Here is a 121,896-nt window from a genome sequence, read left to right as displayed (position 1 = left end):
TCCCCAACTTATTTTGCTATAAGAGTACAGTATCTAATAAAACATAGAAAAGATGTATTAATTGACTGGTTTTGTTATCATAAGGCTTCCAGTCTTATGGACTGTAGGCTATTAGTAGTTAAGGTTTTGGGGAGTCAGAAGTTGTATGCAGATTTTTGACTGCACGGGGGTTTAGTGCCCCTAACCCCTGAGTTGTTTAAGGGTCAACTGTGTAAGTTTTTCAGTGGGTGTGGCATCCTTTGAAACTTGCCTCAGTGACCCCTGGGAAAAGTCATTGTTGTTCAAGATGAAGGTTACCTTTCCTGTGCCTCCTCCCTTCTTTTATGAAAAGCAAAATATATGCTGGCAGGAACTCAACTTAGAAGTCCCTGGAAAGGAGAATGCACCCCCACTTTTCTTCCATGTTAAGAGAGGTGACTCGGAGAAGGAAAGCTGAGCACGAATCATCCTGCTTCTTTTTCCAAAGGCTCACAGATAAGTGCTTTTATGGATGTTAGTTTACATGGATAAAAATCTATAGATTTACCTGTTGGCATAAAATTGCATTCATTCAGAAATCCTTGGTCTCCAGCCTAGACTGGGGCTCATTCTGTGGTCTACTCAATGATTCAACATGGAAAAAGTACTTCAGTTTGTTACGGGAGTATCTATCTACCTATTTGTTACTTGTGACAACAAATAGCCATGTTTACTGAGGTACAGTAAATATAAATGTAATAAAAACAGATATTTACTTAGTGGTTGAAGTAATAAAAAAAAAAGTTGATTTTTCACTTAAGCTTATATAGCAGCCCAAGCTATGCTCAGTTAGTGTATGTGGCACAAAGAAAACTTAATTTTTCTTAAAAGATTCTCTAAGACAGACATATTGAATTTTCTCATCCATGATATTCTGACTCAATAATTTCTTACCATATTTTAATTATTTTTAAATATTAAGACTTGTGTTCTTGACAAAGAGATAAAGAGAAGTCAAAATGGTAGATTTGTAGTTTTAAAGAATGTTTAAACTAAGGATGAACACCTCTTCTGTTCATCCTAAGGAGGGTTCTGTGCTTGATCTGTGCAGTCAGAATGGTGCCCCTTCCTCAACCTCTCTGAGCTTAGTTTCCTTCCCCATAGGATGACAACAGGACCTACCTTATAGGATTGTTGTGCTATTTATTTTTTAAATTTATTATTACTATTTTTTAATATTTATTTATTTTTGAGAGACAGAGAACAAGTGGGGGAGGGGCAGAGAGAGAGAGGGAGACCCAGAATCAGAAGCAGCCTCCAGGCTCTGAGCTGTCAGCACAGAGCCTGACGTGGGGCTTGAACCTGTGAACCGTGAGATCACGACCTGAGCCAAAGTCCAACGCTTAACTGACCGAGCCACCCAGGTGCCCTGGATTGTTGTGCTATTTAAATGAAATAAGTTATCCAAAGCGTTTGACTTAGTAAATGCTCATAAAATGCTAGCTGATTAGAAAAAAATTTTTTTTCAACTATAAATAAACTAACTCACGAGAGATTTCATAGTGGCATGGTATTCTTTGTTAAGATAGAATTAAATTCATTTTTCTTTTACTCTCTGACTCATCCCAGCCGCCAATTATGATTTAATTCAGGGATTGGAAAGTGAACCTGCTATGGTTAAGCATGTCTGTACATTTTTGTCATGAGAACCCCTGCCTCGGGGCTACTTTATAAATGAGCTAGTATTACAACAAGTGTTTTAGGGATTTTTGTTTTGTTTTGTTTTGTTTTAATCTCTGTGTCCAAACCCATTGGGATGAAATCTAATTTAGATTTACCTCACAAGGAATTTCTAAGACCAGAATGTGTGATTTTATTATACTGGCAAATGCTTGTCTGTGTCCTTAATAATACACAAGTCACTGTTGTATCATGAGAAAGCACTTTGTCAAAAGCAATTCAGCCATCTTTTATGAAAAATAATGATTCCTAGCCTCCTCTTTAGGCCAGGGAAGGCCCTTACGATATTCTGACAGATACGGAGGAAAGCACATCTTTCCCTTGTGGCCTCCCGGGGTTTCTGAGGTGTCAACCTGCACATCGCAGGGAAAGCAACACTGACGTCTTACGGCCAACCTGCCTGACATGTCAGGCAAGCACCATGACTAGGCATCCATCTATGCCCATTGGGGCCCTCCCTTCCCTTTGACCTCCCCTGACAACCTTCTCATTCAGGGATGGGGCATCCTGTGCGACTCTGAGGAGAGGGCTCCTCACTCCCGCTGCCCTTCCCTTACTCCCTTCCTGGGAGTGTTGGGTGGAATAAAGCTAGGCAGGAATAGGCATAAGCACATGTCTCAAAATGTTTCTTAGAGCTCATTTCTTCTTTAATATGACTGATTCCAGTAGTCATTTGTATTTAAATTGATCACATAAATTGAAAACATTTTAAGTCCTGGGGGAGGCCGTCTATCTTTCGTGAGCCCATTTATCTTGACCACGAACCCATTGATACAAATAATCACTCTCAGTTTTGCAGACGTGTAAATCCAGATTTTCATACACTGAAATATTGGCATATCTACGTTACAAAGCTTAGCGAGAGAACAAAGTGCTTCTATTTGTGTGCCCGGGGGTGGGCGTCCATCCCTCATTTTCTTCTTTCCTTCCTCCTAAATCAGTCTGAAGGATGAGGCAGCGGCCCTGCTTTTATGCCTGCCTGTTTCCTTCTAGCTTATTAATGGCCGCTTTAATTGGGTCCCTAATTTGTCAAGAGTGCAAATTGGTCAGATCTTCCTGTGATTTTTCTAGACCTTTAGAGATGTAATTGGTGCCAGGGATTTGTGAGCAAGACCGACAAGATGGGCATGATTGATCTGAACATCACTTGATGAACAATGGTGTGAGCAGGCTTTTAATCTGATCTTTATTCATATCTGGCCTTGCTTTATAATTTACGGGGCTCTTAGCAATATACAGTGCAGAGATGAAAGAAATGGTACACAGGATATATGGTGCTGTTGGGTCCTGGCAGTATTATGAAGTCCAGTCACATCCTTTCCTGCCCACATCACCTATGAAAACAAATTTTCTAGTCCTTCCCTCCTGCACCTCCTTTGTTCTTTAGAAATGCATAGTTCAACCTTTGAGCAGGGTAAATTATTTGAATTCAAAGCCCTTAATGCTTCATTTTTTTTTTTTTTTTTTCTGTTAAGGATGAGCGATGACTAACTCTATTTGAGGGTTGCCTTTCTAGCTTTTTGCAAGGGGGAGAAAATCAATGCTTGTGTGTTGAGTTACTTGAAGGTTTGGAGACTTGGGATCTAGAAATTCCACGTCCTTACTCAGATAAAGGGGGAAATGACAAGAGTGTCTAAAAATGCCTCTTGGAGGAATTGGCGCCCAGCAGGAGAATCAATCAAGCTTCGAACGGAGCCCTGAGAGGCCTGCCATGGGCGCTGCATGTATAATAACTGAAGACAGCCCTTTCTGAGGCCACCTCTGTCCTGGAATGGCAGTGCCTTTCTTAGTCAGAATCAGAGTTCCTTGGTATATTAGTTTGGTAGGGCTGCCAAAGCAAAGCACCACGGATGGGGTGGTTAAACAACAGACATTTATTATCTCACAGTTCTGGAGTCTGGACATCCAAAATCAAGGTGTCAGCAGGGGTTGGTTCCTTCAGAGGGCCATGAGGGTCTGTTTTTGGCCCCTCCTTTCTCCTTCTGGATGCTCATCTTCTTCTTATGTCTCTTCACATTGTCTTCCCTCTCTGTGTGTCTGTGTGTCCAAATTTCCCCTTTTTATGAGGACACCAGTCAGATTGGATGAAGGCCTACCCTAATGACCTCATTTTAAGCGCATTACCTCTGTAAAGACCCTATCTCCACATAACATCACATTCTGAGGTCCTTAGGAGATAGGACTCCAACATACGAATTGGGTGTGGGCACTATCCAACACATAACACCTGGCTTGGTTAAAAAATGGGAGACTGCTGGGGCACCGGGTCAGTTAAGTGCCGACTTTGACTCAGGTCATGATCTCGCAGTTTGTGGGTTCAAGCCCGGCGTCAGGGTCTGTGTTGACAGCTCGAAGCCTGCAGCCTGCTTCAGATTGTCTCCCTCTCTCTGCCCCTCCCCTGCTCTTGCTCTGTCTCTCAAAAATAAATGTTAAAAAAATTTTTAAAAAGGAGACTGCTAAGGTGAAGGTCAGCGGGGAAATGAGGAGAGATGGTACCATACATGAATACGTGTTCTGTAGGAACTAGATCTCCTAGGCTAATGTTCCTCTGAGCAGGGGGCATCATATCAGTTTCTGACGAGGAAGAGCAGCAGAGTTTAAAAAAAAAAAGGAAAAAGAAAAAGTTTTTTGAATTTTTGGGAAGATGTGTAATGGATTAAGTGATACTAGATGTCTCATTATGTTTATGAAAAGAACATGGGTGTAGAATTAGCCAGGCAGTGTGATCTCGGGCACGTCTTTTAACCTCTTTAACCCTCACCTTTAGATTTTTGATCTTTAAGAGGCAGATTTTAACAGTACCTGCTTCAGAGGGTTCTTACGAGAAATCAATAAGGTAACGCATATAGAAGTCTTAGCATGTGCATGGCAAATGGTTTTCAGTAAGTGTTAGCTGCCTTCGTGCTATTCTTCCGGCTGGACACAGATTCAGGACGCAGAGGGATTTGTGTTTTGTGGGCTGTGGTGAATCAAGGCATTGGCCGTAAACAGCAAGGCCAGCAGCCCTGATTCTGTATTTGCCGATGGTCCATGGTTAAAGCAAGTGGTGGTGGCTTTTCAAAATCCCCCTTTCCCACAAAACCTTTGACCTGTGTTGCTAAGGATGTGCTTGGCCTCACAGATAGTTGCCATAGAAACTGTCTGAATTTAGTCTTTGTGCCTGAGGGGAACCCCAACAAATAGCAAAAATTCTAAGCAGATCTTTGGATCAACCATTTCAGGTAGGGCAGCTAAAATGTCACTGAATTATCTAGAAATACACTCCAATCCTTTTCTAAGCAGTGTTTGTGAGGAAATCTATCAAGTGTGTGTGGCGTGGTGGTTTTAGGCAGTTGCGGTTATAAACTATGGTTTCCCTCCAGCAATATTATGATCCAGGATGTGATATTCATTAGTGGAATTACGTCCATGCACAGAGGAAATATAGGCAAGATTTGTTTGAGGGGCTAAAGTCCTCCTCTGGCATAATCCCAGCATTAGTGCCTTTTGCCTTGATGCATTCAGATAAAGGCTTTGTCTCACGGCGTCGCTTGGTTGTGAAGGCTGCTTCTTGAGTATTATGGGGGCCTCCAAACGCCAGGGATGATGAAAGGAGACGTTCTCCAGGACAGTGCTGAAAGCTCTGACTAAGGGAACGAGGTGGCAGAATGAATTTTTATGTGATGAACACTGTTCAAACTATTAACTCATTGAACCCCATAAATCTCAAAGGTAAGTACTATGATCATCCCTGCTTTACAGAGGAATACAGACAGGTTGCTGGAGGAACCAGGATCCACACCAACCTGTCTAACTCTGGGGTCCGTGTTCCCAACAACCGCACTGTGGGGTATATTTGTCTGCAAATAAATCACGGAACCCTAGGCATGGCAGCAGAGAGCAATTACTTCTCTTGCTCACTGGAAACCTTTCTGTGAGGGATAAGACTAGCTGTGACTGACAAAATAAGGGATAAGTGCATTGCTACTTTTACATTTTAGATTCCTTAAAGCATCCCAGATGGTGGCCTGTCTGAGCATCTGACTAAAATAAGGCATTTATTTTATTTTCATTTGCTTTTCTATCATTCAACTTATATGTCTTTGGGAGATTAAAAGCACTAAAGAAATCAGTTCAAGGAAGAGGTGATGTGTATCTGCCAGTCCTTAACCTATTTACTGAGCAGAAATCTGTTAGTGTATTTAAAAGAGAAGCAAACCTTTTCACCAACAATAAAAATGTATTACTTTGCATCAAAACAAATCTTTAAATTCCAAATTAACTTCCTTTAACAATTTATGTTTATTCTGAAAGCTCTTATAGATTGGACAAAATTCATAGGATATCAGTGTTAGACAATTAAAATGTTTTAGAATTTAACAAACATCTGTTGAGGGCTTAATATATGCAAGGCATAGTATGACAAGCTGTGAGAGGTAAAAAAAAAAAAAAAAATTTTAATTAGGCCTCATGGCGCCTGGGTGACTCAGTTGGTTGAGTGTCAGACTTCGGCTCAGGTTATGATCTCGCCGCTTGTGGGTTCGAGCCCCGCCTCGGGCTATATGCCAACAGCTCAGAGCCTGGAGCCTGCTTTGGATCTGTGTCTCCCTCTCTCTCTGCCCCTCCCCCGCTTGTGCGCACTTTCTCTCTCTCTCTCTCTCTCAAAATAAATAAACATAATAAAAGAATTTTTTAAATAAAAAAATAAAATTCGGCCTCTGTCTTGAAGGATTGTGCTTCCTAGTAGAGGAAATAACACGGATATATAAATAAATGATTAAAAAACAAAATGTAGGAGGTGTTTCAAGAGGAAGATACATCTGGCTGAAAATCACTGACCATTTCATTAAGGAAGTAGGATTTTGGTTCTAGCTCTGTGAGCTACCCCTTATTTGCATATCCCAGTTCTTAGCATGGTATCTGGCATATGAGAAGCTTTTTATAATAATTCAATGCTTTTGAAATAAATGAACAAGTTGGAACTAGAGGTGAGGTATGACAAGTAGTATGAGTAGAGGTCAGGAAGGACAATCTTAATCCAACTTCCTGATGCAAATATTATCTGTCCCTTTATTGCAGCTGGCCTTGTGCTGGGTGGGGAGGACAGCAATCCCTGAAGCATGGAGACAGGAAATCTCGGGTGCAGAGTCCATCCTGGTAGACAGCTTTACTGAGGGTGGGAAGGGAGTTGGAGATAAGACTGGAAGAGTAAGTTGGGACCAGTATTTAAAAGCTCTTGAATGCTGTGGAGCTTGAGGTGAATGATCCCCAAGTGTGCCATCATCATGTATATTTTCGCTTCTCTTACAAGTATTTTTTATAATAATTATTATTTTTTGTTACTTTTTTTTGAGAGAGAGAGAGAGAGAGAGAGCATGCACGCACAAGTGGGAAAGGAGCAGAGAAAAAGGAAAAGAGAGAGAATCTCAAGCAGGCTCCACACTGTCAGTCTGGAGTGCAACGTGGGGCTTGAACCGACAAACCATGAGATCATGACCTGAGCTGAAACCAAGAGTTGGACACTCAACTGAATGAGTCACCCAGGCACCCCTTCTCTTAAAAACATTGGTGACAGCTGATCATGTGAATTTTTCCAATGTGAAAAAAACAAACCTAGTTAGATTTAATCATTGATTCATTTATATATATATATATTTATATATTTATATATTTCATATTGCAATATACTTCAGCCTGGCATTGTTATTTATTTCCATGTGTTTCCAAACCACATAAGCAGTCTAAAGCAGTAGAAAAATGTCTGTTTGTGTTTAAGATAATGAGCCAATTCTAAAATGATGTTTGAACACAACGACCAAATTAATTCTGTTGCAAAAGCTCATTTCTAAACATTTATAGAATTTATGAATCTGATTTTCCTGAAGGGTTTTGATTCTAGTTCTTCCTTAACATAGCTGTAGAACCTTGGGAATAGTTGCTTCATTGATTTAGCATGTAGAAACAATATATACATTTTGTATATCTCCATACCTCTATTCCTATATCTGTATCTCTGCAGCTCCCACATTATATACAGTACAGTAGAAAGAGTTGAAAGAGGTTTAGGTCTTTGGGATCTGACAGATCTGGCTGAAAGCAATGCAATGTCCCTTTCTAGCTATGTGTTAGGCAAATCACTTAACTTTGAACTTCCATTTCCTCATATATACAACAAGTATAACATTTCCTAACTCATTATGTTTGTGAGAAACTCACAGGCTTTCTGACTCAGAATCCACTGTCTACATCACTGTTACACTGTTTGTAAAGGCTCCTCCCAAATCTACCTCCTAGATGTTGCTTAATAAATGCTTATTTCCATCTTTATCTCCTAAGGCATTTGCGAGGCTAAAATTGTGTAGTACATTTACCTTTTTAAAGTTCAAATATGGGAGCTCCAGTGGCTCAATCGGTTAGCGTGTGGTACTTATAAAGTTCAACTATAAGCTATCCAAATGTAAGAAATTTAAAATGTCAGGGACTACATTTTTAGAGTGGTTAGAATTTCAATAACCATATTTTCATGGTGACTATATTAGTGATATAAGTTCATTGGAATTTTGGTGAAATGGGTACATGTTCCATTTTACCAATTTTTTTGGTTTTGTTTTAGCAGTCCAGTATTATGATAGGCAACAACTCTGCTTTATAGTCCATGTGGAAAATTTATATCAGATCTTAAAAATCAGTTCGTCATGATGTGTCTCAGAGTGAAAGTTATAATGTTGAAAAAATGTGAAGCCACAAGAAAGAAAGGAATAATGCTGAACAGAAGAGAGTAAGGACAGAGTTTGGATTTTTATTTGGTTGCTTTTGGAGTATTAAGAAATACACTTAGGCATATTGCCTTAGGCATATATACTTAGGCGTAGGAAATATACTTAGGCATATTCCCTTAGGCATATTGCCTAGTTAGCAACAGTGTTTAGAAGACCGAAGTGTGGCTGGTGAAGTCTTTGAATGAAGGATGATGAACGTTCTTGGGTTCTTTCTGCTCGAGGAAGCTCATGTCTTTGCAACTTTGAATCAGAATCACTAAAATTTTAGTATCTGTTATCCTGGCATTTGCCAAAACATATCTTTCCCATGCATACAATAAAAGTGAAAACTATACTTATTTTCTACCATTTAAGACCCTTAAATGGAGAAGATTATAATAAAGTGAAACAGGTAAAGAAATGGAATAACTATGAGCTTCTTTGGGGATTTTGACTTGTGTGTTGCTATGGATGAGGCATCATAAAGCTTCTGGAAGGCTGGGTGGTTCCAAAACGAGAAGAAGTTGGCCTTTAGAAATCCCATTCTACTAGGTTTATAACTGGATATTGTTCAATGATCCTTTCTGGTTGGAAATATGTGATTTTAACCGACTGGTAACTAATCACTTTTATCTCTGGTTTATTCACAGAAGTTTCAATACAGAAAACCACAATGATGCGAGCCCAACTCCATTGCTTGTGTCTCCTTACACTTTATTTGGTAAGAGAAGAGGATGCTCTTTATTTATTTGCCAGAATATTTTCTGCCATTTTCTACCTCATACCAAGGAAACGATGATTATCATCACCTAAAAAAAAATCTATCAAAATTAAATTGTATACAAAGGACACGTAGTTTGCCCCACTGTGATATTTTTGATGAAATGGCTACAAGTCAAATGTCTACTCTTCAACCAGGGAGGTATTTTCTCCTCAGCTCTTAAGAACCAATACCACTTAATGGGCAAGGTTTAAAACAAATCTGTCTATTCATGTTTAGATCTTCATGTATAGCTCAGGGACTCTGGAAAGAAAAGTATACTGTACATATATTAATGTCTATATATACTAAATATATTTATGTGTATGTAGTGTATATATATATATACTTTAGTCTATGTCCCTTAATCTTGACTTTTTTTTTTTTACTTTGACCATGAAAAATTACCATGGGAATATTAAGAAAAACATTTTCTCTATTTTCAACCCTGCTCTGTTTTGTACTTTTATCCCCTATATATGGTTTGGAGTTTTCTGGTCAAAGTTGTCTTCAGCCATTTGTTGAGTCAACCCTGTTGACTAACAGGCTTCTAGAAATTAGAGCTGGATGGACTCTGGAGAGACCCAGCCCTCAATCTTGGGTAGATAGTGGGGTGTCATTGTTGTTTTATTCATGAGTCTCATAAAGGTCATACACTTGCCCAACAGTCTGTTGTATTAGGGGGCAAGATTATGGGGAAGCATCTGCTTTCTCTTTAGAAGGAAGTTGCTAGACCCTCACATTTCAAATCTTGTTTTTTTCTTCTGGAACCCAAAAATAGCATCAAATTCTAAGTTCCTGGGAGCCTCCTAGAGTCCTCAAAGTTCAGAATATTGACATAATGAAACAGAGCCAAACTTGTAAACCTACCAGAGCCTTCCTCCTGGGGGAGGGAAGGAAGCTGTGGTTCCAACTTTATGAGCGATGTGCCTCCTCACAGACTGGGGGCTCAAAGCCAGACACAAGGGCTGCTTGGAGTATGTCAAACATCCCCTCTTAACCTGTCTCCTCTTCTTACCCTATTGAATGCCCTTTGCTATCTGTCTTATCACAGGTGGTAGTGAAGTCAGACCTAGGTACAAAAGTGGCAGTGCCACTTACTAGTGATAGGAGCTTGGGTGAGATAGTTAAGTTCTGAACCTCAGTTTTCTGCCCCATGAAATGGGTCTCAAAAGAGTACTTGCCTTGGGGCACCTGGGTGGCTCAGTCAGTTAAGCGGTTAAGCGTCCGACTTCGGCTCAGGTCACGATCTCACTGTCCGTGATTTCGAGCCCCACGTCGGGCTCTGTGCTTACTGCTCAGAACCTGGAGCCTGTTTCAGATTCTGTGTCTCCCTCTCTCTCTGACCCTCCCCCGTTCATGCTCTGTCTCTCCCTGTCTCAAAAATAAATAAAACGTTAAAAAAAATTTTTTTTTTTTAAAAAAAAGAGTACTTGCCTTATTGGTTCTTGTGGCCATTAAATGAGCTAGTGCATTTATATAAAGCCCTTTGGTCAGTGACCGGCCCAGTCTAAGTACTAGATAAATATTGCCTATTATTATTACTACAGCATTTTAAATATTCAGTGTCTACATTCATATGGACCTTGACTTCCATGAGGAGAACTATCTTTTAGTCATCTTTGCAGCCTCAGCACGCAGCACTATGCCAGGAACAGGGTAGAAATTAAGTACATAATCATGGACTTCTATTAGGAGACAGCAAGATCTAAGACAAGATTCTATCATGATAATTTGATAATAGTGGGCTTATCTTGTCTGAGAAGGCGATATGCATTTTTTTTTTTTCCTGGATAAAACGTTGGATATAAGTTTTCCTTCTCTCTACTCTCAGGCCAGTGGGATTTCTACCTAGAGTAAGAAATAGTGCCCAAACCATTGCTGGCAGCAAGAGCCTTGCCCAGGAGATAGCCACATGCACAGCTGTGTCAGGTGAAGGAAGGGAGTTGCTACCATCCACCCCACCACCCCCTGTCATTTAAAAAAATTTTTTTTAATGCTTATTTATTTTATTGAAAGAGAGAGAGAGAGAATGAACAAGTGGGGGAAGAACAGAGAGAGAGAGAAAAAAAAGAGAATCCTAAGCAGGCTTCATGTTCAGCCTGAGGTGGGGCTTGATCTCCCAACTGTGAGATCATGACCTGAGCCAAAATCAAGAATCAGACACTTGACTGACTCAGCCCCCCAGGCGCCCCTCACCCTCAGTCATTTGTTCAGCAAGTGGCTTTCCTGTTCTCTCCTGAGCACTGGTTTCCGTCAGGGGAATGAAACATTGCATGAATATATTGCAAGGGCCCTGAAGAGAAAGCAAGTAAGTGACCAGGGTTTGGGAAGGGGTGCTGAATAGTTAGGTAGGGAAATCAAGGAGAAGCCACCTGTTTTAGAGTTTTGCCTGGGATTGTACTTCTTCTAGAAGTAAGGAGGGTTTGGCATAAATACTATGTAATTACTGCAAGAGAACTCTTGATGGGAAGTACAAGGAGGGTGGCTACAAGGTAGGCAGACCTAGCAGTCCCATGTATCCTTTGCTGGTCTGGAAGGGTGTGGCAACGTGGCTCAGAGTTGGGGCTCGGTGGTGCCACAGAGCTGGCTTCATCCCACATTCTCTGTGTCTCCACTGTGGCACTTTTCTGGACATACTTTCCTGATCTTGTTGAGGAGCAGAAGAAATGATACGTGTGGAGGGTCTAGTCCCACAGCTGCTGCCCAGGAAACATTTAAAAAATGACAGTTCTATTCTCTTCCCTTCCTTTTACTTCGTGCAGGATGGTAGGTGTTACCTCTCCAACTCCTGCATGAACCCTCTTTTCTTTCTCGTTTCCCCCACACCACCTTTCCCAGTTCGGGCAATGTGGCTTGATGACTCAGAACACGCACACGCATTTTGAAATCTTTATAGCCCAAATAGAAATGTTAATGGGCATGTAGGGAGATTTGCTGCCCTGTTACGAGAATGCAACTTTGAACCTTGCAACTGAGATATACCCTCCTGTCCCGAAAGGTGAGCCAGCTTGTCCTCGCAGGAAGAACACAGCCCTGTTTGTGAGGTTTGCTCGACTAATGGGAGTTTCTTCTGGATGCCATTACTAGTGTGAGCTGCTGAAAGACTGGCCGCTTGCTGATATGAGCAGAAAGTTGATGAAGGCAGTTTGCTGTTAAATCATGATCCCACAGAAACCACTGCTCTTATCTTGTACAAACCATGGTGGTGCCTGGACATCTGCACCCAGTTCTTGTGTCCTGCCCTCCAGAGGATATGTGGAAAAGGAGTGCAGGGGAGAAAGAGCCCCCAGAGGAAGATATTCCTTTAAAGGAATTGATGAGCTAGAAGTCTATAACGTTATTGTGTCAGTTAAGGATGCTTTTAGTGTAGGCAATAGAAAGTTCAACTTTGGAGTGGCTCTAGTAAGTCGAGGTTTATTTCCTCAGATAACGAGAAGCCTGGAGTGGACAGCCGAAGGCAGGTTTTGCATTTCTGTGATATTATCAGAGACTTGGGCATCATTCTCTTCGCTCCACCATTATTTGAGCTGATTTGTTCCCTTGTGGTTTCATGATGGCCACCACAGCCATAGACATGCGGTCCATGGTCTGAGCAAGAACAACGGGGAAGGGGGGTGACAATGCTGGCCACATCTGTCCTTTTTCATTGGAAAATAAAAGCTGGACCAGAAACCCTCCCGTAGACTTCACCTTTTGTTTCAGGAGCCAGAACTAAGTCACTCAGCTCCCTGCTAGCTGCAGGGGAGTCTGGGAAAGAGACCTCTTGGCTTCCCGAGAGAGAGAGGTTGGTGATGGCTGGGGGCAGCTAGTCCACGGGCCTCCCACAATCTGAGGGAGTGGAGACCAAATTCCAAAACCCTCTGTGTTTTCATCTGACAGACAACCAGTATCAAGTTAATCGAAATTCAGTGAACCAAGGGATATAGTGGAAGGCCTTCCCCCAAACTCTCATACTGATTGTTCTTGGTTTATTCTCAGCATGTCCATCCCAAGAGTGTACTTGCTCTCCCTGAAGAAGTGGCAAACAGTTCTCTTCCCCCGAGTTCTTCACACTTTCTTGACTTTACCTCTCCAGCTCCCCAACCATCAACTCCTCATATTATACTTCTGATCCTAACCTATCCCACCCATGATTTCCACACAAGTAGACCTGAAGAACCACAGAAGAAGCATTGGGTACGGGTGCTAAATCCCTCATTCCAGAGGGCGCCCTCTGTGGGTGGGTTGATGGCTGGCTGCCCCCCCGTGTGCCACCTGTCATGCTCTGTCTCACTTTAGAAGGATAGTTGTGGTGGGACATGGAGGGATGGCAGGGGTTGCCGCTGGATGCTCCCCATCCTCCTGGGTTGGGAATGGTGGGAGTCATACCCTCCTGTACATCCTTGATGTCACCTGTTTTCCTGTCAGATTGTCTTGGTCCTTTTTTGTTCCCTCTGGTAGGTAGTGGGGCATAGCAGCTGAGGGCAGCCATTGCAGAGTTGCAATGGGTTAGAATCCTGCTTCCTGTCAGCACCTGGGCAAACTGCTTACCCTCTCAGCATCTTAGTCTCATTGCCTGTAGAACGGAGCTGGCAGTAATAATTTGTCCCCAGGTGGTTGTCAGGATTAACTGTTTTTAGGACTGAGTTCGGCACATAACTAATTTCTCTTCTTACTGTCCCAGCCACCACATACTGCTATTCCAGCCTGAATTTGGGTGCCTGCAGAGGTTTCTTGCCTGTCAAATTCAAGGTCTTTTGGCTTTAGAAATGTCTTAGTTACTTGAAGTAAACATTTTGTTCTTTTTTTTTTTTCCTGTATGAGCATGGATTGCTAATCAAACGTTAAAATAGTAAGCTTTTCTTGAAGTTACAGTTGTACCAAGTAAGCACTGTACTCAACACATCTAAATATTTTTTTCCCTTATAAATCTAGTTGTCCTTGAAGTGACCATGAACTCTAGGGTGCTGGGAATCTTCCATAAACGTCCTTCTAAATGAATAGGAGTGGAGGAAAGGTGTTTTAAGAAGCTGATTTAACACTGTGTTGTATTTAGAAGACAGAGTGGCATTGTGGGCAGATAGAAGCTTTTGTTCAGTTAGATCTTAGTGTGTGTGCCCTGACAACCACTTAAGGCATTTACTCTGGGCAAGTAGCTTCACCTCTGTGAGCCTCATTTGTAACATGGGAGTGTTAATATTCTCTCTACAGGGGGATTGCTTGAATGGTTAAAGGAGAAAAATAGCACAAGACTCATGGCAAGCCATCTTGATATAGTGAAACTCAACAATATCAGATCTCTTTCTATCTGTTTTGACTATACTTTGCATTGTTTTGACTAGGTTAGAATGTTATGTCTTCTATATCAGTCCTAGAAGCCATAATAAAATTAGCAAGTGGCATGTATATATTCATAATGATGGGTATGCTAGTTTTCTTTTTTTTATTTCCTTTTTTAACAGACAGCTGGATATGGCCAGGAGAGGAAGTTTAGTGGACCCCTGAAACCCATGACATTTTCTATTTTTGAAGGCCAAGAACCAAGTCAAGTCATATTCCAGGTAATGGCTACTCTTGATCACTGTCACCTTCATTTTACAGGCTCTCACAGTGGACTTTACTCCTTAATCTACTGTACAGCAGGAAATAAAATAGAGGCATGGCAGATCTCATTATCAAGAATGATTTCAGAAGCTAAGTTAAACAGAGAGATGGGTGGCCTCAGTATTGTAAGGGGTTGTACGTGACATTCTCATTCAGACTTCTTCAACCATGTCTGGGGAAAATGCTCCCATCCCTGGGGGTGCGGAGCTTGGTGCCTATAGGCACTGCCTCTTCCTCAGGGTGGGAAGGGAACAAGTCCCTGGAGTGGGATGGCCATCTGACTATCCATCCAATGAGCATGCTGCTTGAAGCATTTAAAGATGCAGATTCTCTGGAGTAGCACTGGCATGGTGTGCTTTTCCTTACTATCTTCTCTGAACCCATCCCTGGGCCCTGGCCAGTGGGTTGGCCATGCTGGGAGGCGGTCATCTCATGTAGTTAGATAACTGAGAAAAGCATCAGATTGAGGGTGGACTGTAGATGGAAGTAAGAGACTCCAGCTATAAAGGGGACCGAAAAAAGGCAGCAGCATGGACACCTGCCCTGTGCTGCCAGAGGAAAAAGCGTGTACTGAGGACTGGCAGTATAGAGTAGGTATTCCGTGAGCATCTATTGAACAGAATCAGGACCCCAGAGAGGCAATCCCCAACTTACAAACTTCACAGACCTGGAAACTGGCTTGGTAAGATGATTCTAGTCTCTGAGTATCCCAGTCAGTGCAATCATTTCTTGGGTTGCTCCACGTCTTTTTCGGTTCTTTTTCCATTAGCCAGCCACCCTACAAAGCCCATCTCTTCTTGGCCAGAAATGATAGTCCAGTTGTCATGGCTGAATGTTTCTTACTTATGGGTGAGTGTGTTGGAGGAGAGGAGTAGGAGACGAAGGGGATTTCCTTCCTGGGATCTCAGAATCTTTGTGTTAGAAAAGACCTTGGAGACTTTTGGTACCAACCACTTGTTTTACAGATAAGGAAACTGAGGCTTAAATAAGTTATTGGCAGAGTTGAGATTAGAACACAGATCTCCTGATACCTGTTTGGAGATGGAGATACCATACTCTCTCCATCTTTGTATATGGAGAGAATGCAGCAAACCCAGTTATGGTAGGATGTGCTTTGAACTCTTTATTGCAATGGTGCGGAGGTGTTGCACAGATACTTTTATTTGGTACCACTGGAAATATTCTTGCCTGGAGTTTGGGAGACACAAAGCAAGCTCAGTGCCGCACGAGGCTGATCCTTGGGTTGGTAACATATCTTAAAACAAAAAAGAACTAAACAGCCACAGACTTCTTTCACTGAGGATTTTCAACTAGCTCCAGTTCAGTACTCTAGGGGCTTCTAGATCATAAGATAATATAATACAAATCTAAGATAGGTCATTTTTTTCCTTGTAATGAGATTTAGCTTACACACCATAAAGCCTACCATTTAAAATGTGCAAATCATTGATTTTTAATATATCACAGAGATGTGCAACCATCACCACTAATTCCAGAACATTTTCATCAGCCTCAAAATGAACCCTGTACTCATTAGTAGTCCTCATTCTCTTCTCTTCTGAGCTCCTGGCAAACACAAATCTACTTGCAGTCTCTATTTGCCTATGTAGACATTTAATATAAATAGAATCATACATGTGAACTTTTGTGTATGGTTTCTTTTACTTAGCATGTTTTCCAAATTTATCCATACTCTAGCAGATATTAATACTTATTCCCTTTTTATAGCTGATTAATATTCCACTGTATGGATATATACCACATTTTGAATGTCCATTTTTCAACTGATGGACATTTATGCCTATTATGAATAATGCTATTATGGACAGTCATATACAACTATTTGTGAGGACATATATTTTCAATTTTCTTGGATATATACCTAGGAGTAGAATTGCTGGATCATAGTTAATTCAATGTTTAACTTCTGAGGAACTGTAAAACTGTTCTCAAACCAACTGAACTATTTTACATTCTTACCAGCATTGCTTATAGGTTCTGATTTCTCCACATCCTTGCCAATGCATGTATTTATCTGTTTTTATTACAGCTATCCTCATGGGGGTGGAATGGTACTTTTTGTGGTGTGGGTTTACATTTCCATAATGACTAATGATGTTGAATATCTTCTCATATGCTTATTGGCCGTTTGTATATCTTCTTTTTTTTTAAATGTTTTTTTTTTTTTTTTTTTTTCCTGGGAGAGAGAGAGACAAAGAGAGAGAGAGAGAAACAGAGCACGTGTGGGGGAGGGGCAGAGAGAGAGGGAGACAGAATCCAAAGCAGGCTCTGGGCTCTAAGCTGTCAGCACAGAGCCTGATGCGGGGCTCAAACTCATAAGCCGTGAGATCATGAACTGAGCCTAAGTCGGACGCTTAACTGACTGAGCCACCCAGGCGCCCCTGTATATCTTCCTTGGAGAAATATTTTGCCTATTTTTAAACTGGGTTATCTTGTATTGTTCTAAGAGCTCTTTATATATTCTATATTACAAGTTCCTTATCAGATATATGATTTGCAAATATTTTCTCACATTCTATGGGTTATTGTCTCACTTTTTGATAGTGTCATTTGAAGCACAAAAGCCTTTAATTTGATGGGATGTTTTCCATTTATTCAGATCTTCTTTAATTTCTTTCAACCATGTTTTATAGTTTTCACTTTACCAATATTGTATTTATTTTTTAAATTTATCTTGAAGTATGTTATTCTTTTTGCTCCTATTGTAGATGTAATTATTTTCTTAATATCATTTTCAGATTATGCTTTGCTAGCATGTAGATATACAATTGATTTTTTTATACTGACATTTTATTCGGCAACCTTATTGGACTTGTTTATTAGCTGTATAAGTTTTTCAGATTCCGTATGATTTTTCATATATAAGATCATGCCGTCTTTGATTAGTTTTACTTCTTTCTTTCCAATCTGGATGTTTTTTTATTTCTTTTTCTTGCCTAGACCTTGAATAAAGCCTAAATAGAAGTGGCAAGATTGGGCTTTTTTTTTTCTTGTTTCTAATCTTTTGGGGAAAGCTTTTAGTCTTTCATCATTAGTTATAAGGTTAGCTGTGGGTTTTTCTTAGATGGCCTTTATCAGGTTGAGGAAATTACCTTCTATTCCTGGTTTGTTGAGTATTTTTTTTTCATGAAAGAATATTGGATTTTGTCAAATGATTTTCTGCCTCTGTTGAGATATTAATTTGGATTTGTCCTTTATTCTATGGACAAATCCATAGAATTTGTCCTTTATTCTATGGGGTATTAAATTAATACCCCCAAATCTATGGGTATGTCCATAGATTTGTCCTTTATTCTATGGGGTATTAAATTAATTGATTTTCATATATTGAACTAGTCTTATATTCTGGTATAAATTCCACTTGATCATGGTATATAATCATGTCAGGATGATACTATCCTCTTAGAATGAGTTGGGAAGTATTCCTTACTCTACTTTTGGGGTGCATTTGTGAAGATTTGGTTTTATTTTTTCTTTATGGGTTAGGTAGAATTTACCAGTGAAGTCAACTGGTCCTGGGGTTTCCTTTGTGGGAAGTTTTTTGATTACTAATTCAGTCTCTTTACTTGCTATAGTTTTATTCAGATTTCCTGTTTATTTTTTAGTCAGTTTTGATAGTTTTCATCTAAGAATTCATCCATTTCACCAAGGTTGTCTAACTGATGGGTAAATAATTACTTATCATATTCTCATTAATCCTTGTTATCTCTGAAGGTTGGTAGTGATGTCTGCTTTTACATTCCTGATTTCAGTTATTTGAATCTTGTTTTTTTTTTTTTTTCTTGATAAGCCCAGCTAAAGATTTCCCAATTTTGTTGATCTTTAAAAAAAAACAAATTCCAATTTTGTTGCTTTTTTTTCTCCTTTGCTTTGGTATTCTCCATTTTATTAATTTCCATTCTAAAAAAAATTTTTTTTAATGCTTATTTATTTTTGAGAGAGAGATAGACAGAGGACAAGCAGGGAAGGTGAAGAGAGAGCGGGAGACACAGAATCCAAAGCAGACTCCAGGCTCTGAGCTATCAGCACAGAGCTCAACGCGTGGCTCGAACCCATGAACTGTGAGATCATGACCTGAGCTAAAGTTGGATGCCCAACTGACTGAGCCACTCAGGTGCCCCTCACTAATTTCCATTCTAGTCTTTATTTTCTTCTGCTTGCTTTGGGGTTAGTTTATTTATCTTTTCCTAGTTTCCCTTTATTCATCTGTTTCTAGTTTCTCAAAGAAAAGATGACTGACTTGAGATCTTTCTTCTTTTATAAACATTTACAGCTAAAGATTTAGCTCGAAGTACTGCTTAATCTGCATCTCATGAGGTTTGGTCTGCTGTGTCTTCATTTTAATTCATCTAAAAGTATTTTATAATTTCCTTAAAAATTTTTTTATGTTTTTATTTTATTTTATTTAGTTTAGTTTATTTTTTAACTTTACATTCAAGTTAGCTATCATATAGTGCAACAATGATTTTAGGAGTAGATTCCTTAATGCCCTTTACCCATTTAACCCATCCCCCCTCCCACAACCCCTCCAGTAACCCTTTGTTTGTTCTCCATATTTAAGAGTCTCTTATGTTTCTGTCCCCCTCCCTGTTTTTATATTATTTTTGTTTCCCTTCCCTTATGTTCATCTGTTTTGTATATTAAAGTTCTCATATGAGTGAAGACATATGATATTTGTCTTTCTCTGACTAATTTCGCTTAGCATAATACCCTCTAGTTCCATCCACGTAGTTGCAAATGGCAAGATGTCATTCTCTTTGATTGCCGAGTAATACTCCATTGTATATATATACCACATCTTCTTTATCCATTCATCCATCGATGGACATTTGGGCTCTTTCCATACTTTGGCTGTTGTTGATAGTGCTGCTGTAAACATTGGGGGTGCCTGTGTCCCTTCGAAACAGCACACCTGTATCCCTTGGATAAATACGTAGTAGTGCAATGGCTGGGTTGGGGGGTATTTATAATTTCCTTTTTGATTTCCTCTTTGACCTGTTGGTTATAGGGTGTGTTATTTCCACATATTTGTGATTTCCCCAAATTTCCTACTGTTTGGTTTCTAATTTTCTTCTGTTGTGGTCAGAGAATATATTTTGTATGATTTCAGTGTTTAAAAATGTATTGAGATGTGGTTGCTTCAGCAGCACATATACTAAAATTGGAACGATACAGAGAAGATTGGCCCCTGCACAAGATGGCATGCAAATCCACAAAGCGTTCCATACTTAAAAATAAAAAAATAAAAAAATAAAAATGTATTGAGACTTGTTTTATGGCCTAACATATAATCTATCCTGGAGAATTTCCATGTGCATTTGAGAAGAATGTGTATTAGGGTTTTGTTGGATGGAGTGTATTTTGAGTGCATTTTGGGGTCTGTCGGTAGGTGATCTTTGTCTGTAATTGTTATAGTTTCTTGATGGATTGGCCCTTTATAGAATGTCCTCCTTTTTCTCAATTAACAATTTATGTTTTAAAGTCTGTTTTTCTTCTAAAAGCAGTCAGGCTTAATTTCACTCTCATTTTGAAATGTAGTTTTGTTGGATATACAATTTTAATTGGCAGGTTTTTTTCTTTCAGCATAGTCTCCATGAGAAACCAGGTGTTCATTTCATTGAGGATGCCCTTGTGTAATGAGTCTTTGCATTTTCAGCATTCTCCCTTTGTCTTTCACATGTTTGATGATGTGTCTAATTTTGAGTCTCTTTGAGTTTGCTATAGTTGGATTTAATCCAACTTCATGGATGTATCATATTTTTCTTGAACTTGGGAGGCTTTTGGTCATTCTTTCTTCAAATAATCTTTTGGCCTCTTTTGTTCTTTCATTTCCTTTTTTGACTTTCACTACGCATGTGTTTGCTTGATGATTCTTCATTGGTCTCTAGGATTCTGTTAATATTTCTTCATTCTTTTTTTTCTCTCTGTTCTTCACATTAGATAATCTCAATTGATCGAATATCAAGTTCACTTATTTTTTCTTCTGCTATGTCAGATCTACTGTTGAACTTTCTATGAATTTTTTTATTTTAGTTCTTATACTTGTCAACTCCAGAATTCCTATTTTTAAAAAATAATTTCTATGGGGTGCCTGGGTGGCTCAGTCAGTTAAGCATCTGACTTCAGTTCAGGTCATGATCTCACAGTCCGTGAGTTTGAGTCCCACATTGGGCTCTGTGCTGACAGCTTGGAGCCTGGAGCCTACTTTGGATTCTGTGTCTCCCTCTCTCTGCCCGTCCCCTGCTCATGCTTTGTCTCTCTCTGTCTCAAAAATAAGCAAAACATTAAAAAAATTTTTTAAAAATAATCTCTATGTCTTTACTGATATTCTCTCTTTGGTGAGATATCATTTTAATACTTCCCTTCAGTTCTTTAGAAATAGTTTTATTTAGTTTTTGAGCCTATTTAAAATAATTTAAAATCTTTATCTAGTAAATGTAACATCTAGCCTTCCTCAGAGGCTATTTCTACTGACTGCTTCTTTTCCTGTATATGGGCCTTACATTCTTTTTATTAGCATGTCTCATAATCATTTGTTGAAAATTAGACATTTTAAAGAATATGATATGGAAATTCTAGAAATCGTATATCCTCCTCTTTCCAGTGTTTGTTGCTGTTTGTTTGTTTAATGACTTTACTGAATTAATTTTGTAAAGTGTATGTTTTTTGTCATGTGTGGCCATTGATATCACCAAATGATTGAACTGAGATTTCATTTGCCAGGGAGTTCTGTGTGCATGTTGGACACACCTTCAAGAATGTGGTAAACAGTTTACAACTCTGCGTTAGCCTTCACTTTTTGCTTGCACAAAGCCTCAAGGTCAGCCAGAGGTGAGATATTAGGGCCTTCTCTGGTCTTTCTTGAGTAGGTACACAGCCCTACTTGTGAATGTGGCTTTCTACACTCCCAGGAATATATGGAAGATTTTCAATGCCCCCTAGGGTCATCTTATTTCCCAGATTAACCTTTTAAGTATTTTGGTCAGCTTCTTGTTTATATTAACTATTATCACTGCCTCAGGTAGCTGCAAAGTTGAATAATTGCTGATAATTATTTTTGACACATTCCCCAAGAGAAAAATTGTTTGCAGTGAGTGAACTCCCAAATTCCTCACACTATATTTCCAGGAAACTTCCAGATAGGTCAGATAACAGCATTTCTCTGGGAGTGGGGCTTTTGGGAAACTCCAAACCCTTTCTCCCTTCTCCATGGTACTGTGGTTGTGAGGCTGTTGGATTTCAAGACTACTGTATACCTTTTTTTTTAATTTTATTTTTTTAAATTTACATCCAAACTAGTTAGCATATAGTGCAACAATGATTTTAGGAGTAGATTCCTTAGTGCCCCTTACCCATTTAACCCATCCCCCCCCACAACCCCTCCAGTAACCCTCAGTTTGTTCTCCATATTTATGAGTCTCTTCTGTTTTGTCCCCCTCCCTGTTTTTCTTGAATAAGGGACAATGGAATTTGGGCAATTCAATGTAATCACAAAGCTTGGTTCTTATTGACAGTAATTTTCTTAAATAAATGCTCCTTGGATTTTGCAAGTTTTTGGTTAATTTCCAAGGTTCTGATAAAGTTTATATTTATTTATTTGCATTTTATTTCTATATTTATTTACATTTTTTTTCCAGTTTCTCATTGCTTTCTGGAGGAAAAGTTTTGTTTTTTTTCCAGATCATTACTCTACCTTTCCCATTGACATCTAAGACTTTTCCTTAAAATACAAAATAGTAACACTTTCATTTAGTAGATAAATAACATAATATCAACAAGCAAACACTCACAAAAAAGTATTCACCCACAGTTCTACCCACTTAACACATCAAATATATTTTTTTTCCATTTCTTGCCCACTGACATGAATGCTTTTGGTACTATTACAACCATAGTCTAGATTTACTCTTATATTCTCCTTTTGTTATTTTTCATAAATCCACTTTTTTCTTGTGCTGCTTCATACTTTATAAAATGAACATTTTAATTATTAACATTCTATCAACTTTATTATGTACAGTAGTAATTTTATCATCTTTAGTTTTTGATCATTTAAGAATTTTCAACTTTCCAATATTGTAAATAAGGCTACTTATACTATAAACATGTAGCTTACTGTTTAAAAAATATTTCTTTAGGATAAATTCTGTTTGGTGATGTTTTCTATCAAAGGCTACATTTTATGCCTCAAGTTATTTTCAAAAAGATTGTGCTAACTTAAATTTCCACCAATAATATATATGTTTCTTTACATCCTTTACAACATTGGCCGTTATTAGTTTTTAATGTTAATAAATAATATAAAAATGTATTAAAATGATTAATGAGGCTGAGCAAACTTTTATGTTTGCTTCATTTTATGTGAATTTTCTTTTTTTTAAATTTTATTTAAATCCAAGTTAGTTAATATATAGTGTAATAATGGTTTCAGGAGTAGAATTTAGTGATTCATCACTTACATTTAGCACCCTGTGCTCATCCCATCAGGTGCCTTCCTTAATGCCTGTCACCCATTTAGCCCATACCACAACCCAACACCCCTCCAGCAACCCTCAGTTTGTTTTCTGTATTTAAGAGCTCCTTCTCTGTTTTTATCTTATTTTTCCTTTTCTTACACTATGTTCATCTGTTTTGTTTCTTAAATTTTATACAGGAGTGAAATCATAGGATGCATCTTTCTCTGACTTATTTTGCTTAGCGTAAGACATTCTAGTTCGATCCACATTGTTGAAAATGGCAAGATTTCATTCTTTTTGATCCTTGAGTAATATTCCATTGTGTGTGTGTGTGTGTGTGTGTGTGTGTGTGTGTGTATCTTTATCCATTTATCAGTCAATGACATTTTGGCTCTTTCCATAATTTGGCTATTGTTGATAGCACTGCTATAAACATTGGGGTGCATGTGCCCCTTTGAATCAGCATTTTTGTATCCTTTGGATAAATACCTAGTAGTGCAATTACTGGGTTGTAGGGTAGCTCTATTTTTAACTTTTCGAGGAACCTCCATACTGTTTTCCAGAGTGGTCGTACCTGTTTGCATTCCCAGCAGCAGTGCAAAAGTGTTCCCTTTTCTCCGCATCCTCACCAATATCTGTTGTTTCCTGTGTTGTTAATTTTAGCCATCTGACAGGTGTGAGGTGGTATCTCAATTGTTGTTTTGATTTGTATTTCCCCGATGATGAATGATGTTGAGCATCTTTTCATGTGTTTGTTGGCCATCTGGATGTCTTCTTTGGAAAACTGTTCATGTCTTCTGCCCATGTTTTCACTGGATTATGTGTTTTTTGGATGTTGAGTTTGATAAGTTCTTTATAGATTTTGGATACTAATCCTTTATCTGATATGTCATTTGCAAATATCTTCTCCCATTCTGTCGGTTGCCTTTTAGTTTTGTTGATTGTTTCCTTCACCTTGCAGAAGCTTTTTATCTTGATGAGGTCTCAGTAGTTCATTTTTGCTTTTGTTTCCCTTGCCTCGGGAGACATGTCTAGTAAGAAGTTGCTGTAACCAAGGTCAAAGAGCTTGCTGCTGGTTTTCTCCTCCGGGATTTTGATGGCTTCCTATCTTGCATTTAGGTCTTTCATCCATTTTGAGTTTATTTTGTGTATGGTGTAAGAAAGTGGTCCAGGTTCATTTTTCTGTATGTTGCTGTCCAGTTCTCCCAACACCATTTGCTGGAGAGACTGTCTTTATTCCATTGGATATTCTTCCTGCTTTGTCAGAGAAGAGTTGGCTATAGATTTGTGGGTCCTTTTATGGCTTCTGTATTCTATTACTTTGATCTATGTGTCTGTTTTTGTGCCAGTACCACACTGTCTTGATGATTACAGCTTTGTACTACAGTTTGAAGTCTAGAATTGTGATGCCTCCAGCTTTGGTTTTCTTTTTCAACATTACTTTTGCTATTTGGGGTGTTTTTTGGTTCCATACAAATTTTAGAATGGTTTGTTCTAGCTCTGTTAATAATGTTAGTGTTATTTTGACAGGGATTTCATTGAATGTGTGATTGCTTTGGGTGGTATCAACATTTTAACAATATTTGTTCTTTTGATCCACGAGCATGGAATGTTTTTCCGTTTCTTTCATAAACTTTCTATAGTTTTCAGCGTATAGTTCTTTTATCTCTTTGGTTAGGTTTATTCCTGAGTATTTTATGGTTTTAGGTGCAATTGTAAATGGGATGGATTCCTTGATTTCTGTTTCTGCTGCTTCATTATTGGTGTATGGAAATGCAACTGATTTCTGTACATTGATTTTATATCCTGCAGCTTTGCTGAACTCATGGATCAGTTCTAGCAGCTTTGGGCAGAGCCTTTCAGGTTTTCCATGTAGTGTATCATCATATCATCTGTGAAGAGTGAAAGTTTGACTTCTTCCTTGCCAATTTGGATGATGCCTTTTATTTCTCTATGTTGTTTGATTTACTGAGGTACAACGTCCAACACTATGTTGAATAACAGTGGTAATAGTGGACACCCTTTTCATGTTCCTGACCTTAAGGGGAAAGCTCTCAGTTTTCCCCCATTGAGGATAATATTAGCTGTGGGTTTTCATGTATGGCCTTTGTGATCTTGAGGTGTGTTCCTTCTACCCTGACTTTCTTGAGGGTTTTTATCAAGAAAGGATGCTATATTTTGTCAAATGCTTTTTCTGCATCTATTGAGAGGATCATGTGGTTCTTACCCTTTCTTTTATTAATGTGATGTATCATGTTAATTGATTTGTGGATATTGAACCACCACCACAGCCAAGGAATAAATCCCACTTGATCATGGTGAATAATGCTTTTAATGTGTTGTTGGATTTGGTGGGCTAGTATCACGTTGAGAATTTTTGCATCTATGTTCATCAGGGAAATTGGTCTGTAATTCTTTTTAGTAGGGTCTTTGTCGGGGTTTGGAATACCAAGGTAATGCTGGCCTCATAGAATGAGTTTGGAAGTTTTCCTTCCATTTCTTTTCTTTTTTTTCTTTTTTCTTTTTTTTAGAATAGCTTCAAAAGAATAGGTATTAACTCTTCCTTGAATGTTCGGTAGAATTCCCCTGGGAAGTCATCCAGCCCTGGACTCTTGTTTGTTGGGAGATTTTTAATTACTGATTCAGTTAGTTTACTGATTATGGGTCTGTTCAAATTTTCTTTAAAAATTTTTTTAATGTTTATTTATTTTTGAGAGAAAGAGAGATAGAGAGGAAGGCAGAGGATCTGAAGCAGGCTCTGTGCTGACAGCAGACAGCCTGATGCTGGGCTCGAACTCACAAACCATGAGATCATGACATGTGCCAAAGTTAGGTGCTTAACTGACTGAGTCACCTAAGTGCCCCCTCAAATTTTCTACTTCTTCCTGTTTCAGTTTTGGTAGTTTATGTTTCTAGGAATATGTCCATTTCTTCCATATTGACAATTTGTTGGCATATTAATTGCTCATAATGTTCTTTTTTATTGTTTGTATTTCTGCAGTGTTGATTGTAATCTTTCCTCTTTCATTCATTATTTGGGTCCTTTTTCTTTTTGATAAATCTGGCTAGAGGTTTATCAATTCTGTTAATTTTTTCAAGCAAACAGCTCCTAGTTTTGTTGATCTGTTCTATTGTTTTTTCGATTTCCATATCATTGATTTCTGCTCTAATCTTTATTATTTCCCTTCTTCTGCTGGTTTTGGGCTTCATTTGCTATTGTTTCCCCAGATCTTTCAGTTGTGTGGCTAGGTTGTGTTTTTGAGACCTTTCTTCCTTCTTTAGGAAGGCCTGGATTGCTATGTACTTCCTCCTTAGACTGCCTTTGCTGCTTCCAGGGATTTTGGACTATTGTGTTTTCATTTTCATTGGCTTCCATATACTTTTTAATTTCCTTTTTAATTTCTTGGTTAAGCCATTCATTCTTTAGTAGGATGTTCTTTAGCCTCCAAGAATTTGTGGTCTTTCCAAATTTTTTCTTGTGATTGATTTCAAGTTTCATAGTTTTGTGGTCTGAAAATATGCATGATATGATATTGGTCTTTCTGTACTTGTTGAGGGCTGATTTGTGACCTAGTATGTGATCTATTCTGATCTATTCTGGAGAGTATTCCATGTGTACTGGGAAGAATGTGAATTCTACTTTAGGATGAAATGTTCTGAATATATCTATTAAGTCCATCAGGTGCAGTGTGTCATTAAAAGCCATTGTTTCCTTGTTGATTTTCTGCTTAGATGATCTGTCCATTGCTATAAGTGGGATGTTAAAGTCCCCTACTGTTATGGTATTATTATCAATGAGTTTCTTTCTGTTTGTGATAATTAATTTATATATTTGGATGTTCCAAGTTGGGGTCATATATATTTACAATTGTTAGATCTTCTTGGTGGATAGACCCCTTAATTATGACATAATACGCTTCATCTCTTGTTACAGGCTTTGTTTTAATATCTAGTTTGTCTGATGAAATATGGCTACTCTGGCTTTCCTTTGACATCCATTATATTATACGTGAATTTTCAATTTTTTAAAATTTAATTCTGGGGCGCCTGGGTGGCTCAGTCGGTTAAGCGTCCGACTTCAGCTCAGGTCACGATCTCACGGTCCGTGAGTTCGAGCCCCGCGTCGGGCTCTGGGCTGATGGCTCAGAGCCTGGAGCCTGCTTCCGATTCTGTGTCTCCCTCTCTCTCTACCCCTCCCCCGTTCATGCTCTGTCTCTCTCTGTCTCAAAAATAAATAAAACGTTAAAAAAATTTATAAAAAAAATAATAAAATAAAATTTAATTCTTTAAAAAAAATTTTATTTATTTATTTTTTTAATGTTTATTTATTTTTGAGACAGAGAGAGACACAGCATGCGCTGAGCATGGGAGGGGCAGAGAGAGAGGGAGACACAGAATCGGAAGCAGGCTCCAGGCTCTGAGCTGCCAGCACAGTCTGATGTGGGGCTCAAACCCATGAATCATAAGATCATGACCTGAACCAAAGTTGGACTCCTAACTGACTGAGCAACCCAGGGATCCCATGAAATTTCTATTCTTGTGGTCTTAAAAGTGCTATAACTATTCCATGAATAGTTACTGATATTTTCTTCACTTCTGAAAAATCAATTAAGATTGTCATATAGAATTTTATCAAGTTGAAGCCACTTTTAAATTGCTTTCTTAACATTAAAATGTCTCTTAACCTTTGTCATAATGTTTAGAAGAACCAAATGACATCTTTTTTTAATCTTAGAAATCACGTTATCCCTTTTAATGTTTCTTTTCTTTTTTTAGTATAATTTATCGCCAAATTGGCTAACATACAGTGTATGCAGTGTGCTCTTGGTTTTGGGGGTAGATTCCCGTGGTTCATCGCTTACATACAACACCCAGTGCTCATCCCAACACGTGCTGTCCTCAATGCCCATCACCCGTTTAGAAGCCGATAATGTTAGGGCACCTGGGTGGCTCAGTTGGTTAAGTGTCTGACTTTGGCTCAGGTCATGATCTCACAGTTTGTGGGTTCGAGCCCTGTGTCAGGCTCTGCACTGGTGGTGAAAAGTCTGCTTGGGATTTTCTCTCTCTCCCTCTCTCTGCCCCTTACCCACTTGTGCTCTCTCTCCCTCTCAAAATAAATGAATAAACCTAAAAAAAAAAAGAAGCTGGTAATGTTATAGCTTTCAGATATTCTCAGAAAAATCTTATCTAACTACAGCCACAATTTAAAGCATCAATTTACTTTTATCAATGTGTTAAATTATATTATACATTGTTTCTTGAGGAAATGTATTTTAAAAGATAAATAGTTAATATTCAGGCGGATATTTATTTATTTATTTATTTATTTTAATGTTTGTTTATTTTTGAGAGAGAGAGAGAGAGAGAGAGAGAAACAGAGTGTAAGCCAGGGAGGCACAGAGAGTGAGGGAGACACGGAATTGGAAGCAGGCTCTAGGCTCTGAGCTGTCGGTGCAGAACCTAACACGGGGCTCAAACCCATGAACCACAAGATCATGACCTGATCCCAAGTTTGATGCCTAACCAACTGAGCCACCCAGAGCGAACTTTTCGAATGCACCACGTTAAAAGCTCAGGTCTTATTTAGTGATTGTACAAATGAAAACGTCACCTTTTCTACAAATTCTGCAACATTGTTTTTTCCTTACAACCTAATCTGATTTTTGCTTTCTTCCCCAGTTTAAGGCCAGTCCTCCTGCTGTGACTTTCAAACTAACTGGAGAGACAGATGGCATATTTCAGATACAACCGGATGGACTTTTGTATCATAACAAAGCCCTGGATAGAGAAACAAGAGCTGTTCACAAACTCCAGGTGAATTGAAACCAGACACAGGAATCTAACTCCAACCTCTCTGAACATCTTTTATCTTAGAAGAATCACTGGCACCTGCATCTCTTTCACAGAATCCTGTTACGGCTCTCTTGACATTAATGTCATGCTTTGCAAACCTCATTTGACAATTTTTTACCAACTACAAAGGGATACCCCTTTGGGTATGGCAAAGGTACCCCTTTTCTTCAGGCTTTTTAACCAGAGTAACCCAATTTAAATTGCCAAGGCCCTCAGAAAGCATTGCTTGCCCATGCATGGCCATGCTCAAGTACCTGGATCAAAACCAAGCCAACCCTTCTCTGATATTTCGCTGGTATCTTCCTTTGGTTGTTGTGTGGGTTCCGGATCCACAGAGAAGGCAGCATCAGTGCTAGGACAGAACTCCTGTGGGCCTTGCAAGAAGCAGAAGTAACCAGTGGTCAGAGGATCTGACTGAAGATAACTTCTCCCTCTTTGTCCTCCTTAGTTTTTCATGGTTTGTAGCTGAATACATGGGAATGGCAGAGAACTAATTGTAGGAAAAAAAGAACAAGCAAAAGCTTCCTGTCTGGTAACTTCTATTGGCTTTGCAGGTTGACCACTAAAATGCTCTGTAAGAGGACATGGCACTTCCACAGCCTTAAGGGTCAAAGTGTTCTTATCTAACTGACTCCAACTATTTAGAAAAGAAGCACGTCCAGTGTCCAGTATACCCTACTGCTGGAAGAACAAAGTCATGATTAGCCAGATTTAACGGATAGGGTCCCTGTTTTAGTACCTCCCAATATAGGGCTTTTATGGGTGTCTTTCACCCCTATAGTCACAAGGCTATTGGATCTTTGATGTCTAATTTCCTTCAACTGACTTTTGAGTGTGTGATATGAAGTTCAGACTCATCACGGTGGTTTCCTTTTCCTTTCTACATCAGGTCTCCACCCTGGATGCTTATGGAGCCACAGTGGAGGGCCCAGTTCCCATCACCATAGAAGTGAAGGACATCAATGACAATCGACCCACGTTTCTCCAGCCAAACTATGAAGGCTCAGTAAGACAGAATTCTCGTCCAGGTAAAAGGCAGGAGTCTGGAGATATTTATGGAAAGATAGAAGAATAGCAGGCAGGAGGAGCAGATTTGTATGGCTAACAGCTGCGGCTATCACTCATTAAGCACTTCCTGTCATATTTAAATTTCACAACAGTCATCTAGGAGTTAGTTTATTATCTCCATTGCTCTAAGACATGGTTTCTCAGCTTTGGCACTACTGACATCTTGGACCTGATAATTCTCTTTTTGTCAGGGGCTGTTCTGTGCATGTTAGGATGTTTAGCAGCATCCCTGCCATCTACTCACCAGATGCTGTTAGCAACCCCTCTCCCCAAGCTGTGACAATAAAGATGCCTTCAGACATTGCCAAATGTCACCCGGGGGACAAAATCTCTCCAGTTGAGAACTATGATTCTAGAATGAGCTTTAGAACACCTTAGAGCTGGGAGCACCTGGGTGACTCAGTTGGTTGAGCATCTGACTCCTGGTTTTGGCTCGGGTCATGAGTTCATGGTTCGTGGGTTCAAGCCCCATGTTGGGTTCTGCACTGGCAGTGCAGGAGCCTGCTTGGGACTCTCTCTCTGCCCCTTTCTGTCTACCCCTCCTCCACTTGCTCTCTGTCTCTCTCTCTCTCAAAATAAATAAATAAATAAATAAATAAATAAATAAATAAATAAATAAACAAACAAACAAACAAACAAACTATATAAAAAAAGAATACCTTAGAGCTCTAAGACACTCAAGAATACTCTAGGGAAGTGAGCTCAGTCTCTTACATTCTCCCAGAAATCTACACGTTTATGGTCACTGCTGGCTCCCAGTTCTTTTTCTTCTCTTACTTGCAACTCCTGCTTACAGTCCATCCCTTCACTATGCTTCTACCCTTCATTTACATTAAAGCCCCTCATCAAGGCATTATTGAAGATTTGGGGAGATGAAGGAGCATTATATCATAATATGAATATGAAGAAAACAAATGTGAATATTAGACTTCTGAGTTTTCATAAAGACTCTTGGCCATTTCCACCAACTCAATGTCAAGTTTCCCTCTATGTTACTTAATCTTGTATCTCTTTCTTCAGTGCCAATTCTAGTAACTCAGGAAGAACATTTCTTCCACTTTATCATGTGCAGCAATTTCACTTTCTGTCCCTGAGACCACAACCAAAGACTCACTTATGAATTCTGCTAAATAAGAATCTTCTTTTTTTTTAATTAAAAATTTTTTAATGTTTTATTTATTTTTGAGACAGAGAGAGACAGAGCATGAGCAGGGGAGGGACAGAGAGAGAGGGAGACACAGAATCGGAAACAGGCTCCAGGCTCTGAGCTGTCAGCATAGAGCCCGACGCGGGGCTTGAACCCACAAACTGTGAGATCATGACCTGAGCCAAAGCCGGACGCTTAACCAACTGAGCCACCCCGGCACCCCAAGAATCTTCTAAGTCTTACCCTTTCTCTCTTCACCAATAGGGTCTTCTAGATCAGTGGTTCCCAACATTTTTGGTCTCAGGGCTCCTGTGTTCTTTTAAAAATTATTAACAACTCCAAAAATCTTTTGAATATGTGGATTATATCCAGTGATGTGCTGGTAAATGTTTAATAGCTATCTTTCTGAGGGGAGAAGCCCTGATTTGTAACATTTTCCAATTTCTGTGGTATAAATACTCCCAACATGGCTTATTTTAAGCTACCAGTGGTGTTAATGATTGGTTCACAAAGTTTCTGGAAATTCAACCATTCGCTTTCAAGAGCTCGCTCTAGGACATCACTGATTATCAATATTTACCATATTAGAAATTTAAAAAATTAATTCATTGTAAGTAATAATAAACATTTTAATGAAAATAACTTTTTAAGGACAAAAGGAATTATTAAGAATAGCTTTGTTTTAATCTTTGCACATCTTTTTAATAACTGGATTAATTAACTGAAAGCAGTTGGATTCTTGTGTCCTTTTCTGCACCCATTCTGTTGCTATAGGCTGTTTTAGTTGAAGCATATGAAGAAAAACTGGCCCCACACAGATACGCAGTTGAAGAAGGGAGGAGTATTGTAATAGCATCCTCAGATAACTGTGGATATTCTTTGATACTACACCAGAACTCAACAAGTGGTGGTTTCTTAAAGGCTGGTGACAATGTGAAATCTGAAACTATACCAAAGCCTTTTTTTTGATACTCCTTTATGCTAAAATCCATCAAATTATCTTGTGCTTGATTGGATCTTTTACATGTGCATGACTCCATCAAACCTAAAATAATCTCAAAGACCCCTACAAGTCCCTGGACCATATTTCAAGAAACCCCATCCTAGGGGAAGGAAGCAGAGTAAAGATTTATTTCCCCACTGGTATAAATTATGGTACCTTCTGCCATCCTATCTCTGCCTCTTAGAAGATAAAAGTGGCTATTGTTGGTTTGGATTTCAATTAACATATTTTTCTTCTCTGGATATGTTTTGTTAAACAGGAAAACCCTTCATGTATGTCAATGCTACAGACCTGGATGACCCAACTACTCCCAATGGTCAGCTTATTTATGAAATTATCATCCAGCTTCCCAAGGTCAATGATGTCATGTACTTTCAGATCAACAACAAAACAGGGGCAATTTCCCTTACCCTAGAAGGTAAGTCAAATGATGCCCTCATAAGACTGAGTCAGGAAGAGGGACATAGATCTGTGTTACCCTTGGAGACATTTCCTTTTCTCTTCTCTCCTACTTCTCATAGGATCTCGGGAATTGGATCCCATTAAGAATCCTTCCTACAGACTGGTGGTCTCAGTGAAGGACATGGGAGGCCAGAATGATCATTCCTTCAGTGACAGCACATCTGTGAACATTATGGTGAAGGAGAATATTTGGAAAGCACCAGAGCCTGTGGAGATTGTAGAAAACTCAACTGATCCTCACCCCATCAAAATCACTCAGGTAGTGCCCAAGGAATGTCTCCAGACTATGAGATAACTTTTTTTTTTAGTTTATTTATTTATTTTTGAGAGGGAGAGGGAGAGAGGGAGAGAGAGAGAGTGCAAGCAAGGGACACAGACACAGACATGGACACAGAATCTGAAGCAGGCTCCAGGCTCTGAGCTGTCAGCGCAGAGCCTGACACAGGGCTTGAACCCACAAACTGGGAGATCATGACTTGAGCCAAAGTCGGATGCTCAACCACTGAGCCACCCAGGCACCCCTCAAGACAATGAGATAAATGGCCTCACTTTGTAGAGGCCCTCTGTCATGGTCTTCACTGATATATTTATTGGGTACATTTTTACATAGCATAATTATAAAACAAACTAAATAGACAAAGTCTCTGGCCCTGAGTCTCTGGAGTTTATTAGTTTATTATCATGGATAAACCCTGGACTTTACCAACTTGGATTCAGATACACACACATACACACACATACACAAGCTTTAAAAAAGAATTGTACTCACCTTCCCTTCCAAGTAGATACTACTAATATACATGATTTGAATAGGAGTTGCAAATATTTTTGAAAGACTGCTTCTTATTCTTGTGAGAAAATCTCTATCCGATAGACTCATCCCATCAGAGACTGAGGGACAGACACAGGACTGGCTAAGAGTAGGAGTCAAGTCGGCAACCTGTACTCTTGGAGACCACCCTCCTGTGACTCCATCTCCTATATGTGCCTCTACTCTTCATTCAAATGTCCCCCTTCTTCCCACTTCTGTGGTTGGTGCTCTTACCCTGGGTCCCCTCCTACCTTAGATCCTGGAAATCCACCTTCAGGTCCACCCAGACCTGATATTTTCTGTAAGATCAGGGGGTTCCTTGACGTGAAAACTGTGGGTTAGTGAGAGAGCACTAGATTTTGAAGCAGATAACCAAAACCACATGCCTCCTCCATTATTTTAATGACTGATCATGAATAAGCCATTTAACTCCTCTGAGCCCCAGCTCCTCTTCAATAAAATGGGGATAATAATACCTCTCTTGTTGTTGTGAAGAGTAACCCAGCAACAGTATTTGTGAACATGGATAAAAGGTTTTAATATTATGAGTCTCAGTCTGTAGTTCCCCTAAGATATTTTTCTGAATGATGTTGTTAGGGGTCCTGGATTGGCCCATCCCATCATACCTATTGTCAATCTTAAAAGGATTTTTATTTATTGAAATATTGAATTAATGAACTTCACCTTCGGGGTGAAAAAAAAGAATGGAAGCAAGAGATATTCTGCTTTATCAGCTAAGAAAATGTGTCAGGACTCACAGCCATGCAAATTTCAGACTTGGGGCCTTTACTAAAGTCTTATTTATTATGTAGGTTATCCCCACAAGGACTTAGAAATGCTAAAAAGAGCACACGTGTTTGTTTGTTCTCAGGGCTGTCAATGTAAAGAAATTCGAGGTGCTGCACCTAATACCCAGGCCTGGGGAAAGTGCTTTGGGTGTCTTGAGACCCAGGAAGAAGAGTAGAGGGAACAGCTCAAGAGAAAAGAAGTCAGACTGAATTTTTAGGACACAAGGGAACCAAGAACCAAGAACATGGTCTTTGGCTTGACAGGAGGGTGGTGTTTAAACAGCTAACAAGGGGCAAGGGTGGTTCCTTGATACCCTTCCCAAGCTGGTCTGAGAGAATAGTTTAGTCTGGAAATTTCTCACAGCCATAGAGAAATTTCTGATAGCCATAGACATTGTGCCCTGGTTTCCTCACTTATAAAATGGGTATAATAGTCTCTACCTCTCCACCTCATGGGGCTCTTTGAAAATTTAATGAAATCGTACATAAGAGTGTTTAGAATTGTGTCTGGCATGTGGCAGATCCTCTGCAGGTGTTATTATAAGTATTAGAATGTCAGAGAGGCCAGGCTGTGTCTCTGGCAAGTTGACTGATCTTACCATTCAGTTTATTTTTTGCCAAGTTGTTTACGAACAACACTAGGAGTTGGCAGTTATTCTTGTCTTTGGAGTCTCTAAGACTAAATATTTAGGGGATGAATGTGCTTTGTTTATGTACTATTTGTCTTACTTAAATAATGGCATGGAGAAGAGTTTAGAGTGTCTCCTACTGCTTTTATCATCGCCATTGTTGAGTTTCAGAAACTTGTCCTATGTCATGGATTTGTTCTCAGATAGTACCAGCTGCAAAGTACATTTTGTTTCTTGAACTAATGTTTCATGGATATGAAGTCTCCATGGTCAGACCTCCAAAGGAGCAACCCACAAATTCTTTAAAGATTCACAAAGACCTGCTTTAGAGAAGAAAAACACCCCTGTGTGCTTTTTTTGAGCAATGTAACTTGGTAAAACAAGAAAACAAAAGGCTTAATTTTGGTTGAGTATGAAGTGGCTCTAGGAAAACACAGACATAAAAACAAGATCGTCAGAAATTTCAAATTGAAAACCGGAAAATTGTTTATCCCTTTCCGGTTCTCTTGGTCCTGATATATCTTTTCTCGCAATTCACTCTGGGCCCTGTAGGTGCAGTGGAATGAGCCAGGTGCACAATACTCCTTAGTTGAAAAGGAGAAGCTGTCAACTTTACCGTTTTCAATTGACCAGGAAGGAGGTATTTATGTGACTCAGCCCTTGGACCGTGAAGAAAAGGATTCGGTGAGTAAGTCTGGGAGGAGTTTCACAGATAGCAAGACGGAGTCCAGTGCCTACGGACAACTAAATGCAGAATCGATTTTACATAAAAACAACAACGACAACCAGAGCCCCAAACCGTGTTCTGGACCCCAGTATATTATTTCTCTCAAAGACATGAGAGCACACCCACAGATCCAACTCATTTCATTTTTTCTCGTCTTCCAGCTCTAAGTAAATTGAAAATAAAGGGGTAAATCCAAGCTGTTTCCTCTGCCTTTTAAAGGGGATGATGGAGGAGTCCTGTCTTAACACTGATCTTCCTGTTGTAGTATGTTTTTTATGCCGTGGCAAAGGATGAGATGGGAAAACCGCTTGCCTTCCCACTGCAAATTCGTGTAAAAGTGAAAGACATTAATGATAATCCACCTACATGTCCATCTGCGGTGACCGTATTTGAGGTCCAGGAGAATGAAGATATAGGTAAGAAAAGAGAGCTGTTCGAAGCTGTGTAACTCTTCACCATATATTACCTCTGTAAGCCCTTTCTCCTCTCTACCAGGTGGTGGGTGGGCAGGTAAGCCTGGTCGGGGATCGGTTGTCCATGTCTACACAGCGCAGAGATTGAATACACTTTGGACTCCCATAGGTACAGTATTTTGGCTCAAACGTATGTGGGTGGTGCTCCGAAACTGGAGCTTTTATGACTACGACCACCACTATATTGCTACTACTACTACCCATTTACTACTACCAACTACCCCTATTATCATAACCATTTATGGATGCCAGGATCCTGTATACATATATAAGTTTATCTCATGTACAAGGTTGTCCCATCAATTCTTATTTGCCCTTCTGACAATCTGATAAAATCTCGTCAAACTTGCTAAATGATTTAAATGATCATTTACATCCAATGTCAGATACCTTACAATAAGTAAGCACTACGAATGCAAGTTGGCTTTTGACCCTTGAATCTCCCTCTCTAGGAATCAAATAATTGTTCAGGAAGATGGTAGATGAAGCTCAAGTCCTACCTATTTTTGTCCTTTCGTTCTCAATTTGCTTTGTTTCTGTTCACTGTGTTGAATGATAGCTTTGGTTTTGTACAGAGGACAACTGCTAGGAGAACATTATGATGTCTGGGAGGTTTTTTTTTAGCTTTATTTATTTTTAGAGAGGAAGAGAAAGAGCACATGCATGGGAGGGGCAGGGAAAGAGGGGGAGAGAATCCCAAGCAGGCTCTGTGCTGTCAGCATGGAACCCAATGCGGAGCTAAAAATCACAAACCACAAGATCATGACCTGAGCTGAAACCAAGAGTTGGATGCTTAACTGACTGAGCCAACCCGGTACCCCTGATTTCTGGGAGTTTTAGGACTTCCCAGGATTTGGCACACTGCTTGTCTATTACCCCATGGTAATGAGCCCATTGGTTGAACAGGCTGGCATTTCTTTCTTTCTTTCTTTCTTTCTTTCTTTCTTTCTTTCTTTCTTTCTTTCTTTCTTTGTTTCTTTCTTTCTTCTTTCTTTCTTCTTTCTTTCTTTCTTTCTTTCTTTCTTTGTTTCTTTCTTTTCTTTTCTTTTCTTTTCTTTTTCTTCCTTTCTTTCTTCCTTTCTTTTTAATTTTATTTTTTTAATTTATATCCAAATTAGTTAGCATCTAGTGCAACAATGATTTCAGGAGTAGATTCCTTAATGTCCCTTACCCATTTAGCCCATCCCCCCTCCCCCAACCCATCCAGTAACCCTCAGTTTGTTCTCCATATTTAAGAGTCTCTTATGTTTTGTCCCCCTCCCTGTTTTTATATTATTTTTGCTCCCCTTCCATTATGTTCATCTGTTCTGTGTCTTAAAATCCTCATATGAGTGAAGTTATATGATATTTATCTTTCTCTGACTGACTAATTTCACTTAGCATAATACCCTCTAGTTTCATCCACATAGTTGCAAATGGCAAGATTTCATTCTTTTTGATTGCTGAGTAATACTCCATTGCATATATGTACCACATCTTCTTTATCCACTCATCCATCAAAGGACATTTGGGCTCTTTCCATACTTTGGTTATTGTTGATAGTGCTGCCATAAACATTGGGGTGCCTGTGTCCCTTCAAAACAGCATACCTGTATCCCTTGGATAAATACCTAGTAGTGCAATTGCTGGGTCATAGGGTAGTTCTATGTTTAATTTTTTGAGGAACCTCCACTGTTTTCCAGAGTGACTGCACCAGTTTGCATTCCCACCAGCAGTGCAAAAGAGATCCTCTTTCTCGGCATCCTTGCCAAAATCTGTTGTTGCCTGAGTTGTTAATGTTAGCCATTCTGACAGATGTAAGGTGGTATCTCATTGTGGTTTTGATTTGTATTTCCCTAAAAGATACTTTCTTTAAATTTTATTTATTGAAATAAAATTGTTGTTGCCTGAGTTGTTAATGTTAGCCATTCTGACAGGTGTAAGGTTGTATCTCATGGTGGTTTTGATTTGTATTTCCCTGATGATGAGTGATGTTGAGCAGTTTTTCATGTATCGGGTGGCCATCTGGATGTCTTCTTTGGAGAAGTGTCTATTCATGTCTTTTGCCCGTTTCTTCACTAGATTATTTGTTTTTTGGGTGTTGAGTTTGATAAGTTCTGTATAGATTTTGGATACTAACCCTTTATCCGATATGTCGCTTGCAAATACCTTCTCCCATTCCATCAGTTGCCTTTTGATTTTGCTGATTGTTTCCTTTGCTGTGCAGAAGGTTTTTATTTTGATGAAGTCCCAATAGTTCATTTTTGCTTTTGTTTCCCTGCCTCTGGAGAAATGTTGAGTAAGAAGTTGCTGCAGCCGAGGTCAAAGAGGTTTTTGCTTGCTTTCTTCTTGAGGATTTGGATGACTTCCTGTCTTACGTTTAGGTCTTTCATCCATTTTGAGTTTATTTTTGTGTATGGTGTAAGATAGTGGTCCAGGTTCATTTTTCTGCATGTCGCTCTCCAGTTTTCCCAGCACCATTTGCTGAAGAGACCATCTTTATCCCATTGGATATTCTTTCCCGCTTTGTCAAAGATTAGTTGGCCATACGTTTGTGGGTCCATTTCTCGGTTCTCTATTCTGTTCCATTGATCTGAGTGTCTGTTTTTGTGCCACAGGCTGGCATGTCTTGAAATGTTTTTGTCTGTTGTTTTGTGCAAGATTAGACTGCCACTCCTAGGGCCTTGCTGTCCTTGTAAGCAGACCCTCCTATACCTTGTGGACCTTCTTACCATTTTCTTTTGATCTTTCTACTCTTCTTGCTACACATTTTTGGCACAGTGGGTGCCGTTCTGGCAGCTTGATGAGTACTGCTCCTGTGGCTTATTTGCTCAATACTCATAGTTTTGTTTTGTTTTTTTTCTTTTCTTGCTGTCAGGAGTCCTATATAGATTACCTATTGTCTGCATGTTCTGCTCGGGTCCTCTTTTTTTCATTTATTCTAATTCTTGCTGCAGTAGGAAGGGTTAAATGACAGCTTGAAGGATTTTAGTTAATTATAAGGAAGAATCTTCCAACAGTGACAGTTGTGTAAGAATGAAATGTATTACAATAGCCAAGAAATATTTGTGGCATCGCCCTTTTTGAAAACCTCCCAAGTTTCTGGTCTGTGATGCTAAATGAAGGCAGAGGATCTTTGAAGAACTTTCCAGATGATCACTCAAGTTTCTTTGTTTAGGGCCTAACATTTAGTGTATTAGTTGTCTATTGCTACATAACAAATGTCCCCCAAACTTCACAGTTTCAAACAAATGTTTATTATATCAAAGTTTCTGTGAGTCAGGAATCAGAGTGTAGCTCAGTTGGGTACCTTTGATTCAGAGGGGAAGCTTGGGTGTGGGGGGCAGTGAGAGCTCGAAAAATGGTGACCAAGATGAAAGTCAGTATTTTTATAATCTAATCCCTGAGGTGACATCCATCATTTTACCATATTCCATTCATTAGAAGTGAGTCACTAGGCCCAACCCACATTCAAGAGGTGGGGGTTACACCAGGGCATTAATATGGGAGAGGTCATTGGGAACAATTTTAAAAGCTGCCTACCTTTGGGAAGAGGATAGTACTAGCTTTCTGAGACTGGTGAAGAACTCATTGTTGGTAGAATAAACTGTTCAGGGGCCCAGGGGATATTTGCTTCTCTAAAGGTGAGAATTTATTTTGTAGCTATATTTCACAAGGTGTCAAACAGTGGATGTAATGGGCCAGGAATTCTTATAAATCAGCACAGATTGAGTCTGTTCTCTATATTTAGCGTAAACAAAGATTTGGTATCTTTAGTGTCTTTTATTAGCCAAAATCTCATAGGACTCATGTCCCCAAGTTTTAGCAATGCCAATATTAATTCTGAAATCCCACTCGTTACCAAGTTCTATGTGCTCATACAGGAAATTTCGTTTCTCGTCAAAGGCCCACCTCCCTGCCCCACCGGCCTCAACTATTTCTGAGTGTCCCAAGAGATGCTGTATATACCTCTGAATCAATTCAGGCTGCCACCTGCTCCTGGCCTTTGTCACTCAGAGACATGGCCCTCCTTTTACTTCTGGCCCACCCAAAACATTCTCTGCTCCCACTAAGTAGCATCCTCTGCTGGAATTTCCCCAGTCACTGATGTTGATAGTCCTCATGGTGACTCTGACAGCTGGAATTTTCCTGTGGGGTGGGAGAAGAACAGTGTCCTCTGTGTTACACTTACTTGCTGAGAGGAAAGGTCCAAGACAGGGCTGCTCAGACCACAAAGGATCACAGAATTTAGTAAGATACTCTTTCATTCCAACACACATATTTTTAAGGGCAGATGTATGCCACAAAGGTGACTTGGTCATAATGGACTCAGAAATAGCAGCTACTGCCATATTAGATAAATATTTGCCTATGCCTTGTAGATCATAATGCCCCCTCCCCAGCCCATGAGACACATCTACATGTGTCTGGTTCCATTATAGACAAAACATGCATACTTCTCTACCTCTCCTGTCAAAAAAAAAAAATCCCTAAATTTCCACGTAAGTCAGTTGATGCAGATTGATTGGGGAAGGGGTGAAACTTAACTCCACAACTGGGATGTATTCAAATTTTAGCCCCAAGATGGAACTTTTACTGCATGTTGAGAAACCCACAGTTCTCGTTTCACAGGGCAAGACGATCCAGAACCTATTAGAACTCACTCAGAACTAGAGGGAGCAGTGAGTCATAGCCTCTGACTTCTGGAACTCCCTGGACCAAAACACTCACCAGCATAAAATACATGGGGCTATAAACTGCACCAAGGTGGGGGATGTGTGCCTGTTCTTTGCCCTGTGTTATCTTTGGGGTGGGGTCAGTCTCTGCAACCAATGCATAAAGTTGCTTAGAAGCAAGCCACAGTTGGCTCAGCCTTGTTTCGTTACACCATTTGTCTTGTCTATTAGTGTCCAAGGGGGGCCATAACAAATGACCACAAAGTTGGTGCCTTCAAACAACAGAAATGTATTCTCTCACAGTTCTGGAGGCTAGAAGTCTAAAATCAAGGTGCCAGCCATGAGAGAATTCTTTCTTGCCTCTTCTAGCTTCTGGTGGTTCCTGGCATTCCTTGACTGCTTAAGGCATCACTCTAGTCTTTGCCTCCTTCACGTGGCCACCTCCTCTGTGCGTGTCTTGTGTCTTCTCTTCTTCTAATAAGAACAGCAATCACTGGATTTAGCCTACTCTAAATTCAGGATGATTTCATCTCAAGATCCTTAACTAATTACATCTGCAAAGACTCTATTTCCAAATAAGGTCACATTTGAGGTTTCAGGTGGACATGAATTTTTGTAGGACACTATTTGTTATGGGCTGAATTGTGTCCCCCCTAAAACGCATATGGTGAAATCCTCAGTATGTCAAAGGGGAAATATTATTTAGAACTAGGTTCGTTAAAGAGGTAGTTAAGTTGAAATGCTTCCATTAGTGTGGGTCTTAATCTAATATGAATGGTGTCATTCTAAGAAGAGAAAATCTGGACTCGGACACGTACAGAGGACTGGCCATGTGAAGACATGGGAAGACGGCCATCTGGAAACCAAGGAGAGAAGTCTTAGAACCAACCAACCCTGCTAACATCTTGATCTCAGATCTTTAGCCTTCAGAAACTGTGAGAAAATAAAGTTCTGTTGCTAAATCTATCCAACCTGTGGTACTTTGTTACGCTGGCCCTGTCAGACTAATATACTGCTCGATGTACTACACTATGGAAAGAGTGAGAGGAACCAAATAAATCTAAGAACTTTAGTCTGCTACTCAAAGTTATTTACAGCACTTTCTAGGAAACTGCTTATCCACTAAAACCATTTTTAACAGATTAAATAGATTAAATAGAGTCTGTAATGGATGGATTCCCTTTATTCCTTCTCCACAGGTAGCAATATTGGGACTTTTATTGGCCATGACATGGATGAAGAAAATACTGCCAACAGTGTTTTAGAATACAAAATTGTGGATCAAATTCCCAAACTTCCCAAGGAAGGACTCTTCCTGGTCCAAACCTACTCGGGAGTGGTCCAGTTGGCTGGGCAGTCCTTGAAGAAGCAAGACACTCCGCAGTACAATTTGACAATAGAGGTGTCTGACAAAGGTTAGTATCATGTTCACTGTCAAAAGTGAAATACTGTTTTCCTTCCAGTTGCGATTTGTTAAGCTGCTCTAATGCCTGGGTGTATTACAGAATGCCATTTGAGAGTTCTTCCTTCCTTTATAAAACACACATGGAACATAGAGGGAGTTGGCCCAACATGGTAAAGGCCAGAGTTACAGTTCAGGCATCAGAACCATTAGACCACAATACAAACCTAACCTTGAATGGAGGAGAGAAGGAAAGAAGGCTGGTGGGAGTACCATAGAACATTAAGAGTAAAAAAAAAAGGAAAAAATGAAAAGTTGGCCAAGGTCATTGAGGAGTCCAAGGTTAGCCATCAAAAGAGTCTATGATCTCCTTGAACATGCCTGCCTTGGCATGCCTGCCTTGCTCGGTCACTGGCTGGGGCAGCCCATGGGAAGTGAGGCCTCAATGCAAATGTGCTGATGGATTTCAAAGCACAGCAGCGGGGCCATTGTCAATTAAGTTCCCTGTTGTTGGAAGTCAGCAAGGCACGTTCTCATGGCTGCTGTGATCACAAACCAGCCTGTTAATTGTATTTTTCTATTCTCCCTTTCAGACTCCAAGGACTCTATTGTATGAAAATGGGGGAGCAATACACTTGGGGGCGTTCTGTTTTCTCTCAGCTTCCAGTTGGCCATGTGACATCACCAGGAGACATTGTTCCTTATTCCCGTACAATTTCAAAGCAAGTGGTTCTTAATCTTTGTCGGTCCCAGGACCCTTTGAAACTCTGATGAAAATGGTGCATTCTCTAAGAAACGCACACATTTTCAGACAAGTGTGCATAGACATACAAAAACACATGTATTCATAGCCAGATTTATTTGAGGGGCACACACACTCCTAGGTTAAGAATCTTTCTTTGAGTTAACTAGCACCGAATGTCACACGACCAATAGTTCAGTAACTGTTGAGCTAGGAGTCATAGATTATATAGGTACAGAGAAGAAGAGAGCATCATTTGACACTACTCTTCACCTTTCCCCCTTTATATGGATATTGATATACTGAAGAGAATTAGGGTTCAATAGGCCTCTACTACAGGCTTTTTGGAAGTTAGTAATTTGGCAAATATTGAGGGCCTGATATATGTCTAGCATTATGTTAAGAGGTACAACAGAAGTGAGTATAATAAATCATCCCTTCCTATGATGAATTAACAGTTTCACGCCTTTAGCCATCCGTTCTTTTGGCAAATAGTTATTGAGCGCTTACCTTGCATAAGATACCATTCAAGGTACTGAAGATACATAGATGAATAAGACACAGTGTCTGTCCTCAAGGAGCATTTCATGATAAAGGAGATGGACATGTGAATAAATAAATTACAAGAAACATGCACAAGGTAGCCCATGAAGGAAATGAGTGACTCAGTGGAGGGAGAGGGCAGGTAAGGCTTTCTGGAAGGGGTTTCATTGAACTGAGTTTTGAAGGATGAATATGACAAGTTATAAAATAGTGCAGGGCTTATAGAGGAGAAGAAATTCCATCTGCAAATGCATTGAGACCTGAAGCAATTTGAGGCTGCAAGAGCATAAGGTGGAAATCAGATTACAAATTCTCTGTGTTCGTGAGTACATCTATATAGAAAATGTGGACCAGATCATGAAATATATTTATTCATAAATATATACGTGTGTATGTGTGTTGTTGGAATGAAACATTCAATTGTACACTACTCTAGCCTAGAGACTAGGCTTAATTAACATAGCTTTACATAAAATCCTGGCTCACTGTTGGCCCAACTTGAGGTTTGTGCAGAGCGAGGAGCCAGCAAATTCAGGTCCTGAGACCACCCCTCCTCCACCCTCCCTGCACCAGCCCCGCCCCCCACCACAATGCTAGCTATTCTTGTTGTCTGCAAATATTCCAGGGACTGACCCCAGCTTTAATCAGCATCCATCATTATAGTTCGAATGTTATTATTTCACAAGCCTGGCCTCATGTCCGGTGCTTTGAACACCATTTATGCCTGAGTGTTTGTCAGGATCCTAGCAGCAAACAGTTCCTCAAAAGGAATAACCAAGACGAATTTAAAGAAGGGGTTATTTGCAAAGGTTGAAGGCAAGGTTAAGGAAAAGCAATGGGAGGTGTGAAGCATAATAGACGGCCTGCCTTCCACGGAGGCGGAGGCGGGGTGGGAAGGGGCAAGGGAAGGGAACATTCCCGGAAGGAGCAAGACCTGTACTTGTACCTATAGGAGAGGCTGCTGGCAAAGGGGAACTGCCCCCGACTTCTGTCCTCCCACCCCTCCTCCCATCTCCTGTCACTGCTGCCATTGGCAGCACCCAGGGTGTCCGTCATGTAGTTAGTTTCTGAGGTCAGCCTCCCAGGGCACAGAGCAGGGTGAAGGGTGGAGAGCAGACAGAGAGAGCAAAGGGAGCACATGGATTTGAATCCTGGCTCAACCACTAGTTAGTGTGTGACCTCGGTTAGCTTATCTAGCTTTTCTATCCTGTGGTGTCCTCATTCGTGAACTAAATGAGAATGATGATAGTACTTAACGTCATGAAATTAGCCTGAAGATGAAATGAGTAATGCTGGTAAAGCACTGATACAGTGCTGAAGATTTGTGTTGGGATAAGAACCTCAGTTCTGTTGTTATTGACATTTCATTCATTCATTCATTCATCCATTCATTCATTCATTCATTTATATTTAAGAGAGAGAGTGCTCTCTAGTGCAAGTGGGGGAGAGGGGCAGAGGAAGAGAGAGAATCCCAAGCAGGCTCCACGCTCAGTGCAGAGCCTGACACGTGGCTCGATCCCATAACCCTGGGATCATGACTTGAGCCAAAATCAAAAGTTGGATGCTCAACCGACTGAGCCACCCAGGTGCCCAGTTATCAACATTTTATAGAAAAACTAACTGAGGCACAGAGTCCTTGAGTGACACACACCAAGCTCTTACACATCTGGTAAGTGACAGAGTCAGATTTTAACAGTGGGACTCCAGAGCCCTGAGTCTTAGCCATTATACAACATAATATATCATGGCTTAGAACCATGGGGACCCCAGAAAAGAAAGTTGTTCCTCACTCTGGATATTTCCCTGGGCACCCCATTCCCATCTGTATTCTGTGCTCCTCTTGGACCTAGGTTGAACCTGCTCTCTCTGACCAGATATTTGAATAGTCAAACCCACCCTCAAAGCCTGTGTTATTTCCCAAAGGGTTCCATGAGCTACCTCTGACCCCCCTCACCTCCTACAGGCTGGGTAGCCAGGCTTTTTGGAGAGGGCTAACTGTAACACTTCCTCCCTCATTTGGAGGAAAGGGAACAGGCACCCGACTTTCCCACCATAGAGGACAGAGAAGCAGGATGGTAAGTACTGGAAGTGTTCAGAGAAGGAAAGAAAGCTAGCTGGGCTACTCAGGGCAGGCTTTCTGGAAAGATAGTTTTGCACTAGGCTTTGAAGGCTACGGTTGGTTGCTTCACAGGAAAAAAACCCAAACTGTCTTGATCAGGACAAGCCTTACTGAGGAGGGGGCATATGTTCCATGTGCCTGGAACGCCCAGAGGAACTTCTTCCAGGGCTTTCTCCAGCCTCCTTTTGGTGACCTGCTTGTGGGTACAGGTGGGGAGCAGAGAATTCTGTTTCCACAAAAACTGCATGTCAGTAGCAGAATTCTGGCTGTGGCTGTCACTTGCCTTGCCAATGTTTTTCTTGCAGATTTCTAATTTTAACGCATGATTTCTAACGAAAAATTATTGTCATATGACTTTGCCTTTCAGATTTCAAAACCCTCTGTCACGTGGAGATCAATGTTATTGATATCAATGATCAGATCCCCATCTTTGAAAAATCAGATGTGAGTAGTTTTCATCTGTTTTTTCTTTATTTTGTTCATATTACTTGGCCCTTACTTCTGCGATAAAGACACTGTAAGTAGTTAGGAAAAATTCCAGACTTTAAAGGTAGCTTTAGGCAAACTGGTAACAAACCCAGACAACCATCCTCAGTGGAAATCTTCAGGGAACAATAGCATTCACTGTTATAGTATATAACAGCGTTTATAAACAGAATTTTATAAACTTCTACCAATGGCTCATTTCTTCCAAGGGCTTGCTTAAAAGCTGCACCCGCAATCTTTGTCAAATGGAATGGAGTTGAATGGCTAATTGCAATTTGTCATTATATATTGTGTGACAATAAATGGTCTCAGACCAGCATTTTTAGTCAAAAATGTGATGTTTGGAATATTGGCACTTTCCACTCCTTTTGCAATAATTGGGTAAGAGAAAGGAGAAGAAAAACTAACCTCTCGGTTAAGCTCAAGAAGGATGTGCTTAAGACATTTGCAAGAATTACGAAAATTGGTCAGAAAAAGCAGGAGAAAAAGGATCAGTAGAGAACGTCAAGAAAAATATTTCACATATTTTGATTTGGGCTTTAAACTTGGGGTGGTTTTACCACTGCTTCCCTTAAAAGGGATGTCTCTCTTTATTCTAGAGCAGAGGGAAGCCCATTTGACTAGATTGTTAGGTCATGTTTGAAGTCAGTTATGGGACGGTCGAGAGCCCTGTGATGATGATCACAAATCAAAATAGGGACAAGGCTGTGACAAAGAAAGGGAATTGATGTATGAGAGGGTTTGGGGCGGCAAGAGGTGTGACTGAATATAACTTGTGTAGCAGGCACTGGGGCTACACAAGCGTGGGGTAAGGAACCCCTTCCTTCTCAGTCTCCAGGAGCCCTTCCTTGTGTTGTGGTTTCCTTCTGGTCCATCTGGACAGTGCTTTCACACTGAGGACAAGAACACCCTGCTTTGAGAGTTGGAAATACAAAGTGGGCTCTTGAGAGAGTGAGTGGGCTTCTGTCATTGCCCCAGTCCTCCGCCTGGGCCCTGCCTATTACCATCTTTAAGATCATGATGCCGAGAGAGATGATCGGGGGATTTTCAGTGGACATGGTCTAGGCCAGTGAGTAAGAACACAGGCTTTGGAACTGGACAAGCATGGGCTTGAGTCCCAATTCTGTGACTCACTAGCTGTATGCTCTTGGGTGGGGTTTACCCTTCCAATCTTCTGTTTTTCTGTCAAATGGAAATGATAATATAGCTACTCAATGGAGTGTTTTATTGCTTATCTTTATTGAGTACTTATGTGCCAGGCATTCAGGGGGTTTACATGCTTTATCTCTCTCAATCCCCACAGCAAGCAGGAAGTAGGTCCTACTATTATTTTCATTAGACAGATGATCACCTGAGACGTAAGGAAATTAGATGACTTGCTTCCAGTCACCTGGCTCCCGAGTGGCAAGCCTAGGATTCATCCCCAGGCTGTTTGACTCCAAAGTTCAGGCTCTTACCCTCTATTCCTTGGTGGATTACAGATGAACTAAAATAACGTATGTAAAGTGCCTGCCACAATTTAGGTACTCAACACATAGTAGCTATTTATTTATATGATCACTAGTATAATAATTTCAGTTAGTAAACATATTGGATGTGAGAAGGGGAATCTATTTTAGAGTCCTACCAGTAGCTCTGAGACCTGTTTCTTGGTGCAATGGATATCAGTCTACAAGTATGACTGAAGTCAAAATCAACTGCACCAAATTTATCAGTAAGAAAACATGCTCGGTAAGTATTGATACAAACTATGACGTATGTTCATTGTGAAACCAAAGAGACAAATTTGCCCTTTGGCAACTGTGCTTGATGACAGAGGACATTCTCGTTTTCTTCTCCTATTTTTTTTTTTTTTTTTGTTGTTGTTGTTAGTATGGAAACCTGACTCTTGCTGAAGACACAGCCGTTGGGTCCACCATCTTGACCATCCGGGCCACAGACACTGATGAGCCATTTACTGGGAGTTCTAAAATCCTGTATCGTATTATACAGGGAGACAGTGAGGGGCAACTGGGGATTGACACAGATCCCCAAACCAACGCTGGATATGTCATAATTAAAAAGGTAAATAGCCCCGTTAGTGGAAGTTTTCTTTTTGATAAATCAAGTTACTTAGGACGGTGTAAGGATCTATGAGCAGAGGTAATGGATTAGCAGTGACCTTGCAGGTGTAGTGAGGGACTCCTAGAGCACTCAGTCATTCTCATCCACCGGAAAGACAGAAGGCCAAGATTCTAATTCTGCGTCTGTCACTAACTCAGCAAGTAACCTTTGTGGAGGGAGGGAGGGTTGCCATAGAAGATATATAAAATATAGGATAAATGATATTTTAGAATAAGGGTATCCCATGCAATATTTGGGACCTATTCATACTAAAAATAATGTTTGTTGTTTACCTGATATTCAAACTTAACTAGGTGTTCTATGTGTTTATTTGTTAAATCTTGGGAGTGGGGAGGTTTTGCTTAGGGCTTTACTTTGCAAGTATGGGATGTTAGACTGGATGAGCCCTATGAGCCCTTTAGGCCGTAGACCCTCTATTCTAATGTGTCATCCATAGATTCTTCTTTAATAATAGCTGGAAATTGGTATATCTCCTTCCAAGGTTTAATAGACAAGTTTATCCTTTCCTCCTATCCTTCCTGCCAACCCCCTACTTTCATCTTTTATGATATTGCTGAACTCACTGGCTCTCACTTTATCTTTCCTTCTGTAAGGACTGGGAAGTCTAGAGCCAAAGTCTAATTACCATAGTAGCTACTTCTTTGTACAGGATCTTCCCATCCCTTCTTCATTCTATTCCCATCCCGCAACTGACCTTTTTTCTCTATGGCTGCCTCATCTATGCTTTAGAGCATGTAAATAGTCTACCAGATGACTCAATAGGAAGCAGTACTCAGTGTCATCCAATATATTTGGAAATAAAAGGGATAAGAGTTACAGTGATAGTCTCTGTAGGTGTGGTTGAGTATTGAAGGTTTGCAGTGCAGTGTGCTAGAGGCTGCAAAAAATAAAAGGTGCTGGAGGAAAGTTTTGGACCAGAATAAAGGAAAGCTGAAGAGGAGGACAGAATAGAATGATGTCACAGAAAATGGATAGAAGCATGGGGAGGAAAGTGCTAGTGTTGAAGGGAGCCCTAAGGCAGAGTGTCAGGACTCTGATCCTATTATTACCATATACTTCACTTCTGACGAAGGGCCTCGTTGGGATCAAGCGGCAAGGTTTGTGTTTGGACCAACTCAAACCATTAGCATCCTGTCTCAGTCTGACATTTGGAAAAGATGATGTTATAACTACCCACCCCCCTCCTTCTTCATGGCTGTCTATGTGGAGAAGAACCACAGAAGGAACAGGCAAATGAAAGGACAGTTTTCAGAGTTGGCAGTGGGTGCTCCAGGAAGCGTGCTGACAGGGACAAACAGCTCCCAGTTTGTCCAGGACCAGAGCTCTTTGGAGATCTATGAGTAGAGGCCTGTCCATCTCAGTACGAGTAATTTCCACATGTCAACATTTCTTTGTGGTGGCTTTTGTGAACCAGCTTAAGTTAACTTGACCATTTGTGGCTATTGGGCACCTTTAGGGAGGTGTTGGTGACCCCGAATGATCAGTGGTGGGTGCAAGCTGTGAGTATCCTCCCACACAACCCTGGCGTGAGGAGGTACGTTACAATCACGCAGGCCTCTGACCTAAATCTTTGTCACATCCTTATTGTGTTTGTGGTTGTATTCCAAGTGTCTGGAATATTGCGTGGCGCATTGTAGAGTCTGATAAATATTGGTTGACTGAATAAATAACTGAAGTCTGCACCATATACACAAAAAGAATCATCCAGCTTGTGCTGTAGTCCTGTGAAGTCCCAGCTCTCCGTCCCTCAGGCACTGTGATGCCAGTATTCTCGTGAGAGGATTTGTCTGACTGTCCAAAGAAAGAGGATCCTAGACAGAACAGAACTGGAGTTCTAGAACTCGGAAGGGTATAGGCTGCTAGCCTAGCCAGATGCTCACACTGTTGTTCATGTGATGACTGAGAGATTATACCACATCTTAAACCAGACTACATGTCTTGGAGACCACTAATATCACCCCATCTCTTTGTAAGATCACTCTGCCAATTAACGAACCTTCTAGGGCTGCTTGAGGTAGTTGTGGCTCAAGGCCTGCAGTAGCTGCAGCGTGTATCTCTGATTAAGATCTTTTAAATGCTAAGCAACAGCTCACCCTAAGGTGTAGATTCTGGGTTTAGGATATACCAAATGTTAACCAATAGCCCTTAGGATGTATGTATTCACTATAACAGATGTGTGTATTTATACTGTTCTTAGTGTTTTAAGTAAATTAGACCCTGTAATGTGGTTACTTGTGTGTGTCTTAGGCTTCTAATTCCATATCCATTAAGCTGCTAGGGGAGTACCATTGCTTTTGAACCATCGTGTCAATCATCTTTTAACGTTTAAAACTAGTTGAAAAAACGGGGCACCTGGGTGGCTCAGTCGGTTAAGCGTCCGGCTTCAGCTCAGGTCACGATCTCGCGGTCCGTGAGTTCGAGCCCCGTGTCGGGCTCTGGGCTGATGGCTCAGAGCCGGGAGCCTGCGTCCAATTCTGTGTCTCCCTCTCTCTCTGCCCCTTCCCCTATTCATGCTCTGTTTCTCTCTGTCTCAAAACTAAATAAACTTAAAAAAAAAAAGCTGCTGAGGATTCAACTCAGTTAAAAAAAAACTAGTTGAAAAAATTATGGTCAAAAATACATCGCATAAAATCTATCCTTTAAAATTTTATAGTGCACCTTACCTATATGCACACGGTTGTATAGCATATCTCTAGATCTCTTTCATCGTGCATGAATGGAGCTGTGCATTCCTTGAACAGGAGCTCCCCATTTCCCCAACCCTCCAGCTCCTGGCAACCACCATTCTACTTTCCATTTCTGTAAATTTGACTATTCCAGGTAGCTCCTTTAAGCGAAATCATATAGTATTTATCCTTCTGTGACTGGCTTAGTTCCCTTAGCTTAATGTTCTCAGGGTTCTTCCATGCTGTAGCATATGACAGGATTTTCCTCTTTTTTCAAAAAGCTGCATAATTTTTCATTGTGCACAATGGGTCTCTTGACTTGGCTTTGCAGGCACCTCCCTGTGTTATGAAAGATGATACAGAGGGTTTGATAAGGCTTGTCTCTCTCTGATTAAGTTCTGCTGATTATCGTTTGCTAATTTAGCATCTTTCATTTCTAATTTTTTCCCTGGAAGATGTGGGTCAGTGTTTTTCCTGGTGTGAAAGTTAAGCACACTGATCAATAGCAGGCTGCTCCTTTCTCATTTGGTCTTCCATTCAGTAAGTGTTTAAGCACTGACGTCCTCTCGTTACCGGTCTCCCTGTTGGGTGTGGGTACCCTCACATGGCTGCTTCTGCAGTTATTTTCCTAAAACACAAATCTGACCTTGTCAGTCTTGTGCGTAATGCTTCTCTTTGCTCCTCAAGGATAAAGTTCCAGCTCTTTAGCTGGACACACAGTCTCCCCTCTCATCTTTTTCTACTCTCAGTCTCACATGTTCTTTCGGGATAACACAGGCTTCTTCCCATTTGCAGACATGGTGTCTCGTGTTTTTATCCCCCACTTCTGGGGGCGGCAGTGATGGGGTGGGAAATCCAGGGAGGCCATGTAGGACCCATTTGGTGAGAGGATAGGATGCCCGTCCTCTGTCTGAGCACATGGAGAGCTGAGCTGCCTGCATGAGCTTGGACTTGGCTGGACCAGCAAGAAACAGAGTACATCCTTTGTCCACATTGTAGGCTTGCTCTGGGGCTGTTCTATCTGCCAGGATTTCTCTGTTTGATGCCCCTGTCTTCATCCCCTGAGATAAGGAATGGGTCCCTGGGAGTCAGAAGCTCTAGCTTGCACCCCACCCTCAGGTGGGGAGCTCTATCAGATCACTTGGAGGTGATCAAAAAATCATTATGGGGCCATGGCCTGCAGATAGGGCGTGCTTATCTCTGTAAACATCCTCTCTTTTACATATTGTCTAGCTTACAAAATTTTATAACCTGTATGTTATATCCTGTCAATTGCTTCTTATTTTCTATCTCAAATGACCTTGAGTCTTCAGACATAATCCTTTCTCTTCCATATGAACAATCTTTCTATCATCCTTTCTATTGCACTAGAAATTGTGTTGTGATGTTGTGTGTGTTTGTGTGTGCATAGAGGAGAGGGGTTTCTGAAGAGTGGGAATTTTCCCCAGAATCTCTTTTCTACTGGGGCTCTCAAGAGCCCAAGAGGGACCAAGTCCTTCTCATCTTTATATTTCTTGACTGATAACACAATGGATACTGCATGCCAAGGAAGAGTGGAGAAACAAAGGTGAATATAACACAATTCCTCCTCTCAGAGAGCTTATGCTCAGTAAAGATCTAAAATAGATAACCAAACAATGAGATTCCTGAGGCAGGTACTGTGAGATTACAGAGGATGTGGAGCCCGTCCATCTGGGGATAGCCGGTGGGGACTGGGAAAGCTGATGTGGAGAGGACAACATTGACATTGAGCCAAGTCCTGACTGAGGGAGAGAACTTTTTCGGATGTTAGGGAAGGGCAGGCCAAGCTAATGTGATGGTGTGTCAAATCCTCCATGAGTTTTTCTCTTCCTTGATCTTAGCCAAAAGGCCAAGAAGTGATGAGTTTTTCTCTTCCTGAATGGATATTACCATTACTGTTTAACTGATGAGCAACTGACATAAACCAAAGTTAAAAGACTGACAGCTCACCAGAGGTCCTGGGTCCTATAGGCCTGGGAGAGTGAACAAAACAGTGTGGTTTCCACAATCCATGATGTACCTTTCGGGCTTTGCTTTGGTTCCTTTGTTTTTGAGGTCCTGGGTGCCACTGAGACTGTGACTGTATCCTCTCCCTGGAAGAAAATTCACATGTACACAAATATAAATATTTCAATTTTGGTTTCTAGGGCTTCACAGCTTCCTAGAAGCCTTTTAATCCCAGATGAGAAGCCCAACTTTAGGGGCTATCACTCTTCAGCAGGCCTTTAAAGTTAGGATTCCTCCCCCACCCCCAGAATCATGGACTCTGTGCCTTGAGAGAGACCTTAAAAGTCACACAGAACAAGTTACTTAAATGATATGTAAGTTCTTTCTAGGCTAGCCTATTATATCTTGTTTAACCCTATTCTTGAAAGCTACCAGAGTTGGGAATTTACTGGTTTTTGAAGCAACTCCTTGTCTTGGGTAGCTCTGTTATGTGCTTCCTCTTATTACACTCAAATTAGTTTCTTGATTCTTGATTCCTGGCTCTGTCCAGCATGGTCTGGAACAAGAGTGGATCCTCTATCTTTTGATTTTCTCTGCTAACCTCTGCCACCCTCTATGAGGTTAAGTCCTTTATTTTGGGGTTTGGATCCCGAGGTCTCTGGGAAATCATTCTCCATACAATGTGAACATCTCAATATGAGCCTTTCCCCATCTGTCTTCTGGGAATTTTCTTGATAGAATTAATAAATTTCTGCTGAATGAATGGAGTATCCCAGGGTTAAGTAAATTTGAGGAATGCTATATTGATTTCCTCTTTTAGGAGAGTCAGAATGCATATAGCATATTAAAAGCTCTGATAAGTCCTTTAGCAAAGTCTTTTTTATGGTTCTGTTATCATTCCGAGAAGTAGGTTTTTGCTGACACCAAATTGGGAACTGCTGCTCTGTAAGGAAGTTTTTAAAGGACTTTTGGGACCGAATCTTTTAAGAGAGCTAATCGTCCTCCAAATTAATTTTTCCTCTTTTTTTCCCCCTACATAGCCTCTTGATTTTGAAACAGTAGCCATTCACAACATCGTGTTCCAAGCGGAGAATCCTGAGCCTCTGGTGTCTGGTGTACATTATAACACCAGCTCTTCTGCGAAGTTCAAGCTTATTGTGACAGATGTGAATGAAGCACCCCAATTTTCCCAGCGCATATACCAAGCAAAAGTCAGGGAAGATGTGGCTGTAGGCACTAAAGTGGGCAACGTGACTGCCAAGGATCCGGAAAATCTGGACATAAGGTAGAGGAGAGCAACGCTGGGCAGGCCTAGCTGTGCTGGGACCATGGCCAGAGGGGAGGAAGAAGGGCTGGGAGGGGCAGAGAAGCTGGCCTGACTCCAGGGCTCTCCCCTAAGAAAGCAGCCAGTGATCTGAAGCTCTATCTTAGGGTCCATGGTGAACTTAATCTTGGTTCCAACAGTCATCAGTACCCTGTGGGCATCAGTGAGAATCCAGGCCCAGGCAAGTGGGAAGCATGTCAGCTTCCATCCCAGCCCACTAACTGCAAGTTGTGGCTGAGAGCTGGTGAGTTCAGCAGATGGGGTCCAGAAGTTGGGCGACCCAAAGCCAGTCTCTGTGTCTGTACCAGCCACGGGGGCCAGGGTTTGGGAGAGAGTTCTAGCCCAGTCCCTAAAATGGACTGAAGCTCTAGACAGAGAGAATGAAGCAAAAGCCCAGTTGGACAGACTCAGTCACCTGATATAAGGGAATCTTCTGGATGCAGAGTGCCTACATTTCTTGGATCTCTGGACAATAGTTCTGGGGTGACAAGACTCATTCCAGAGCCTACCTCTGGAGAGGTCAGTGCCCAGGCTGAGGCGGTTAGAAAAAAAAGATGTAAATCTTTCTATTCTTAGTCATTTTTTCCCAGTGCGACAGGACTTACACAGATTTGCCTTAGAAGTGAACAATGATAATTTGCCCAAGATATATATATATGTGTGTGTGTGTGTGTGTGTGTGTGTGTGTGTATCCATATCTGTATCAATATTTATAACTTCTTTAAGATTGTATAGTTAACAAGCACATAGATAGGATTTGAGCCCAAATCTTTTGCTTCTGCGGCATGACAAATACTTTAGCATGCCTTAAACCATTGCATGTGGTTAAGAATGACCTTAAATTCCTTAAATTTCTTGAAACATTTGAGGGGAGTCTTGCCTCCCAGTGAGCTGTCATTTAAGTACTTAGGATTACTTCTAAGACCTTTTTCTGATTGTCTGTCAAGGAATAAATTTCCCATCTACAATTTCACTCTCTACATCCTTCTCTGGTTCCATAAAAACAAACATAAGGGGCGCCTGGATGGCTCAGTTGGTTAAGCGTCTGACTTCAGGTCAGGTCATGATCTCACGGGACTGTGCTCTGTGCTGACAGCTCAGAGCCTGGAGCCTGCTTTGGATTCTGTGTCTCTTTCTCTCTCTTCCCCTCCCCTGCTTGTGCTCTGTTTCTCTCTCTCAAAAATAAGTAAACATTTTTTTTTAAAGGCAAACATAAGAAAGAAAGAAGAGTGGGGGCTGTACTGTGTGGTTTAGTGTAGGTACTAATATATACATCAGAGCCACAAATTATGATGGGGCACAAAATATTTGTAATTTACGGCCATTTATTGTTTAACAAATGCTTCTGCCTTCTTCATGAGAATGCTATAAAGATTATTAGTCAAAGATAAGTGAAAAAAAATTTTGAGTTTATGAGTAGGGAAAACAAAGTCATTTAAGAACATTTCTTGGATCAAGGAAAAGATATACATGCTATTAAATTGAGATCAGGAAGATGAGGAAGAAGACCGAGAAGGGGAGTGTCCTGTAAGAAGACAAATGAAAAAAAGCATTTCAAGAATGAGGAATAATCAATATTTCTGATGCTAGTAATAGGTCAGTTTAGAATTAAGGATGGCTCCAAAGTTTTTGGCCTGAGTGCATTCTTTTTCTCTCAGCCCCAAAATTTATAATCCATCAGCACCCATTGGGTCCTAATCCGACCCACCAGCAAAAATGAGAGATCCTCTCCTTGAAATATATCCAGAATGCAAATGCTTCTCACCATGTCCACCATGGTCCAGACCACCATCCTCTCTTTCCTGGGTCCATCCCTGCCCACTCCTCCAGCCCACCCTGCGTCCACCTGCCACAATCACAGTGGTCCTTTTAAAAAGTGGATCAGCTCAAAGGACTTCACTGAAAACCTTCCAAAGAGTTCCCATCTTACTCAGAATGAAATCCCAAGTACATAGGATTTCTTCTTCATCAGCTGTACATGCAGCCTAACAGTGCTTGGCATATAGAACATACTAATATTACAAAAAAAAAAATTAATTTGATGAACTAATACACCCTGGCTTTTTAATCATTCTCTTGCTTCTGGGCATATAGGTTGTTTCCAGTATTTTTTTATTATATAAAATATTTTGAATATATGCATGAATAGAATTCTTTTTTAACCTTGATTAAATTGTTTTTTATTTGGGGGAAAATTTCCAGAGGTGGTATTCTTTGGCCTAAAGATATGGACATCCTTATGGCTATGTTGTGTTGCCTCTCAAAAGGCAACACTAATCGGTTTTCCTGTGGTTCTAGTCTTGTCTCAGATTCATCTCTCACACACCTAACAACAAGTTTCATTGAAAACACAAATATGACTAGATCACCTTCCTGCTTAACAGCATTCCACGGCTGCCCATTGCTTCCCATTATCTGGCTCTTTCTACTTCCCTGGTTTCATCTTTTGCCATCCACTGCTTCCCGTTTTTATCCCAACACAGCTGGGATGTCTGACCCTCTCACACCACCAGGCTATTCCTTGGTCTCTTTGCATTAGCTCATGCAATCGCTTCTGCCGGAAGCATCCTGTTTCTTGCCTTAGTTAACATCTCCTGCTTCAGAAAGGCTTCTCTGGGGTGCCACAGGGCCCCTCTCATTGTATTTACCACATTTTATTGGAATTGTCTATTTCTGTGTCTGTCTCCTCCATTGGCCTAAGAGCCTGTTTTTTTTTGTTTGTTTTTTTGTTTTTGTTTTTGTTTTTGGTTTTGATAATCTCCTCTCTTGTTCTACAGCCTGATGTTTGCTAAGCACTCAGTAGATGTTTGTAGAAGGAACAATTCACTGTGCCACCAGCAACCTGAGTATCCGCCCATTCCCTGGCATCTCCGCCCCTGGGTGTTCAAGTTTTCTTAGAGGGAGTGGTTTGCTAATCAGTTTTAAAAGATGTTTCCAGGGGGCACCTGGGTGGCTCGGTCGGTTAAGCATCTGGCTTCGGCTCAGGTCATGATCTCACCATTTGTGGGGTTGAGTCCCACGTCGGGCTCTGTGCTGACAACTCAGAGCCTGGATTCTGTGTCTCCCTCTCTCTCTGCCCCTCCCCCGCTCACACTCTGTCTCTCTCTCTCCCTCAAAAATAAATAAACATTAAAACATTTTTTTAAAGATGTTTCCAGGCTGTCTTAGTTAGAAACCTTTGATTTGCAGAAAAGTTTAACTTCTTTGCTCCAGAATTTGTGACTATACCTTTTCTAATAAAACAAGTATAACTACAAATCTGTAAGGATGAGGACATCCTCCTTTTAAAGATAGATGAGATACAAATAAAGCATTAATAATATTGATTAATTATCCTTTAAATATGTTATAAGTGATATGCAAGGGATAAGGCATAATAATCCATAGACTCTCATCACATTTTCACACAGACTAATGTGGGTTTTCTTTTGCTCTTTTTACTTTATGAAGTTATTCTCTGAGAGACAACACAAGAGGCTGGCTTAAAATTGACCCTGTCACTGGCGAGATCTTTACCACGGCTCCTCTGGACAGGGAAGCTGAAAGTCTGTATCGGGTGCAAGTGATGGCGACCGAAGTAGGTGAGAAAGAAAAAAGGAGCAAATTATTAGGTGGTACGTTAATAGACATGGGAGGGAAGATGGCGTGGGCGGGAAACTTAACTGGGTCAAATTGTCAGCCTATCTTAGAGTGGAAGGTTGATAAGGGTACAAAAGTGGAGTGAAGGGCCCACACCTTCCTGGTTCTGTGCAAGGTGCGGCCCACGGGTGCCCCTGAACTGGGCTCTTTCAGGCAGGGGTGCACCTGCAGGCTGGCTAGGCAGCAAGAGAGCTGCTGCCACTCGCTCTTGTTCCTGGAGGGACTACAGCTTCTGGGCAGGTGTCTGTGTCCCCGCTGAACTCCCTCCCCTTCCTCCAAAGTGCTTGTGGGTTTCTCTTGAGAGCAGGGCCAAACCACTGCTCTGCTGACCTAGACCATTACTTGCTCTTTCAGCCTGCGATTGCAGTGGTTCAGGTCTGATCCTTTCTGAAACAGAAAATATTTTTTTTTTAAAAATTTTTTTAAGTTTATTTACTTATTTTGAGAAAGAGAGAGAGAGCACAAGCAGGGGAGGGGCAGAGAGAAGGAGAGACAGAATTCCAAGCAGGCTCAGTGCCATCGGTGCAGAGCCCGATTGATGTGGGGCTCAAACTCACAAACTGTGAGAGCGTGATCTGAGTGGAGATGAAGAGTTGGACGCTTAACCGACTGCACCACCCAGGTACCCCTGAGACAGAAAGTGTTTTATGCCATGTTGTCAACTTGGATATGTGCCAGAATCACCTGGGAGACTGTTCAATAAGGTAGGAGGAGTTCACCCCTGGAGATTCTGATTCACTAGGTTTGGCTGGCCCTGGGTATCTCTGTTTTGATGAAATCAGGTGACCATTTGAAAGAAAAGACGTATATAGATGAGCCCAGGATGTTTGAATCATCCTGCAGAATCTTTGCATTCCGTTGGATCCCGTTGTGGTGCTATATATCCCCACTGACTTTGAACGTAGAGTTCCAGGGAATTTAAAAAATTAAAATCAACATAAATCCACAGGAATAGCATGCTTACCAGTGATAAGGCTGGTGATTAAAACATGAGGCTTCTTTGCATTTAAATGGAGTTTTCTAACTTAGAGTAGAAATTCTGTTGTTCTTATGCTGGTTGAAGCCTCTAATTAAATAGTAAATATATCTGCCTGGTTTACCAGAAAATGAGAATTGAACAAATTGGGACTAAATAAATACAGTTTTAGACCAAAAAAAATATATAAATAAATAAACTCTCAAAATGTGAGGCCCAGGGTTGGGAGGTGGAATGGGGAACATTCCAGTGGATGGAAATCATAAAAATGGCTCCTGCCTGTGAAAAGATTAAGAAAAACAAAAGCACCACAGTCAGATTAAGCCAATGAGGGTAGAAATGCCGAAGTGTGTGCCAAATTTGGAACGATTGTGTGCAAGCAGACGGGCCTTGCTGAAGTGGGGGTGGGGCGGGGGTGGGGAGACGGTCTTTCTCCCTTGCGTGTTTCCACAGATGCATATTCCATTATCACATTGTATACCTTTAACTCTTGATTTAAAAGCTCCCGAGTAATCAGGAAGTTTCTGGCTGAGCCTTTGTGCCACGCATTCCGCTACAACATACCATGGGGATTAACGCTTGACTTTGGATGTGTCCTAGAGGCCTCTCACATTTTAGAAGTTTCACAAATCAAAATCAGGATTCAATGCTCTGCACCCCTTGTTGGCTCTGAAATGATGCCTGAAACGACCTCAAGAGCACAGTGTCTTTTCCCCCTTTGGTTAAATGTGGTCAGGGCCCTAGAAGACAGTTGAAAAGCAAAGCAGGAAGACAGGGTTCACTGGAATTGAAACGGGATGGGGTCAGAAATTGTGGAACTGGTATCTGTGATTGATGTCAGGGAGAATGAGGAGAGTCAGTGTTTATGTTGCCCTGGCATCCTTGTTTCAAGCACTCAGTGTGACAACTTAATCCTCATACAACACTTTGGGTAAGTACTATTATTGGCCATATTTTATGGACGAGGGAATCAAGGCACTGAGAAGTTAAGTAACTTGCCCACCGTCACACAGCTACCAACCATTAAGGCTACAGGGTCTAAATCTTTCATCACTACACCACAGAAAATAACATTCGCGCAGCCCTTTACTGTTTTCAACAAACACGACACATGGGATCCTCACAAAGTCACATGTTGTACAGCTGAAGAAACGGGGTGTAGAAAACCACAAACATGCCCGAGTCAGTGCTGAGGAGCGGTTATGGGCTCTAGAGTCAGACTTCCTGGGATGGAGGCCTCTCTACTGCTGTGTGACCTTGAGCAAGTCACACGACTTCTCTGAACCTCAGTCTTGTCATCAGTAAATGCACATCAGAGTTGTTTTGAAGTAATACGTATAAAATATTAGTGTGTAAATCTTAGTTATTATTATCATCACTAAGACTTTTTAACCAGGAAACGAAAGCGGGTCTGATTCTAAAAGCTTGTTATCTTTCTACTACTTCAGCATACCAACTGCTTTAAGAGTGTGTGTGTGTGTGTGTGTGTGTGTGTGTATTTATTTATTTATTTTAAAGAAAAGAAGGTATCTTGTCACGTTATGAGGAAAATGAGAAAGCTGATATCATGTTTCAATCCCTTACTTCCTTAGGCGGCTCCTCCCAGAGCTCCATAGCCAGTTTCCACCTGACCCTCTTGGATGTCAACGACAACCCCCCTCGGCTAGCCAAGGAGTACACGGGCTTGTTTCTGTGCCATCCCCTCCACCAAGAGGGGACTCTCATTTTTGAGGTGACTGATGATGATCAGCGGTCATTTCCGAGTCCACACTTTTCATATTCCCTCGTCAGTGAAAGCTCACAAAATGACTGGAAAGTTTCGAGAGTCAACGGTGAGTTGAACAAAACACTGACGGATGATAAAATTAGTTTTTATTTGCTTTGGTGTGCTTGCGGTGGCACTCAACACAGAGTTTTCCCCCATGCTGCACGGAGGAAGCTCATGCTTTGAGAACCTGTAGAGGGGAGCTCTCCAGGGGGAAGAAAGCCCTGGGCTTCGGAGGGAGGAGAGATTAACATACAGCATCCCCCTTAGTGTATAGGGGCAGTTGGACAATCTGAACAGCATTTGCAAAATTTCCAATGGCCACCGAGGGACAGATTTCATAATGGTTTTTAAAAACACCTTCATGGAAAAATAATTGTCACACAATAAACGGCACATATTTAAAGTGCACAATTTTATAGAAATTGATAAATGTAGACCCCATGAAGCCCTCATCACAATAAGGATAAGAATATTTTCACCACCCCCCAAGATTTTTCATGCTCCAGCTCTAGGTGCAGTCCTCATTTCCCACCCCACCCCCACCCCGCCAGTCCTCCACCCCCCATCCCCGGGAATGGCTGCTCTGCTTTTCATCACTATAGATTAGTTTGCATTTTCACGAATTTTATCTAAATAAAATAATACAGTATGTGCTCTTTTTGGCTGGCTGTTTTTGCCTTAGCTTACTTATTCTGGAATTTCTCCATGTCGTTCTGTGTATCAATACTCATTCCTTCCGATTATGGAGTAGCATTCCATGGTAAGACGCTCTCAGTTTGTTAGCCATTCACTTCTTGACTGTCACTTGGTTTGCTTCCAGTCTTTGCTGTTACAAATGAAGCTGCTGTGAGCATTGTGACCAAGAATTCTGTAGGAGCATATGCTTTCATTTTTCTTGGTTAAATACCTAGAAGTGGAATGGCTGGGTCATATGGTAGCTGTATGGTTAAAGTTTTCAGAAAATGGCAAATTGCTTTCCAGTTTGTAACGTTCTACATCGGCAGCAGTCTATGAGGGTTCTGGTTGCTCAACATTCCTCCCAATACTTGCTCTGCTTGGTTTTTTTTAATAGTAGCCATTTTAGTGGGAGTGCAGTAGCATTTCATTATGGTTTTAATGTAAGTTTCCCTAAAGACTAATGGTGTTGAGCATCTTTTCATGTGTTTATTTGCCACCCATATATCTTCACAGGTGGAGGGGCTGGTCAAATTTTGTGCCCATTTGAAACATTTGGCTGTTGGCCTTCTATTGTTGACTTCTAGCATTCTTTCTATAATCGAGGTATCAGTTCTTTGTCAGATATATGCTTGCAAATATTTTCTCATGGATTATGACTTGTGTTTGCATTTTGTAACAGTGTCTTTTTTTTTTAGTTTTTTTTTTTTTTAACATTTATTTATTATTGAGAGACAGAGAGAGACAGAGCATGAGCAGGGGAGGGGCTGAGAGACAGGGAAACACAGCATCCAAAGCAGGCTCCAGGCTCTGAGCTGTCAGTGCAGAGCCTGACATGGGGCTCACACTCACTAACCATGAGATCATGACCTGAGTTGAAGTTGAGCTTAACTGACTGAGCCACCCAGGCGCCCCTCCAAAGACTTTCTACATGGACAATCATATTGTATTTTTTTATTACTGGCTAAAACCATCAGTAGAATGTTGAATCAAAGTAGTGAGAGTAGAAATAAACTGATCTTGGGAGAAAGCACTTAGGCTTTGACCATTAAGTATAAAGTTTGCTATAGTTTTTTTGTATCAGATCAAGGAGTTTATCTTCTGTTCCTAACTTGCACAGAGGTTTTTTGTTTTGTTTTGTTTTTTGTTTTTGTTTTTTTTTTAACTAGGAATGGATGCTAAAATTTTCATGTACTTCTTTTGCATCTATTGAGATGATTGTATGGTTGATTTTTTTGGTCTATTGATTTGGTGAATTGTGTCAATCAACTTTTGGAATCAACTTCTAGATCTTAAACCAATCTCTTCCTGGTATAATGCTTACTTGGTGGTGAAATATTAGCATTTTTATGTATTGCTGGATTTGATTTGCAAAAATTTTAAGGATTTCTCCATCTGTATTCATGAGGGATATTGGTCTATATCTTTCTTTCCTTGTAATGTCTTTGTCAGGTTTTGATGTCAGAGTAATGCTGCTTCATCGAATGAGTTATGAAATATTCTACTTCTTCAATTATCTGGAAGAGTTTGTGTAGAATTGTTTTTTATTTCTCTCTTAATGTTTGGTAGAATCTACTATGAAGCCATTTGGACCCAGAGTTGTCTTTATAAAAAGTTTTAAGTAAAAATTCAACTTCTTGGGGCACCTGAGTGGCTCAGTCAGTTAAGTGACCAACTCTTGATTTCGGCTCAGGTCATGATCTCATGGTTCCTGAGATCGAGCCCAACGTTGGGTTGAGAGCTGATAGCATGGAGCCTGCTTGGGATTTTCTCTCTCTCTCTTCCTCTCTCTCTGCCGCTTCCCTGCTCATGCTCTCTCTCCCTCAAAATAAATAAGCTTAAAAAATTCAATTTCATTAATAGATACAGGGCTATTTAAATTATAGATTTTTTCGTGGTTGAACTTATTAGTTTGCGTCTTTTAAATGATTTGTCTGTTTCATTTGATTTGTCTAATTTATTGGCACAAAGTTATTTGTCATATGGTTTTATTATTCTCCTAAAATCTACAGACTCTGCAGTGATATCGTCACCTCATTCTGATATTGGAAGGTTGTCTCTTTTTTTTTTCCTGATCGATCTGGCTAGAGGTCATTAATTTTACTGATATTCTCAAAGAACCAGCTTTTGATTTCATAGATTTTTTTTCCTGCATTTTTGTTTTGTATTTCAATGCTCAGATTTTTATTATTTCCTTTATTCTTCTTATGTTGAATTTAATTTGTTCTTCTTGTTTTATTTTTATTAAGGTGGAAGCTGAGGCAATTAATTTGGAAAGTTTTTCTTTGTTATTGTGGGCATTTGGTGCAATAATTTTATGTCTTAGTGTCATGTTAGCTGTAGCCCACAAAGTTTGACGTGTTGTGTTTCCATTTTCATTCCATTCCAAATACTTCCTAATTTCCCTTTAGATTTCTTCTGTGACCCATGGCTTACTTAGAAGTGTGTTATATAGTTCCCAAATACATGGGGATTTCCCACATCTTTGATTATGGATTTCTAACTTAATTGCTTAGCAACCAGGGGACAATTGGCTAAAATACTTTTAAATTTATTGAGACTTCTGTCTCTCAGTACTTTGAAGATGTTTTCCCCCCGGTGTCCTGGATTGCACCGTTTCTTCTTTGTTCCCTTAAATGTAATTTATCCTTTTTCCTCTGGATGCTTTTAAGATTTTCTTTTTCACACACACACACACACACACACACACACACGCACACACAGGATTATCTTTCTCACTAGTTTTAAGCAATTTGATTATTATGTGCCTTAGTGTCACTTTGTTTTTCTTTTTCCTGGGATTTACTAATCTTCTTGGATCTGAGGACTTAGATTTTTTACCTAATTTGGAAAATCATTTAGCAGTTACGTCTTCAAATATTTTTTCTTTTTCTAATTCAGTGTTTCATTCAGTCTAATGTTATAAAACATAGCTACAGAGCTATGATAGTTAGTAGTATTTATTCTACAGAGCAATCATAAATTGAGAAATTAAAGGGTGCTTTGGCATCCTGTTTGACGTTATGGAAGGCAATGTTGAGTGGTGATACTTTGGGTAATTTAACTCATATCGAATAATTTCCTGGCCAACCGTAGTATTATATTGCAAAGGTGAGCTTTATTCCTGTTGATACATGGGTATAAGGTTGTGTTTTTATGTCATTCATTTTTTCCCCCTATTCTGACAGGAACTCATGCCAAACTTTCTACCAAGCACACTAACTTTGAAGAGGGACTTTACAGTGTCCCAATCCGCATCAGTGATGGTGGCCGGCCACCGTTGGAAGGTGTAGTCTCTTTGCCAGGTAGGTACTTTGCCACAGGCAACTTGGGATGATGTCTGTCACCATGGGTAGTTTGAGAGAATTCCTGTCTTTGATATAGGATTTTGCAAACTTTTTGCTTGAAAATATATTTTACCAAATACTGTTTTGCGTTTTAGTTACTTTCTGCACATGTGTGGAAGGACATTGTTTTCAGCCAGCAGGTCACCAGCCTGGGATGCCCACTGTGGGCATGGCAGTTGGTATACTCCTGACCACATTTTTGGTTATTGGTGAGTATAATTTCTCAGATTCAAGGATTCCTGTTCTGGGCCTTAGAAACCTTCACCTCAGGGTCTGTCTTCGGGGCTGGTCTGCTGGCTGCTTACTGACGTTCTAGGCAAACAGCCAGGAATATGCATTACCAGCAAACCATCAGACTCTCCTAGTTGAGATCTGCTGCCTTAATACCACCCATTACCTATCATTGGTTAGTTGGGAAATATCACACAAGAGGCTTTAAAGCATAAATTGTTATGTTTTGTGGCTAGTGTCCAAGCTTTTGTGATACAGGAGAGAGAGATTCAGTAACTGTGCCCCTGCTATGCGGCAGGCACGGTGCTTGATGTGGGGGATAGGTGATGGGCAAGATATACACGGATCCTACCCTCACAGAGCTTACAGGCCAGTCTACCGTTGTTGGAACAGGTAGAATTAGCCTTCCGGTGGAGACGCTTACATACCCAAAATGTTGCAGACCTTCCCTTAGAGTATTTTCATGATGGTAGACTAATTCTTTGTTACCCCAGAACAAGTCGAGCTTATCATGGGCCTTATTCTGCTTTGGCCCTGGCCAGGCTAAACAGCAGGGTCCCCACTTCTAGCCGTCTTCTTTTTTTGTGAAACGCTCAGTGCTCAAAGAGGTCCTCTTTCAATTGTTGTCCTCACCATAAGTTAAATATTAGAAATAGATACTTCACCAAGTCACATCCACTTTACTGAAGGGGTTTATACCATTTCACATCCCTTCTCTTTGAAAAGGAAGGCTGGGATTATTCTAAGAATTCTTACTTGTTCTCTTAGCATTTGGTCTTTTCTGCTGCTATCCTCTGATTCGCAGCTCTAAAAGGGACCTCATTTCCTTATACCATTCCATCCAGATTCCTCATTATCATGACATGGAAGGGCCTTTGTGACATAGTCACTACTCATCCTAACATATGCATGGGGATCATCTTTTCCCCCTGATCACAGGCTGGTGCATACCCTTTCATACTAATTGAGCTAGACTTTTGAGTTTTCACTCACTTAAGCTTCCTTCTACCTCTATGCCTTTTCTTATTCTCTCCTCCCTCCCATCTTGAAAGGATTTTTTGAGTTTATGCACCAAATAGCAGTTTCTCAGATGACCATGTAAAGCCATAATTTTGCCACAAGTTAGACTGGGTAAGTCTGGGGATATCTGGAGCTAGAAGTAATAGGATCTTACAGTTTCATGCCCTTACTTTTTTCAAAGTAGGGTTGGAATTAGTGCAAGATTCTTTTTTTTTTTTATGTTTATTTTTTTCTTTTTGATAGAGAGAGCAAAAGCAGGGGAGGGGCAGAGAGAGAGGGGGACAGGGAATCTAAAGCAGGCTCTGCACTGACAGCTCGATGCAGGGCTTGAAACCGCGAATCATGAGATCATGACCTGAGTATGACCGGATGCTTAACCGAGTGAGCCACCCAGATACCCTGGAATTAGTGCAATATTCTTAATGGGTCTCTGAGTATCCAGTCTTTTCTGCCACGATTCCTCCTATAAATTTACTGCAGGTTAATTTCCTTAAAACAACTCCCCTTTTCCATATTGGTCTCTGGTTTATAGTACACATTTACTGCTAAAACGCACAATGTAATTTTGTAGGTGTTCAGAGATAGGAGGAACCAGAAAGATTAGGGAGTCTACTCAAGCTGGAGCTATGAGGAAGGCACCAAAGAAAATGTGATAACTGGTGTGGACACACCCGAGCTTTAGGTAGGCGAACAGGTCAGAGAACAGCTTTCTGGTTGTTCTCACTGGACTATTTCCTCTAGAGAAGAGGATGAAGGACTGGAATCAACGTTCACTGAGTAGGTCCAAAGTTCAAGAAGTCTGCCAGATGCTCATGCACTTAGTCAGCCACATACATTAGGTCCTATATTTCTTGGTAAAGACCCAGCAATAGCCACCAGCATAGGTATGATTTGGGAGTTGATACGTACTTACTGACCAAGATAAATGATAAGCTTATGAACCCAAGGAAGCCAATGCCTAGAATCCCTTATTCACCAGGACAACGAAACTTTGTTGACCCACAGAAAGAAATGAAGTTACATGAGTCACTTTTTCCTACCCGGGTATTACTTCATAAACAAATGTGATAGTACAATTTAAGATTCCATCTCTTTGACCTTGAATTTTCTCTTTTAGGTATAATTTTAGCAGTTGTGTTTATCCGAATAAAGAAGAATGAAGGCAAAGATACTGTCGAAAGTGCTCAGGCATCCGAAGCCCAACCTCTGAGAAACTGAATTTGAACAGGAATGTTTGAGTTTATGTACCAAGTGCTATTTCAGTAACACAACCATTTAATCTCATAATTTTACTTTTTGTCCAACATGTGCTCTGTAATTTTTTACAGATATACCCTCTTGCCCTTTAATATTTTATTACTCTTTGATATTTCATGTGCTATAGACATTAGAGACATTTTCCATTTTCCCATGACACTTTCCCCTCTGCAAAAGCCTTCGCTATTTATCCAAAGCCAAAAATGTATGTGTTTTTTCCCTTTAGGGAAAGATGGACTGATGAACTCTTCTGTTCACTTTCTCCTTATCGAGATTTATCAGTCCTCCACCACAGAACTTCCTGGATTCCACTCATACTTTCTCCCACTTCTATCCTATGTCTCCTTCCTCATGTCTCATTTGGTATTGTACTAATTTTAAGACATTTGTTGGAGACCAGGACAAAGGGAAATCTCAGGAAAAAAATAAAATAGGAACGCCGTCCCTTGGTGTGAACAGACACTCTCTTGTGTTAGTAGCCTTCTTTGGCTCACTGTGGCTCATAGTGCTCTTCGTTTGAGGTTCTTCCACTTGGGAATGGCACAAGCCACACAGGCCCCTTTCATCAATCTTGGTGCAGAAACCAACCACTGACTAGACTTACTTACTACCTACCATGCTTACATGCTGCACGTGTTTTCTTTATGTGTATATTAATAGTTTTGGTTACTGTATATTTAACGGTAAAAGAAAATATGAACGCATGAAAGACGTAGTGACAAAAACCAAGAATAAATGTTGGCTATGGTTTTGTTTCTTGAGCTCTTTGGCTCTACTTGCCGGTTCTTTGTATTTGTTGAGGGAACACCTGGAGAGCCATGGTTACTTACGGTTTATCAGAACTGCCTCCCATGTAGAGTGGGTCCGTAAGGAGGAGTGTCCAATGAAATAAAAATTCACTGCTTTCAGGACCATGGATTGGGTTCAAGACAGATATAGTTGGGATTTAAAAATTTTAAATAAGAGAACCTTAGACATTTGGAAGCATTTTTAGGTCTGATGCTATTGTCTTGCTCAGGCTTTGAGCCTTGAAAGCATTCAATATTACAAAACCTCTCAGAATTTCCAAGAATTTTTTGGAAGAGAACTTGTATCTGAAAAGGTGCTCTTAGAATGGCAGCTGAAGCAGGCCATGGAGTTCTGTTTTTCCTAAATAATCCTTTTTGTGGACTTCTATTATATTTTTTATGGGCAAAAAAGTAAAACAAAAGAAAATATCCAAACCCTAAGACCTGATTTTGCTTTCTTATTTAGTATCTTGTACTTCAAACTCTTACCTGTTTTTTTACATGAGGCTCATTGAAAGTCTTGTAATGGGTAAAGTTCTCCCTTGTCTCACTGTACATTAGAAGGCAAAACAAAAATCCAAGAGTGCCAAAAGAAAATTTACTTCACAAATTATACCCCAACCTAAAGAATAGTCTTCCTCAGCAACTTCTATAGGTATATTGTGTGTTTTGATCAAGAGTGACTATGATGTGACATTTAGGTCACGTAAAATTGCATCATTTCTTGCCCTGCTCATTTTCAAGAAATCCTATTATCATTATTGAAAGACCAAAACCGTCCAAGGCAGTTTTCTGAATTGGGTTCAGGGATCTAACCTGCCTCAATTCAGTGTTGTTCTCTCTGGACCAACTTGTACCACCTAATAATAGACTGATTACACAGAATCTTCTCATCTAAAATCATTGATTAGTATTCATACTTTTCTTGCTGTTCTGTTTGTTTGTTTGTTTACCATGGTGGGCTCTTTCTTTCAACCTTTTCTTCCTTCCATGACCAGATCCTACCCATTTTTAAGGTCTTTAAGATCGATTTAAATACTGGTCCCTTTGAGAAGCCTTCTCTGATTTCCTCCAGGAGATCAGGCCTATTACCTCATCTAAACTTCCACAGTGTGGTGAGAAGAATTGTTTGGCCAGGTTCCATCCCCTCTTCTGGTTAGGGTAGCTCTATTTCCACTGGGAAACATTTCCTCCACCCCTCACCTAATCTATATAGTTTGGGTAGAGCCAACCCCTGTGTTTCCTCATCCTTCCAGTTTTAGAGATAGGTACTTTATCTCACTAAGACTTCTAGAATTCTAGTTGGCACTCTTAGAAAATAGCTCTCTTCAAGTGGAATTTGCTAATCGTGTAGGAAGTTAGCTTAGAGCATTCTGATCACCACTACAGTGAGCTTGTCCCTGAACAAAGACTATAGAGAGTTAAGAGATAAGAGGAGAAATTCAAAAGATGTTGAGGACGAGCATCCAGCTTTGTTTGAAAGCAAACTTGCCTTGGACTTTTCTATCCTGTGAGCCAGTACATCCTTTTTAACTTAAGCCTTGATGTATTTCTGGCCCTTGCAAGAAAAAGAGTGGTATTTGAACCTTGCTTATGGCCCTTCTCATGTTCTACAATTAGAGCCCATTTAATCTCTGCAACTGGTCAGGGACTTCTCAGAGTCCTTGCAATGCCACTATGACAAGTCTTGGCTCATCGTGGCTCCTCCATAGTTTTTTGAAGTATGCATAAATGAAAGAGCTGATTCATTTTGGCCACTTATGCTATTGTCATTTAAGTGCCATTCATTTGACAAAATTGGAACTAATTCGTTCTTTGTGTTCACTTACCCTATGCTCAAAGACATCTGAAGTCCCACTTTACCGCCCTTCTTTCCCTACATACAAACCCTGATGCTCCATTCAAACATCCTCAGAGCTGGCTGTGGTGGTTCATGAGGCCTATGAATTAAAAAACCCCTGAGAATTTCTGGATGGTTACGAATAGCTGTGAGATGAGGGTCTCGGTGGTGGAGGTGGGAGGAATAGGTGACAACTTTTGTGAGCAGCTCTGTTGGAAGTCTCAAAGGCTTCTGGGGAGCAATACATTTGGAGTGGAGATCTCTGGGTATTGGTCCCTAGTCTAAAGGACCCACAGGCAGGAAGCGGAGATTACCTCTGAGGTATCTAAGGGAAGAAGGAACTGATTTATTTCCAAGATTCGGTGCAACGCTATATGCATCATGGGAGCTTGTTAAACTTGGAACCTTAAAAGTTATCCAAAATGATACAACATCTTGTAATTCAACTGAAAAAAAATCAGTTTATCTAGTTTTTAAAATTTATTTTCAGAGAGAGAGAAAGACAATCCCAAGCAGGGTCCTGTGCTATCAGCACAGAGTCCAATGCAGGGCTCGAACTCATGAACAATGCGATCATGACCTGAGCCAAAAGCAAGAGCCAGACATTTAACTGACTGAGCCACCCAGGCACCTCCAGTTTAACTACTTTTAGGTATACAATTCATTTGCATTAAGTGAATACATATGGTTGTGCAACCATCACCAACATCCATCTCCAGAACACTTTCATCTTCCCAAATGAAATTCTACCCATTAAACAGTAATTCCCCATCCCCTTCCTTCCCCAAGCCTCTGAGAACCACTATTCTAACTTTCTGTGTCCGAATTTGATTATTCTTTGTACCTCATATAAATGGAATCCTACCATGTTTGTCCATAATATCAATGTTTTAAAATAGTAGCAGGAAAAAAAATAGAATTCAAAACCTAAAAGTTGTCTCATGAGGAAACTCTCAAGACCAAGGCTATTTTTGGTTTTGCCTGCATCCATATGTATCACACACATTGTATACACTTAAATATACATTTTACACACATGTGAAGATGTCCATACAATGGATATGTTTGCTCCCCAGACACCACACATGCTGTCATTGCTCCTAAATTTCTCTTCACAAAAGCCTGTCTCGTTCTGACCGAGGCCCAAGAAGTGTGGTCAGGTGGTGGGTGACCAGCTGTTTACTACAGGGGTTCTCGGTGGCTGCATGTTCAAATCACCTGGGGGAGTTTTTCAAAAACACTCATTCCCGGGGCCTCATCTCCAAATGAATTAGCATCTCTGGGCAGAGGGCCGTGCCTTTAGCATTAAAAACAAAATCTCTCCGGCATGAATCTAATGTGTATCCCCAACTGAGAACTCTTCCTCCAGACGATCCCTGGAGGGCATAGTCAGCACCTAGGTGGGGTGGAATGTGATCCTTTTTAGGGTCTGAATCAGCATGCTTCTTCAGAACCTTGGCTCCCCAGTCCTCTCAAATTTCTGGGCACCTTCAATCCTCACCAGCCCTGCCCAGACCCCTTCCAGGTGCAAACACGTCCCTGACCCAGAGCTCAGGGAAGGGGGGTTGGGGTGGGGTGGGTGCTGGCAGGAGAGCCATTCGTTGGCCCACAGAGATCCTTCAACTAAGAGCAGCCTGGTGCGTCCAGGCTCAAGTCACTCTGCCACCGCCTGGGAGCCTGTGAACTCCAACCTAGAAGCTGAGAAGAAAGAAGCCTTTGCAGCTGGAGAGGGAGCGTCAATGCCTAGCTTTTCACCGTAGATAAGTCTCTCAAAAATTACTCTAAAAATGTGCATCTGTGTAAAGTCACCCTCCCGTGTCTGTGCTTGGAGAGTTGGCTATTTATCTATTTATGAAATGCTTTTGTTTATTTTTGAGAGAGGGTGTAAGAGAGAGAGAGAGCACAGGCAGGGGAGGGGCAGAGAGAGAGAGAGAGGGACATACAGAATCCAAAGCAGGCTCCAGGCTCTGAGCCGTCAGTACAGAGCCCGATGCAGGGCTCGAACTCACAAACCATGAGATCATGACCTGAGCCGAAGTCGGATGCTTAAACCGACTGAGCCATCCAGGTGCAAAGAGAGTTGACTATTTAAAGAAATATTATCAACCATGCAAAACACAAAGAACATTTTTTTAAAAATACAAACAGTTACCTTCCATTTTATTGGTTTTCCATTTTTACATACTAACATGGTACAGGATCCATTTGGCATTTCAAAATGATTTCCTGAGTACGTGTTATGTGTTAGTCATTTGTAAGCTATCTGGGCCTTTCCGGCAGGGAGGCCTCCTGAGATGGTATACTTCTAATGGGTAAAGGGCTGTCCTGGAATTCAGGTCTGGTAATGGTGGTGGCTAAAGCATAAGCCAAACTTGAGGCCTCTATGAGTTGTCTCCAGTAGTCATTGGTTTCTCTGGACAGAAACCAAAGCCTCCTTTTTTCATGTGGTCCTTGTCCTGAGAGAGGCAGTGAGACAGGAAGGCCAGGTGAGGAAGGGGCAGGCCATAGAAACAAGTGCCCATCTGATTGAGAGAAAGCATTATTTTCATTTTTTCCATGGCAACAACTGGGCTGATGTGTAACTCCAGGATTTGAAAGGCTACCCTTTCGAAGCGGAGAAGGGTGTGCACATGGGAGGTGGGAATAAAAATAGCATGTGTGTTGACCTAGCATTTTTAGCTACTCTTGAATTAAGCACAGGATTGGGAGGAAACAGAATCTATTCTTGGTAACAGAGTATAAAACGGGGCTTCTTTGGCTCCTGGCCAAGAAAAGATCCCAATGACAGAATTTCTGGCGGCTCTGTTCAGACACAACCCAAGTGAGGCATGGTCTGGTTGGCAGAGGGCACAAAGAACCGAGGAAATGTTCTCAAGGTTTCCAGGTCCACCACAGGGCAGGAGGGGAGAGACCGTGGCTCAGGTTCCCCGCTTAGTTTTGCCTTTTACAGCGGGGTTTCAGACAGCCTTTCTGGGGCCTCCAAGGGAGAAGGGGTTTTCCTCAGTAAGCAAATATGGCTTTGTGCATGCTTGCTGAAATCCTGACATGGTTGTGCCCAATGGCACTGGGTTTTCAGTGGGTTTGAGCTCTTCCTGGGCTGTTCCACATCCTCTTATCTCTGTTGCTTCTCCTCTGGCAGCATTACGCTTGACGAGGCAGGAGACGCAGAAGCACTGCTTGGGTCCAGGTAGGCATTACTGTGTCCTTCAGGAGGGGCCCTCTGAGAAGCAGAGGCCAAGGTGGAATTAGACAAGGAAGAGACTGAGGGAAGGAAAGGTCTGTGAGGGATTTAGGGGAGGAACAGGAGAAGGCGGGGGGCGGGGAGTGTCCCACACCACATAGAAGTTCGATAGCTGTTGAAGAAGAGAAGGAAGGAAGGAAGATGGATAGGAAGAATCTCAGGCCTCTGTGTGGTCCAGCTCTGAGAGTCTGGGTGGGGTTGATGTTGAGCCCCGAAGCAAAGATTGTCTGTCTGTCGGAGCCCATATTGGACTGAAACCACCTGTCCTTGGAACCCCTATTGTCTGGGTGGCTGACTGGGGGTGTGATGCCGGAGGTGGAGGTGGGAGCAAGCAGCTGGGTGCAGGAGCCTCTCAAAGGAAGAGCGGAGCCTCTGCTCCTATGGCTGTCAAGGTTAGTGAGTTCTTTTGCTCTTTTACTTATTTGTCACGTATTTATTAAGCCCCCAGTCTGGCCAGTTACCACCCTAGCCACCAGGAACACAAAGAACAGTAGCCAATAATTCTACAACGTTAAAGTGTGCCAGGCACTATCCTAAATACCTTACAATATATTAAGTCAGTGACGCCTTACAACTACTGGCTGAGGGAGATACAATTTTTATGTCTAGTGCACAGATCAGAAACCGCAGTAGAGAGAGGTTAAGTATGTAACTCACTCAAGGTCACGTACCAAATAGGAGACCCCAGCAGTGTGTCTCTGAAGCCGATCCCCAGAGCTATCATATTTATCTAACGTAAGATGCCATCTGTTGTAAGACACGTTATTATTTCATATGATGCTAAGAAAAGAGAACTGTCAGTTGACTGCACCATGCCATTGTTCGTAAGATGCATCCTCGAGTTCAGAGATGTTAAAATGTGAAAAAATGTGAACCTTGATTCGACAGTTATTGCACAAAGTCACTGCCTTTGTTCTCACGGACTCCACAGTCACACAGGGGAGACAGACCATTGCCACGCACCGCGGTGAGTATCAAATGTCACCGAAGCAGAGCACACAGTTCACTGCAGTGGCCGAGAGAGGAGTGAGTCAGTGCTTTTCCCCCCCCCCGCGGTGTCTAAGAAGCCATCACAGGGGAAGAGGCATCCAGCTGTGTCCCAGGGTTTCTCCAAATAGAAAAGGGAAGGGTGGAATTGGAAATTTGGGGTATTTTAAGGGCCATGGTTGATAATGCTAATGCTAATCATAAAACACCAATAGCGAATCATTGATTAAGAGCTCATGATGTGCCAGGCTCTGTGTGAAGGGCTTTTCATGCATCATACATTTTAATCCTCACAGAAACCCTAGGCGAAAGCACTCTTAATAGTCCCATTTTACAGGAAAGGAATCTGAGGCTCAGGAGGTGGACTGATTTACCCCACAGTGCACAGCTTGGAGGAGAATGAAACAGGGTAAGAATCTCCAGAAGCCTGGCTCCCAAGTCTCAGACTTTCATTGCACTGCTGGACCACCTCTGAGAAGCAAATTGGTTTGATAACGCTGTATGGTATAATTGAAATTTGCTAAGAGAGAAGAACTGAAATATTCTCACTAAATAAATAAGTAAATAGGTAAATCCATGAGGTGATGGATGTGCTAATTAACTTGATGGGGGAATCCCTTCATAATGCATACTCATATCAAATCATCACATTGTACACTTTAACTATCTTACCATTTTATTTGTCAATTACACCTCAATAAAGCTGAAAGAAAAAGAAAGCCGATCAGCGATGAGATGTACTCACCAAAGTCATTCTCATCCACTGAGCTCCCCATTTCCTGGGAAAAGCATGGATGAGGGCTGGACGTGATCAAACACAAGGATTGAGGAGCAGCTGTCCTGAGTCCTGACTCTGAAGTTGGTCAGATAATGAATGGTGGGTGGGGGGTGCTGGGGGTGGGGGTGGTGCAAGACTGGAGCCTCTCAATCATTTCAGCTGTCTAGTATTTGCTGAAAGTTTACCCTGAGCAAAGGTCTGTGCTGGGCGTTAAGGGGATCACTGAAGGGAGGCATGGACTGGGCACCAAAGTTGAATGAATATAAATGTAACATTGGGGTCCAGCTGCAGCCCTGCTCACCTCCAGCCTCAGCTCCTGCTTCCTCCCACCTTGCTCGCTTTAGTCACGCTGGCCATCTGCACTTCCTTGAGGAGGCCAAAGTCCTTCCACTTTACAGTGCTGTTCCTTTACAGTCCTGTTCCTTTACAGTGCCTCTGCCTGGAATGTCCTCTAACCTCTGCCCTTTTTGTGTGGCTCACCTTTGCTCTTGTTTTAGGTCTCGGTGTCCAGGTTGCCTCCTCTGAGATGTTCTGCTTATTATTTTCTATCATAACACCTGCTAATTCCCTCCCTCACACTTTTCATAGTGTATAATTGTGTCCTTTATTAGTCTGAATCTTTAGGGCAGAGACCTTGTTCACCGTGGTGTCCCAGCACTGGGCATGATGCCTGGCATATAGTAGGTGCTCCAGTTTTGGATGGATGAGTGTCTTAGCTTAGAATATGATTGAGGAGCCAAGATCTATGTCTAGGACACAGAAAAGAGTTAGCTGCTCAACTGCTCAAAGAATGGAAAGATTGGTGTGTGCATTGAACAGTATGGGCAGAATTCAGAGACTTAGGGATGGCCAGGGAGGAAAAATCAGTGGAAGGGGGTAGGGGCAAAATCCAGTCTGTGGGAGGACAAAAAATAGTTTTCTCTTTCCGCAGGTTTGAAGCACATTCATTTTCAGTATCTGGAATCATCCTAGCTTTCCTTAACCCCTGGGCTCTCCTTCTACTTGTTGGAACATGGGCTAAGGCCCCAATGGCCAGTTGCCCAAGCTTCTGTCCCTGGAGTGCTTTGTGGGCTCCCTTGGGAGACTGAACACAATATTGGGACTGAATTCTCATGGCTTCTCAGCCTAGGAATGGGCACAATTTGGGGAAAACCATCATGGATGCTATCCTCATTTTTACTATGCATCATGGACCAAATGACTCCCAATGTCCGGAAAGGACCTCAAATGCCCATATTTTAGAATTCCTTTGAGGATTTTAGAAGTAGAGATAGGTCTCATCAATTACAATATCTTTAGTCAGCTATTCCTGGTTGGGTTTTTTTCCCCCCACACAAAGATAAAATAGAGTACGTAATTTGATTCACTCACTGAATTATGTACTTGCAGAGTTTGAATTTCATTGATTTCCATACCATATATTTTGAAGGTCAAGACATGTTGCCCTTTTATGGATTAAAGACCTAAATGTGAGGGGCACCAGGGTGTCTCAGTCAGTTGAGTGTCCAACTCTTGACTTCAGCTCAGATCATGATCTCACAGTTTGTGGGTTCCAGCCCCATGCGGGGCTCTGTGCTGACAGCATGATGCCTGCTTGGGATTCTCTCTCTCCCTGTGTCCCTCCCCTGCTTGTGTGCTCTCTCTGTCTCTCTCTGTCTTTCTCCCTCTTTCAAAATAAAGAAGTAAAGACCTAAATGTGAGCCCTGAAACCGTAAAAATCCTAGAGGAGAACACAGTCAGTATGTAACCTCTTTGACATCAGCCATAGCAACTTCTTTCTAGATATGTCTCCTGAGGCAAGGGAAACAAAAGCTAAAATAAACTATTGGGACTTCATCAAAATAAAAAGCTTCTGCGCAGTGAAGAAAACAATCAACAAAGTTAAAAGGCAACCTACAGAATGGAAGAAGACATTTGCAAATGACATATCTGATGAAGGATTAGTATCCAAAGTATATAAAGAATGTATAAAACTCAACACCTCAAAACCAAATAATTCAATTTAAAAAAAGGGCAGAAGACATGCATAGACATTTTTCCAAAGAAGACACCCAGATGGTCAACAAACACATGAAAAGATGCTCAACAGCACTGATCATCAGGGAAACGTGAATCAAAACTACAATGAGGTACCACCTCCCACCTGTCAGAATGGCTAAAATCAACAACGCAAGAAACAACAGGTGTTGGTGAGGATTCAGAGAAAGGGGAACCCTCTTGCACTGTTGGTGGGAATGCAAACTGGTGCAGCCACTCTGGAAAACTGTATGGAGAGTCCTCAAGAAGTTAAAAATAGAACTACCCTGTAATCCAGCAATTGCACTACTAGGTATTTACCCAAAGAATACAAAAATACTAATTCGAAGGGGTACATCCACCCTGATGCTTATAGCAGCATTATCTACAATAGCCAAACTATGGAAACAGCTCAAGTGTCCACTGATTGATGAATGGATAAAGAAGATATATATATATATATATATATAAATTGAATATTACTCAGGCATAAAAAAAGAATGAAATTTTGCCACCAGCAATGACGTGGATGGAGCTAGAGAGTATTATGCTAAATGAAAAGCAGTCTGAGAAAGACAAATACCATATGATTTCACTCATCTGTGGAATTTAAGAAACAAAACAAATGAGCAAAGGGGCAAAAAAGAGAGAGAGAAAGGAAACCAAGAAACAGATTCTTAACTATAGAAACAAACACTGATGGCTACCAGAGGGGAATTGGAGGGTGGGGTAATGGGTGAAATAGGTGATTGGGGTTAAGGAGTGCACTTGTGATGAGCACAGAGTGATGTATGGAAGTGTTAAGTTACTATATTGTACGCCTGAAACGAATATATATATTGTATTATATTCATATGTACATATGAAACTAATATATATATTAGTAACATACGTATGTTACATAACTGGAATTAAAATAAAAACTTAAAAAAGACTGTTTAGGTAGAATTAATAGAAGTTGGAAGGAACAATAGAAAAAGTAAGATAGAAATAAGAATTATTATGATATTATTGTGAAAATAAAGGGAAAAATAAAAAGTATAATTTAAAAAAGGAGACTCACTACCATGTTATACATGTTCTGCCTGATGTTCAACAGACATTTATTTATCTTACTTGTCTAGTGTCAAGTCTTATTCTTATTATTTATTCATGTGTTTGCCTCCCCGGACCCCACCCCCATCAAGCACACACTCTGAGGTCCTTTAGGGCAAGAAATCATGTCTTATTATCATCGTAGTTCTGCTGACAGCAAAGAATCCTCAATAAAACAACTTCTTGGTAAATGTTGAATTAAACTGAAGAGTTCCAAGACCTTCTAGAAGTTCGGTTCTCTGCTCTTTTTAGCAGAGCACATTGCCTCAGTTTACCTGAGTCCAAAGTTGTTGCCTGTTAACTATATAAACCAGAATTTCTGTCCTCCTTGTCAAAGACTATTAAAGAGCAGAAATCTCACTTTAGCCTTAACTGATCTGTGACTTAATTTGGGAAGCCTCTCCTTGCTCAGGATTAGACATTATTGAACAAAGAATACAGAAGAATGAACTAAAAATAACTTTCTGCTATAATGGAACAACAATTTAAAAATTTAAGCAAAACTCTCTGCCATAAACCTCAACCCTTTAAGAAGCTTCTAGCTGTTTGAGAATTTGAAGGGAATATTAATCGCCACATTTCAGCCAAGGACAACACCATGTGATTGAGCTAGGAATGAAATCATTTGGGTATGTATTTTCTGGAACCCAGCCCTGAATAGTTTTCTTCTTGACATACGTCCAGCTCTTTAAAACAGCTTAACATTAGTAAGGCTCATAGCTTTTGAGATAAAATCCTGTCTAGAATACAAAAGAAGCATAGAGAATGCCCCAAGTGAGGGAGAGAAAAGAAAGGAAGAAAGCATTTGTTGAGGTCAAGAGAGCATTCACCCTGATAGTGCGTGATGAAGACTGCTTTGTTAACGAGAGCCTCACCAAAAGAGTCATCGTGGTGGCTGACATGATATTTACTCCCAGAATTAGGACACTTTGAATTTAGCTAAGAATCATCTTCAAATTCATGCACTATTCACATAATCCACAAATTACTATGTATTATTTTTTTATTCATAATAAGCAGGCAGAAAGTAGCGGTAACATCCACTGCAGCCATTATTCTGGCAGCTTCCTTTCCATTAATCTTCTTGCTCAACAGAATCCTGTCGGACCTTCGGAAAGAGTTTTGGATGCTCCCAGACCCCAGGTTCAAGGGTTCTTCCGCCAAATGGTTAGTAAGTAATGTTTATAGTAATATCTACCCCCCTAGGAATATTTCTGTCTCCGTTATTTTACCATGATCAGAGCCTGATCCTAAAAACCAAGTGGAAAACATTTTAAGCAAACAAAAGGGATGAAAACCCCTTTGTGAGGCCAGATCTGTGGAATTACAGACAGACTTGGTAAAGGCTCTGCAGCAGCTGGGAACAGTCAGCCAGAGAGTGCTGCAGAATTCATAAACCAAGTTAAGAGTTTTGGTGCCCTGGAAAAAGCTCTAAAATGTTCCAATCATTAAATTACTCGACTGAAATCATTTTCAGATGAGCAAATTCAGGACAAACATTACCAACTTTTTAAACTACATCATATGTTCCAAAAGCAAAATGGAAAACAATAAAGTGGAATGGTCTGTTCTTACCCCACCTGTTTATACAGGTAATGTCAGATTTAATACAGAAGTGGTGTCAAAAGAAATCTCTGATATGTTTGTCCTCAGAGCCAATAATATGACTCTAGAAACCCGGGGTCACTGATTCAAAGGAATTTAATCGGTAAACGATTCTGCCAAGCAGAATGGTTAATGTCAGGACATCTAATACATGGTGGCTACTCAGACAATGTTCATCTCAGGGATACATAAATCCAGGGGAAAGTGACACTTGATGAAGAGAATAAGGTGAAAACTTGAAGTTTGGCAGAGTAACGAGGGCCTGTGGCAGAAGAGAAAAACAACAGCCAAATAAAGGTAAGGCAAACACTTGCAAACTGAGGTGTTGACAAAAAATTAGAGAAGACCATCGTAAAAAGGAGTGAGTGGCTGATAAGGTCCAATGTAGTCATATGCCTCGGAAACCGGACGGGTAAGTGCAAAGAACATTTAACAACAAGGTGGTGATCTGGATGATAACAGTTAACAGTTTGCATCCGAGACTCATTCAGTAGGCAGCCTCTACAATTGCCCCCCAACTCCTGGCGTCACCTGCTTGTGTGCCCTGACCCTGAGGGTGGGCTGGAGTTAGTGCCACAATCCTGGTGAATGGAATCTGGCAGATGGGATGGATGTCACTTGTGATAGTGGGTAACAGAGAGACTGTGGCTCTTCTCTCAGGCTGTCCTCTGACTTTCTTTCTCTCATTTGCTTGTTCTGGAGGAAGCCATCTTGTGAGCCACCCTGAAGGGAGAGTCACCTGACAAAAAAAAAAAAAACCCTGATGTTTCTGGCCAACAGCCAGTGTAGACCTGAGGCCGGCCGCAGCCATGTGTATCCAAGGGCATTCCTGCAATCATTTACCATGTTAGGAATATGTACTACTAGACATAGATTTCTTCCATTTATCTCAAGAAGTACCATGACATTATTGCTGAAGATCGCTTTGTAGCCATTCTCTCACCTACCAGCAACGAGTGGTGGCCCTAGGGACTTGAGGATGCACACAGAAGACATCTTCCCTAAATCACTGGCTGACTTAGCTCCTTTTCTCAAAGCTTGGAGTCAGCTCACTATTCTAACTGGTTTCTTGTATAAAAAGAAGGACTCTGGCATCATTCAGGTCCACCTCTTACCAGCTGGCTGTGTTAACATTGGGGAAATGAGTTAAACAAGCTTTGCCTCAGTTTCCTCACAAAGAAAATAAAGATGATAATGGCCCCTCCTTAATAATAACAGTGAACATTTATTGGGAGCTTACTGCGTACTAAACACTATTTAAGCACACTAAGTGTGTCAAACTCATTTAATCTTCGCAACTCTATGACATAGACTTTATTATTATTATTGCATTTTATGATAAAGAAACTGAAGAAAGGGTAAGAAGCTTCCCTGAGGTCACACAGCTGGTAAGGGGGCAGAGATTGGAGAGAGGGTTACTGTCATGATGGACCGCCGTAATGTTGTATGCGAGGCCCAGCTTGGCACATAGTAGGTATGTGCCGTGACAAATGCTAGGTGTTATTTCTAGGTCACCTTCTGCCCATGATATTGCCTCAGAAACAATCACAGAAATCTGTCGGAGGCCACGAGCGAGGTAAGTAGCACAAGTTAAAGCACTGAATCTTGTTATTAAAACCAAGTTAGTGGGATGGTGACATGCCAGAGAGGCAGTTGTGGGTTTTCTAGGAAGCCGTCAAGTAGAAGCAGCCAGCGGAAGCCAGGCACGGAGCCAGTGTGGATGGACAACTAAAGGCACGCTCCGGAGAGGAACGAATGCTGAGCTCTCACAATGGCTGGAAGAGGTCTAAGAATGGAAAAGGGGCGACTGTGCCACCGACCCCACTCCTTTCTAAGATAATCTCCAGTGGTCTAATCCTTCTGTTTTTCCGTCTCATAACTGCAGAGTCATTGGCTTTCTTTCTTCCCCACAGATAACCCCACTCTATTCATGCGGATTCTTAGAACATTTTTTCCATTCCCCAAGACGCACTTAGGCTGCTCTTGATTCCATCTGCAGCCAAGCTGAACTTTATGGATCTTCACTTGTGTTGCCTCCAACCCTGTTTAAAACTTGTCACTGAGTTCCTATTTTCTCAAAGATGTTTCCTGCAATCAAAAAGATTTATTATTTAATTGGACTTCCATGGAAATAATTTTAAGTGTCCCCCCCCCCCCCTTCTTTACAACTCTTCAGCACAGATTTCTGTTCTGATGTTTTTCAGAAACAGGACTTCTGGGGACTGTGTTGTGATTTGTGATATCCGCCGAGCGACAACTCCTTCCTTTTACAGAGGCTTTCCTTCTCTGACCGAGGTTAACCCCCTACCTATACCCTTGGTGCCATCTCCTTCTTCCTTCCTTGAATCTATACTTTGTCTCTGCCTCACCATCACCCATGTCTCCCTCTCCTATGTCCCCCCCTCCCCAATTTCACTGGCTTCCTGTCTCTTCCAGTCTCGCTAATCCCTTAGCTCTCTTCCTCTTTCCTTCCTGAGGTGGTCGAGTCTCTCCAACAAGTGGTATCACTTATAATTTCACTTCCTTGGTCCTATTACCCTCTAAAAATACCCTTTCCTCCATGGCCGATGGCCTCCTGATTGTCAACGTCCATAACCATCCCTGATTTTGTCCTCTGTAATCGCTGGGTAGCACTTGGTGTTGTTGACCCACCTCACCCTTTCCTAAATTTCATCTCTTCTGGCTTCTCTTTCTGGAAGTGGTGATTCCTCCAAGCAGCTATCTCTGACTTCCCAAAATAAGATGTGACTTCCTCCTCTCTGCGATTGTATGTGTCTATGTCATATCTTCATATCTGCCCTTATAGCTTATAAATTCCTTGAGAACAGTGACCTTGTTTTTATAACTCTCTCCATGCACATGTATACACATTCCACCTGGAGCTAATACAATGGCCTGCTCAAAGCAAGTATGTAACAAACATTAAGTACAGATACAAACATGGTCCCAAAATTCAGGATGCAGGCTGAATGTGTTCCAAAAATGAATTTAATTTGGCCCACTGAAGTGATTTAAAAAGATTCGAGTTAATGATCAGCATTTAAAAAATGGGATATTTCCAAAAAAGTATTTTAAAAATAAGAATTGGGATAGTTCACATAAAAAACTAGGATGTCTTGCTCATTTGCTTTGGCAAGTCTGACTTAATCTGGTCTGGGTCCCCATTCCTACATGGCAACAGTTAGCAGGATCTGAGTATCCACTGTCACCTTGGGTGGGACACCTGTGTCCCAGGTTTTCACTTCACTCATTGACATTTTCTTTATGGTCCCTCTAGGCACTTTTGTATTATGAACTCTTGATAAATGAACCAAAACAACTGGATTAAGGAAAAACAGACTCTTCAGTTTGTCTGTCAGTTTTCCTATTCACTCTGTTATCTGGCTACCTATTAAGAATTTGGAGTGGATGGGAAGCTGGAAGTCTCTCTGAGCTCCATATAACTGGCTTGGATCTGGAGATAATGCTTCTTTCGTGAAGGCTTTCATGGTTACTCCTGCTGCTACAGAATCCTCAACGTCAACACACAATACACACACACACACACACACACACACACACACACGTCTTTTCCTACATATATGGTTTAACTTCAGCTGCCTGTTGTCAGCGTTTCCCCTACACACACCTTCAATGCATCTTGAGGTCTATTTCCCTTTATGCACATGTTAGTGAGCTTTTGGTTGGTGAGCAATGGAGGAGGAAGAGCTTTGGTGGCGACAGAAAGAAGAGAAGGAGGAGTTTGGAAGGGATGTTCCCCTGGGCTGGCCCTATGGATGGACTGTGCCCTTTGGTGAAGAGGGAGAATCCAAAACTAACACAAGCATCTGGAGGGGCTCTGGGTAGAGCTGCCCAGATGCACCAGGAGGCACAGAGTGGCTAGAATTGTAAAGGGGTCCCTTTTGGCTTTTGCAAAGAGCTTTTGGCCCTCTCTTCACCCGGAAGTCTGGAGGGTTTGGAAGTGGAAGAGATAGTACTCTTGGCCTTCTTGTGATGGGCTGTGAAGGCAACAAGGCTCGCCACACTGAGGGCAATGTCGATGACGGAGCAGAAAGGGAAGAACAGAGCAAGTGTGCAAGTTAATAAACTGGTTGTAGGTCACTTGTGAAGCATCTTCTGGTAGCTCGCTGGAGTAAATGGAGGACATCTTGCTGGGGTCCTGCCATTACACAGATGGGGGCTACTGAGCTGTTCGACATTGGTTTACAGGGATTTGTGTGTTCATCTATATTCGTTGGGATATAAAGTCGGCCTCTTCAACAAAGAGACCTAAATAGTAGTGATTTAAATGAAAAGTTAACTTCTTTTGTGGGTCAAAGTTCAGGGAGATGGTCCAGGGCTGGTATGGCAGCTCCATAATCATCAGGGCCTTAGTTCCTCCTATGTTGCTGCTCTTCTGTCCTTACGATGTGGCTTCCACCTCATGGTTCTAGATGGTACCTCCCGCTCCTGCCATCACGTCTGTATTTCAAGCAGCAGGAAGGAAAAGAAGGGGAAAAGGCGAGGTCTTTGCTTCTTTTTAAAGGTACAGCAGGGAAGGTGCACTGAACATTTCTAAAGTCCCACTGACCAGAACTTTGTTACAGGGCCACCCCTAGCTGCAGGGGAGGCTGAGAAGTACAGTGTTTGGCTCGGTAATCATGCACCCACTTAAAAATTCTCTCTCTCTAGGAGAAGGGAAGAATGAATATTGGATTTCAAATAGAAGTCTCGGCTACAACAGCTGTCTCTACTAGACTGGAAACTCACTAATGACCAGGTCTTTGGCAACATTGATTCTACCAAGTGCTAGCATAATATGTGTGCATAGTTGACGGCTCATTAACCAGATCCGCCATGAAATCTGCTCTTGCTACCTTTGTCCTACAGGCTAGTCATGGAGTTAGTGCCATCCCATGGCAATGTCAGGGAGGGGCTCTACACAGAATCCCCCAGTGCATACAGCTGCTAATGAAGACAACAGAAAAGTTTTGGGTAGGTGTGTGTTTGCTCGAAGAAACACTATTTATTTATTTATTTATTTATTTAAAATGTTTATTTTTGAGGCGCGGGGGAGGCAGGGGGAGAGGCAGAGAAAGAGGGAGACACAGAATCTGAAGCAGGCTCCAGCACAGCTGACTATGTGGGGCTCAAACTCACGAACCGTGAGATGGTGACCTGAGCCAAAGTCAGGGGCTTAACTGACTGAGCCACCCAGGTGCCTCTGGGGAAACCCAATTTCTAATCATCTTTATAAAAACCAAAGAGAAACCTCAGCCGGTAAAATCAAGAGACAAACAGCTTGCGTTTCTCCACTGATTTATGACACAGGTTTCCTCAGCGTGGCTCCTTTGCCACTTACCAACAGATAGATACCGGGAATGTCTTCTTCCATGGTCTAAGGCTATTAGTGGAGAGCAAAGAGCTTTTCAACTAAAGATTGTGCACTGCAAAATTCCAATCCTACAGGAGATTTGGCTGAAAGGCTCGTTGCTTGAGGGTTTCCAGCCTTCCTTGAGGGCCTTGTTTCTAGACAATAAGGATTCCTGGCCCCAGGGCTGAGGTGTGTTTGGGGACTTTAGAAGGGTGAGTGTACTGACCTCTCAGCCCTTGCTTTAACTGTGCAGCCCGCCATTCCCCGAGGTGTTGCCAAGAATTTTTTTCTGAAGTACATGGTTTCGAGCATATCTTCTGTAAGAACAAGAGTCCTATTGACAAACGCAGCGACGTGGAAAGAGCATGGATTTAGAGTAAGACTTTGTTTTTTGTTTTTTAAGTTTATTTATTTGTTTATTTTGAGAGAGAGAGAGTGGGTGAGGGGCAGAGAGACTGGGAGAGAGAATCTCAAGCAGGCTCCACACTGTCAGTGCAGAGCCCAACACAGGGTTCAAAACCAGGAACCGTGAGCTGAGCTGAAGTGAAGAGTCAGACCCTTAACTCACTGAGCCACCCAGGCACCCCAGATTCACTTTGTAGCAAGCCCCCGCTCGACCACATAGGTAGGGGACTTCGGGCAAGTCCTGTAACTTTATAGACCCTCAGTTTCCTCATCTATAAAGTTGGATGCATGCCTCAGCAGGATCGTTAAAAGAATGAGATCAGCTAAAATCATCTATCAGAAGAGCACCTTGTACATAGAAAAACTCTGTGATGATGTTATTTTTATGCTGCTTTGACTGATGAGGAGGCCGTGCCTCGGATCCCTCCCACTGTGTGGGAAGGAACATTTGAAGAAGAGTCACATTAGCTCCCTTCTGATATTGCAGCCCCCACATCTGGCTCATGGTTTCCGTGGCTCTCCTCCACAGCCACGAATGGCCCATTCTCAGGTTAGTCAGCAGATTAGAGCTTGGCATTCGAGTCAGAGAGACCTCGCTTTGAAGTCTGCTCTGCAGTTCTTGAGTGAGTTACTTAGCTGTCTGCGTCAAGACTTCCAAGTGGGAAAATACAGCAGTGTATCAGTTAGGGTGGTTTTGGCTGCAAGTAGCAAAACGATACGACTCACATTGGCTTAAGCAGTCAGGACATTGATTATCTTACATAATAGGATGTCCCAAAGAATGCAGATTTCAGGGCTCTTTGACTCAGTGGCTCAACTGTGCTAGCTAGGAAGCCAGTCTTTACCTCTCCTGGCCCCTTCCGCCCTCATGCTGGCTCTGCCCGGTTAGCTATGCGCTTGCAGCTGATCTAAGCATCAAATATTAAGGAAACTTTTCTAAGAAGTGCTCCAGGAGCATTCTCCTCCCAACTCACTTTCTAGATGAGCGTACACATGGCTGTGGTGTCTTTCTTGACTGGATGGGGGCCCCAAAACATGATGATCTGTGGAATCCAGTGGCGTGTGGCAGGTGGTGAAAGAATTCACCTGAGGCAGAACAAAGACGACAGAAGTGTATTGAATACACCACAAGGGAGTGGCCGGCAGGACAGCAAAGAAGACAGACTGTATGCAATGAGGCAGTGGGTGGGGCTGTTTTTAAAAGAGGAAGGTCAGGGGGTATGGGGACATATGGAATTTTTCTTTTTTTGGTAACTGCCTGGTTGTAAGTAGCCCATTGGTCAGCTAGGGCTTAGGGGTATTTTGAGGTGGGTTGCCCGATGGGTCTGACAGTATTCAGCCAGGGAGTCACTGTGGATCCTTCTCCCCTACTCAGGTTTCCATTGCTCAAGCCTGTTGCCTAAAAGTGGCCTCTACAGTGGCCATTCCTGAACCAAGTACTGGGAAGGGGATAGGCTTACCCTGAGATAGATCAGGCCCATTATTGGAGCAGGGATGCGTGTGGTTTTCCGGAGGCTGCACTTGGGGAAAACAAAACTGACAGTGATAAAAGAGAGGGGAAAATGGATGTGGAGTGGTCCCTCTGCCAGGATTCCATCAGCCCATCAGGGTTATAAGAAATATGGTAATGAAAAGGAAAACGCTCCCTTTATTCACTACTCACTGAATACTTCTGTACTCCAAGTGTGTGGGGTGATTTTTTCCTTTATACCAAGCAATTCTCTGATTCTTAGTGGACACCAACTAGGTGTCCTACAAATTTAACTCAATTTCATTCTATTGGCACGATCTACCTGGAGACAGTATCAGATCTCACAGGTGAAGGGCACAGTCCCCCCCAGACTGTCCCCAGTTCCCATTTTGAATGCCAATCACCAGAGCAGGTTACCACCTGTGCCTCTGGGCTATAAATCTGGGGTTCTCATGACCCCCCTCTTGGGTTTGATAAGTTGCTAGAGTGATTCATTGAACTCAGAAAGACAGTTTACTTATTAGATTATTGGCTTGTTATAAAAGGATACAACTCAGGAACAGCCATATGGGAGAGATGCACAGGTAAGGTATGGGGAAAGGAGTGTGGTTCCATGCCCTCTCAGGGCTCACCACCCTCCCAGCACCTCCATTTTCAGCAAACCGGAAGCTTTAGGGATTTTAACAGAGGCTTCATTACATAGGCATGATTGATGAAGTCATTGGCCATTGGTGATTAAACTCTGTCTCCGGCTCCTTTCCCCTCCTGGGAAGCGGAAGTAATGTGGATAGTGTGGGGCTAAAAGTTCTGACCCTCTAATCACATGGTTGGTTTCCTTGGCAACCAGCCCCCATCCCGTGGGCTTTCCAAAAATCACTTCATTAACATAAACTCAGATGTGGTTGAAAGGGGCTTGTGTGGAACAAAAGATTCCCTTCCAGCCTTTATAGCACTTATCACTTAGCAAATTACACGGGCTTGAAGAGCTCTGTGCCAGGAACGCAAGACCAAATATGTACTTGCTTTTGTATCACAATATCACAGGTAGTGAGTGCTTAATAAAGAGTACTCATTAGTATTATTGCTCTCTTTTTTCCCTCTGCCATCAGGCTCTCTTCATTCTGGATCTAGCTGCCTCAAGATCCAGATATGTGCTCATATGGACATTCCTAAAACGTGGCAGCTTCTGGTATCAAGCAGAACTATGGGCACTTTTTTTTCTTTAAGTTTGTTTATTTTGAGAGAGAGAGAGAGAGAGAGAGAGAGAGAGAGAGACTCCCAAGCAGGCTCCACACGCTGTCAGTGCAGAGCCACAAACCATGAGATCATGACCTGAGCGGAAATCAAGAGTTAGATGCTCAACCAACTGAGCTACCCAGGCGCCCCAGAACTGTGGGGACTTTTAAACAGAAGGGACAAAACCCCTTCACGCATAACCATACAGAATTCTCCTTAGGACCTTTATTAGTCACACGTGTCCTTGAAGCAACCCCGTGGGTCTCTCGCTGTGCTTGCTGTGTTGGGGGAGCAGAGGGCCTGGCACAGTCCTCAGAGGTTGATCTATGGCTGCAAGAGCTTGGCCTAGCAGGTGACGAGCTCTCGGCCTTTATCACTAACCCCAAGGCCCTCACTCCTCTTTCTTTGCTAAATCCAGCAAACGAAACCATGTGCTTATGATTCACAACATCCTTTTTGGCAGTTATCCTGAGCAAAACTGACTGTAATAGGAACAATATTATGAAAATATTAATCTGATATAGTTTTCATTTGCCTGTAGTCCTTGAGTCATAAGTCTGAGCATTAAGCTTATTACTCAGAGAAAGAGGGCGTTTGTGTCTAAAAATAGCAAAATGCTGTTTCTCATAGTCCATTCTTGGGTATGGGTTTCCACTTTAGAACATTCCAAAGCATAGAATGGGTTATTTTTTACAAGGCCATCTGGCTCAAATGCCTGCTCTTAAGACACGTTCCTCACATTTCCTAGTTGGAGGTAAAGGAAAACAGCATCCCATAATAACTCCCTGGTGAGGGTCCTCTTACCACCCACTCCCCAAAGTAGGTTCCTTCACTCTTTTCTCTGGTCTCGTTGCTTTCATTGTACTATTCCCTCCACCTGGCTTTGCTTTCTCCTTGCCTACCACTTTTTTTCACCCTTCCTTCAAAACACAGCTCAAAGTTCATCTTGAGGAAAACTTTCTTGAACAGCCTTGAATTATGCAGGTCATTTTGTTGCCGGGTGGACTGCCGGGCCCTGAGACCTCTGCCCAGCCCAGCCAGGGATGTCGCTGGAGGCTCCTGGTCGTCCTAAGAAAGAATTAGAGGACAGACCAGACACCAGGGGTGAATGGAGCAAGCGGGGACGTTTACTAAAATGGAAGTACACCCTCGAGATGTGAGAGCGGGTGAGCTCAAGGGAGGTCTGAAAGAAGATGTCTGGCGTGCAGTTGTTTACTTCTGCCATATGTATCTACTCCCAAGACAACGCTATAGCAATAGTACACGTGATGCGTAGAAAAAAATGGAGGCGCGGCCAACCTTGTTAATTGGACGTTTCATTCTAATCACATAGATGGTATCCTAGTGAGGACAGAAGTGTCAGGTGACAGAGACAGAGGTGTTCAGAAATTTGTTGCTTCCTTTCAAAATGTAGTAAAACCTGCCAACCAACCAGGAGAAATTCCAGCCGTTGCTTCCAGAGGTTCTCTTGTGGCCTTTGAAGTTGATGACTAGGTGATACACAGCCTCATCAGTGTTCTGACCTTGTATAACACTAGCCAGGAGTACTGGTCATAGAGGCAAGAATCTGCTTTCTTATCTAGCTCTAGTGTTAAGAACAAGCCCTCACATGGGTAGGAAAACAAAGAAACTGTCTATTAGAGGCAAGGCAGCACCCAGAACTCATCTTACTTGGCCCCAAAAGTCCTTGTCACAGATTCATTAGCCTCCCTTTGGGGTGTCTCCTTAGATGTAGCTAATGAACATTTTTAACCCAATAAATATAATTATATATATATATATATACACACACACACACACACACACACGTACATATGTATGTATATTCCAATTATCCAATCTTTTCAACATGCTCAAAAATATACAGAGATTCCACAAAATTAAAACAAGACACCACCTATTTCTAAAGCAAACACTAAATATATATTGTGTTGAACTGATTAATTCACAGGATTTACCAAATCCAAAGAGGCAGAGGGGCACGTTAGAACAGCTGAGATTATGAGATACTGAAGTTATAGGATAATAGACTTTTGATTGAGGTTCAATATGGCTTCCACCCCAGATATTAGTAATCAGACTAGCATTTTTGGACTGGGTCCTTTGTTTTACACAGACTTCATTTATCCTGCCTACAGGATTGTCCAAACCTTCTCCCATCTGCTGGGACTTTCTATCTAATATTTTAAGTTTCCTTTTCTTTTAACCAAATGCTTTACAGGAATATGACCGTCTCAACGTTTAGCATTTGAGTTTCTTGTTTTGTATGCCTTTTTATGAGGAGTTATTTTTTTTAAATATCAGTTCTGTAATGCTTTTCATTTCTTTACCTAAGCATTTAATGTAATTAATAATCAATAACTGCCTATTAGGTAAGTTAGTGACTACTTCATCCCCTCCAAACCCTCTTGTAAGTAGTTAAGTCTTAAGATATTGTTCCATGAATAATTCAGTGAAAATCTGTCCTTTTGTTAAATGTAGATAGATGAGCATGTTTAATAAGAGAATAACATGGGGCACCTAGGTGGCTCAGTCGGTTGAGCATCTGACTTTGGCTCAGGTCATGATCTCGCAGTTTGTGGGTTCGAGCCCCGCATCGGATTCTGTGCTGACAGCCCAGAGCCTGGAGCCTGTTTCAGATTCTGTCTCCCTCTGTCTCTGCCTCTCCCCCACTCATGTTCTGTCTCTGTCTCAAAAATAAATAAACATTAAAAAAATGTTTTAAAAAAAGAAAGAGAATAATGCACGTGGTTTCATCCAGTTCTCTCCAAAGGTCCACATAGCAGCTCTCAGCCAAGTGACCTTTCCTTTTTGTCTCACCTTGGCTCCAGAAAAGGAGATGTGCCAGTGACAAATGATATAAGATTCTGATTTGCAAGTTTCCTAAACTTTCTGGAATGAAATGCTGACTCACCGTTAGAAATGACCATTTTTTTTTAATGTTTATTTATTTTTTAGAGAGACAGAAACAGATCGTTTGAGGCAGGTGCCCTCCTCAATACCCATCACTCACCCTCCCCTCCCTCCCACCCCCCATCAGCCCTCAGTTTGTTCTCAGTTTTTAAGAGTCTCTTATGCTTTGGCTCTCTCCCACTCTAACCTCTTTTTTTTTTTTCCTTCCCCTCCCCCATGGGTTCCTATTAAGTTTCTCAGGATCCACATAAGAGTGAACACATATGGTATCTGTCTTTCTCTGTATGGCTTATTTCACTTAGCATAACACTCTCCAGTTCCATCCACGTTGTTACAAAGGGCCACATTTCATTCTTTCTCCTTGCCACGTAGTACTCCATTGTGTATATAAACCACAATTTCTTTATCCATTCATCAGTTGATGGACATTTAGGTTCTTTCCATAATTTGGCTATTGTTGAGAGTGCTGCTATAAACATTGGGGTACAAGTGCCCCTATGCATCAGTACTCTTGTATCCCTTGGGTAAATTCCCAGCAGTGCTACTGCTGGGTCCTAGGGTAGGTCTATCTGTAATTTTCTGAGGAACCTCCACACTGCTTTCCAGAGCAGCTGCACCAGTTTGCATTCCCACCAACAGTGCAAGAGGGTTCCTGTTTCTCCACATCCTCTCCAGCATCTATAGTCTCCTGATTTGTTCATTTTGGCCACTCTGACTGGCATGAGGTGATATCTGAGTGTGGTTTTGATTTGCATTTCCCTGATGAGGAGCAACGTTGAGCATCTTTTCATGTGCCTGTTGGCCATCCAGATGTCTTCTTTAGAGAAGTGTCTATTCATGTTTTCTGCCCATTTCTTCACTGGATTATTTGTTTTTCAGGTGTGGAGTTTGGTGAGCTCTTTATAGATTTTGGATACTAGCCCTTTGTCCGATGTGTCATTTGCAAATATCTTTTCCCATTCCGTTGATTGCCTTTTAGTTTTGTTGATTGTTTCCTTTGCTGTGCAGAAGCTTTTTATCTTCATGATGACCATGTGTTTTGATCCAGGGTCCAATAAACAGGCAGGGATCAGTTGGATTTCAACAACTACCTAGTATGTCTGCAAATAACTGACACTATCTGAGATTGCAAGAGAGATCTGAGGCAGAAATAGTGGCATATGGAGTTCAGAAAATAATTCCCCAATCCAAATTGTATTCTGCTAATCTGCCTCAAAGTACTCTATCTTTTTTAAATCATATATAGCATTTATAATAATTTTAATAACATGTTTGAGTCTTTAATTTGTTAATGGTCATCTCCCCTGCCCATCACGAAGCTCCAAGAGAGCAGGAACTGTTATTGTTATTATTTTTGAGGTATTACTTACATATATAAAAATACACAAATCCTAAGTACGTAGGTTGATGGAAATTTTTATGTGCATATACACTCACATATCTACTACCCACGTTAAGATATAGACCATTTTCACCACTCCAAGAAGTTCTTTTTTTTTAAATTTTTTCTATGTTTATTTATTTTTGAGAGAAAGAGAGAGCACAAGCAGGGGAGGGGCAGAAAGAGAGGGAGATACAGGATCTGCAGAAGGCTCCAGACTCTGAGCTGTAGGCACAGAGCCCAAGGCGGGGCTCGAACCCACGAACCGCGGGATCATGACCTGAGCTGAAGTCAGACTCTTAACCGACTGAGCCACCCAGGTGCCCCAGCCAAGAAGTTCTTTTATGTAAGCTCCCAGTCAATATTTCTATTTTGTATCACTGTAGGTTAATTTTGTCCGTTCTTGAATTTCATGTAAATGGAAACATATAGTATGTTTATTCTCTTTTATGTCTGGCTTTTAAAAATTTAATATAAATGGTTTAAGATTCATCCGTATTTTTCTATGTCTTTAGCTTTATTTTTCCTATTAGCATATAAGATTCCATTCCACTATATACCACAATTTACATACCATTCTCCTGTTGATAAACTTGGGAGTCATTTCTCACTTTAGCCACAGTGAATAAAGCTGCTATGAAAAAGCCTTGGAGAAGTCTTTTTGTGATGTACACATTCATTTCTCTGAGGTAGATGCCTCGGGTAGAAATGCTGGGTCATAGGGTAAACACATGTGTCACTTTGTGCATACTGCTAAGGAGTCTTCCAAGATAGCTGCGTCATTACACGCCTCCCCAGTCCCAACTGAGAGTTCTCATTGCCCCACATCCTTGCCAGCACTTGGTGTTGTCATTCTTTCGGTTTTAGCCATTCTGTTTGGCGCACAGAGGTATCTCATTGGGGTTCCAATTTGTATTTCCCTAATGGGTAGTTACGTTGAATGAACATCTCTCTCAGGATTATACTTTCTTTCCCACAGTCCGTAAACACAGCTATGTGTTGGTTGAGCAGCAACTACTTTCACTAAATATAAATGCAGGTATAATGGAGTTTATACTTCTTGGGTTCTGCTGGCCCAGTTTGTAAGAGCTGTCTGCTCTAAAAGCACAGAATTTCTATTAGAAGTTTTACCTTTCGGGGTGCCTGGGTGGCTCAGTTGGTTGAGCATCCAACTTCAGGTCAGGTCATGATCTCACGGGTTCGTGGGTTCAAGCCCCGTGTCGGGCTCTGTGTTGACAGCTCAGAGCCTACAGCCTGCTTTGGTTTCTGTGTCTCCCTCTCTGCCCCTCCCCTGCTTGTGCTCTGTCTCTGTCCCTCAAAAAGTAAATAAACATTAAAAAAATATATATATATTATTAAAAAAAAGAAGTTTTACCTTTAATTTCTGTGACATGTGGAGAGATAATCTCACCAGAAGGGATTTTCCTTGTGCCATTATATCTGAAAGTTTGGTTCCACAGAGAGGTTTTGGAGGATGGTACACTGGGTTGAATAGTTTCCTCTTCAAGTTCATGCCCACCTGGAACCTCAGAATGTAATTTTCTTTGGAAATAGAGTCTTTGAGGATATAATTAGTTAAGATGAGGTTATACTGATTTAAGGATGGGCCTTAAATCAAGTGATGTTATGTATATAAGAAGGCCGTGTGAAGACAGAGAAGCACACACAGGGGAAAGAAGACCATGGAGCAAAGACTGGAGCGATGCATCAGCAGCCCAAGAAACACCAAGGATTCTGGAGCTGCCAGGAGCTAGGAAGAGGCTAGGAGGGATGCTTCTCCAGAGCCTTCAGAAGGAACATGGCTCTGCAGACATCTTGATTTCAGACTTGCAGCCTTCGGAACTGTGAGAGATTAAATTTCTGTTCTCTTGAGTCGCCTGGCTTGTGCTAATTTGGTATGGCAGGCCTAGGAAGCTAATACACATGGATTTATGGAGAATTTCATATTCAAGATGATGGAGCAGGTTCAGCTGAGAATTCTTAAAAGTACCACACTATGGTGCACTGATATAGAAGCTCTGCAATGGAAAGAGTAATGCTTCAGATGTGTATTTCTTTTTTGGTTAAACCAAACAATATGATGGGTGCATCATGGAAAGTATATCCTTGATGTGTCAAGATTCACTGACTATCCAGGAATTCAGTCAAGCAATATTTCTGCATTCCATGGGCTCTTAGAAGCTGACTCATTACTGTTGAAGACTTTCCATTTCATTTGCCTCAAAGTAGAATGAAATTTCCTCAAGATAGGGCACAGCACAATGCCTGGCACAAAGATGGATATCAATAAATATTACTCAATAGACTGTAGTAATTAGGTCTCTTTCAGTTGTAAAGCAGCAGAAACGAACTCAGACTTACTTTTATGGGCTCATATAACTATAAAGACTAGGACACAGGTTGTTTCTGTAGGGCTAGATCTGGGGGCTTACAAGGTTCTCTTTCCATTTCTCAGTTCTGTGTTAGCATCATTCTTAATTGCCTTTCCCCCACCACTCCTTGTAAAGGCAAAGAGAGCCACCAACCGTTCTAGGCTTACATAACTTTCACAGTTAAGGATCTTCATGAAAAAAGAAAGGAGTGCTTCTTTTGTTACTAGTTCCAGAAAAAGTCCAGGGTGCTCTGATTTCTCCTGCTTGGGTTACAATGACTGTGACCAGGGGAGTGGAGAACTCTGGACAGGCCCAGGTCACGTGTGGCTGAACCACAAGGATTGAGAATGGGGAGAGTTATTTCTCCCAAGAGACCTCTGTAAACAAAAAACATATCCATCACTTGCCTGAGCTGTCATTAGGAGTCATCTTTGGAATGGAATGCCACTGCTGGTAATTGCTCAGCCTTCTTATTTATAGACTTCCCTGGTGTCTCTAGAAGTTTCATTCCTATATCACTCAGCAGGCAGGAGAAAGAAGACGATCTGTGACAGTCTTTTTCTGGAGCAAACTTTCCTGGGCCACCCCATCCAAAATCCAAGTAGGCTACAACAGCAGGATCTCAAAAGGTAGAAAGACATGAATGGAAGTTAAAAGGAACAAAGCATTAACATTGAGCCTCATTCACTGCTAGCACACAAAGACCCACTTTAAGATTGGCAGAGCCAATGTAGCCTTGCAAGGACTCTCCAAACTCCTGAGCCCTGGATGAAATCAGATAGGGCGATTGGTTTGAAACAGAAAGGAATTCATGCCTGAGGAATCAAATTAAGCATGACCGAGATGCTTAGCCTTCATCTCTTTGATGATTGAGAATTTTCTTTCTCTGTCTCCATAGGACAAGAATCAATCAAACCAACATTTTAACTCTTCAATATAAGTAGGATTTAGAATATAAGCAAGTTTACGTTGTATTTTTTAAGGAGAAACAACTGAGTTAGACATTATTAGCAGTGTTGAAATAAGTTTCTAGGCTCCAGATGGAGTCACTCCTGCCCCAGGGGTACCACATCAGCAAACCAAAACTTAGATAATTTCCATGTCCCTGTAAATGCTCTGCTTGACCAGAAACTCAGCATATACATCTGGTCAGCCAACCCCTAAATGCTAAGCCAGTTCTGAGCTGGCTTTATCCTCATTTCCTTGTTCCTTCATTTTCTATTTTTCTCTTTCTTGTTCCTTATTCTTTATTCTGTAAAAGCTTCTTGCTTTCTGCCCCATTTTGCAGTTCCCTGAACCCCTGGGAACTGAGACTGACTGCTTCATGAGGTGTTAAATAAAGTTTGTTTGTAACCCCTAAACTGTCTTTTAAAATAATTTTTTTTAAATATTTATTTTTGAGAGGGGGAGAGAGAGAGAGAGAGAGAGAAAGAGAGCGTGCACGCACACAGGTTGGGGAGGGGCAGAGAGAGGGGGACAGAGGATCTGAAGCCGGGTCTGTGCTGACAGCAGAGAGCCTGATACGGGGCTTGAAACTCACGAACTGTGAGATCATCACCTGGGCTGAAGTCAGAGGCTTCACTGAGCCACCCAGGCGCCCCTTTTAAAATAATTTTTAGGGGTGCCTAGGTGGCTCAGTTGGTTAAGTGTCCGACTTCACCTCAGGTCATGATCCCGCGGTTTCTAAGTTCAAGCCCCAGTGGGGCTCTGTGCTGACAGCTGAGAGCCTAGAGCCTGCTTTGGTTTCTGTGTCTCCCTCTCTATCTACCCCAACCCAGCTCGCACTCTGTCTCTCTCAAAAATAAATAAACACGAAAAAAGTTAAAAAAAAAATAATTTTCAACAGCAGCAAAAATAAACTCTAAAAGATTTTTTTAAAATAATTTTTAACAGCAGCTAGCATTTATAATATGATTTATATGTCAAGCGCTATGCTAATTTTAATAGTTAATATCCCCAACATTCCTGTAAGATAGTTACTCATACCATCTCCGAGATACTTCTAGGATTTTCCATGCAGCAGTTTACAAGGTTTTTTTTTAAATACATTACAATTTTAAAATTCTATCTCTAGGGTTCTTTGAGTATAGAATGGGGAAGGAAAAGCCAGGTGGCTCCACATGGATCACAAAAGGATGAAACCCAATTACACACATAAGGAGAGGAGCCTTGTCCAGGGCCCCACGTAGCACCTTGGCGCGACCCCCCAATTCCGTGTCCACTTTTGTCTCCACGTCCCGTCTACCGGTCTAGTGACAGACCCCCAAGGACAGTGCGGGTGAGCAGCCGCAGTGATTCAGGAACAGACCAAAACGAAGATACTCTCTGAAAGGGCACTTCCTGGGAACCCTGTCACTGTGGGCTCCAGAGAGTGACAGGAAACAGGCAGTGCCGGTGGCTTCCGGGTGTCCTCCTGTGCCATCTTGACATTTCTCAGAGGGCATGTGCCCTGTCTGACTTGTTTCAAAACATACGCTCGATCTCAAATGCTTCTCAGGGATCCTTGAGCCTCTGGCTTATTACAAGAAGTATTCCTGCTATTCCAGAAATAATTTTTTCAGATCTGAGTGCCTGCTAATTAATAGTTGAGACTTGGCCTGTGAAGCCATGTTGGACTATGTCACGACTCTGGAAAATTCTGTTACAGCGGCCTTTTCCCTGACGCTATTATTGTTTTTAAAATGTTATGTTTTGTTAACTGTACCAAAGGATATATAGTCATTTTCTAAAAATTAGAAGTCAACAAGTAAAAGAGGAAAAAAAAAAAAAAAAAAACAAGAAACACAGTGCCACCTACTTAATTAATACACTAGCTCATGTCCTCGTAAATATTTTTGCCTTTCCCTGCAAAGGGTTCACACGATGCAAACTATTTTGTGATTTGCTTTTTGCATCTAATAACATTCAACTGAGTGTTTTCCCATGTCTGCAAATGCACTGCTGTAACTCATATACCAACATAGCATTCCGCTCGCGGATACAGCTACTCTTAAAGTGAACCCGGTAGGTGCCATATCTTCTGATAACTCCGTACCAAAGCAGACATTCAAACACTTGGTTGGAAAAACTAAGAAAATCATGTTTAATGGTTGTTTGATAATAGTACATCAAAGAATCGGTTTGGTTACTTTGTCCCCTGAGACCAGTGCCTTTTTTTTTTTTTTTTTTACTGCATTAACTTAATGGGTCAGGAGCTCCGAGGTTCTGCGTCTAGATCCTAAACGTCCCCGGAAAGCTAAACAAAAATGTGAGATAAACATTTGAGGTAGGTTTTCCTGACGACAGTCAGAGCTGTCTGCTTTGTACTCCCCTCGCAGTGCGGGTGCTGACAGGGACTCTTCGGCCTTGTTGACTGTTCCATCCCCCATGTGACGTCATTGGACGTGGGAGGGAGGCGTGGAGGGGCACTTACAGCCTGCTGCTCTTCAGAGGGCTCGCTCCTTGAACACACTTTATCTTGTCGCCGAAATAATCTTCTGTCATTTGTAAGGAGACTTCCTGGCAGTAATAGACGCACTGCCATCCTCGGTTTTCTTTCTTGTTTTACCGCGTCATGTGTAAGAGGATGTTCCCTTGCTTGCCGCAGCATTAGGCTGTTGGGGAGGGTGGGAAAGAAAGACAGGAGACAGTTTGCTAGAGCTTTTGGCACAAGAATTATCGTCTTCCCTTTCAGGAGATGTAAATGGCCGTTGCTGCTGGAGGTGTGACAGGCAGCTTCAGAACCCATCACCCTGCAGGGCAGCAACACATCTACACAAGGATGTCTTTTGTGAGCTTTCTCCCCAGCCTTCCAAGTGTGTGCTGTTGACCGCTGCGCCACCATCCTGGAGAGCTCAAACAGCAGGGTGACAGGTTCCCTGGAGGTCTGTCCTCTCATCTTGACCCCAAAGGCAGATCCCATGCTGCCGTCTCTGCCTGGCGCTGGCTGTCACAGAGGAGCCTCTGTCTGATGTGGGTACCTCTGTTTCAGATCTGCTTAAGAGCTTTGCCTCTCTGGTCTTTTTTTTTTTTTTTTTTAAGGTTTATTTATTTTGAGAGAGAGAGAGATAGCAGGGGAGGGGCAGAGAGAGAGTGTGTGTGTTTGAGAGGGAGAAAGAAAGAACCCCAAGCAGGCTCCAGGCTCTGAGCTGTCAGTGCAGAGCCCGACGTGGGGCTCGAACCCACGAACTGTGAGATCAGGACCTGAGCCAAAGTCGGACGCGTAACCGACTGAACCACCCAGGCGCCCCTTGCCTCACTAGTCTTTAGACTCCTTGTGGTGAAGTAGATGAGTTGGCAGTGGGAACAGAGCTGACTGTCAGGGACAAAACTGATGGATAAATTCAGAGGCAGAGGCCATGCGAGGAACATAACGCTCCCTTACAGCAAGCTTTCCCCGACACCTTCCCCTGGGGCACACGGCCCATCATCAGGAATGGGAATTAGCTTGTCACTTCTGGTCTGGACCTCCCTCTGGCTGATGGCTCTCAACCTCTCCCTCTAGGTCTAAGCTCCATTCTGTCTTCTCTTAGCTCAGAGGCTTTTGCTCTGGACTCTAAAATTTCCCCCAAGTGATATTTCAGCAACTGCCCTGGACTCTTTCCTGTGTTTTGACTGCGTCATATTCGGCCTGTTTGTCATTGCCACCTTTTCTGACCTTGCCACCTTGGGCTGCAACTCCTTGCTCCCTAGGGAGGGTCCTCCACCTCCAGGCCACCGGCTAGACACCCGATTCTCTGCTGCTCTCTAGCTGTCCCAGAGGGAACTGCAGCGTCTGGGTGCAGAATTAATTCCTGGTGGGCTGGACCCCCTTCTAAAGACCTACCAGGATCCAGGTTCTGTGCAGGCCCAAAGCCCACTAGGTTTGCTTAAAAGCACCACCCTGGTCTGAGACAGCAGTGCCCGGGCCTAGGGCTTTTCTGCACACGTGTTGCATAAGCCCTGGATAAGTTCCGATTACCGGCAACCCTTTCCCACACGGGATTCTGTAGGACAGAAATAGAAGGGTAGAAAGGCAAATGAATAATCATGGGAGCATAATCTTCTCTCTGAATAACTGAAAACCACTGGATTATATCTGACCTCCTTTTCCTGTATCAGCTTTTGTCCTGAGGGAGACCATTACACAGAAGGGAGGGAAAGATCCTTTGTTTATTGCGTTTACCGTGTGGAATCAATTATTGAGAAGTGGTACATTTCTTGACTGGACGGTCACTAACGAGTAGCACTATAGTAATCCTCATCGCAAATGATTCAGAATTTTCCATGAGAAGAGCATGAGACTCTTTGAACCACCAAATTGGAATGAGGGTCCATCTATAATCTCAGCGAGAACGAACAAGTCCCCAGTTCCACCGATAATATGGAAATTACCCACTTAATTATGTCAGCCAGAGAGAAGTGGCTTTTCCTTAGCCAAATTTGCATTTTATTTTGTGCTCTGATGACTGTGGTGGAGGTCATGGAATGTCTAAGAAGCGTTCTGTTCTCTGTGTGCGGATGTTGTGACGGAATCACTTTTAGTTATTCACAAAACGATCTTTAAAAGTAATAAAGAACATAAGACTGCTACCCTCATCCAAAAAATAGACAACAATGTAAATGGTCTTGTGTTTGGATTCTGGGTCAGACTGCACTGTTAGCTGATGACTTGGGACGGCTATTACATCTTGTTAAGAATTAAAAGGAATAATGCAAGTAAAGTGAGCACAGAGAGACACGGTGGGCACAGCAAGCCCTCAACAAAGAATGAGTTGAGGCAAGTATATTAGCTTCCTATTGTTACTGTAACCTTAGTGGCTTAAAACAACACAAATGTAATAGCTTATAGTTCTGGAGGCCAGAAGTCTTAAAATCAAGATGTTCTTCTAGGGGCGCCTGGGTGGTTCAATTCGTTAAACGTCCAACTCTTGAATTTGGCTCAGGATTCCAGGGTTGTGGGATCGAGCCCTGAGTTGGGCTCTGTGCTGAGTGTGGAGCCTGCTTAAGATTCTCTCTCTCTCTCTCTCTCTCTCTGCTCCCTACCTCCTGCTTGAGCACGAGTTCTCTCTCTCTCAAACAACAAAAATTCTTCTGGAGGTTCTGGGGGAGACTTTATTTCCTTGCTCCTCATAGCTTCCAGAGGCTGCCCGCATTCCTACCCCTGGCCCTATGTCACTCTGACTGTGCTTCCACTCTCACATCTCCTCTGACTCTCCTGTCTCCTTCTTTCACTTAGAAGAACGCTTTTGGGGCGGCTGGGTGGCTCAGTCTGTTAAGCATCCGACTTTTGATTTGGGGTCAGGTCATGATCTCACAGTTCATGAGATCAAGCCCTGCATCAGGCTCTGTGCTGTCGGCGTGGAGTCTGCTTGGAATTCTCTTTCCCCCTTTCTCTCTACCCCTCCCCTGTTCTCATGAGTGTGCTCTCTTTCAAAACAAACAAACAAACAAACAAACAAACAAACAATCTAAAAGTAATTTAAAAAAGAAGAACACTTGTGATTGCCTTGGGCCCATGCAGAGAATCCAGGATAATCTCCTATCTCAAAATCCTTGATTTAACCATACATGCAAAGTCTCTTTTGCATGTTAAGGTAACAAATTTACAGGTTCCGAGGACTGGGACAGGACATCTTTTGGGGCGGGAGTGAAGGCACTATTCTGCTCATCTAGCAACTTATTTCACTCTTAGGTCTTTGAGGATATTTTGACTGCACAGACAATGGCACAGCTTGGATAAAACATAGGTTGGAAATGTACAAATGCTCAAGGGTTTTTGAGTTTGGGAGCATAAATGAGAAGCTGTTACCGGCATGCAGGTTGACCACTTAATTCAAAAATGGTTATTTCCCAAACTCCAATTGCGAAAGAACAATGGGGGTGAGCAGATAGGTACAGAATAAAGCTTTTTTGATTTGTATCACAGTCACTGGATTGAAAATGCTGAAAAGTTAGTGGTTGGGCTTGACTTGTGAGTGTTACAGTCCTTGGCCAGGTTCAGCCCTCAAGCATATTCTTCCATGGCCAGTGGTGGCTATAACAGTCCTGACTCCACTCCTGTGATGTCAACCTCTCATGCACTCCTGTATTGTCAAAAGGCATCAGCCAGAGTGGAAGTCAATCAACAACATTAGCCTCCTATCTTTGTAATCAGCACCAAAAAGGAATAGTCATATTTGGAAAGCTGTCTCATTGGTTACTAAGACTATAATGAATGATCAGAATCCTGGGTGATGAGGCTGGGAGGAACCTTGGAAATACTCTGCTCCAAACGCTGGTTTTCTAGGTATGAAAACAGGATTTGGAAAGGTTATGCAACCTGCCCAAGTCACTCAGGATTCTAGGAACCTGGGTTTCCATTGAGGTGTTCCTTCCATTGCTACAAAGAGTTGCCAACCTCTCCTAATTTGCATAATTAATGTATTCTTCTCCTTTGCATTTTTTAGTATAGTACAAGCCCTATATGCTGGTCCAGTGTTTCTCAAAATTTAGTGGGTATCAAAATCTCTCAGAAGAATTGTAAAACTGGAGATTCCTGGGCTCTACCCCCAAAGATCTGATTCAGTAGGTCTGGGGTAAGGTCTGAAAATGTGCATTTCTTTTTTTTTTTTTTAATTTTTTTTTTTTAACGTTTATTTATTTTTGAGACAGAGAGCGACAGAGCATGAACAGGGGAGGGGCAGAGAGAGAGGGAGACACAGAATCGGAAGCAGGCTCCAGGCTCTGAGCCATCAGCCCAGAGCCCGACGCAGGGCTTGAACTCACGGACAGTGAGATCGTGACCTGAGCTGAAGTCGTACGCTTAACCGACTGAGCCACCCAGGCGCCCCTGAAAATGTGCATTTCTACAAGCTTGCAGGTAATCCAGATGATGCTGGACCTTGCTTATGGAAGCACTCCTCTAGTCCCTCCTCCACATCCTAGGAGAGAGGGTGGCAGAAATTAAACAGGGAGGAAGATCATGGTCAGTTTCCACCATGCAAAGTACAATTATGCAATAGGACAGCAGTCTTACAAGCCATGCTATTGTCCTGAGAAATAATTTTCAATAAATTTCAATATCTGGAAATCTCTTCTTTTAGCACATAAAAAACACTTAGCAGATATACCTGTCTATAGAGTAGGGGGAATTGCTCTCCCTACCATTATGACTTAGATGGAACACAGAGCAAGGAGGATATGATATAAGGAAGCCTTGTCTGTTTCCAGGCCCAGTCATTGCCAGAAGAAGATGGAAAATGAGAGCTAATTAACGAATGCCACCCAAGGGACTACCTTCTCCAGTCCTAGAACATCCTGGGCCTTTGCTAACTTATGTGGTATCTTCGTGCATGTTAGAATAAGGTGTCTTTTGGATAAAGGGAAGACAACAGGTACCCCTCTGGGATGATCAGTTGGAAAGAGGAGCCCCTTCTCCAAGCTGATGCAGCTCTACCCAGGTCATGGCTTGGCGAGCAAGGCATGGGCTAGAATGAAACCCCTACTCCAACCACACTGAGGCACCTTGTTCAAGACACAGACTAACCACAGCAGCTTACTGTGCCTCTTCTCTGCCACATCCCTCCCCTTGGATACCGTCTTAGAATTAGGAAGCGTTGAGGCTATCTATGAGCATTATGATTCCAGAGAGACTCAATATACCTAAATGGACTATTTAAATGATGAGAATGCACTAAGCTTTAAGCTGAGATAGGCCTATGATTAAAATTTTTATTCCTCCTGCTTAAAGAATAGGAACTTGGGGAAAAACCAGGCTGGCAATAGACTGAAATCTTTGGGAGATTGTTTGCAAAGATGGCCGCAAGGACTCCTTCCACCCCTGTATGGAGGCCCCTCTGCCTTGTGACTTAGCTTCTCCTCCCCTCTAGAGAAGGAGCCTATTTTCTACCCCTTGAATCCGGAGTTGGCCATCTGACTTTCTTTGGCCAAGTTAGCAAACATGAAGCAAGCAGAAGCTCAAAATGTACTCGAGCACTGGGGCTTACCTTCTCTTTCACCTGTGGACTTTGAACACCATGTGAACAAACCAGATGAGCCTGTTGGAGGATGAGATACTAGGTGCAGGGACCGCTGAGAACTGCAAAAACTCTCCACACAACTGACTCAGTCCAAACCCCTGCCCAAGTTGACTCGACCAAATACTAGCATGGCTTCTAGCAGGATCCTGCTCCTCTTGAGTTTCTATCTAGAAAAGCTCAAGGCTGCCAAAAGAATTGATGCTTTGTTCCAGCCAACACCCAAAGATAGGTCCCTGACTTCCCTTTCTCAGAGCATTTATTTAAAAAAGCTGATGATTATGAATCCTTCCACTGTCCCTTGCAGATGTACAGACATCTGGCCAACTCTAGAGTATCTTTCTCAAGGATCTGAAAGTCATTCCTTTACATTAAAAACATTTCTTTTTTAAATGTTTATTTATTTTTGAGAGGGAAAGAGACAGAGCATGAGCAAGGGAGGGGCAGAGAGAAAGGGAGACACAGAATCTGAGCTGTTAGCACACAGCCTGACCTGGGGCTTGAACCCATAAACCGTGAGATCATGACCTGAGCCGAAGTCAGACACTTACCTGACTGAGCCACCCAGGCGCCCCTAAATTTTTTGGGGGAGGGGGTTTGTTTATTTTGAGAGAGAGAGATAGAGAGCAAGTAGGGGAGGGGCAGAGGTCAGGAGAGAGGGAGAGAGTCCCAAGGAGGCTGGGTGCTGTCAGCCCAGAGCCCGACCTGGGGCTCGAACTCACAAACCGTGAGGTCATGAACTGAGCCGAAATCAAGTCAGACACTTTACCAACTCAGCCACCCAGGTGCCCCTAAAAGTCATTCCTTTAAAATGTAATTATCAAGAATAGGACCTCTGTCTCCCAGTCTGTGGAGGGTGGGAGGCTAACTTTGCTAAACCCAGTTAGCAGACACAGGACCTAACTGCCTTTGCACGAACCACCCTTCCTACTCACTTTTGGTAATTTTTCACTTCCCTGACTCTACCTTAGTCCCTGCTCGCTTCCCCTTCCAATTTCCTCATTTTCCCTTTTATATGCAAACCAGAATTGAAAGCTCTGCTCTTTTCCCTACTGCAGTAGTTATTTAAAAAAAAAAAAAAATGTTTTTACTGCTTTTAACCAATGTCTGGCTTTGTTTCTCTCTGATGGGCCCACGCTGTCCTGCAACCCTACCCTTCCCAGCTGAGATCCCAGACACGAGAAAAGCTATCTTAGACCATATAACTCCAAGGGATCCAGCCCAGATGAGAAGAACCACTCAACCAGTAATAAATATTTGAGAAACAATAAATATTTGCTCTTTGAATCTAAATTTTGGGGTGGTCTGTTGCATAAGAAGAGCTAACTGATACAATTTAAATTTTTTTTTTTTTTGGTGCAAACTCAAATTTTAGAGTAGGTTAAATTCATGACTTCATTCCACTTGTTATAATATCTTGTATGCCAATCCTAAGAACGCAACTAAAAGTATGCAAACTAAGTCCATTAGCGTGGTTGGATTGCATAACAAAATACAAGGCAGATGGATTTTTACAACCGTTAATTTAACCTATACTCTGAGTTAAAACAGGCAGACAAGTTCTCTAGGGGAGATAGATATCCACCCTCCAGGCAGGTGAAATGGACTGGCAGCAGGCTGAGCGCTCCAGGTGCCTATCTATTCTATTCAATTACCTCAACATTTCTTGAAGATTCTTACAGAGATATGACACCTGAGTGGGTTGCCGTGGCGTGCAGGCTGGATGGTAAGGAATTAATTACTATCAACTTGTTCCTAGTATATGCTAATATTGCCAATGGCTAACTTGCAAATTAGAGTGGTCCCCAGGTTCTCCCACTAGAATGACTATTCTGACCCACTTGCAGAGTCAGTGCTTTCAGGAGTGGGGAAAGAATGGGGCTGCCAAGATGACAACAGGACCTGCATGCTATTTCATGTCACAATGAAAAAAAAAAAAGATTCAGAACTTTGGTCTGGTTGGACTGATAGCCATCTACAAATCGACTGATTTACCAACAGTGAGGCAGGAATCTCTGTCATGGTCTCCTTGACTCTGAGCTGATCCATGCCTGAGCCTGTCATTTTCTACAGGGCTGGTATAGTCTTATTCCTTTATTTTTTAAAAAATATTTTTAACATTTATTTACTTTTGAGAGACAGAAAGACAGAGCGTGAGTGGGGAAGGGGCGGAGAGTGAGGGAGACACAAAATCTGAGGCAGGCTCCAGGCTCTGAGCCATTAGCACAGAGCCCGACGTGCGGCTCAAACCCACGAACCATGAGATGATAAACTGAGCTGAAGTCAGACGCCCGACCGACTGAGCCACCCAGGCACCCCTAGTCTTATTCCTTTTAATGTATGCCTTTTACTGTCGGTAGGAGGACCTTAATGGTTTTTGGTTTTTTGTTTTGTTTGTTTTAGCAAAATTCACAAATGCTATAAGTTAGATGTACCTTGTTCCATACAGATTCTTGGAATGTTCACTCATAAAACAGGTTCAGCTAAAAATGTTACAGGACCTGGTGACTATTTGGAGGGGAAGAGGTGATGGGGATGGGTAGTAACCAACTTGACGTGCTTAGTAGGTGCCGGTGAGGGAAACCCCTTTATTTATGACCCGGAAGACCAGTGCGCTAATTTATGAAGTTAACCAAATTTGGAAATATTTGTGACAAAGGTGAAATAATGCAAATGATGTTGACAATGGAAGAATCCTGGAAAAAAAAAAAAAATTATTTTCTACCTCAGGAAACATGGGAACCAATACCTGGAAGACACAGCAATCTAAAATGCTGACTCTGTAGGGGCGCCTGGGTGGCTCAGTCGGTTGAGCGCCGACTTCAGCTCAGGTCACGATCTCACGGTCCGTGAGTTCAAGCCCCGCATCGGGCCCCTGTGCTGACAGCCCGGAGCCCGTTTCAATTCTGTGTCTCCTTCTCTCTGACCTTCCCCCATTCATGCTCTGTCTCTCTCTGTCTCAAAAATAAATAAACGTTAAAAAAAAATAAAATAAAATAAAAAAATAAAATGCTGACTCTGTAGATGGGAAAACCCCCAGAAATTGGCAAGTACGGGAGAATATTAATAAATGTATACATTGGCATAAAATATGCAATTTGTAAGCCACTTGCTTTCTGCTTACGAAGATTCTTTACAGCATTACTGGAATGTTCATTACATTGAAAATGGAAAATTATATCTGTAGAGTGTCATTTTTTGTGATTAGGCTGCTATGTATTGCAAAACCTATCAACCTAGCACACATTTATTAAGCACCTACTATTTTCCAGTTCCTGTGCTGAGGAAGCACTGGAAACCGGCCATAGTCATGCAGCAAAATTAGTGCTATAAGAAAGGTAAATACTTATGCGAGAGGAAAAAAACACTTTTGCATTCATTCCATCCTTAATTCCTCATACACATGTGACCTGCCAAACAATTTTTGCAGCCAAGGAGGCGCAAAAAAAGCTGATTTTACATCACTATCGTCATTACCATTGTCACCTTCCTACTCCTACTTCCTACTCCTGTGGCGTGTGGTCTCACCGGGTTCGGAGGCACCACTCCAAAATGGACGACGCTTTCCAGGTCTGACTGACCACAGCCCCTCCCCCCTGCTGGAAAGGAATGCTCCCTTCCTCCCTCATCCTTGGCTTCTTTTCCCTGGGCTGCCTGCAAGACGCCAGAGACTTAAGATAGGTTTTATTTATTCTTGTCTCCTTGAGGTTTTGCTTATGTGTACTTTCCAGTTTCTAAAGTGCTGAAAGATATATTGTCTTTTTTTTTTTTTTTTAAACCAGCTGATTGCCGAGCTACTCACCGAAGAACACATCTTAAAAACAGATTGTTGCACATGTAGCATCTGCTTCAGTTTAGGCTTGTCCTTGTTCTGCTGTTAGAGCAATCGATCTTGACCTCCAGGATTTGTCTCACCTAATGAAGGTTGCGGCAAATGTGATTTTCGCCTCAATTTTTACATTTTTAGAAGGAGGTCTAGGATTGCTTCAATACAGGTTAAATCCATTTAATTGAGCAAGCATTTTAAGGTCCACTGCATCAATAATGAAATCTCCCAGGTTGGAGGCCGAGGGGACAGCAAGGATGAATAAGGCAGTCTGTGCCCTCTGGGAGACTTTGATTTAATTGGAAGGTAGGTTGTTTCGTGTATGATTGAGAGCAGCGTTCGGCAACCTTTTTCTGAAAAGAGTCAGAAAGTAAACATTTTAGGCTTTGTGGGCCATAGGGTCTGTCACAAGTACTCAACCCTGCCTTTGTAGCATGAGAAGAGCCATAGACAATAGTTGGGAAAAAAAACGGGTGTGGCTATGCTCAAATAATATTTATTTACAGGGGTACCTGGGTGGCTCAGTTGGTTGAGCGACCGACCCTTGATCTCAGCTCAGGTCTTGATTTCAGGGGGTTGTGAGTTCAAGACCTGAATTGGGCTCTCCATTGGGGGGTGAAGTCTACTTAAAAAAAAAAAAAAAAGTTTATTTCCAAAAATAAGCAGCATGCCAGATCTGGCTAACCAGTCGGAGTTTGCTGGTTCCTAGCTTAGAGCAAGGTCTTTGCCATCAGAATGCTCATTTTATAGCCCTCTGCCTCTAACTGTGGGACTGTGGGCATTCCACTTAACCCCCCCAAGTCTTGGATTTCATATCTATAAGTGGGGATGGGAATAAAAGCTGCCTCCTGGGATTGTTCTAAGGTTTAATGAGATAGGGCTCACTGGCTCCGGGTTGGTTCCCAGTAAGAACTCAATACATGTTGACACTTACTGCTAAGCCAGGAGCCCAATCAGAAGCTTCTTCAGCAAGGACATGTAGCAGTGATAACAGCTACAGGAGTAGAGAAGCGGACTCTAAACCATTAAGTGTTGTAAACAAATTCTCTTTGAAGTGGGAGACTGATACAAGGCCCTCCCGGAGAGGGGTATGAGGACCAGACAGCCTTCTGAGATGGTCTCAGATCTTTCCAGGCAAATATCGCTGGCTTTTGCTCTGTTCTTATTATATTGTGCAGTCCTCCATTAGAGTCTTTGGAGGTACCCCTGAGGTCACCGACAGCCAATGTCTGTCCCCACTCCGTTGGGAACCCCTCCTTCTGGGATCCCAGGACCGAGAACAGAGCTGGGCTCATGTTAGGTGATTAGTAAGTATCGCTCCCATATATTTTTCAGTGTTTAGGATTCCATACAGGTATAGAAACAGCTCTGCTGTAACAACCCTGAGCTCTGCAAAGCCGATCCAGTTTCCAGGGAGTTTTGGATGGACCCTCCAAAAATGCTGCTGTCATCCTTCTTTTCACTGCCGCTCCTAAGCTGGATCTTCACCATTCCAAGGAATGTCTGTTTCCTTTCTTTCTCAGGGTCAAGGACCGATCCCTGTAATGCTTACAGGATGTTCTTGAATAGCCAATTGTCCTCTGATTATTAAGTGAATAATCTTCTTTTCATTTCACAGAAATGAAAAACAAGTTAAAATGCCAAAGTCAAACAGTCTGAGCACGGCAATTTTCTACGGTGGATGGAGGCCATGCCACCGTGCAGAGACCCAGATAAACAAAGTGAGTGCAAGCCAGACAGCCAGCTTTCCATCATATATATATCCAGTAGGCATTCTCTAGCGCCTTCCTGGCACAGTCTGGAAGGAAAGTGCCAAATGGGGACACGGCTGACATCCACCTCAATTCTAACAGACACAGATCAATGGACCCTGGCACCTGGTTCATCTCTTATTTGAATTGCTTTTGAAAGCTCAGGCTAGGGAAAGCCAACAAAGTCTGTGACACAATGTGCTATTGGTCTTTGCCAAATGCACTTCAGCTGTCTGTCTCTCCGTTATGGTGAGTCACTCTAGACTGGGGTGGGGTGGGATGGGAGGGGGAGGAGAGGAGGCTTCTTTACAAAGAGTGCAGAGGAACTGGGGTCACCACATCCCAGTTCTTTGTGCAAGCTGGGCATTGTTGCACGCTTCTATCTAAGTCACAGAGTCAGGAATGGAGCAGAAGGGAAGAATGGGGGCATGGGAGAGGAAGAACAAAACTAGCATATGTCAGCACATGGGCAAGGTTAGTGCTTGATGCTGATACACACGATTGCAGTAAAGTCCCACAAAAAAGCCCAGGTTCTTCATACCAGAGCACTTCTCTACCCCAAATCCTAGATGTGAAGGCAATGACCAGGTTTTAACCAATCTGCACAAACTTCATTGCCTCATGTTGTCCCCAGCGTCAGTCAGCACTTGCTACATCGGCTTTCCTCAGACTTGGCATTCTCTCTTTTGCCACAGGACCTTTGCATATGCTATTCTCATGATCTGGAACTCTCTTCTGACCTTCCAGCTTTTTTATCTAAGTAACTCAATATTTAAATTTTTTTAATGTTTATTCATTTTTGAGAGAGAGAGAGACAGACAGACAGACAGAGTGTGAGCAGGGGAGGGGCAGAGACAGAGGGAGACACAGAATCCGAAGCAGACCCCAGGCTCTGAGCTATCAGCACAGAACCTGACGTGGGGCTCAAACCCCTGAACCGAGATCATGGCCTGAGCCGAAGTCGGACGCCTAACCGATGGAACCACCCGGGCGCCCCTAAGTAACTCAATATTTAGATCTCAGTTCCAGTTTTTCTTCACCAGGAAAGCCTTAGCTAACTCTGAGGTATAGGTCAAGTATCATAGTTTTGGGCTGCATTTCTTCTCTTCAAACCACAGTTTGTGATCACATGTTTATTAGTGGTAAGTAAGTAGTTAATGTAGTGTTTTATTCCTATCATTAACACAGTTCCTGGCTCCAGAGCTGAACTACTAGGATTTGGATCCTACCTCTAAAACCTACCAGTTTTGTGACATGGGCAAATCACTGCATCTCTGGACGCCTAGTTTCTGCATCTATAAAATGGGGGTTAGAGTGGAGTCAATGTCATAGAGTTGTTGGGACGATTAAGTGAGTAGCACATTCTTAGGTGTTCATGCTGCTCTTCTCCTTGGTGTTGACCTTGCTTGGATTTCTGCATTCACAGATGTAGCAGGACCTTGGCTTTAACTGTTCCCAACTCCCTGCTTTGACCAACTGGATTTGCTGTTACATTGGTTCATTTTGGCCTGGTCCGTCTATGATTTTTTCTCTTCTACCCCTGACCCCATCTCCAGCCCCAAAACTCAACTGAACTGGCGCTGGCTTGAGTCCAGATTGTGACCACTGCTCTGGAAGGAAGGGAGGGAGAGGGGATGACCAAGTGGAACTGGACAGACTCAAGCTCTGACCTGCAGCTGCCTCCACCATGGGCTGCAGTCAGTGAGGGGCGGGGAGCTGACAGGCAGACAGGACGCGGAGACTCTCCAAAACGCTGCCCTCGTGGTGTCTTCTCTCACTCCCCTCCCTGACCTGGCAGTGTTCTGTCACTGCTCTTGGTGGATGGCCTGAGCCGTGTGGTCCTGAAAGCAGCACTGAGGGGAATTATGTTGGTGGAGGGTTTTCCACTATAATCACTCTTCTATTACCATGTTATGATTGCATGTTTACATGGTGCAATTATTTCATTTCAAATTAGTTTGTAATAAATAATTTTTTTTATTAAAAAAAGTTTTTTATGTTTATTCACTTTTGAAAGAGAAAGAGCACAAGCAGGGGTGGGGTGGAGAGAGAGGGGGACACAGAATCGGAAGCAGGCTCCAGGCTCTGAGCTGTCAACACAGAGCCCGACATGGGGCTCGAACTCACGGACTGCGAGTTCATGACCTGAGCCGAAGTCGGATGCTCAATCGACTGAGCCACCCAGGCGCCCCTGTAATAAATACATTTTAAAAAAAATTTTAAAAAGGGGTGCCTAGATGGCCTCAGTTGGTTAAGCATCTGACTCTTGATTTTGTCTCAGGTCATGATCTCACAGTTCCTGGATTGAGCCCTGTGTTGGGGTCTACACAGCACTGAGCTTGCTTGGGATTCTTTCCCTCTTTCTGCCTCCCCTGCACTCACTTGTATGCTCTCTCTCTCTCTCTCTCTGTCTCTGTGTATCTGTCTCTCAAAATAAATAAATAAACTTAAAAATTTTTTTTAATTAAAAAAAATTAGTTTTTAATTATAAAAGCAATAGAAATGTCCATGGTTTAAAAGTTCACAGTGATTAGATGCACAGAAAAGTTATTTTAAAAACTCTCCTTCAACTTACATATAAGTGCACGGGACATCCCTCCTTGGGGGTGTCCACGGTGTATTGTGTGTTCTTCTAAAAAAGTATTTGCTAAACATGCAATTTATGCAAAAATATGTATTAATACATCCCTTTCTACGCAAATGACATACATATTGCCCTGCACAAGGTATAACTTTGTTTCATTTTATTTATTTTATTTGAGAGAGAGTGAGCATGCAAATGGGGGAGAGGGCAGAGGGAGAGAGAGAGAGAGAGAGAACGAAACCCAAGCAGGTTCCAGGCTCAGCACAGAGCCTGACACAGGGCTCAATCCCACAACCCTGAGCTCATGACCTGAGATGAGGTCAAGAGTTAGACGCTAAACCGACTGAGGCACCCAGGTGCCCCGACTTTGTTTCATTTTAAAAGATGAATACAGATTGAAGAAAAAACAGACATTCAGAATACCACTTGTCAACCTGTGTTGATCCTTCACATATTATTGATATATGACACATTCTTTTCAAGGTAATAAAATTCTGTTCGGAAAATTCAGAAAAGTCGTCACTTTAAAACCAAAAGGAGTTTTGGCCTTAAATGGATATTAAATAGTACTTGTACAGGGTAGGGATTTACCAAATGTTAGATATCGTCACTGCCACTCCTGTTATCATCATTAGTATAGTCTAGAAGGGAAGGCTGTGTGAGAGCAGCTGATTACTCCTTCCTACGTGTCACTACTAACCCTTGTATATATTCTGCAGTCACATCAGCAGTTCTAGATTTATAATTGTGTGTTTGTATTTATTCCTTTGGAGTCTTATTTCTCTTTCAAGCCCCAAGGGCTCAGTAGTGCCTGGGATATAATACACGATCAGTCTTTTCACTGTCAATCCCTTTGTAAACATTTGGCTTCCACTCTTAAATATAAATAGGCAGCCAAGGATCATCAGTTTGAAGAGAGCTAAGTCATGGGCTCCAGGAAACAGGGAACCCAACACAGGAAAGAGATGAAGAGAATAACCAGTATGATGGTGGAAGTTAGTTCTGCTGTTCTACAGCAGGCCTAGAACGAAACCAGGGGAGATAGAGCAAAAGAACAGAGGATTGTCTCCCAGGGAAAAGTGTAATTAACAGGTCAAGATGAGCTTGACCATATTGAGGGGAATTTTACAGTGTTGTAAGTGAATCCGCTATAAATTAATGGTAAGTACTTAAAAAAAACCCTAAGGGAATAAAAAATAGCACAAGCCTGAACTCCAGGAAAAACAAGATCTATAGGAAAGCAAATTAAATAAACAATGCTTGCAGAGTAAAAAACATATAAACACACAGTAGTAATTTAACCAAAACTTGGGATATAAATATACTTGGAAGATAGTAAGAAGGGGAAATCGAGATGGGAGAGAATAAAGCTTTTTTTTCCCAGAGTGTGTAAAGTCAGTAGATAATGTCCATAAAATTGAAAGGAAAAAAAAGTAAGAAATATTTGTAAAAGCATATTACTTAGCATGAATTTTCCTCAAAAAATTAAAAATAGAATGAACATATGATCCAGCAACTCTACTTTTGGGTATAATCTCAAAAGAATTGAATGGATCTCAAAAAGATATTTGTACACCTACGTTCACTGCAGCATTATTCACAATAACCAAGAAATGGAAACAAACCAAATGCCCATCAATGAATGAATGGATAAAGAAACTGTAGTATATACATACAATGGAATAATAGGCAGCCTTAACAAAAGAAGGAAATTCTGCCATTTACATCAATATGAATAAGCCTGGAGGACTTTATGCTAAGTGAAATAAACCAGTTACAAAAAGACAAATATTGTACGATTCTACTTATATGAGATATCTAGTCAAAGTCATAGAAAGAAGTAGAATTATGGTTGCCAGGGGGCTGTCAAGGCACTGGGGCAGCAGGGCAGAAATGGAGAGTTGTTCAACGGGTATAAAGCTTTAGTTTTGCAAGGTGAAAAAGTTCTTACGTATCTGTTGCACAGCAATGTAAGTATAGTTAACACCACTGAACTGTACTTAGAAATGGTTAAGAGGATGAATTTTATGTTGTGGTTTTTTTTTTTTTGTTTTTTTGTTTTTTTTACTCAATTAAAAACCCTCATTGACAGTTAAAATTTAACAGCACAGGTAAAATATGTACATTTTATTGTGTGTAAATTATAGCTTTATTTACTTGAAAAAACCAGAAAAAAAATCTCGTTACTTAGAGAAAGCACTAGAAAAAACAGCTCTTTAAAGAAAACTCTTAAAGAGGCATTCTCTGGTGATGGGTAGGGGTAGGGCAGGAACTACCTGTTCATATTACAATTAACTATGTTATGTTCATACATTACACCCCCCCAAATAATAAACATTTAATTTAAAAAATTCATTCAAGGAAATGAGTCAACACTAAGCTTTCAATGGAAAAATGGATCAAGGTTATGAGTCAGGAAAGAAATACAAAAAACTAATGAAAATAAGGAAAAGTGTTCAAACTTATCAGTAACCGGAGAAACTCAGCAACATACTATTTTTCTATGAAAATAGCAGATATTAATAAAAAATTCACATAAAGGCATGGATGGCCTCTAACAGGACAACAGTTCCATACATTGTTGGTATAACCCTCAAGACAGCACGTTGAGAATGTGCAGTGAAATTGTTATGGAAATTGGTCTGGATCACCAGAAAGAAGAACCAAGCGGTACTCAGAGATCTTGGGAGGAATAAGTTTTGGAAGGAAGGAGGTTTATTTTACACCGGTGGGCCCAGAGGAGATCATTCTCCAGAGATGTGAGCCCAGAGCATCTACGGAGGGGACAATTTATAGGCTGTTACTTCCGTATTCCTCATTAGTAGTAATTTGGCACCTGAGGCAAGCAGGGTGGGAACAAGAACCTGGAAGGGAAGTTTTCAGGCAGGGACTGAAATTCCCTTATCAGTTCTGTCGGCCACCATATAACAGGGTATTCCCTAACAAAATCTTTAAAGATATTCATGACTTTTGACCCAGTGCCTCCTTTTTAAGAATTTGGTATAAACACAAAATTGAAGGGTTAGATCAGAGAAATGGACAAACGAAAGTGTTCGTCATGGCACTATTATTTATAATGTTTTATTATGAAAATTTCAAACCCAGAAAAGTTGAAAGAAAAGTACAATGACCTCTCATATACTATCTACCTGGATTCAACTAGTGACAGCATTTTGTCCTGTTTGAAAGTAAGTTGCCAATACCCTGACACTTCATCCTCAATATCTTATGCCAGTGATATTTATAATGGTAAAGTGTTAAAAAGAACCAAAAGTATAATGACAAAGGAATGCTATATAGGTTATAGGATATTATGCAGACATTACAATGATTTTCATGATGCATTTGTGATTATCTTGAAAATACTCAGAGCTTGTGGCTACATAAGTAAAGCAGAAGTCAAATTGTATGACCCCAAATAGAAAACACCAATAGTTAACAGTGGGTATGTCTGGGTATTGGGATTGATGAGGGAACTTGGGGCCAGCTGAGGGCAAAGTACAGGCTAACAGCACCCCACCCCGAGGTGGGATATATGTGGTAATCCCCAGATACTCCTGGCTACCCAAGAAAAAAGGAATGGTGCTTGCCATGGTGATGTGGGAAACAAACGAAAAACTAAAGGCAAATGAAAAATTAAATTCCCTTACTGCCTACGGCCCATTGACAACCCCTTGAAACAGGCAGAGTGATCCTCTAGGAGCTCAGATGCCTCGATGATGACACTTTACTAGGTGCAAAAGGGAATTGTGGCTTAACTTTATCCTGACCCCAGGATCCTGTAAGTCTACTTTAACATATAAAAATACCTTTGGAAACTTCCTTTATCTCAACTCCCCCAGGGTATATGCTGGCAATCATACTCCCAAGTTTATGGCCCCTTGATATATATCTGAAGGGTCTCGTGTCTGAGGTTTTACTAAACGGTAATAAATGACCTTTTCCTAATAGCAGCTAGCCTTTCAAGGTCCTGGAAACCTTGCTTCCAAAATTCCTTAGAGACTTACTGAGGGTATATAATCAGTTACCCGCCACAACCCTAGTGCAGCTCTTTCTGCCCACGGGTCCTGTCCCCGTGTTCTAATAAAATCACCTTTTTGCACCAAAGACGTCTTTAAGAATTCTTTCTTGGCTGTCAGCTCCGGACCACCCAACCATCACCCCAAAACCCCATCAGGCATTATAGGCAATTTTTACTATATATATATATTTAGTGTTTTATATACATATATATATTAACACTATATATACATATATATATATTTAGTGTTTTATATACATATATATATTAACACTATATATATATATATATATATATATATATATATATTTAGTGTTTAGCAAAAACAAAGAACAAAAATTCCCAAATGACATTTTATTTTATTTTTGTTTTTAAATTAAATTTAATTAATTAAATTTACTTATTTTTAAATAAATTCAAGTTAGTTAACATATAGTGTAGTCTTGGCTTCAGGAGTAGAACATAATGAGGGAGCATAAGGGGAGCTGACAGGCCACAAACACCTCCCCCCACCACCACCCCGGGTGGGATGTGTGTGATATTCCCCAGGCACTCCTGGCTGCCCAAAAACAAAGGGAAGGGGAAAAAACAAATGGAAAGGGAAAAAACAGATCACAGTCCTTCAGGACCTAAGTCTCCATCTTCCCTCCATAGTGATTTGGGAAACAAAGGCAGAAGGAAATGGCAGATAGAACTAAATTTCTTTATAACCTGCAGCCCATTGGCAAATACTTGAGGCTGGCAGAGTAAAATGCTTCTCCAGGAACTCCCTACTGTCTTATGTTAATGCTTCGCTAGAGGGAAAAACAACCTGAGCTTGACAATAGTTAGGCCTCCAGTATCCTGTGAGTCTTCTTTAGCATATGAAAATCTCACTGGAAACTTTCCCTGGACTTTACCTCCCCCCTCCCCCCCCCCCAACCCCATAGTATATAACCAGTTTCTCCTCATGGTCCCGGGGTAGCTCTTCGTGCCCATGGGTCCTGTCCCTGTGCTTTAATAAAATCACCTGTTTGCACCAAAGATGTCTCCAAGAATTCTTTCTTGGTCGTTGGCTCCGGACCCCACGAACCCCACGGTCACCCCATAAAACCTCATCAGAACCCAACGATTCATCTTATATGCAAAAAAGAAATTCCAGAGAAGCGATTTGTCCATTCAATGAATATTACATAGTGAGTTCTTTCCTATGTGTCCTGCCATATGAAATGTGTCATGCTGTCCCCACGACAAACCCCATTTCTGGCATCAAAACACCAGGGGCTGTCTGCAGGGGCGCCTGGGTGGCTCTGTTATGCCCACAATTCGTGATCCCCAAATACCGCCAGGGAGCCGAGTCCGATGTAAAAGCAAAAGAGCCTTTATTCGAGCTAGCTCGAGCTCAATCCCCTACCTGCACCGACGCAGCGGTGAGATACCGGGGAGAGAGTGAGTTTCAAAAGGACAAAGGTTTTATTGGGGCCTAGGGGCAGTTGGTGAGGTAATGGCTATGGCCTCAGCCGATTGGCTGGGGAAGGGTCCTGGGGAAGGGTCCGAGTCCTGTTAGGCAGGTGAGGGGGGGTTACTCAAGGGGAGGAGGTGTGGTCAAGGTGAAGGACACAGAACAAGACGGAGTCAGCCGGCGTAGGCCCGCCCTTTCAGCTCCATTGTTTAAGTGTCTGACTTCAGTTGAGATCATGATTTCATGGTGTGAGGGTTCCAGCCCCCGTGTGGGGCTCTATGCTGACAGCTCAGAGCCTGGAGTCTCCTCAGATTCTGGGTCTCCCTCTCTCCCTGCTCCTCTCCTGCTCACACTCTTTCTTTGTCTTTCAAAAATAAATAAATGTTAAAAAAAATAAAAATAAAAAACAAAATCCAAACAGTAGTCTGCAGAGGCCGTAGTGAAGTCTGCAGTGAGTTCTTCCAGCCTTTTGTTGACTGTTTGCCCTTTAGAGAAGTTTGTAGGCTGCACATCATGTATCAGAAGATATGAGGAAGTTCCTATCTGGGTCAATCTGAGACTGTGCTTATTACTATTTTTCTAATTTCTGATGATCCTGGAAATTATCCTGAATTCCAACTGCTTGTGTCTCTCTATTGGTCTTCCATTTTTTTTTTTTTAATGTTTATTTATTGTTGAGAGAGAGAGAGAGAGAGACAGAGCTCAAGCAAGGGAGGGAGGGCAGAGAAAGAGAGGGAGACACAGAATCCAAAACAGGCTCCAGGCTCTGAACTGTCAGCACAGAGCCCAATGTGGGGCTCCAACTGACAAACCGTGAGATCATGACCAGAGCTGGAGTCAGACGCTTGACTGACTGAGCCACCCAGGCGCCTCCGCTGGTCTTGATAAGGGAGCGTAAGGCAAGCTGAGGGCCAAGTACACATACCCACGCCCCCTCACCCAAGTGGGACGTGTGTGATATTCTCTGCACACTCCTGGCTGCCCAAGAACAAAGGAAAGGGAAGAAAACAAGTGGTTAACTGATAGCGATCACAGTCTTGCAGGACAGGAGAATCCATCAGTTTACAAATATCTTAGTAAATTACAAAAAAAAAAAAAAAAGACAATCTTATCAATAGCCTAATCTCCGGAAACCTATAGACTCAGTTTCCTGGAACCCCAACATCACCCTCCCCTCCATAGTGATGTGGGGAACAAAGGCGAGAAAGAAATGGCAGGTGAAATTAAATTTCCTCATAACCTGCAGCCCATTGGCAAATACTTGAGGCAAATACAGAGTATAATGTTCTTCGGGGAACGCCTTAGAGTCCTAATGTTAACGCCTCACTAGGGGAAAACAGCCTGAGCTGGACAACAGCAAGGCCTCAGGTGTCTTAGGATCACATCTCTTCACATCAAAGTCCTCCTGGAGGCCTCCCTTTTGACTTTACCTCCCCCAACTCCATAGTATACAAGCGTCACTCTCCACAACCCCAGTGCAGCTCTTCCTGCCCACGGGTCCTGTCCCCGTGCTCTGATAAAATCACCTTTTTGCACCAAAGACGTCTTCAAGAATTCTTTCTTGGCGGTCAGCTCTGAACCCCCACCATTCCAAAACCCCATCGATCTGAATCTCTCTCCCTTGCTCCTGCCTGTCCAGCTCACACAGGCCCCCTGGAAGGTCTTGCCTGAATCCTGAGCACCTGATACCCCTGGGGAATGGGAAAAGTGACTCTCTCACCTCAGGCCCCAAGTGCTGCATATGCTGTCGTAGACGGAGCTTCCACAGTCTCTTTTCCTGCTTCCCACCCTGGACTTTTAGCTCTAAAGAACAGAGCCTGTCTAACCTCGGTGTCCCCAGGACCTAGAAGAGAGTGGGGCTCAGCCACCAGGAGTTTGAATGCCTACTCTGTCATTCTTTTTTTCCTGGAAAGTATTTACAATGACTCCAGAACATCCCCTAGCCCGTTAGGGTTTCTTAGCCTCACTGAGAGAAATTCTGGAAAAAGGGGTGTATTCCCATCTGACCAGTAAGCGAGAGCTCAGGATTTTGGTCCTGTCTCTGGTCACAGGCCTGGGTAGGGGCAGCATTTTGTCTGTCAGAGGGAGACAGTTTGGGACGACTCGGATGGTCTTCTGGGGGGAGGAACGCAGCAGGGGAGGCATCTGAAATGCAAGCTCCTTTCCACCAACGGTGAGCTGAGTCCACTATCAGCAGGTTCAGCTCCTCCCTGGGCTTGCTTCTTCATCTGTGAAATGTTAAGTCTGGACTGGGTGACTCCCCAGGTCTCTTCAGTGTGAGTCAGAGCGGGCACCCCACACCTGAGCCCACATGGGAGCACAGAGGATGCCCTTGGCCCAAAAGCCTCGGGAGTTCCCAACAACCCCGGAGAAGAGAAGTTCAGAGCGGGTCCCACCCTGGTCAGGTCTCCTCCCACGTGGGGTGGGGGGGGGGGGGGGAGCTCCCTTCCAGAACATAGGAGGCCCCTCAGACTCCATCCCCCGCCCCCCGTTTGGTGGTGCGACCGTGGCTGGGGGTTTCAGCGTGCAAGCCTGCAGGCCCAGTGTGGGCTCCCTGCCGCAGGGACTGCCAGGATCATTTCGGCGTTGTCTGCAGACCCCGACGCACACAACTGCCTAAGGAGGAAGGTTCAGGCCCCAGGCCTCTGTTAGCTGGGACCTGCTCTCCGGCCTTTGCCCCAGCCCCCCACCGCAGCCCCCAGCCTGCCAGGCTGCTGGGTCCCCCGTGAAAGGACGACTTCACTTCAGTGGAGCCTGGTTTGGGGTTTGGTGCTTTTGAATCATTTTCAGAAACAGAAAATGGACATCGCTTCACCCTCCCCTCCCTCCCCTGGCACATCCTCTGCGTCTCAGCCCCCCGTCGCGAATGGGTAGATGTAAAATCGGGCAGGAAGATCGGGCATCATTTAGAAGAGAGCAGATTTACGTAAAGGTCCCTCCAAATGTAGCTATTTTGAAACACTTAGGCTGCTGCGGGGTTTGAGAGGATGTCGTGTTGGAACGAGCACTTCCTGTGACAAAATGGGAGAAATAATTACCCTGCGGTTCTCCGGCCGACAGCGCTATGGAAACCAGTGACCTGCTGCACATGGCCTGTGACTAATGCCGACTGAATTCTAAAAGGCATCATTTTGCAAAAAAAAAAAAAAAAAAAGGCAGGATAATAATAAAATTCAGAAGCTTTCTAATATGACGTTTATGACTTTTCTCCTCATATGCCGAAAATATTTTTCATTGCTGAAACCCAGGGCTCAGAGACTGAGGACCCCAACTATTAAATATCCCGAACTTTGAATATTACTGATTTGTGAAAGAAAAAACAAAACAAACAAACAAACAACAGAGGACTGGGGAGGGGAGGGAATAGAGTTCTAGCTTCATACTCTAGCGAAAAATAGAACCAAGAACATAATGCAGTGTCCTTACTAGTGGTTTTATGAAAACCCGCTCGCCTGGCTGGCACAGATGCACACTGGCCGACACTTCCGGGGTGAAAGCCTGGGAGACGGGCCAGCCCCGACCTGTGGTATCAGTGTGTATCCCGTGTTGGTGCCCCTGCACTTCCACACTGATTTCCTGCGACCCCTAGCGCCATTTGAAAACGGATGACATTTTGCCGTGGAAAGTTCCGCTCTTGGAAATACGCCCAAACTTTTGACATGGGAAAATTTTTACATCTATTGCTTAACGATTCCCAGCACACACCATAACCAACACACACACACACACACACACACACACACACACACACAATTTAGGGTACTTTAGTTCACCCTACCGAAAATAAATTAATTAATGAAAAACAACAAAGGGGCTTTATTTCCCACAGTAAAGTAAGAGGAGGAGAAACCAGCAGAGCCCTAGTTCCCTGAGGAGGAAAGTGGTCTTTGCTCAGCTCTTTCCCCATAGGGGAAGCCCTTCCATTTACTCCCTCCCTCCCTCGCTCCCTGGGAGTGGCTAATCTGGTTGTGCAGCTCTTAAGACACCAACCGACTGGGTCGTGTCGTGTTCACTGTTCACCAGGGACAAGGGTGCTGGGAATTAGCGGCTCTCTCTTCTTCTGTGTGTTGCTGAAGCGGTAAACAGATTCAGGGCAGACCTCCTGCTCATCCTCCCTTCTCAGTGGGGAGATTGCTGAGGTCTTGGCCAGCTAAGGGGGGAGCTTCGCGATCTCTCCTCATCTCATCCTCCAGGGGCCGTGTGGGGTGCTTCTCTCCTGTGCTGCCAGCTGGAGGGTGATGAATACCTGAGAGCTGGATTTGCACTTAGGAGGAAACTGAGGGGCTGCCCCTCAGGACCCAGGTGGTGGCCACCTTCTCCGATCATTTTCATGGTCATTTTGCACAGAGTGATGCTTCTCCAACTTTCACAGCATCAGGATCACTAGAGGGCCTGTTAAAACACGCGCTGCTGGGCCCGAGCCGGAGTATCTGGTTCAATAGGTCTGGAGCGGGACCTTAGAATCTGCATTGCTATTACGTTCCCAGGTGACGCCGATGCCACTGGGCCAGCAACCACATTTTGACAATCACAGAGTGTCACAGACACGAGCCTGGCTTATGATAGGTAGTATTTTTTAAGTTATTATTTTAGAGAGAGAGAGAGGGAGAGAGCACACATGAGCAGGGGAGAGGGGCAGAGGGAAAGAGAATGTTA

The 121,896-nt window shown here is 42.0% G+C and overlaps 1 protein-coding gene and 1 pseudogene across 2 annotated transcripts; both read left to right on the top strand.

Annotated features, from left to right (window-relative positions):
- Positions 1-4,880: 4,880 nt before the first annotated feature.
- CDH17 (cadherin 17) lies at positions 4,881-67,605 on the top strand. 2 transcript variants are annotated; one of them, XM_042923534.1, is made up of 18 exons: positions 4,881-4,919; positions 9,086-9,156; positions 14,640-14,738; positions 28,938-29,072; positions 30,001-30,139; positions 32,589-32,747; positions 32,851-33,050; positions 35,572-35,703; positions 36,012-36,162; positions 42,074-42,289; positions 46,048-46,124; positions 48,039-48,230; positions 53,965-54,209; positions 57,699-57,829; positions 60,456-60,695; positions 64,495-64,611; positions 64,749-64,862; positions 67,022-67,605. In XM_042923534.1, the coding sequence occupies exons 2-18, from the start codon at positions 9,109-9,111 to the stop codon at positions 67,120-67,122; spliced, it is 2,496 nt and encodes an 831-aa protein (XP_042779468.1). In that variant the 5' UTR covers positions 4,881-4,919; positions 9,086-9,108; the 3' UTR covers positions 67,123-67,605. The 2 variants fall into 2 exon arrangements, with proteins under 2 accessions (XP_042779468.1, XP_042779467.1); XM_042923533.1 differs by lacking the exon at positions 67,022-67,605 and having other exon boundaries at positions 64,749-64,969.
- LOC122211354 lies at positions 19,938-20,034 on the top strand (annotated as a pseudogene).
- Positions 67,606-121,896: the final 54,291 nt, after the last annotated feature.

Source organism: Panthera leo, chromosome F2 (genome assembly GCF_018350215.1).
Source record: "Panthera leo isolate Ple1 chromosome F2, P.leo_Ple1_pat1.1, whole genome shotgun sequence".
Lineage (NCBI taxonomy): Eukaryota > Metazoa > Chordata > Mammalia > Carnivora > Felidae > Panthera > Panthera leo.
The sequence above is the reverse complement of the archived record's forward strand: the minus strand, read 5'-3'. Positions and strand labels throughout refer to the sequence as shown.

What these genes read in the sequence shown, in the direction of transcription:
- CDH17 (XM_042923533.1), top strand. Translation starts at nt 9,109, where the DNA reads ATGATGCGAGCCCAACTCCATTGCTTGTGTCTCCTTACACTTTATTTG. An exon ending in ACCGTGAAGAAAAGGATTCG is followed by an intron (nt 35,704 to 36,011) that starts GTGAGTAAGTCT and finishes TTCCTGTTGTAG; the next exon opens with TATGTTTTTTATGCCGTGGC. An exon ending in CCGGAAAATCTGGACATAAG is followed by an intron (nt 54,210 to 57,698) that starts GTAGAGGAGAGC and finishes TACTTTATGAAG; the next exon opens with TTATTCTCTGAGAGACAACA.